The 118578-nt window shown below is 33.5% G+C and overlaps 6 protein-coding genes across 11 annotated transcripts; 1 reads left to right on the top strand and 5 right to left on the bottom strand.

Moving 5' to 3' along the window:
• Positions 1 to 26190: 26190 nt before the first annotated feature.
• On the bottom strand, positions 26191 to 41231 carry Rat1 (5'-3' exoribonuclease 2 Rat1). 2 transcript variants are annotated; one of them, XM_066403338.1, is made up of 12 exons: positions 41047 to 41231; positions 40228 to 40963; positions 39688 to 39995; positions 39428 to 39637; positions 39217 to 39373; positions 38957 to 39110; positions 37670 to 37838; positions 36670 to 36759; positions 36280 to 36614; positions 35748 to 35969; positions 35404 to 35546; positions 26191 to 27173 (listed from the first exon to the last, which is right to left on the bottom strand). In XM_066403338.1, the coding sequence occupies exons 1-12, from the start codon at positions 41119 to 41121 to the stop codon at positions 26923 to 26925; spliced, it is 2850 nt and encodes a 949-aa protein (XP_066259435.1). In that variant the 5' UTR covers positions 41122 to 41231; the 3' UTR covers positions 26191 to 26922. The 2 variants fall into 2 exon arrangements, with proteins under 2 accessions (XP_066259435.1, XP_066259436.1); XM_066403339.1 differs by having other exon boundaries at positions 26192 to 27173; positions 38957 to 39107; positions 41047 to 41229.
• A 3703-nt stretch (positions 41232 to 44934) lies between these two features.
• Dpm1 (Dolichyl-phosphate mannosyltransferase subunit 1) lies at positions 44935 to 46432 on the bottom strand. The gene is made up of 4 exons (XM_066403487.1): positions 46268 to 46432; positions 45998 to 46208; positions 45784 to 45946; positions 44935 to 45725 (listed from the first exon to the last, which is right to left on the bottom strand). Exons 1-4 carry the CDS (start codon positions 46366 to 46368, stop codon positions 45478 to 45480), a joined length of 723 nt encoding a protein of 240 aa, XP_066259584.1. The 5' UTR covers positions 46369 to 46432; the 3' UTR covers positions 44935 to 45477.
• Positions 46433 to 46828: 396 nt separating this feature from the next.
• On the top strand, positions 46829 to 48252 carry Vha13 (V-type proton ATPase subunit Vha13). Its single transcript, XM_066403488.1, has 3 exons — positions 46829 to 47024; positions 47288 to 47487; positions 47861 to 48252. The coding sequence occupies exons 1-3, from the start codon at positions 46943 to 46945 to the stop codon at positions 47927 to 47929; spliced, it is 351 nt and encodes a 116-aa protein (XP_066259585.1). The 5' UTR covers positions 46829 to 46942; the 3' UTR covers positions 47930 to 48252.
• A 3863-nt stretch (positions 48253 to 52115) lies between these two features.
• Positions 52116 to 66211, bottom strand: Fa2h (Fatty acid 2-hydroxylase). Of its 4 annotated transcripts, XM_066403481.1 has the most exons (7): positions 60730 to 60755; positions 56351 to 56594; positions 53133 to 53358; positions 52912 to 53075; positions 52725 to 52857; positions 52412 to 52531; positions 52116 to 52322 (listed from the first exon to the last, which is right to left on the bottom strand). In XM_066403481.1, the coding sequence occupies exons 1-7, from the start codon at positions 60738 to 60740 to the stop codon at positions 52237 to 52239; spliced, it is 984 nt and encodes a 327-aa protein (XP_066259578.1). In that variant the 5' UTR covers positions 60741 to 60755; the 3' UTR covers positions 52116 to 52236. The 4 variants fall into 4 exon arrangements, with proteins under 4 accessions (XP_066259578.1, XP_066259577.1, XP_066259575.1 ...); XM_066403480.1 differs by lacking the exon at positions 60730 to 60755 and adding an exon at positions 66093 to 66211 and having other exon boundaries at positions 52912 to 53358; XM_066403478.1 differs by having other exon boundaries at positions 52912 to 53358.
• Positions 66212 to 70392: 4181 nt separating this feature from the next.
• Positions 70393 to 75356, bottom strand: LOC136417668 (probable cytochrome P450 6a13). Its single transcript, XM_066403476.1, has 7 exons — positions 74952 to 75356; positions 74708 to 74893; positions 74422 to 74653; positions 74207 to 74368; positions 71317 to 71486; positions 71006 to 71257; positions 70393 to 70586 (listed from the first exon to the last, which is right to left on the bottom strand). The coding sequence occupies exons 1-7, from the start codon at positions 75325 to 75327 to the stop codon at positions 70420 to 70422; spliced, it is 1545 nt and encodes a 514-aa protein (XP_066259573.1). The 5' UTR covers positions 75328 to 75356; the 3' UTR covers positions 70393 to 70419.
• A 16116-nt stretch (positions 75357 to 91472) lies between these two features.
• LOC136417664 (sodium- and chloride-dependent transporter XTRP3) lies at positions 91473 to 117647 on the bottom strand. Of its 2 annotated transcripts, XM_066403471.1 has the most exons (11): positions 117110 to 117647; positions 110072 to 110310; positions 104079 to 104312; positions 103913 to 104023; positions 103610 to 103851; positions 101003 to 101045; positions 97717 to 97918; positions 97212 to 97534; positions 96958 to 97158; positions 96682 to 96769; positions 93942 to 94064 (listed from the first exon to the last, which is right to left on the bottom strand). In XM_066403471.1, the coding sequence occupies exons 1-10, from the start codon at positions 117381 to 117383 to the stop codon at positions 96683 to 96685; spliced, it is 1956 nt and encodes a 651-aa protein (XP_066259568.1). In that variant the 5' UTR covers positions 117384 to 117647; the 3' UTR covers positions 93942 to 94064; position 96682. The 2 variants fall into 2 exon arrangements, with proteins under 2 accessions (XP_066259566.1, XP_066259568.1); XM_066403469.1 differs by lacking the exon at positions 96682 to 96769 and having other exon boundaries at positions 91473 to 94064.
• Positions 117648 to 118578: the final 931 nt, after the last annotated feature.

The following is a 118578-nucleotide window of genomic DNA, read 5'->3' as shown; positions in this document are numbered from 1 at the left end:
GATGTCAACGGATTACAAATTATTGGGGCATCCTGTACATTTTCCGAAAATAAGAGTTGACAAAGTTGTTGCAAAATCCCATGGCCTCAATGCAAAAGTTCAACGAGATATATAGTAGGTATGTGCGTTCTTTACTTTGATTGAATTGTCATAAGTTGATGGAATTTTATTCAACAACTGATGACCTTTATCTCACATAACGACAGTTTAACTTAATTATACACTTAAAGTTCATTAATCGTGCAATCTGAAATATGGTCTCAAAGACCGTCAATAGAGAATAATGATTTGCTAATAAGAAACCATAATTTTTATCAATATTAAGGAATAACTGGGATTTTGATTAAATAAAGAAGTCAATTCGGGTGACTCAAAAATACAAAAAAACATTCAGTAACGTTAGTTCAAATTACTTAATTCTTCTTAAGGCCTAACAAAGTGGCCCCAATTCCAATTAGTATAGATACATAGACTCCAGATTATTTTCCATTTTCAAAAATACAAAAATTCCCCCAAAAGTCAGTTTCAGTGAATTTTAAATTGCTCTAATCCGATTTAGACAAAACAACCTTTGCCAAAGTCAGTTTTTCATACATAAATCTATATAGGTACTTGGAAACTTATCAAATTTTTCCATAAAGTGAGACGATTATAAAAAATAATGACAATTTTTGCTGTATTGAAATGATGAAAATTTATCAGCAAAACATATCTAAGCAACCATCCCGAAGAATTCGAATCATGCAGAAAAGACATAAGCAGAAATTTTCTTTTCATATATTCCTTGTTTTGACTTTTTTTGTCATTGTTTTATAAAGTTGAAATTGGGGATTGATGTCATTTTCAAATAACCTAGTTGACTTGACTAAAATTAAAAAAATAAATTAAAATGAAATCAAACGCATATTACGCTTTAGGCATTGAATGCACGAGTACTCCCATAGTGACGTCCTTGAAATTTCAAGCAGAGACAAATTGTATGAATGGGATGTTACTTTATATTTGTGTAAAGTAGTCGAATAAGACTTCTAATATCTGCGGCAAACAATGTCAAAGGCGGCAAGACCATGGGTGATATGGTCTTCCATGTTTCTTAACGATGACTAATGGATAAACTGCATTGCCTTTTGTATTTATACTGTATGCATGCTTGCGCTCATGCATGCGCATGAGCAGAAATGCCTTCAACACATACGATAGGTTACATATCACACGCTTCCAATTTGGATTTAAGGTTTTAATATTTTTCTTTCTATTAAAATTGCTCCCATATTTGAATATTTAAAAGTCGAACTTCAAGATTTCCTGAGGTCCTTCAATTCAACAGATTCATAAATTCAGTTGAGAATGGAAATAAAAAAGGAAGAACCCTACCATTTTTAAATGTCTTGGTTACGGAAAAAAGTCAAACGGATAACACAGTGTACAGAAAACCGACCCATTTCGACCGATAGCTTAACAATACATAAAACTATCATACCAGCTAAAAAACAGGAATCATAGAAAATAAAAATGCTATCTGAACGAGCCGAAAGGATCTGCGAACCATTTTAGCTGGAAAGAGAATATAAATCGTTAGACAGAGCCATTGGTTGGAACAGATGTAGCAAGCAAGAGGTCAATAGAGCAATTTTCCCAAGGAAGTAGTGGAGATCATTGACGAAAAAAATAAATTGAGGATGAAACCCGGCTGGCTTTGTTTACTAATCACATGCATAGTTACAAATAGGATCGGCAGAGTATTAGAAAAATACAATCTTAAAACCACTTTTAAACCGACGCTGAAAATCCCGAAGAACATGATATCGGACAAGAACTAACGAAATCCAGAGCCACGAGCTTACAGTGCTGTGAACGTCAGTAGTATCTGCAGATCTTTTTCAGCGAGAAAAAGACTACCTTACCAAAATTTACATTGATCTTAACGGTACTATCATAAATTAAACAGAGAAAACATCGGAATCTGCAAACACTACATCTCCATTGGAAGCATGTGCCAGTTATACATCTGGTGCGCAGAAGCTCCTCCCACCAATGAGTACGTATGAGCGCGCGCGTGCTCAAAGTATAAATACGATTGCCGAAGCAATTTCCGCCTCAGTTATAGTCGAACTGTATGGAATATGACTAGTGTCTATTTATCGCTTTTGATAATGTCCACTGTAAATGTGAACAAAAGGTCAGGAAGAAATGTCGTTGAACCACCAGTTAGACTCAAAATACATTTTAGAAAATTATCATGGGAGGGTTCAGTAGATCATAAGCAAGTCACTTTTACATGGCTTGGACTAAATAGGTACCAAAATTTAAAAAAAAAACAATGATTCTTATAACGTTTAGGAACTTTCAAGATAGAGAATTGAATTTTTTTCCTAATTTGTAAACTTTTTTTTAACTTTCCGTACAGCTCCTGATGAGATAAAGTGATTCTCATTCCTGAAATTCAGTTTTAGGTAGAGAATTTTTTTTTTTTTTTGTTTGATTTGTACATTCAACAATACCAAATGTTTCATCTTAATTGAAATATCTGCCAATAATTTTCAAAATGTAGAATTATAAATTCTGATCTCATTTCTGATCTTTTTTTATTCTCTAAGAAATTTTTTAGCGAAAACCGATTAATTTCCCGATTCATTGAAAATGTTTGAATTTTTCAATTTAATAAAATCAAACGTTAAAAATAAAGATTTACAAATGATTGACACTTAATTTTGAAACAAAAAGATGTGAAATCTTCCTTTCCTTTCTCAAATTAGGTAAATCACACTAATGCTTTATTTTTTCGCGAGCCAAACTCTTTGATTTCCTCGTGGGTTCGATTACATGATAATACCAATTACATATAAAGATTGCAATGCTAACATCACCATAAATCCAGAGACGATTTAGGAATATTACTAGGACAATCGAAAAACAACTTTCCTTTCAATTTTTGCCATATAAATATTCATCCTTTTTCATTAAAATTTGAATTAATTCAGTCAAAATCGACTAACGTCAAAAAGTTATTTTTCAAGTAATTTAATGTTCAAACGATGGAATTTCTTAAACCCAATTTCAACTACGCTTCAAAAAAGCTTATTTTCTTAAATGAACTAATTTCAGGAAAATTCATACATAGGCTCCCCTTAATTATTATATGTTCATTCTTAAAGTCAACTTTTTGGTATAGTAGTTGAGGATGTTCTCCAGAAACCAAAAGAACTAGACCAGGTATCCAAAATCACAATTTTAATACAGGGACAAGTCTAACAACCAGAGGTCCACCACACCAAAAAGTTTAGTTTAGAATGGTCCTTATGTTAACATTTATGCATAAAGTAGTTATAATCGCAAAAAAATCGAAAACTTACGTGAAACTCAGTTATTAAATTTGTATTTAACTGACATCAATATGTCTGTAAATAATTACAGAACCATATACTTATGTTATTTAATAATAATTAATAGCTACGCATACAATGTTTTGTATATAGTATAGATATGGAAAATGTTAACGTATAAGTTTGTATTTAATTTTGCAAATAAATTGTACAGTATAATTGTTAGATATCGATGGTATGGCGCAATGTAATGTATCTGTGTTTTTAATTTAATTTACTATACTTAACAATAAATTGAATAAATTATGTTTTGTGGAGTTTAATTTGCTTTTAATCAACGTGATATTTGATGTTATTTAAATTTAAAAAAATTTCTAATTTATTTAGGCATGTGTTTACATTTCTTTTCCTTAAACTATGAGAGTTATCTATTATAAATTAACATTATTACACGTATGTAATACTCGTATATAAGGATTTGTGAATTGTGATAATGATGACAGCTTTTACTACAGGTCCCTATCATCATCAGATTTAATTTTCACATTCTCAACGTTTCAACAATGATGTACCATAATTTTCTGTTTTTTCACGTTTACGCAGAAGTAGATACAATAAATATGAAGTAAATAAAAAAACTATAAAATGGAAATTTAACAGCAAACCTCTTTTGCGGCCATTCCATTGATTGCAATTAATTGCTGCAGATCAATAGAGAATGAAAGTGGACATAAAATAAGCAGGTAATTGAAAAATTTAAGCAAAATATGAAATTTAGTTTTGAAATATGTGTCAAAGAAAATATAAAAGGAAACAAAGTATATAGTGATAATGTTGTTTCCCGAATTCATTTTACGGCATTGAATTTCATATACAATTCCTTGAAATATATCAATGTACATCAGTGCAGTACAATATACAGGGAGTGTCGAAGCAATTTTCTTAATTTTGTAAACTGGGAATAAATATTACAGTTGTTAATGATCATTTCAATATTTTTATGAATTTCGATACCCTGAACTCTTTCACATCAAAAAGGAATTCTGAAAAAAAAACTCGTATCTTTAACAGTTTTTTAGATATTTTTAATAAAGTGATTTCGTGCATTCGTAATGTTTTGTTAATATTACTTTCTGATGCTCCCCGCGCGCCAGCTAATAGAAGGTATATTTAAGCCTTTTTAGGCAAGGTAGATTTGACCGAATCGCTTTATTCTTTTATTCGTCATCATGATATACTCATTGGTATGAATGTTTCTGGACCACCCTGTATAAGCGAAAATTATTTGATATTCCTGGTGCTTCAGATTCAGAATTAAGATGTAACGAGATAAGGTGTATCTCATGAACGACTTCGTGTTCTTTAGCGATCAGAAGGATTTGCTGAATTAGATAAGTTAGAGCACCTGCAAAAAAGTAAAGATGTGTGTTGAATTTTCCTAACGGTATCTCAATTGTATAGCCAATAAAACAGAATGTACACTAGGGATCGATGGTTTCGTCTCTTTAATCATACTTATTTTACAATTTGCTAAGGCCCTAATTCAATTGAAAAATGTCGTACTGCAGAATGTGTACATTGCCCAAACCTCATAAACAATTATATGAAACAGAATAAACACACTAGAATAAACACGAATCAAATCATTGAAACTGAAAAAAGTGAAAACCAAATTACCTTTATTAGGATAATATTTGAGTAAATTAAATTTGAAATATGTTCCTGCCATTTACAATATTCAGAGTAGAATGCCAGTGACATTCCCTACCCTTTATTCTTCCCCGCATCATCTTAAGGAAATGTAAGACACCACCCCGTTTGTTATGAATATTTCATTTAGGCTTTTGAATACAATTTGCTCATCACAGAGTCAAGAAATTGTCTGCAATTTTAATTATTGCAATAAAACCTTGATATTTCAAAAAAGTATAAAATTAAATTTCGCAAAAATGAGGAGGGTTAACTTTTAAGCTATTTCCCAGGAAGACCTCAACGGTTGTCTAAAATTTGAACCAAATAACTTTTGGGAAGAAAACCTTTAAATCAAAAAAAAATTCACTATACAGGGTGTCATGTTTGCCATATCCATAACTAGTCATAACCATATTTACGAACAGCTTATTTCATTAGTATAATAACTTCATAATACGATGTTAGTTTAAGATTTGAAAAATGTGTTGATGTAGGCTGTCGACATTTTAAGGCTTTACTTCAATTAATTTTTTGTAAGTTTCTATATGTAAGTAAGGCTCTTCCTTCAATTAAGGACATTCTCGATTTCGTTAAATAAAGCACACGTTAACTATAGATATCTGGATTGTTTTCTAATATGTTATAAATTTGATTTCCTTAAATAATAGTAAGCTATAATTTTTGTACTCAACTAAACAAGTATTTTTTACTGTTTTGGCATTTTTCCTGGCAAGCCAGATACGTCAAGAAAGTATTAACAAAAAAGTGGAAACGCACGGAATCATTTAATTGAAGATATCTCGAAAATCCTTAGACACTATTTTTTTTCGTCGAATTCTTTTTTGAAGTAAAAAACTTCACTATCAGTATTCGTAAAAATGTTGAATATTGAAATGTTGAAGTTGTCAGCATTGATAAAAAAAATTAAGTTGATTTTTTTACTTTGGTAAGGTGCAGGAGTGCTACCTACTTAGCTTAAAATAGGTATTTTAAATGAATTTATTGTATCCAAAAATCTCCCTAACGTCAATTTCAAGCCTGGAAATGAAAAATTGTGAGACTTATTCTCATTTCAGAGAACTAAAAAAAATTTGTTTTGCCCTTGATAGACAGAAATCAAGAGGCTTTTGTATAAGGCAAGTTTAGCTATATCGCTTTATTTTTATCTTTTCTTTACTACCATTGTTTCCAGGCCACCCTGTGTATTCTCGCAAAACCATTTGAAGTTGTTCATTAATTTCGCAAATTTCCTAAGCAGTTTAGTTTGGATTACTCCAAAATTTGGCTATCAAAGCAAGTCAGTTCATGTTAGTCATGAATTTGAACATTTCTCAGCTTTCAGTAAACATTTCATTCAATTAATCGTCAATAATTATCGGTCAGGTCAGTTACGGTAAGTATTTTTTTCATATTAAGTCGAATCATATCGGACCAGTCAGCATGTTTCTTTGAAGGCGAGCAGACTTCAAAACAATTTTAATGTAGTTATTAACACTCCATCATTGACTCAAAGAATAAAATGTCACCTAGATTTTTACCTTCCTTACATAAATTATTATACCCTTCTCTACAAAAATCCGAAAATGTACTATTTCCCACATAATATCACAGCTAATCGATTCAGCTGTGTATACTTAATATCAAGCTCACCCCCTCAATAAATCCATCAACCCGGGGTTCAAAATGTCGATAGGCCGCAACTTCCACCCCGTACATCACATAAAAGTATCAAACTGCTACCGACACTGTAGCGAATATTTATTGATAGCAGGACCATAAAACGTTGCCCGGTCCTGTTTCTGACATTGTAGATTTATCAGACTTTATATGCTGGCCACATCAACGCCCAGAAAAACACTATGAAGAAGGGCGAGTGTGAAGAGGCTGAGAATTATGAGACCCCAACTCTAGGATAAACAGGAGAGCTTAATTAATTTAGTTTGTGTTTGTCTGTGCAGTTAGGTCGGTATCTTCCCTATAGGGTTGAAATGAGGTAAATGTTTCCAACTTCCATAATATTATTATGTATATAAAGTCATTTTTCTAAACTTCTAAACTTTTAACCGTCTTTTCCATCCCCGACTCATTACCACAACTAAAACTCGACAATAGGAGCATATCAAACGCTTGCCTTAAAAATGACTTATCAAGTACCTATTGAGGCCCTAAAATCGGCTGGCAAAAACCACTGACCACGAACAATACAGATCGCAAGTGTCCAACTAAACTGCATGGGAATGCTGTACGTTGCAATATTTCCTTCTGGTTGCGTCGTGTGGGAGCAAGGGCCCACAGTGTAGGGCCACCCTAAAATGCACGCGGGGAGCCTCCCGGGAGACCTTTTTCTTTGCTCATCCGGCCCTGCCTATTTGGGGCTCCGCGGAGATTCGAGTGCCTCGTTAGCGATTTAGATTTTCTTCGATTCTGACTTATGCCGAAAGAAGTTGATTGGAAATAATATGGTGTGAGAACTTGGAAAATGCCAGAAATATTAATGTGTATGTATTCGTATGTGGAATTGTTCATCTATACAAAAATCAGTTGACAATTCATTAAGTTACTGATTAAATTATAAACAAATTAAACAGGTAAATGCAGCTTTTACTGAATGTGATATCTGGTCTCCTCGGAATTTCAATATAAGTATTAACATTTTCATATACAGGGGATCAATTTTTTCCTATATACATAGAGTGTCTCGGAAATATTGGTATAAGTGAGCATATCGTGCTAGCGGATAAATAAATAGAGCGATTCAGCTCAACTTGACTTGTGCAAAAATTGCTTGTTTTCATTCTAAAGGGTGTTAAAGTAATTTCTTTATTTCTGCAAATGGGAAACAAATGTGACAGTTTTTGATATATACATTAGTGGCCAAAAGTAAATTGACAATCCCATACATAAGGAATTTTTCTATTTCAAAAATGTAAAAACCATACCTGGCCAACAAATAAATTACTAGTGTATGTGTTTAAATATGAACATTATTTATCTAGAGTGGATGATTATATCATTAAAAGAAAAAGAATAAGGCGATTGTTTTTCTTACTTAATAAATTTTGAAAAATGTATTTGTTAATTTACTTTTGGCCACCATTGTAGACTTAAAATTGTGTCTAGGGAGGTTTTTGGGTATGATAAATTCATTTAAAATATGCACTTCAAGCACGCTGATAAACGACGTCACCTGCGTCTTACTCACAATCAGATAAAAAATCGATCCAATTTTTTTAACAATACCAATAACGTCTCTATTTTCACCAATCCTGTTATTCCGAGCTCTTCTACATCGAGAAAGTAGTTTGAAAAAAAAACTCGTATCTCTAAGGCCTTTCGAGATATTTTCAATTAAATGAATCCGTGCATTTTCAATCTTTTATTAATATTTCTATCTTAATGCGCTCCGCTCGCCAGATAAAATGTGAAAACAATAAAATGTTCATTTAATTCAATTAAAAAAATTAACTCACTCTGACCTGATGCAATCAAGTTTATAACATATTACAAAACAATCTAAATATCTGTAGTTAACGTTCACTCTGTTTAATCAAATCAATAAACTCTTTAGTTGAGCAAGAGCTTTACCTGCATTTTGAAATTTAATAAAAATTAAGCAAATAAATATTCGAAATGTAGACCGTCTACACCAATACATTTTCGAAGTCTTGAGCAAAAATTTTGTCGCGCTTTGAACAGAGTTTAATTATTGTTTCTGATTGTATTTACACCTTCTTGAGTATTGTCCAATAACTCCTCTCTGCTATTAGGTACGGATTTGTATATCAATAATTTCAAAAAACTCCCAAAAAAAAATCTAATGGGTTTAAGTTAGAACTTCACGGTGCCCACAAACGTTCACTACCCCGATCTATCCATGGATGTGAAAAATTATGTAAAAATTTCCTTATAAGTATATAGTAATGAGCAGAAGTGCACTTTTGCATAACCCAAAAATTCTTAAGGCCAAAGGAACATCCTTTAAAACTAGAGGTAAATCATTTTTCAAGAAGCTTTTTACCCGCTTTTTCACAGTTCCGCAATCAGTTTAGCCGGATGTTCAACGCATCTTAAAATCTCATACCATACGTTAATTGAATTTTAATTGAAGATTCATGTTGAAAGTGATGTTTTTTTTTATTAAATGAGGACTTTCTGTGCTTTTTTATAGCATTTTTCATACCTCACTCGCAACGTTAATCGAAAATATACCTACATTACTCAATTACCACTATTTCTTGGATTTCGTAAGCTCTTCCACAGCAAATAATGCCGCGGTTATCCACTCCCTCAAAATAATTTTGGTTGCTTCTTAAGGTTTAATTACATTGCTTATTATGGTGTAAAACAGTATTGATCCCAACAATCAATAGTACATAGTAAAAAGTAAAATTGGGCTTACATTTCATACATTTAAGTTGAAATTAACGTAGTATCAACGGTCTTCCAGCTAAACTCAAACCGAAATAAGTATTTTTGAGGTTAGGATGGCACGAATGAGAGAGACATCCGAGAGAAGGTATTATCATCCCCCAATATTATCATCCTCTCTTTCTGAGGCGTACGACCTGGAAACCCGAGACAAAGATAGGTATATGGTTTAAATTGTTTGGCTCTGACAATTGCAGCATCTACGTTACACATATGCCATCCTTATCTGGCATTCGTCTCGATATTTTGGTGCTCTGTCTTACTTAAGGTGGCACATTGACTCACTTTCTTTAGAGCTATCTGTTTATTAAATAGATCATCCTCTTTAAGTTGCGCTAAAACACTTCGCAATGGAATGTGTGGAATGCGGATATAACCGGTTCTTAGAAGTGCCATTTTTTGCGCTTTAACTGGCAATCGGTATTCACCTTGAATTGACCTTCGCGGTAGAATATGGATGTAACACGAGCATTTAAATACTAAAGAGGTTAATTTTTTAAATTTTACTCGTTTAATTTGATGACCTACAACTCGTGTCGTACAGTTATACAGGGTGCCTAAGATAAGGAGGGCCATTGTGGGGATCTTCGAAACGGTAAGAGATACAGATTTGGTTAAATGAGAGAAAAGTTTTTAAAATGAAAAAACTATGTACAGGTGCGCAATATTTTTTTTTTTGTTTAGGACTGAAAAAAAAGACTAAAACGCAATTAAACTGCAAAGTGTTATACATCGTTGAATTTAGAATAAAAAAGGCTTTCAGAATCTGATATCAGAACATTCGAACCGTATTTAAAAAAATGAAGTTGATGATGATTTCGCAATGACGAAACGTCGGATTAAAAAACTGACAATGCCACGTTAAAGCGCATTAAAAGTTTCTGTAGAGAAGTGCCATCAGTTTTGGTTTGGGTTTAATATTACCGCCAGAAAAAATATGTAAAATCGAAAAATCCAATTTTTCCTAAATATCTCAAAAACCAAAAAATATTTCGGCGATTTCTAAACGCCATTTTTTTAGGCCTTTAATTACGCCATTTTTCTCCCATTTAACCAAATCTGTATGTCTTACCGTTTCGAAGATCCTCACAATGGCCTTCCTTATCTTGGGCACCCTGTATATAGTTGTTTTTAAGGGATGTACAGGGTGTTTGTCAAATTAAATATACCTCTCCTTCCTTGTAAATGTTGCCTCATCGGCGAAGAACACTGTATTAAAGAACAAAAGGTTGTGATGTGATTAGAATACTAAACTGCCGAAATAAATTTTCGGCCAAAAATCCCGTGGTAAAAATTTTTTAACAGACGTAAGATGATATGTAAATGATGCGTAGAAGTCTAGAAATTGATAATTTGCTGACCCCGTCTACTTTAGAAATACGTCAATTACCAGTTTTTTAATCCTCTAGTATTTAGATGAAGATTTCCTTTTCTTGATTTACAGTGAGAATTTTTGATCTTCTATTATCCGATTTTGAACGGATTGAATCAGTCTCACCCAATTTGTCGTAAAGTCAGTTGAAAATCTGATGATCTAGTTGTGTATTATTGGAATAAAGCTTCAGGATCTTTAAAGAACCCGACGACATCTAAAGTTTATTTGCGTATAAGCACAAACCATATTTATCACCTCAAATAATGAATTGATGTATCGAGGATTTGTTTCTGGGACATCTTATATGTATAATAATATAACAATGCGATGTACATACAGTGGGGTCCGCTTATAATGAGCACGCTAGTACCAAAAAAATATGTCCTCTATATGCGAACACTCGCTATATGCAATTTTTACCAGGGTCGGTTACAACGAGTGTGCTTGTTATAAACTGTAAAGTTGAATACAATATGTAGTATTATACCGAGTGTAAGATTTAAGTTTGTTATTAAAATTCGGTCATCGAATTAATTCATAATTTATTAGTTGAAATCAATAGAAATAGTAAATATCATTGTTAATTCGTGTACCAAATTTGAAGTGCAGATCTAAAGCAGTTTTAGAGGATTTAATCAAAAATTCGTTTTTAGGTTGCCATCTTTAAAGAGCGGTAGCTTCTTTAAAAAGCATTTCCGGGTGCAAAGAACTTTATTTATTTTAGGAACTTTTTTTCATAATTTTGTACGTAGAATCACCCCTTTCATTTTGTCGAAATTGTTCCTGGACACCCTGTATATTATGATTAAGTTATAACGTTAGCGAATAATTTGTATGCACCCCCTACGTGGATGGAGAACAAATAGACGAGTTATGACAAGTTTCTTGGTGTCAGGTGCGCGTTATAAACGAAGTTAATAGTTGAAAAATGCGGCGACTCCTCGTTATAATCGCAGTAGAAAATATTGTTAAAAACTGACCAAAAATTGCTCGTTATATCCAAGCTCGTATCCAAACCCGAATTGTATTAAGTTTAATTAACGATTTGCTATAATACTGAAAAATACTCGTTAAAACCGAACGTTCGTTCGTAGTAGTTGTACTCGTTATAAGCGGGCCCAACTGTATAATATAATAATATTTGAAATACATATTGTAGGAAATTCGAATTATTTCTAATTGCAGAATGGACTTTCAAGGTTTAGAAAATGTTTTTGATCCCTCCTTATATATTTTTCAATCCTGATACAGCCCCTGCATGGGAACATTCCATTTCAGAAATAGTTACGTTCCTACAGACTTCATTACTTTTGGTAACTTTATACAGATATCTTTTCCAAAGTAGGTGTCCCGGTGCAATATCAGTTTTTTGATTCTAATTTATTTTTTTATTTTTTGCTTCCCATTTTCGTCAACTTATTAAAAATTTACTTCGAACTTTTTCATCTTATACGCAGTTACCCCTTTAGCGTAACTCAGTCTCCTTACACTGAATCCATTTTGACACTTCAACAACAAAAACAACAACTCATATCATTCGTCGCTTGAAGAAAATCTTTCCAAATAAGCCCCCATTGATAAATCAAAATTCATCAACGTGTATGACCTGTCCACACATCTATTACACTCAGACAGTTCAACAAAGCCCCATTTTCAACTCGATGAGCATACGTTGCCGTTGACATCTTAATGAGACCTGATGAGGCCCCAACTGCAAATTCTTGAACGTCGTCCCGTAATAGCGCCACCATTTACTACTCGTGTAATTATGTCTGTTGGGTTCTACCACCCAGTTTCAACTGTCCGTTTTGGGTACCACCCACGGTGGTGGTGACTTGCGGATTTCGTGAAGAACAAATGAATAGGTTGGGGTTAAAAAGGTATGTGTTGTGTTGACATTTTGTTAAATAAATATACTCTGAGGTATTTGCTGTTTCGTGGTAGTAGAAAGGGATTAAACTGGTTGAAATTAGATACTTACTTGATTGAGTGAGGTGCTTTAAAAAAGTTGTTTTTATGAGCTAATTTTTAACCTGGAGCTAGAACTGACAAACGAGGAAGGAACGAAATGGGCGAACTCTTGTAAATATCAATTATTGTTCAAGTGGTGCTGGAACCTTGAAAAACATAAAGAAAATTTTCTGGAATTGAAATTAAATATCTCGAAAAATATGACAGATATTTGGCATACAATTTCAAATACAGTACGTCCAATTTGTTTTAGGACTAGCTAATATGGAGTACTTCCGCTACGATCCCTCTCATGCAAGAAACAGTCTTAAAAAAATGCGTGAGCTTAATTGAACTATTTCCAATTGACTCTAAAATTTAGCAAATGTAAACATATGTAAATATTCATTTAAAGATCAAGATCAGATTGGCACTTTGCGTGATCTCGCCAGGCTACAGAAGAACAGCCGAAATGTACATGGGAATATAGCTTATCATATCTATATGAAAATGAATTACGGTTTTCAGAAGCTAATTAATCAGTACTAGGAGAGCTCCGTGGCTCTACACAGGCAAAACAGCTTTTTGATTTTTCCTTCTGCTGCCACGTTCTTTTTTTGTATTTCAAAATGTGCGTTCTGAAAATACGTGGAATCACGACTTAATCGTGACAACCAGAGAATCAACTGAGATTAGAAACGGGTGGAGAAAACTACAATCTTCACATGGATTGATACACCAATTTGACTAAAAATAATTAATAGGAACTCAAATTGAGGACCTTGCCGCAAGAATGGGGACAGCTTCAGCTTTTGTAATTGCTGAGGAGGTGAAAAAAATCGTTTTACTTTACTAAATAATTAAGTTTGCAATAAAAAGAAGATACCATTAGATATTTTGCTAGCTATCTTTCCTGCAGACTACATCTCTGATCCAGAAAAAAATTAAATTACCCCATTTTGCACCAAAAAATTTTGAAGAGTTGTAAATTAAACTAATTTTTATTAAGATGCTCCATTGAGTTTTAAAAAATACTAAAATAGGTTACTACAGCATTTGGTGCAAATAAGAACAGCTCCAGAAGCTTTTACGAAACAATTAAAGGTACAGCTCCAAAAGCGTATTTAACTTCTAAACTTATTTTCCTATCTGCCCCTTTTCTCGTATCAAACGATCGGGCGATTCTTCTTTAAATAGTCAGAATTATATACTGCGTGACAAAGAAAGATAAACACCCATTAAAGATAATTTTATTTTGATAATTTTTTTTGTACGTGTTCAGTACCACATACTTATTCAATGATTACATTTTCAGCAAGATCAGAGGAAGAACTTCATTTTTTTTTTCAATAGTGTGTTGAGCACCCACGGTTCCTTATACACTCATTGATATGCCTGGGCTCGGATCTAATAAGATTGTCAATGTCTTCTTGAGGTATCTCATTCCAGGCAATCTGAACTTCATGAGTAAGGGCTGCTAAAGTCTGTGGAGGGTGCTGTAAATTCAACAGTCTGCGGCCAATCATGTCCCAGACATGTTCAATAGGAGACAGATCCGGCGATCGAGGTGGCCAGGGTAAACGGTTGATTTGATGTTGATCCATGAACGTTATTGTTTGCCTAGCAACATGAGGTCTAGCATTGTCTTGCTGGAAAATAGCGTTCGGTATAGTTCGAAAATATGGAATCATATATGGCTCCAACACTTCTTGGATATAGCGTTGGGCAGTCATGTTGCCTCTAATGAAAACTAGAGGTAATCTGCTACCATATGCGATAGCACCCCATACCATAACGCTTACAGTACGGTGGACATGACGCTCTCTGTCAAATTGTGGATCTCGCCTTTCACCCCGTCGCCTTCTCACCCTTGCCCGACCGTCGTTCATCCCCAGACAGAAGCGGGATTCATCACTAAAGATCACCCGAGTCCATTCTTGGTCCCACTGAATCCTCTCTCTACACCATTGTAAGCGGTTAGATCGATGTTCGCGAGTGAGAGGCAACACCCAATGCGGACGATAGGACAAAAGGCCAAAACTTCGTATTCGGCGATATACTGTACGCATACCAACCCTATTCCCATGTTCTTCAAACCACTGATTTGCAATAGCTCGACTGCTGCTAAATCGGTCTCTAAGAGCCAAAAGTCGCAATCGACGATCTTCGCACTCTGTGGTTCCTCTGAGTCGCCCAGTGCCTCTGGCTCTGTGCCCACGGCCTTCCTGAGTCCACGCCTGGTAACACCGCACTATGGTTCTTCTAGACACTTCTCTGACCGACAGACCTGCTTCGTGCAACACAACAATCCGCCCCCTCTCAAAGTCACTAAGCTGACGGATCTGTTCAATTCTACGTACTCTAAGCATAATGAGTAAAAATTATGACCGATTGCAACACACTTCACAAAAGTTGCGATGCAAATGTGAACAAAAATGTTTAAACAAAATTTTATTTTTTTAAGGAACGATCCATGGAAACTAAAAAAAAATTAACAGATAAACTTGAAATTTTGATCATTTCTTTCTTCTTTTAAGATAAGTTAACATGCAAAAAATTATCAAAATAAAATGGTTTTTAATGGGTGTTTACCTTTCTTTGTCACGTAGTATATCTTAAAATTGACCGAAAATGGAGCGAGTTTCTTACGGCAATTGAGAATTCGATTTTCAATTGAATTGAACTTGGAGCACTATTCTCGAAATTTGAATAGGACAATTTCGTATTCAAACGGTATATGTGTATATGAAAATACAGGTATCAGAGCTTCAGGCAAAAATGTTATTAACTAAAACAGCACACACGAATTGGATTCTACGAAAGAGCATTTTTTTAATTTGGATCTGGTTTCGATTTTATAACATAATTTCAACACAATTCATGTAGCACATTTCGCACCGATTTTGAAAGGATTTAAAAATACTCTCTCATGAAAACTTAAGGAAAGAGTTCCTGGCGTGTTTGTGCAGAGGTCTTTACCGAACCAAGATTGCGCTACTGAGGCCTTCACTTTCACACTAGAGCTCATAGATTCTTTAAAATAGTTTTTTAATAATAATTTAATAATCATTATAAATGTTTGAAAACAAATGGAAGATAAAATCCTAAACCCGGACCAAGCTGAACATATCGCACCGAATGATGAATAAACTGAGCTTGGCTTGGCTGTCACTGCTTTATTGAGAAACGAAATTGTGCAACTCATGCACCTCAAGAGGTACAATTAACTATTTTTATTCTTTCGAAAGCCCATCAAATAAAATTAATTCAGTTATGACAGCATATTCGATGCCGGACAAATAGAAAAATTAAAGGACTTAACGATGCCGTGATACTGAATATGTAATTTAAGTAACGATGTTGACTGGCATGCCTGGTTTCTTTCTTATTTATTCGATGAATGAAATGTAAACGTAAATTGTGTGGAGAGGAATTTGATGCATAGAATTGTTGCCAACTGCCACATCGTTTTATTCATTTTCTACCAAGCAATAGGAGAATGGATTCAATGTGGATTTAAGATGAAGAAGCGAATGCAGTTTTCCGAGAAAGTAAATAAACAGAATCTATGAAAGTGATAAATCGTGCAACATCCTGAAATAAGACAATTCAAGAGTTATTGTTTGATTAGGCACATGAGAGGGAGGTCGGTAGCTAACTTCAACATATGATGAATGAAGGCTGAGACCATTATCAGCTCAAACCTTATAGTTTGATGTTTCACATACCGGGACGCTATTGGATATTAAAAAGAGAAGAATTTGATAAATGTTATATAAACTTTCTACCTTCACTATGGCCTGAATTTAAGGAGGAATAATTTTATTATGCATTAACGGCATATAAGTCTACTTGAACTCTTTCTCCTTAGGCGATTTCGCCAATCAATTAGTAGGGATCTCGTGCCTCAAATAGGTATGTTCTTTCCTCATGTATGGGGTTAAATAAAGATGTTTGAACACCAATTTGGAGTAATACCACCACATTTCAGTCACCAATCGAAATCGCTTCTTTTTCTCACGATTGTTCGGGTTTATCAACCTCTTCATAAGCTTATGTCGTGGAATGAAATATTTCTTCAGGCTTTTAATCGGCCTGGTTTTTTTTAAAGATTTATTGCTTCCAGTGGCAGTTTGCTTCACGCTATACTATCGAAGTGTTCTTTTCTGTTCTTCAAATTGATTGCCATTCCACTAGTCCACATTCTCAATTGACTATTACTGTATGTTTCTCTCTTAATTATGTAATTGTTGACATAATTTCACACTAAATTTTGTTTGATTTTGTCTTTTTGGTTGTCTACAGTAGGTATGCTTTAAATTGACTTCCGTTATTGACATTGCTGTGAAGCATTCCTTTCTTAACCATTTATTCTTGTTCTATCTCATTCCTTCATCTTTCCTTATTTTCTCTTTCTTCTTCATTAAATATGTCTTCTAGATTTTGAATTTTATAATAATTCTCTTCAATCCACTCCCTGTTTCATGATGCATGTTTTTTCCAGAAGATCAAATATTTGAAAATATTCCAGAAGGTCTAGTCTGGAAGAAACTTCCAAACTAGACTAATCTTCCAAAAAACTCCCGATCGTCAAAGGTTCTTGATAATCGGTGGTCGCTTGGGGTTTTCTAGTTTACCCTAATTTTACACTTCGTTATGACCTTTGTCACTTGTGCAATAGTGTTGGACAGTTAGTAAAATAAAAAATAAGTGTTTTGTTATCAAGTGTGTTTGTTCTACATTGGTTCAGCGCCAAATAAGCTGTGGTCCTTCGAACAAAACTAAGATATACACAAAAAAGATACAGTTCACCTCGGCACTGCCAACCAACTGTGCCCCCCTTGTGTCTGGGGTGAGACAGCAAGCAAAACGCAAACTTGCCCCGTTCAACTAAAACTCACAAATTTTTCTCTGATGAATCATAATTTTAATATATGTCAAGATATTTTTTTCAAATAGCCGAAATGTCTTAGGAAAAGGCTTTTAGGCGATTTCCAATTTAGCAATTCTTATAATTTTTTATATAATCGAACATTCAGGAAAGAATATAGAAATCTTAAAGGATATTTAGAACCACAGAATCATCTAGAATCGTCTTTTCACGGCATGTTGGTAATCCTTTAAGAGCGCCTGAGATATTGAAAGTACTTACCTCTCCAATAAGAGCTCCTCCAACAAGAGGAGCTCTTATTGGATTACCGGAGTGTTTTGGAAAGAAACATCTCGTTGATTTTCGAAAATGAGAGTCGTCAAGAATTCTTTTGCGGTTCCAAATCTCATTGAAATTCAAAAACTCATCTCAAACGAGACAAACAAGGATTATATATTTAGTTTTTCAAAATTTCTTACGAAGAAACTTCTAGAAAAAGAGAAATGCTGGAAAAAATAGAATTTCATTCTACTGTAAATTGTAGAGATTTCTTTGAAAGAAACTTCCTAGTCGATTGAAAAAAAGAGAACATGCAAGAATTCTTCTTGCTCTTAATTGTCCATAGTGAAATCCAAGTTGAAGAGGTTTCAAAAGCTTGACAATATTTTAAGTGACTTTTCTAGTTTGCAAAAATTTAATAGAAAGTAGATTCTAGATTCTTCTTTAGCATCATAACATTTTTAAGGACCTAAAATCCTACTATAAAGGATCAATTTTTTTCAAAAATACCCTCTAGATTGTCCAAATCTAAGGAAAAAAATCTTCGATTTGAAATTTGACTTATTTTATCACATTATTAACGAAATGGCATAAGTTATTAAGTTTTAAGTTTATTGTAGATAATGTTGTCAATTATATGAATTTGTTTGTTTCTATTATTTTTTGCAATAAAGGTTAAAACCATAACAGTTTTAAATAGAGAATGGAAAGACCTTTCAATTGAGGTATCATAAACCAATGTTTCCAATTTAAAAGTTTGGGGGTGGCAATTGTTACGCAAAGGGAGTTAAATTTAGGAATAAAATTTTTACGTTATAGGATGTAATTTCAGAATCTAAAATTGATGTGTTTTGGTATTTTTTTCAGATATGTCGAAATATCCAGATATTGAGTTTATTCCATTTGGGTGTTTCACCTTGTACGTAGCATCGTTATCTAGGCTATCTAAGTGTCAGTTCACTAAACACTTGCACCTTTACTCCATTAACAACTTAAACTTAATTTTATAATTTTTAATTAGGGTACTATCCACTCTTAGTTTGTTCACGTCGCGTCAAAGCACCACTACAAAATTCAGAAATATCTGCTAATATTGTTTCTTTTTAATCTACGATCAAGGTGTAGATAACTTTGGCAGAAAAATGTTTTTCACTATTTCTAAATTCGATGTCTTTCAGATAAATTTGTCAGCAACCTTATCGACGTTTAGGTCTTCGCTTCCCTGAGAATTTTAACCATCTAGAAGACCTTTCAAACTGCTAAATATAAGAATGTTTACTTTCTACTTCACACATCTTCGACCTGTAATTTTTTCTTATTCTAAGAGACCTCTCTCTCTCAATTTTGTCTTCAATGAGATTTTTTCGTATTTTTATTCTTCTCACCTAATGGACACATTAGTCTTTCTATAATGGTAAGAGAGTTTCTTCTCACTCTAATTTTGGCTCAACCCTCTATTATTTTGCTTCATTCTCAGAAATTTCTATTAGACTCACAAAAACTATTTATCTCACAATCTACGTCTGCGTCTCTGCTCCAACTGCTTCTCCTTCACTAGTCGACCTTCACCACTTAAAACAATAATTCTCCATTTTCAATATTCTCAATGAGCATAAGGGGAAATCCGGTTAATACCATTATTCCAGTAAATATCAACTGTATTGGAAGTTAAAGCGGGCTTATTCCATATTAAAACAACCCCCGGGAACTTTGCCAGGTTACGAGATCGAGTTTCCCCCTATAATCCTCCATAATTTGTCGAACGAACGCCTGACTCAGGTATTTTCGAATTTCAATCTGTAAGTCAGATTTAATTGATAATACTTACGAAGGGAAGAGGGTGAAATGCTTGTCTGTTTACATTCAGGTTTTATACTGACGTATAAAGTCCAATATTTAAATAATTGTTTCTTCTACAATCAGTGGGATAACACGTTTCTGTGGTTACAAATCAGCCCGCAAAATAGCTGCTTAAGGAGGAATTTCACATTGTTGTTTAGTGAGCAGATAAATAGAAAGCAAGAGAGTAGCACTTAATTGTTGAATATAAATAAAAAATAAAACAATACAACTGAATCAATTGCACTCAATAAAATAATTATAGTTTTATCAGATATTTACCAAGAGCACTTGTTTGGGGTTTTATTACGAGTAAAACTCCACCATATTCTTTATTCTCCAGCATATTCTGGAGACAACAAAAACCAATGTTGGTTATCCCAATTTTTCGAAAAAAGCCGCAAATAACGGCAAAATTGGAATCATCTTCACAAATAGCATCGGACTCGGATGCCATTTCATTTACGCATTTTTGCATCAGCTTTTGTCATACGTTAAAGTCCGATACACATTAAATGTCTTTTCATCGTCCTCGTTTAGTCATGTTCGTCTCCCAACTGCTCAGTTTTAAAAACTAAACACATTTGCACTATTTTTTTGGTAAATTTAAATAATTAAAAGAACATCAACATCTGCGATAAGTCGCTCCACGTTATTTTGACGTTTACCAAATTCGGTTTGACACTGTACTGTGTTGGGAACTGGCTTATTAAATGAATTTTTGAAATACTTCATAAATGATAATTACTGTTAGTAGTTTTCAGATATAAGAGAGAGCTAGAAGTAAATCAAGCGATCCAGTTATATCAAATCAAATTCATAGTATTCCCACCATTAACCATCTATCGCCTGTCAGTATTCACTGCTTAGGTTCAAGTTAGTTCAGGTTCAGGCTGCTGAAATCCTTCTTTACTTTTTTTATATTTTATTAACTTTAAATCACACCATTAAAGCTAGAACTAAACCGAAAAAAATCTATATCAGAGTACTAGAAATACATTTACCGTTTCCCAGTATACCTACATTGACCTGTTAGATATACAGGGTGCATTCTAATGATTGTGAAAAATTTTAATCAGAGATTTTAAATCGAAAAATAATACTGGTTTATTATACAGGGTGTTGAACTTACGTTAAATACGTGATACCAAAGATCTTTCTAATCGTGTTGTACAAGCTGCAAGGACAATTCGAAAACAGGGTCTAGGTATTACAAGTCATGCTGATTCCTGGGTACTATGAGCGAAACTTCGTGTTCAGTAACAGGGGCAAATTCGAACAAGTGCTGTAAATTAGATAATCATTATTTACTTAAAAAGAGCTTATTGATAAACTGTTCAAAAACCATTTCTCTCTGTTAGTATGTAACTTATATTATAATGTTTTTGTGTTGTATAGTGTTTTTTAATAGGCTTCTTGTGAGGCCACTTATCATCCCTTAAAAATAAGTCACCTAAAATAAGTCATACACCATTTCAAACACTCTGCGTAAAGCATATTCCAAAAACACTTCATTAAGGAAATACTTAACTTTGTATTTGCAAAAAATTGCTTACCAAAAATGCATTAGTAAATAGAGTTTTCCCTTCTAAATAAAGCTTTATTTAGCAATTACTAAATACAGCTTTTCCCTTCAGAAATAGCAGGGTATTCAGAAATAATATTTATTATCCAAAAACCCAGTGGCGTATCGTTTTTTCCTTCAAAAATATACAGTTGTGCGCACAATTAAGACGAATTTCTATTTTATTTGAATGATTTTTGCCAGGATTTCCTTATTTTTCCAACCCCAACTTTTTCCCTCCCCGATTTAAACCTGCAGGATGCGACGACAGGCGGCGACGGTGCATGCTCTATCAGCCCGAAAACTGCGAGCCGAGGGCGAAGGGAGCGCTTCGAGGGCCACTCGAGTTGGGCCCCATACGTGACCCAACAAAGCCCATCTCGGCAGCGCTGCTGATTTAATGATGTCTTGTTTTAATTGCTGACAAATTGCCAATTCCCACTGTCACGTCTTTGCTGTTAGCCCCGTCGTTCTGTTTCGCTTTCCATATCCTTTTCGGTTATTGTTGTTGTTTTTTTTATCCTAATTTGCGACAGACAATAATCAGGATTGGCGGTTGCTGGGGTGGCATATGGATAAAGTTAGGATGTCTTTTCGTACCCTGATAGTATATACAGTGGGACTCTTTAGTTAGTGTAATTTCATTACTGGAACTTTTTTAGTATAAATTTAACGAAAACGTAAATGCAATTAGCATAAAAGGAAAGATTAAGATTCATTTTGAAACTGATAAAGACGAATGAATATTATAATTGTTGACAACGTACCAGATGCGGACAGTGGTTCTTTCCAGGACGAGGGTGTGAGCGTGGACGATTTCTTAGATATGTTCACCTAAACTGTTATAAAGTTTCAGGGGTTTTGAAAAGAAAAACATCACTAAATTGTTCACAAAAATACTCGAAATGGCACATTTTTCAATCATTTTTGAGAGCTTTTATTCCTGAAACGCCATGGTCGAGTTTCATGAACAAAAAAGACTATGAAAGTTCGTTTCTTGTAGACTCATTGCTAAATACTTATAAAAAAAAAATTTTAATTCTGTACAGGGCAAAGAATAATTTCATGGAAAATTAATAGCATTTGGGAAACCTATAAATACGGAAATAAGGGAAAATTTAATAAAAATTACAAACAAAAACGATTTTGGGGCCAACAAATCATATATTATTTTGGTTTATTATCAGAGCTGCTTTATTTTTGTTGCCAACTACTCAGCAATTCTTGAATTTTTTATAAACACTGCTGTCCCCTTCCTGCAACAATTTGCGATCATATTTCGCCAGTAATCCTGTTACGGGATTAACGAGAACTATCCACCTGGAAGTTGAATTCGTCAGGCAGTTATCCAATATTACAATCCAGCCCTCCTATAAGCCGATGCTAACGATAGGTCGCTGATTAATAGTTGCCAAGTAACCGAAGCAGCGCCGCGGGTCAAGTGGCATCACGACGCTCTAAATCTGGTCCTTGAAGGGATATCTTCCCTCCGCCCTTGGGTATTACATTCCACGTGCAATTTGAAAAACAATTCGAGAATTAACGATAATGCCCGTTCTTTTATTGCTCAGTCAAGGTTTAGTACCCTATACAAGTGTTATGTGGGAAATCCCTATAAAGTTGCCTGTAATCTTTATAAGTAGTGAAACTGGTTTTGTGGAAATTGATTTTGCACCAAAGCACGTAGAATCTGAGTTCCCATGCTCTGTAGTATAAAACCCGCAGGGAGCAGTTTGGAATCAAATGAGGGCGTAAAAGGGCCAAAGTTAAAAACAAAAATTTTTCTCCAAATAAATATAAAGTGAGCAATAAAATTGCAAAATGGAAATCTGCAAGCAAATCCGCTTTGCGATCTTTTCATCTGTTACAATAAAAGATGGGATAAAAAAATAGAAGGGACAAACAGAAGAAACTACTGTGAAGACTAATGCCCCTAAAGATATGGAGCACACTGTCTACCTTAACGAGAAAAGAATTTATAACAAGTACTTATGCCATAAATAAAGTAAACCTTCAGTTTATCCAAAAAAGTTGCCAAAGTGCTAGAATTAAAAATGAACTTGCAATTAGTCTTTTTTATGATTTTTACGTTCTGGGGCGTCAAAATTTAGCTCACAAACAGTTAAAGCTAAATTTAGCGGGAATTTTTATGAGCTTTGCGCCCTAGAGCCTAAAGCGACACTTAACTCCGGCAAATCGTAAAAGATCCCCAAAGAGAATGATCCAAGATCCCCATATACCCCCCCCCCCCTCCCCGCCCCCACCACCACCAATATTCCCGCGAATTTGCAGCATGCGGCTGCTGTATATTATTACTAATTATTTTTGCCATGGTTGCAGGAAAAAATTCACAGCTTGTACCTGCTGTTAGACCGCATTTTAAGAAATATGAAAACTCCTCTAATTCACACAACATTCCTCGAGAGCTTTTAGAGTCCTTCCGCACGAACACTCTCGCACGCCGTCTGAATTTTTACGTTAGACAAAGAGCTTTAAAAAATCGTCGATTTACGCAGGGAGTAAATCACAATGAGGCCGCACATTTGTTCTTTGGTTGGTAGCGCTGAGAGTTCAAGTGCTCGTTCGGCTTTAGCTACCTACGGCTACATGCAGTTGAAGTGGGTATTGTGCCCTACGGACCGCCGAGCACTCCAGAACTCCCTTTTGTGCGTTTCGGGGCACTAGACAATCTAAAAAATGCTCCACTTATTATCATGATAAAGGGCCTAATGCACTATTTATTCGCTTATTGTGATCGCTGGTTGGTCAGGATTGTGCGTGTATCGTCGGTTGGCTTCTTATCGCGCCGTCACCTGGATGCGATTTTCAAAATGGGTGCGATGGCTTGTGTTTATTTTGTTTGTTCTCAAGGGCCGGAGGGAATGTCACTAATATGTTGTTACTGCATGTACTTATCGCCCTTTTCAAATCGCTATAAATGCAACGATTTTATCGGGCACGTTGCGGGCTTTGGTGGAGCTCACGCAGTGGATTTCACAAATTATGAAAACTGGACCACCTCGGAATTAGCTTTCAAACATTGCAAATGTGCCCCGACTAATCAGTGCAAATTTGGAAGATATCCGTCGTTTTTACGATAATACCCTGTGGCATACCTTGTGTTGGTCAGGTGTTGAATTCATCTCTCTGATCTGAAGTTCTCTCTTCCATTCTTTATCTCAACTTTTAGGTTGTAAACGTTTTTCTCCTTACCATCCTATTACTAACGGCAAAATTGAGAGATGGCATCGAACTTTAAAAACAGCTATCAAGGCTTATGCCGCTGAACGTTGGACAGAAATATTAGTACCCACCGTCTTATTTGGATTACATTCTATTCTTCGAGAAGAGGTAGGGATTTCTCCTGCAGAAATGTTGTACGATACAACTTCAAGACTTCCAGATGATTTTAAAAAAAAATAACAATGACATTGCAAAACCTTTTTCTTTCGTACAAGCCCTCAAACAAAAATTACAATCTTTTCAACCAGTCCCTCCCCGCCATCATTCTAATAAGAAAGTTTTTATAGCTCCCGAATTAAATACCTGTACACACGTTTTCGTTCGAAATGACATTATTAAGAAACCTCTTTAATCTCCTTTTGAAGGTCCTTTTCTTGTGAAAAATCGTAACGACAAAATTTTTATAATTATTATTAGAAATAAGGAAGTGGATATTTCCAAAGATAGACTTAAACCAGCATTCTTGATTCATCAGAACGCACACTTAGACAATCAAACACATATTTTTCCTAAGCAATCAAAAACTAAAACTGTACGTTTCTCTTTGTAAATTACAAACTATTTCACACATTCCTTGAATATTTTTTAAATTGTATTAATTATTTCACCTAGTTTTGTTATGTTATTGCCTCCGTTACTAAGAGGAGAGTATTGTGGCGTACCTTGTATTGGTCAGGTGTTGAATTCATTTACCAAATACTCCTGTACTAGTAATTGGTTCCTTTATAATAATATCGCCTGGTAGTTTGTTTATAGGTATATTGTAACTTAGATCATTTCCAAAAAATAAATTTAGCAAACCACCATTTTCATATATCTTTTGTATTTTTAGAATAGTCATGGTGTGTCAAAAAATCCATATATATATATGGTTTTGTAAAATAAGATTAACCAGTAAAAAATGAACCTTCGGATTTGAATTCATATGTTCGTTCTACGGCAACCCCTTCAGATCTCTCCAAATTTGGTATCTACACGTTTATATTTTTGGTATTTCTTCAGGTTTAGAATTTGCAAATGCAAAATTTACCGTGTAACTCAAAAATTCCAATTTTTTTGTCCAGGTTCTTCATGGAGAAGAAATGAAAAAGGATCGTCACGTGACACTCTACGTTCACTCATTACTGAAAACCAAAAATTCTTTTGCATTGGGCACCGCTCCCTATATAAATATCTCCTAATTGCATGGAGATGAAAAGGGCACATCAAATAACGCCAGGAGACCGGCATTCTCTATGATTTTCGCGGGTGTTCAGGGAAAATAATGAGTTGCCAGTTAGTAAAAATTATCCCCGAAGGAAAAGGTCGCACATTAGCTCCCTTAAGAGGGCTACTAATGATATTGTTTCTTTCAGCAGTATTTGTGGTAGTGCTAAATTTAGTTTTTTTAGCTATTCTTGACTTTTTTAAAACCACAATAAAGCCCTGTAAATAAATAAATATTTTAATTTACCGTTACAATTTACCGCAGACCGATAAAGGACAACTTGGCAGTCATTACTGCGCTTGCATATTTGAAGAGTTCCCGAGTTCATTACTTACCTTTCCGGTTATTTTATAACTATTTGATATTCAAATAAAAAGGCTGAGCGTTGTGTCTAATATGTATGTATTTTAATGTAAGTGCCTGGTACCTTACGACAAATATTTACTTACTAATTAAATCCAGTTTCCTTGAAGTTCAATTTCAAACACCGATAAAACTATTTTTAATTAAAACTGCAAAAAAATTTGCTTGCACTTTCCAAATTTTTAAACGGTATTTCTTACTATAAATGAGTTCTATTGTTTCGACTTGTTCGAGTGTTCTTTTATTTGGTTTGAGAACTACGCCTCTCATACAAGTAGGGTTTGTTGGAATTGTACGTTATATCAGTTAAAACTAAGTGAGAATGACATTAACCCCTTGGACGAAAAGTCTCGTTAAGGCCTCGGTGCCAAACCAGTCACTGCCTTCAGAAACTAAAAAAAAGTTGTTAAAGAAAAGAAAATTAACAGAACTAAAGTGTATAGAGTGTGAGTAACTTAAATATGCTAAATACTCTGAAAATTCTTCGTTAAAAACATGTCATAAAACGTCATAAAAGGTAACAAAAGTCTTTGTCCGAGCCCTTAGTAAAGAGCGAATGTTATTCTCAGTTAGTTTTAATTAAGAATAGTGGGCAAGTCCACCACTCTTACAGCCTCTAGTTGTGTGTTATGCGTTATTCCCCGACAAAATAAAAGAAACGTTTTCTTATTGTGTAACTCGAGGCCCAGATTTAAGCTAAAGTATATTCGAACAGACTTCTCCTTATAAAAATGCAGCTTTATTCCTTCCTACCACATAGTATGAGTCATATCGATGTACCTACTTGCCTTATCTTCTATAACTGTATCTATTGGATGAATTCTGCACGAACCGATCCTTGTAAGGGCCCGGTCTCCTGTTGTAATTGTTACGTTCCTGATTTCGATTATACCAGTTTTGCTGGTAGTGGTTCCCTTGATTGTAGCTATTTCCCTGAGAATACTGATTTCTCTGATTGTAATTATTATTTTGGTAATGGCCGCGACCGCCTTGCCAGTAGTTGTCCTGATGCATGTTATTGTTATAGGGCTGGTTGTAACCTGTAAATGAAAAATTGTTTATACAGGGTGTCCCGAAAAATCAATATCAAAAATGGTATCATGAGATTATTTGGGTCAAAATATTAAGATTTAGGTCAAAAGTTATTTGAAAAAAGTTTCTCGTTTAGATGCTATTGGTGGTCAAAGTTCTTGAAAAAAAAACATACTTTTTGCTATATCTCGAGAATGCTTCAATGGATTTTAATCAATCCCATTGTGCATTTATTCATTAGTATAGAGATTATTTTCATGTAACATTCATGTCTTTTCGCAAGGTGAAAGTGGTAAATTCTTAGCCATATTCGTACAAAAATTATCAGAACTTTTCATTGAGTAGCTGCATCGTATCAGTGTTTTTTCTGATGATACATTACCCCTTTCTCCAACTTTTCTATCTCTTGGAAATTTCTCGTACGATTAACATTTGACGTCGAAAAAAATTATTTTCTTTTCTCATACAGAACACCAACTTGCCATTCCTTCGATAATTATCAACGCTTGTCGATGTGAACGCTGACGTCACTTATGGAAAACGTCATAAAAATCAAAAAACTGAATTCATTAAAAAAATTTTTAAATAAAAAAACAATTTAAATGAACTATAAAAAACGATAAATATGAAAAATTCAATAATTAAAAAAATCATAGCAGATGTTTAAAGTGACTCAAAAGAAACGTAAAAAAATGTTGATGAATTTTATGACATTTTCGATAAGTGACGTCAGCGTTTACATCGACAAGCGTTGATAATTATCGAAGGAATGGCAAGTTGGTGTTCTGTATGAGAAAAGAAAATAATTTTTTTCGACGTGAAATGTTAACCGTACGAGAAATTTCCAAGAGATGGAAAAGTTAGAGAAAAGGTTAATGTATCATCAGAAAAAAAAACTATACGATGGAGTTACCCAATGAAAAGTTCTGATAATTTTTGTACGAAGATGGCTAAGAATTTACCACTTTCACATTGCGAAAAAACATTAATATTACATGAAAATAATCTCTGTACTAATGAATAAATGCACAATGGGATTCATTAAAATCCATTGAAGCATTCTCGAGATATAGCAAAAAGTATGTCTTTTTTTCAAGAACTTTAACCGCCAATAGCATCTAAACGAGAAACTTTTTTCAAATAACTTTTGAGCTAAATCTTAATGTTTGACCCAAATAATCTCGTGATGCCATTTTTGACATTGATTTTCGGGACACCCTGTAATTAGCGGGTTTTTAGTGCAATTGCCAAAAAAAAAAAAAAAAATGCGTCAAAAAAAAACAAACTCGACGTTCCAATCGTCGGAGCCTTATCGAGGCTCAAATTAGGCGTACGAGTGCGAGTGACAAGCGTACAAAAGCGTCAATTATGCGCGTCATGAGCGTCGGCCGACGTCGTTGCCGTCATCGCTTTGTGCTTTCGTCGTCACGCCCGCAAACAATGCCCAACGACACAAAACGGGGCCTGCCGGAACCGATTAGTTTGTCAAAACAGAAATTATTAATACACAATGCCGAGGGGCGGTGCAGTTGACACAGCGATATCTCCAGGTTATGAGACCGTGCGATTGTATATTTTAATACACAAGTGGGATGTTTTAATTAATAATAATTGTTTTTATAAAAAAAAATATATATATATTTGCCGAATTTTTCTCTTTTAAAGTCGCATTTATTGAACAGTTTGTTATTCGTAAATGCAAACACAGAATACAGTGCAACATTTACACCATACAGGGTGATTCACAACTTGTCAATAAAATTTTAGGGGTAAATGTGTTATGAAAAACTAAGTCGATTTTGTAAGAAATTTTTTTGAAAAATCCTTAAAAATTTTTCGGAAAAAATTGTTAAAGTTTAACCATTGTATAACTGGACGACTATAATGTTCCCGTTTTTCTGCAGAATCCCTTTTAGGTTCATCAATCTTACGTATAATTTATAGTTGGGTCTCCCACGTGTCAATGGTTGGGAACTAAAGACATGAGTGATCCGACTAAAAGGGTACTTTTGTTTCACCCGAAATAAAAGAAGCGAACTTACATGTGTAAGCAATTTTGGCATTATAAATTGTTACCCTTAAGTCGGATCACTCATGTCTTCAGCTTCCAACCACTGACACGTGGGAGACCTAACTATAAATTATACTAAGGTTGATGAACCTAATAGGGATTCTGCAGAAACCATAATATACAGACATCCAGATATACAACGATTAAACTTTAACAATATTTTCCGCGAAAATTATAAGGATTTTCCAAAACATTTTCTTACAACATCGACTTAGTTTTTCATGACACACCTACCCCTAAAATTTTATAGATAAGTTGTGAATCACCCTGTATAAGAGACAACTTACAACACTGTGCGGTTGCCACTTGGTGCGTTTAATAGTTAATTTCTGATTCCTTTTATGCGGAATGAATTCGAAACCGGGAAAAAGGGACAAGAATTCTTCATTATTTAGAACCTATTACGGCTTACTCAGATCAGAAAATGCATGACTGGGAACTTTGGCGACAATGACAGCAAAGTTAGTTGGTTTTTTTTGTTAAAGCGTCAATCTTGTTTCACAACCGACTTGAAAAGCGAATTGAAAATCATCAAAGAAACACGCAGAAGTTTCAATACTATAATCGAAACCTTAACAATTTAAATGACAATTTAGCAAATATTGGCTATTAAAAGCTGCCAGGTTCCCAGATTAAAGGCATCTGTTTTGAAAGCTATGGCGCAATGCCGATATTTCGAAAGACTAACATTGCGGTGCATTACGTCTCTAGGTAAATAATGAGCAATACACGTATCATTATTAACCCGTTATTCAATTGTTGAAAAAAAGCGAGGCAATGTACTTTACAGTCATTCGACACACCCAATAATGGAATCTTTTAAAGCTATCAGGAGAAAAAGCAATACATATGTTAACAGGATAAAGCAGGTAACATATGTATGTGATAACTATGGATCTAGCAATGGCCGAATATTGAGAAATGAATATAAATTTCTTTTAAAAGGCGTTAAGCTATTTCTAACATATTTTTATTTCGACTAAGAAGTTCAACTATTAGATCATCATAATATCGGACATGAAACGTTGTATGTAACTCATACACAATGAAGTTTTATTCCACTCATTCATTTACAGACTCGTTCGCAAGCTCTCTCGGCCATAAATTGATTTAACTTTATAAAAGCTTACATTACGCACTTGTTAGATAAATTAATATTATGGCATTTATTTTTTACATATTAAGGTTCATCCGGAAATTTCAGGGACGTAACCATGGAGAAAGTTGTTTGGAGTTTTATGTTAAAGCTTTTTTGTCCCTTGACGCTTTTTTTTATCTCGTTTCATTCTCGAGAGGGCAATTGAACTAAAAAAATTCAGTTCTCTCCTGGAATTAAACCATCCTGACCAACAAGAATTATTCAAAATAGCTAACACCAATTAAGACACATACATGAACCGAATCTTCTAAGTCCTGAACAGTTGCAAAAAATACCAGGTCTGTTTCTTATTGAAATACATACACCAATAATTCGATCTCTCAAATGTTCTTAATACATACAGACATTAAATTTATTATAGAAAAATTCGTAGTGGATAATCTTCAGGATACAAAGATTAACCTAGGCCCACATGCAACTTTTAGGAAATAAATTTTTCCGTCGTGTTTATGTTTTGCATGTGATGTAGTAGATTAGCATAGCATAAATAGCCATTAATTTATTATCGACGATTAAACTGTTAGTGTTTTCATTGTCAGCACAAAACAGTTTATAATGTTCAAAAAATATCAGCTCTCACGTAAATGTATTTAAAAGGTAGCTTATCATTCAGCGAAAATTTTAACAATTGTACGACATTTTAAAACACGATAGAAAGAAAAACAACTTAAGTCTAATATACCTCTGATTTTACTCATACATATAAACCAAACATTTCAAGGTCTATAAAACTATGTAAAAATATATAGGGTGAGTCATTTAAAATAAAGTATGCTCATTTCTGTCATTTTCCTGCAGTCATTCGTTATTTTCTTAACAGATTCCAACTAGCAATGCAAAATTTCAAAACGTTTATATTTACGAGTTTTTGATATCCCCAATAAACTTACCTTTTATCCCGGATGAAACAGACCTCCAAGCCCTGGACTTATGGTTTTTTTTCTAACTAAATTAGAAAGTATTCAACTCTGGGAACTTTGAAGAAAAAATAATATCAAATAGTATAAAACTTTAGACAACAATATCTGAGTCCGCCTTGCATCCGTTGTTTGCTTTAACAACCAGGAGTGCCACGTGTTTCTGAATAAGCCACGTGTTCTGCAGCAATTTGAACGTCGTTGTAATTAAATCGGTTTTAAATTCGATGTGTACTTGGTCCCAATATTGAGAATTTACTTTGCGAAGTCATGTTTGACTTTAAACCCTATTGCCCATTCGGATTCGATAAACAAATTTGATATTTCGTATCATGGAACTTAGACGGATGACTCAAGTGTGATAAATAATAACTAAGAAATATTATCCAGTAATGTTATAAAGTGTACAGGACATTAAAATCGTCCCCGAATTCGGTAAAATATCTACGTTTTTAACTATACCTTCTTCAACGACGTAAACCGCATAAAATAGCGAGATGGCTAAAGTGACAATAAAAACGCAAAACTTGTTTTAACATCGATAGAATCTATTCAAATGCATAACAAGAATAATAAAAAATGAACTCTTCAAAGGATGCGTTCATGTCTTCAAATATAGGTCAACAGGTTCAGTAAACATGGACACTTTACTATTAATTACAGAGTTTATGTTCTTAAACCTTAATGAACATATAATTGGGCAATGACCAAGAATTTCCTTTACTTTAGCACTGCTCTTTTATTTTATTTAACTATTACGTTATTTCGAATATGAAGCTATTACAGACTTTCTCAGCCCCCTCAGACGATTCAATTGAAATCAAATTTTCCAGTTCCGAAAACATCACTGACCGCTGTAACTAGCAGGATTGTCCCTTCTGGCAAATCTATTTATAAAGACTGGTGCGCAAAATTGGGACTATTATCGACGGTCAAATTAACGGAGGGTTGGTCCTACACAGGGCCTTTTAAGCCCCTACCTAAACATTTCAATAAGCTGTAGAAGGAATAGAACGCAAACAAACAATAATTCACCTGAAACCAGTGTTAGTTTCAAATATCGTCCCATGCAAAATAAGCAATTTCTAGTTGTAAATATTCAGGAGACTAATATACTCCTTTGATTCAATACGAAATGTCTAACTTTAAAGTGGTTTTGCGGTGGACAAAGGAGGACCAGTCAATCTGACACCAGCGTTTTCGACAAACCACTTGTGTGTAAATTGGATCCAGAAATATTCCGGAAAGGAATGCCCTCGGCGATTGTCCGGCGCAGATTGAAGTTCTTTGTGGAAACGCAAACTGGCGTACAATTCCGACTTGTTGGGGCTGATAGGTTTGTTATTGACCAGTAACACTAGGTTAAAAAGATACAGGGTGCCGGGGAATTTAAGAGGGAAAAGCCCAGATTAGATTCTTCATGGTGAAAATGAGAAAAATATAAGTGTAGAACCAGCAATTACTCCTCTTTCAAGACACGGACTGTTTTTGAAATCTTCCGCAATTTATCATGTTCATCACTAGTGTTTACACAATATACAAGGTGTTATAAGTTTGGGGACCACTATGGAGATGTCGGAAACCATAAGATAAATAAGCTATGACGTGGGCTGGCGGCATTATAACTGTTTCAGTCCAAATATTCAGATTTTTCGGCGCTACCGCCCTATACATACTTTTTTCTGAAAACTGGTCTGTTTTGATTTGTCAACTGAAATTACTTGGAAAGTAGCAAGCGAAGGGCTCTCCTAGTTCGGGTAACCAAATGCTCTACATGCATGGAATGAAGCTACAACTCAAACACATCCATTGTTGAAGTAAACAGCCCATTTTTTTTTTTTGTTTTAATATTGCGCATTTTCGCTGCACACGCCATGAGCAGACCCAACATCGCCTCCTATATTCAATGCGGTTTTAAGTTCCAACTCAATTTTACTATTTCGGATTTATATGTACTTTAAATATTGCGTATGCCCGTCACGCTTGTTAGTGATAGATAAGTATATGCCTCTTGTAAAACTAATGCGCTTAGTGAAAACTAAAACAAATCCAAAGTGAAGTTAAAAAAAGATGAATTTAAGCACGTATATAACTTCTATTTTATTTCACGAAAAAATTTCGCATTTTAAAAACTACGGAATCATTAGGAAGCTCAACTTCAATTAGAAGTAAATGATGTTCCTTCAACCCTGGGTGATTAAAATTGTTAAAAAATTAACGTATGAAATATCTTTAAATCATTTATGTTGAATTTATGTAATTAAAGATGAAAAATAACATTTTTTACTAAAAAAATTGTATGATGTTAGTTTGAAAAAATATAATTTCCGATAAAAATACTCAATTTATCAATATTGGAACATTTATAAAATAGTAATGTGGTATGAAATTTTCTTATAAAAATATGCATTCTGAACAAAATGTCTGAAAATAATTCATGCACTAGACGTATTATGGATGAAAACTAATACATGTTTTTCATGTACGCTCTGTATATGTCAAAATTATTAATGTCAAATTACCACAACTTTAATACAAAATCTTAAAAATTACATTTCCTAGAAAACTTATGCTGGACACTTGCTGGTCAGGAAGCGAACACTCTTAACTCATACCGTGAACACAAAAGATGCGCGTCATCCCAGGATTGACACATGAAATATATACATATATTGTCAAGTATTGACGTCTATTTCGCAAGTGGCCGTCACATATAATGGAACGGAACTTAACCTGAAAATCTACGTTAAACCAATTAAATGAGAGCATGACATGATGACATTCAGAGAAAGTCGGACAGTAGAAGACCAAAAAACGAGTTCCAGACACTGTAGAAAATGTAAGACAGATAATGCATGAAAACCCGAATACTTCCTTGATTCCTGAGATTGTCACAGCAGATCAACTTACTTTATGGTACCTGTTACCGAATTCTCAAAAAGGACCTAAATTTGTTTCCATACAAAATACAAGTATTCCAAGAACTTCAACCTTTAGATTATGAAACGCGGATAAATTATTGCATTTGGTTCAATGCAACAATGAATAACAATCTTCTGGACCTATCATTCTTTAGTGATGAAGCCAGGTTTCATTTATCGGGATATGCGAATGTGGAGTGCAAATAATCCTCACATATTTCAAGAATCTCCATTACATCCGCAAAAAAATTGGAGTTTGGGTTGCTGTCTCCCAAAGACGTTTAATTAGACCAATCTTCTTCAACGAGAGTGTTACAGCAGAACGTTATCAAAACACATTGGACGAATTCATTAATCAACTACATCCTGACGAATTACAACAGGGTTATTTCTAACATGATGGAGCAACAGCTCATGAAGCTCGTACAATCTTAGATTATCTAAAAGAACATTATGTCAATCGTTTGATAAGTATACATACAGAGCATATCTACCCACCTCAGTCTCCAGACCTTACGCCACTGGATTATTTCTTTTTTCCAACTTTAAAAAATAACGTTTTTAGACAACCAGTATACACAATCGAAGACTTTAAGAAACGGATTAGAGCAGAGTGTGCAAATATTACCTCAGAAGTTCTTGACAATGTCTTCGAGAGTGAAGTGTCGGGTAATTTTGTGCGTTGAAATAAATGGACAACATTTTCACCAATTATTGTGAATTTTTCAAACAATTAAACTTGTGTTGTTGAAAAATAGCCTTAATGTTTAATTGAAATCTTCAAAATTAAAAGTAAATAAAGCAACATAATCTCACTCGGCTCCTTTATCAAAAATTAATTTTAACGTCATTTTGCGGCTTATAATCAAGCTTCGACCTACTTTTCATTTTCTATTTCTCTTGTGCAAAATTCCACAGCTGGGTAGATATGAAATTTAAATGATCACTCGGTATTTATCTTTAAAAGACGACCCAAGATTCAGATACGCGGCAATTTCTCCCAACGCTTCAAATTAACTGTATTTATCAAGATTTTTTTCACTTTAAGCAGCAACAAGATTTAGTTAATCAACTAGATCATGTTGAATTTACTATACTTTTTTAGAGAATAATAATTTCAAATTTAGTGGTGAGTTTTATGTACTCATAAACCACAATTAATATACTTACCACCCTGTCCTCCCCCTCCATAATTCCTGTTCCTATTCGAATCCAAATTATTAGGCGGAGGTATATTAGCGTATTCCCTTCTATTGTCATTCCTACGCGTGTAATGTCCTAACGATCTATGACCGGAAACATCTAAGAACGCCCTGAAATACAACACAACTGTTTTATGGTCTGGAAAATTCTCATATTCGGGTATATATTTCATGTTGGAAATCACATATCACAAACATTTTCGACTTTTGTCGTCCTTCAAATACATAATTTTTCAATTAAAATTTTGAGAATTAAGTCCCAGGTCATACAATAGTAAAGGCCATTCCAAAGCAACTACTTAATTTACATACCTTTGAGTAGCTGGGGCCATTCCGATTTGCGCTCTCCAATTTTGGTTGGCTGCTGGGGTTAAGTCTTCAGGCTTCAGTACTCGAGGAGGGTCTTTAGCTCCTTTTAACTTTCTCGCAGGAAATATGTATCCTTTAGTGTATTTTGGATCCCGAAACTTAACTGTTACCACTATGTTCCCATAAATCACCGGCAATCCTTTAACTGGAGACTCCAAAGAACCACTGAAAAATAATTTAAACTTGGAAACACTTAAAATGTAACACATCATTCAAATTTTTCCAGGTGAGTTCATAATGAAATATTTTAAAATAAAGCTTTAATCAATTAATCTCACATTCCGATCAAAACCATATGAAACTGAACTGAAAAATGGAATTATTTTTAGAGGAAAAGTAAGAGAAAAATTGGAAAAATACAATTTGAATACTTCTTTTCATTTTTACAAAAAGTTTATGTAAAAGTTACTAGTACATTAATAATTGGGCTGGAAGAAGCTAGAATGTAAAATACCAATAACTACATCTTACTAACCTATCTTTGGACGGGACACAAATATCTGAAATCAAAACGGTGCCTCGCATGCCTTGAATTGCAATAGGACACTCAGTTTCGTTGTCAACCTTCTGTTGATACAAGCCACTTAACAGCTGGTATCCTTCGTTGCTTGACGCAATGTACAATCTGTCATCACCTCGCACATTTCTCTTTCTCTCAGCTTCAGTCAGTCCATCATAGTAAGGTTTTAAGGCGCTGAATAACCTCTTTTCCTCCACGAATGGCAAGAGGGCAACTCCTTGCCATGCATATTTTTTACCATTTAGGTCGATTTTAAAGTCTTCCGGGTAAAAGTCAATTATGGGAGAATCCTTGAAATTTACAATTTTACACTGAGAATTGTGCTAAACACGGAATTAAACTTACTGGATCTGACATTAGTTTTGCGAAAGGCGCTGGAACGTGTTTGCTACTGGCTGCTGGGAATACACCCATAAGTTGTTCCAATGGATTAAACTGTAACAAAATATGAGAATAACCTTCTAAATGGATTTATTTACGTTATTAATTTTGTGAAAAAATCGTATTACTTGGTTCCCACTTCTAGTTTACAAGTGGAATATACAGGGTGTTTGCTAAACATATGGCACAATTTTAGAAGTATATTTGTTTAATAGAGCGATAGAAAATTTTCAATGATAGATAGATAGGGTCATGTCGAATTTATATAACCATATTTATTCTTATACAAAGTCTCATCGCTTTTGAAATATCAGCCAAAGTGGGAGAGTACGGAGGTACATAAATAGAGAGAGCAAGTAAATGCATTAGAAATGAAGGATCTCATTTTGAAAATGAAATTAATTAATAGAAGTATTGTTTAACTTAGAACTAGCGCTATACGTTATAAGATGGTTAACATTTACTTCTTGTATCATTTATTCTCTTATTGTGAATAATATTTCCTTTTGTTTTTAGTTTTGTAAACTTTTTGTTTTGTTGTGTCAATACGCATATTCAGAATATTTAAAAAAATATTTCCATAAGCGTAAAATGTTTAATACTAAAAAAGTGAACTTAATTTTATCAACAATAATTTCGTATAAAAATCTAAAAAGGCCGATATTTCAATGAATGATGAAACTTTGTATTAGGATAAATATAATTATATAGATTCAAAACGACGTCATTTATTTTCTATCGAAAACTTTATCGCTTCACCAAATATCTCGTATATAATATATAAATAGATACATAAATATAAATGTAAATTTTTTTAATGAAATACCAAGCTTCATTAATAAAATGCGAATAAGTATAATTATTTTCCAAAACCATCAAATTGTAGAAAATCGTAATAAAATAATATGTTTAATAGCAACGATCGCATTAACACTTCAAATTTATTATAGAAACAAAAACTTACGGGTTTAGTATTAGTCTCGAAGTCAGTACTAAGTCCAGCAATATTACAAAAATCTGAAGCGAACGGCGCATAATGGTAAGGATAGTACCACTTCCATGAAGCGCATCCTTGATAATAATACTTCAATACCCAACACAGGCCTTTTACATAATGAAGAGCAACAGAATATCTGCAAAACAAAAAATATTTATTAGTAATGAATTGTAATAAATGTTCTCAAAATTTCAAAAAATCTTTTCCTAATGATTACTCAATAGGGACAGGAGAAAAACGGCGTTTTTAATAAGACCGAATATGGTTTTCTTTTGGGAAAATACGATTAGAAAGTAGATTCGATGCAAAACAAAGGAGCTTTGAGATAAAGTTTCAATTTTTCTAATGCAACACTATTTAAAGAACAAAATGAATAAGATAATTAAGTTACTTCAATTTTATTCATTGTACATAAAATCGATCTAATTACCTATTAAAAGACCATGAGCAGAAGTCATATCCAAAACTATTATTGTACCATAAGTCGTAATACCAAGAAATGGGTATGCTTAGTTGCATTATTGTAGGTTTTAATAATTGAAGTATACAGGAGTGAAATGAGGATAGTCACGTTTTTTAAGAATATTGATTTTAAAGTTTGAAATCAAAATTTGGATTGGTAAATTACATATTTGTTAAAATATGTAGACATTTGTATGGAAACTTCTCATAGTAAGTTATTATTTTCTCAAAACTGTACTGCTCCTTTATTTTCTTTTAACTTTAACAATAGGCATGCAAGAAATGATTAAACCAAAAAAAAAACACATTCAAATACTAAATCTCCAGGATTAAATAAAAAAAACAGTTACATAGAGAGATGCAAATAACTTCCTGTCCTAATTCTTTGAAGGTTAAACTTCCCCTTTTTCAAGTTTATGCCTGAAGTTATGTCCTTCTCTGTATGTACAAGGTACATTTAAACTGCAAGCTTAGACCTTTGCCTTAATTTTATAATCATTTTATAATTACACGTTCCCCTATTTAACTAATTTTGGCAAAAAACTGATTTTCCCCGTTTTTTCCCTCTGCTCTTCAATTATTACTGACGAACATATCGTAGTGTGGTTAACATCAATTTTACTTGTAATCTTTCATGAGCATCAATAAAGTCAATAAAAACTTAACGCTGTATTCAATTCACAAGCAATTAAATAATAAAAGCTCGTAGGCTTCCCCCAAGAATCTTGACAGGGTTAAATAAATTCACTTCCTAGAAATAATAAATTCATGGGCAATAACAAAAAAACAAACCTAAATTCTATTTGGTCAGCTCCAACATCAAACTTAGACTCATAATAACGATCCTTGAAACCATCCTCCCATAATCTTACTTCATCATGAGCTTGATCATCATCACTATCCTCCATTTCACCTTCACATTTCCGTTTTCGATCATGTCGATCTTCTATATAACATAAAAATACAATTATTAATTAATAATGCAACAGGTTTTATAAGTACCCAGAGTTAAATTTTGAAACAACCAACAAGTATGCTATTAAATAACTAACCTGAATTACCTCCATCTTCCTTTTTAAACATCGATTCCAAAGCAGTTTTAGGATTCGCCATTTGTGGACCAGAATATGACTCTGTATGCATTCCAGCTCTTCGTATATTAAAGGCTTCATGTCTAGCATTAACTACTGCAGACTGCTGTCCAATGGCCTACAATGGAAAAAAATTACTATCCAGACTTACAATTTTGTTCCATAAAAGTACCTTTGGAGCAAATTGAGTGTTATTTAATAACGCAAAGTTTGGTTTATACTGATTAAAACCTTCCCTGCGTTTCTTAGCTTTTTCTCTGGCCTTAAATGCTACTTCTTTTTGTTGTCTAGTTTTAAAAATTTCATCCTCAACTTTTCCTAGTTCTAACATTATCATTTGTACTCTTTCTAAGTTTACATCTCCACTATCTGTTAGATAACCCTTAAAATACAAAATCATTTTAAGAAATTTAAAAAGTAAAAGAAATTTACCCCTGTTTTATAAACACAATCCTTATATAGTCTAATTAGCCGGTCAATTGCATTCTCCCTAATTTCTAGACTGGGCAAATGCGGTAGAAAATCGTTACCCACAAAGAAACACATGAAAACCCAATCATCCAAGACTCTATCAAATTCGTATTTAAATGGGAGATTAGGCATGGCAAGTTCTTTTTCCAAGTATTCCCTGAGGACATTCAAACGAACGAATATAAACTCAGTTTCGCCACTAATCTGAACTTCCGGTTCTTGACCATGTTCGCTGCTGACTCCTCCAATACAATCCTTCATCTCATGACCTTGTAGGATTAAATAAGATTAACAATGGTGTAAAAAAATATAGAATTATAGTTGAAATTCTGAAGTTGATATCTGAAGTGGAAATAGATGAATTTACAAAAAAACAACTTTGAAATTGCTTAGTAGTCTCAAAATATCATTTTATTTGGTTTTTAATTCATCAAAATCCATTCATAAATAATTAAGTAATAGCTTTGCTGATTTTTTTTAAACACCCTGTATTTGACTTACCAAGCTGTCCACAAATGTCACAAGGCCTTGGTTTATTAGGACGAAATTCCTCCCTAATAATGGTGAAATTAGGCTCGTGTGTCGCCAGACCCAACATAATTAAATCTGCATCTGCTCCACATAGAACATGCTGAGTGTTTGGATCATGATCAGGCTGTGCTCTCTGCCTTCTGATATAGTCCATAATTTTATGCTCACCTTCTCCAGGAACATTAGCATCAGATAAAATAATTTTAATCCCCTTCCACCCTGGATTATTATTGAGCCTCTCGTGAATGTAATAATGCAAACAATCAGATAAATGGGCCATGAATGGAGTTCCTGGAGTGATGCAGTTTGAATCAAAATGCTCCTCCTTGGGTTTCTCAGGAGGCAGCACACAACCTTTGAGTAAAAGATCTGCCCTAATTCTTTTGATTTCATTTATTTTCTCAACAGTTTCCTTTGAAGCTCTGAAACGTCTAGATCTTTGTTGATTCATCTTTGCCCTTGGGGCCACTCCATCAATGGCCATGTAAAGTAGCTTTCTAGGTCTCACAATATCAAACAATCTGTCAATGCACTCAAATATCGCAATCATCATTTCATCTTCAGTTTTTGGGGCAGGCCGATCTTCAGGATGCGTACAGGGATGAATAATTCCGTTCATGTCAAGATATAAATTGTCAAATTCGACCTGATTGGGGTTCGGTTCTGATGAATTTATGGGAATTTTTATTCCATTTACATCTACAGCCTATGTAAGACAAAAAAATAAAAATACTTATTTTTGTTATTTATTATACAGCATCAATTTAGAGATTTAAAAAAGACACGTACCTTTTGCTCCACACAATGCACAATAACAGAAGGGTACTTTCGGCTGAGCCATCTGAAGAATGCTGGAACTCCCATTGTAAAATGTCAATACACGGCCAAGAAATTCAGTTGGGAAACTTTTCTATGAATTGTTATAAAATAATTGTATTTCTGGCCAATTTTCTTTTAGTAATTTTATGATAATGAATGTTTTTGTGAATTATTGATGAAAACTTTAGCGTTTTGGTGAAAGTGACATGTGGGGGGTGCAGAGGAACAAGAAAAAAATAGTTTTAGTTGTCTTTGACGTTGAAGTTTCAAACATGCCCTGATGATGACATTGATCGAGCATTATGTGAGATGTCAGTCAAGAGTGGAATCTGCTACATGTTACTGTCTCTTTCTATTACGTACTAATCAAGGGACACTTACATATCAGCTAAAGTATTAGCTACTGCATTTTAGCAAAGTGCACTGAACAGTAGAGCGTCTGACGTTAGATAAGGTAGGCCACCTTTAATTCACTAATTTAATAAATTCATTTTTTTATTGTTACTAACTTATAATTTAATTAACAACTAAACTACCCGTTCTTCAAATATCACAAAAAAATTGGATAATTATTCATTATATGTTTAACTAATTTGATATTCAAAATCAACACACAAATTTTATTTTCACGTTCTTTATATAAAAACAGAGGTCATTGCTTAAAAACATAAATTACACTATTTCTCCTGGAACGCCAACATACGTAAATTTAACGTACCCTATTTCGCTTATGAAAAATTTGGCATAGGCATTAATAGTCTGATTACAAGGTAATACTTCCTCCACTACTACAACGAACGAATGACATGTTATTTAGTGACATATAGTGACGTACTTAGTGTGTGAGTGAATCTCCAAGAAGTTGGTTTGTAGGCGTAAATTTTATTTATAATAAACCTTTATGTTACGTTTTGTGAATTATACTTATAAATATATAATAGCTACAAAATGCTGTCCTTTTAATTGTCTCTAATACAATGTGACGATAAAAGGAGTCTAAGCCCAAACAAATATCAAATAACGCAGGTTTAGACTATTATTATGCCAATGATTTTGTTGACATAAACCAGATAAAAGGCAAGAATATGGAGATGGATGTGGATCGTTTTAGTGATGATATTATAATATCATCGGCAAGAACTATAGTTTAGATAAAATAGAGGAAGGATCCATCTAGGTCCAAACTGAAAAAAACCTTTCATAATACCTAAGAAAATAATTACCCTGCTGGTTCCTTTAGCTTAGATCTACTTTTACAACTGCCTCCTCATGCTTTTAGTCAAAGTGTTGAAGCCGAAAGTACAGGTTCACATGAGGAAAACATTTTGACTGAAGCTAGATATGGTCTAATAATTCGGTGACAAAAAGAAAAAGAAAAACTATACAAAGAAATTATGTTTACATGAGACCAGGACCTTCTGAAATTCATATAATGTGTATATGTCCCTCAGCTGTATAATTTTGTCTCCAAATATGTGTTCAATGCTAATTCATACTTGGAAATATCATAAATATTTAAGAAGCATCATTGACAGATTATTCTGTTGAAATACTTACTAAATCAATATAGGAAAATAACAGGAACCTAATCACGGATAATTTGTTCATCAGCGTCCTGCTGGTAAACAAAAATCTCTGCATGCAGAACTTCTAGAATTGTTTAACAAAAGACTTTGGTTTCCATTAAATCAACACAAATGCATCGAAGCCTAAACTAATCCATTCGTATGACAATATTAAAGGAGCCGTACACACACACTGAATATGTGTTCTAATAGAAAACAAAACTATGGCCACTTGCAGTGTTCTATAATATGATAAACATAGGTGCTCTTAATTCTTATATCATATGCAGTGGCTGACAAAAGTATTTAAACAGTTTAAAAAAACTCCAAGGAATGAATAGGAACGCCTCCAATAAAAAATTGTTATAGTATGTAAGATGTAAGTTAAACATACAATGAGTAAAAGCCAAACTCGTTCACTAAACAAAATTATGTTTTTTAAATGGACAACATGCAGAGATTGGTTTAAACGCTTCAAAAATAATCATTTTGACGTTGAAGACAAAGCATGCTCTGGCGCACCGAAACGATTTGAAGACCAAGAATTGGAGGCCTTACTTAATGAAGACCCATGTTAAACACAAGTTGTACTTGCAGAATCATTAGGGGTTAATCACCCAACAGTTTCAAAACGTTTAAAGGCATTAAGAATGATCCACAAAGAAAGAAATTGGGCACCATACGAATTGAAGCCGCGAGACGTCGAGCGGTGTTTGTTTGCATGTGAACAACTGTTCTAAAGGCAGAAAAGAAAAGGCTTCTTACATCGTATCGTGATTGGCAATGAAAAGTGGATACACTACGATAATCTCAAACGTAAAAAATCGTGGAGTAAGCCCTACTAATCAACGGCAAAACCGAATAATCATAGTTCCAAACTCTTACTCTGTATTTGGTGGGATCAGCTGGGCGTAGTGTATTATGAGCTGTTCAAACCTAACGAGATTATCACGGGAAATCATTACAGGTTATAATTGATGCGTTTAAGTCAAGTATTAAAGGAAAAAACGGCCGCAATATGAGGAGAGACATGATAAGGTGATTTTACAGCATGACAACGCTCGGCCCCATGTTGTAAAATCTGTCAAAACATACTTATAAACACTCAAATTGGATATATGGGTACCGCACAAACTTACTGAACGGCAACATCTGAAACGGTTTGAAATTTGCGTTTCTGTGCTCGCACGTCAAGCGCGATTGATCGCACTTGATCCATTTTTGCAACGTATTGTCACCTGTAACGAAAAGTGGATTATGTATGAAAACATCGTAAGAAAAAGGATGTACTGTGAGCTCACATAACCTGGCCCCTCCATATCTAAAACCGGATTGAGGCTGAAAAAGAGAATGCTGTGTATATGGTGCAACATCCAAGGCTCAATCCATTACGAGCTTTTGAAACCCAACGAAAAACTCAATTCGGATAAATACTATCGACAAATGGACGAGTTAAAGAAAGCACTTTAAGGAAATGATATCGGCGATGTTCAATAGTAAGGAAATTATACTATATCACGACAATACCAGACCATATGTAGCTTTGGCGACTCTCAAGAAAATAGTAGACTTAGGCTGAGAAACTCTTTCGCACTATTATACTTCCCAGATCTTACATCCTCCGATTTTCGCTTGTTTGCATGACGTCATTAAAGAACCTTTAAAATGTTTACTGAAAGAAAAATGGGCGAACATTTCTCTAGAGGCAACAGCTAATTTGATTTATTTCACGTCTAGCATCTTAATACTATTATTTTGGCCAAAGGCGGATCTGTAAAGTATTAATTGTCAATATAATTGTAACTTTTTAGTCGTATTATATGAATTTTTCAACTGTACGAATACTTTTGGGAACCACTGCATGGATAATCACAATCCGTCTTCAAATGGAATGCGCGAGGAAAATAGATTGAATTCCAGTAATGTTCCCCTTAATTTAACCTGCTTGTTGCGAACTTTCGGTTACAATGAACTAATCCATAAAATACCAACCAAAGCATTATTAAACGGTATGTTAGATTTTTTAAAATAATGCAACCATTTATATCGAACTTTAGGATAAAACGAGCCTCAATGTATTGTATAATGAGTTTTTAGTTGTTTGAATTTCAATCGCTATTCCATCGAATACGTGGGGGATTATCCCTAAAGAAAACTGGCAAATCTCTTCCTTTGATTAGTAAATATAATATCGTCAACTGATTGCAAGGAAATGCAAAACAAAGCAATGTGTACATATTAACAATATTAATTTAATAAAAATGGAAAATACTAATTCATAATTTCAAATAAGATTCATTAAAAACGAATCTGTGGATATTAATGAAAACGTGTATAACAAATTTCAATGATTTAAAAAGGACTATTAATGCTTCTAATAAAACGTTTTCAATGACACTTTGAGGTTCGTTATAAGCAAACATTACTGTGTGTGTTAAATCTTTACAAACAATTGACAAAAGCATGGTAAGAAACAAGACTCCACATAAAGTAATCTTTAGCATCAGTACTAAACACTGAAAAAGAAAAAAGAATGGAATATCAGCATAGAAAGTAGACATATTGCAGCCTATGAGATTATAGTAAAAACCGGATAACAACCTATTGCAAAAAAAATTTTGCACGGAACACCAAATGAAAAGTTTGTTTGGAATGTATTAAGATATTTTAAAATGTATAAATAAATATTTTTGTTGTTGTCTCACTAGTTTGCTTTTTTTCAAATAATTAAGGCTTGATAAAAACATTCTACCTACCCACATAACATTTACATATTTACCAATAAACTAATGTTAGCATTCTAGAAGTAAGCAATGACAGAATGCAAAAAGCATAATCAAGTGGTAGCAAATAAATAGAGCAACCCTTGAACAAACTGAATAATTTCTGATCCTCCAAGTTTAGATTCTCCATACACTCGATCCACAAAACTAATTGGCACCTCTCCTATTGAGTACCCTTTCTGCCTTGCCCTGACAATCATTTCCATTTGGAACACATATCCCTTGGAAACACAGCTCTTAATTAATGTCTCGAGAACATCTTTTTTATATAGTCTAAACGAACCTGTGAGATCAGACACACCTTAAAATATGTATTGTATTGTTATGTGAATAACTAAGGTTAATTTAGAAAATAATACCTGGTCTTAGCAATATTTGGGTTATTAAGTTAGCACCTCTAGAAATCACTTTTCGTTTTAAATCCCATCCATGAACACCTCCAGTTCCAACATACCGAGTACCTGTGACTATATCATAGTCTTTACTTTTCTGTTTCTCTATGAATTCTTTAATGAATTTTGGCTGAAAAATTTGAATTAAAAATATATAAAAGAGCTTAAACTGATAACTCACATGATGACTTAGATCTGCGTCCATAATAATAATAAAATTTCCTGTTGCATGTTTAATTCCATGAATGTAGGCTGTTCCGAGGCCTAGTTTCTTTTCACGAGGTCTAAGAATGATTTTGTCACTACCATAAATGTCTTGTAGCTGTTTGGCTGCCTCTAAAGTCCCATCAGGGCTTCCATCGTCGATTATTATAATTTCATAAGGGTAACCACTTGAAATATGTGCTTTTTCAGAAATGTTGAGATAAGCTTGATATTTTAATAATCAAACCTGGAATTCATGTGCTCTACTAGCAGCCAAATAATGATGGGAAGGTTTTCTATTTCATTGTAAGTGGGCAGTAAAATTGAATACTTATTTGGTGGAGCCATAATTTAAAATATTTGTATTAAAAATTAAAAAGGAAAATATAAACGGTCTACGCTTTCAAAAAAACAACTTCCCTTGCCCCTGGTTTGATAGACCAGACACGTCAACTAGTCAACAAAAATCAAAATAAATAAATACATATAAATGACAAAGAGGAAAAATACATATAAAAAAATATAAATAATAGTATATCTATAGTAAACGTCATAAAATGAAGCATTACGGGGTGTAGTATATCTACACCCTGCAATCCCTAGTGTGTCAAGTATATCTGTTGTTATATAAGAACTGAAAAAAACTAAATCCAGCGCCGGAAGCGCGCTTTTAAATTACTCTATCTCCACCAAATGAAGAATGAGAAAAGCCCTAAACTAAGGTTTTTCACTAGTTATGACGGGACAATTGTTTCGTTCACCTTCGTACTTTTCTTCGGTCATTTCCGTAAAATCGATGTTGATAGTCATATGACTCGAAGTGTCACTGAATAGAATTGGGTTGGCCTGGTTTATGGTTCTTCGTGCATTCGTCCTCAGATTTTCTAGAAAATTTAATTTCTTCGGAAGATTTTTTTAGAAAATGGCCAGCCAAACCCAAGGCATTCAACAGCTTTTAGCTGCAGAGAAGCGCGCAGCTGAGAAGGTCTCTGAGGCTCGCAAACGTAAGCATAAATATATAATTCTGTTTCAATTTAAAAGTCACAAGGTTTCTTTTCTTACCTCTTTGGGTGTAGTTATGAAGGAAAACATTGATTTACCCCTAAGCAGATCGCCTTACATATTTCTCATCCAACTTTTCATCTTGTCCAAAGTCGCTAATTCCTTTAGTACTATTTGTTATCAAGACCAGCCCTATGTTCATATACATTTCTTCTCCTCAATAAGTACTGAAAAATGATAATATAGTAATACCCCGAAATAACAGGCAAGGCCCGCAGGCTAAAGCAAGCTAAGGAGGAAGCTCAAGATGAAATTGAAAAATATCGCAAAGAACGTGAACGTCAGTTCAGGGAGTTTGAGGCCAAGCACATGGGCTCAAAAGAGGATGTTGCAGCCAAGATTGATGCTGACACCAAGATCAGAATTGCCGAGATGGAAAATCTAGTGAGGGGCCAAAAGGAAGCTGTAAGTATCCTTCTGTGTAATTTCTTATAGAAGCCATCATGTGACTATCAGGTCATGAGATTTATGTAATAGCAATTATTTATTGGCATTTAAAGAATGGAAATGAAGGTTACTTGTTTTCATGGGATGGTACTAATTTGCTTATTAGGTGGAGGCTAGTTTGATTGATTGGGGTACTTTTAGATTATTTAGTTATATTGAAAGGTAAGTAGAATATTTGTTTGTTTTATCATATATAATGCAGACAGAAGTTATCTAACTACCACCTTAACAATTCAAGTATATGTGTGTGTATCAATTTTTTTTCATAATGATTTAAATATAGCCATTAATTAAACATAAAATCATTTTTAGATTTTTCTGATTTTTTCAGGTAATCCGTGAAATCTTGGCTTTGGTGTATGACATCAAACCAGAAATTCACAAGAATTACCGCCAGTAAACTTATTATTTCAAAACATAGTTTCCTGTGCACTTATTTAAATACTAAAAAGAATTTTTGTAGATACTTAATTATTGATGTATTAATGTAACTCATTCCATTTTAAATGTATATTTTAACGGTTTTTTTGGTATTCATAATTGTAAGTATACATCTGTTTTGATGTTCAGTAAGTTCACTTTACATATTTAATATGAAATTGCAATGTTACTTGATAGAATGCCTATAATCCCTTGTTAAGTTATCTCTAAGAAATACTGAAATTCTTTTATGCCCTGTTTGTTGTAAGTCTGTTGTGGAATAAAAGAACTTGGTGTTTAATATTTTTAGTTTTATCTAAAGTATAGTTAATACCTATTTGGAAAAGGATATACAGGTATCACCAGTTCAAATGGAAATATAGGGATTGCGCAAGTGGAAGAAGGACCACACAACGTTTAATATGCCTCTGACAAAGACCAACGAAATGGGTTGAGAAACTAGCGGTTGAAGTAGGCAGACTTAATCTGGCCGACGTTTCTATTTCGATGTTTAGATTAGTATCGATTTCGCGGTGATAGAATTTTTAAAAATATCCGAGCAAAAACAGTAATGTAAATAAATGAAAAAAAAAACAATTAACCCATAATTAGAATTTATATTAGTAAACATTGTGAAACAATGAGAGATCTGGTAACACTGGACTGACTCTGCCTGTTGTTTGGTTTTGGCGCGTGTACGTGGTTGGGTCGATTCACCCCTTTCGATACGATAACCGTGAACTACGTACATCGTGGACTGGATTGATCGATTATGCAGGACCACCCTGAGTTCGCAGTCTCAGAGACACTGTTTTCGCGTATAAGAGAAACTAAACCTTCTTAACTTAACAAAGGTTTATTGGTAACATTAACAACTATACAATATCGAGAGATACGTTATTTAAAGAATGTTGACGAGAAGAATCTAGCGCGCACGAGTCCGTGATGAAGTAGCGAGAAAAGAGAGCCTCTTCAGTTTCGCACCCTCCTTAAGTACTGATATGGAGGTGTAACACCCATAAACGTACTCCCCATAAGGCCCCATTAACGGCTTCTAGGCTACCTTGTCGCGTTAAAGCGTAGCACTTAGAGGCATGGTCGCTGGGCTTTTATTGGAGCCCAGCCATTGCATTCGTTTGGCGGTACCTTTAATTTAGATTCGCAATTTTAGTCCGACAAAGAATAGCTGGAAATCCCAATCATAAAATAACTTCCCTCAGCCGAAGATGGGTGTTAAGCGCTGGGAATTCCAACAGTATTACCCAATGGCTGGGGTTGTCCATAGGCGTAACATCAGTTTCTTAAACTCACTTTGAACATTTAAACTAATAAATAACATAACTATAATCCATGATATAACAATACGTCGCAAGTCCTAACACCTGTGTCAGTCGCTAGTCTCGCAACCCTCTTCGTTGGTCTTTGTCGAAGGGATATTAAACCTTATGCGGTCCTTCTCCCACTTCCACAATCCCTATATTTCCATTTGAACTGGTGATACCTGTATAATGTGTTTCATTCAATCATTTGTCTGCCTCGCATCCTTTACGAGATAAAGAGTGTCGAAGCTCTTTAATTTTTTCAATTTCTGCTTCATAGCTTAGTTAATCTTTTAAAGCCTGCATCGTTAAATATATCAACTAATTGCGAAAATCCACTAGGTGTTATTTTTTTCTAGAGTTATGCCGTTTTTTCGTATATGTCACCATTTTCCGGTTATATGTATTGGAAAAACCACCTTACTTTCAGAAGAGAAAAACTCCTGACACACAAAATAATTTTTATTTTAAATTAAAAAGTAGCTTAATTGTTTTATGTGTATAATACAATCTAATTCTAATCCTAAAGTTAAAAAAAAATCAATTTACAAAACTATACTGGGTACATCTACAGTATGTCACAAATTCATGTCAAGTATGGGTATTTTGCAGACCATAAAAGTTACCAGAAGGTACCGTTAACCTTAATTGCAGACAACCGTAAAAATAGAAGAAAAAAATTGAAGTAATTTGATGGGTGGTACCATGAGGGCCACTAGTTAACGGAAGAAGATTGGAATGATCCCTTTATCTCATTTAATTGACTATTATTGAATATTCCTTATACGAGTTTTGCTGTGAAGAAGTTTAAATGCACAAGGACAAGATCTTCATTAACTAAGGATCTTAAAGGGTCTGATAGAAATGTACAATTTCTCAAAACCTTACACAAATATTTTGACTACAACGGAGAGTCTTAAATATATTTTAATAAATACAGATCAATACGTAGGATGATTTTGGTTGAAGCAAAGCGTAATTTCTATCGAAGTGAATGGGAGTATGCTTCGATGAGCAGAGAAATGACGAATGAAGTTAGGGGAAGAGGTCGAGACTGCTCATGAGGAAAATCTACATAATCCTTGATGTTTATATATATTCATAAACTCGACATAAAAAAATATTTAAATACGAAAAATGTTATTAATAAAAATTTAATGCATTATTTTCAATATTAAAATGTTTCACCCCTGTCTAGCTACCTCTACTAACTTTTTCTTTTCAAATGAAAAGGTACACACTGTTGTATATCAAATGAAAAGTAATTCAGTAAGAGATACAACGATGTACTCAAAATTAAAATTGAATCTAGTTTCTTTAAAAAAATTGAACAAAGTCCATATCCTAAAAAGGTTAAAAGATTTAAACTTTGCTTCCTACACAAACAATCCATTTTTATTTCACTTTGAAAGAAAGTGAAAAAATAACAATAAGATGCAGGAATTTCAAATCGTCTTCAATGTAAACCATTTTTTAGCTACAAAATATTTTGGTTATCATAGAATTAATTAGTAGTTGAATTCAGTTGTTAGGCATCTACTGCAGTTAGAATATCAAAAAATGGATTGTTTATTTGAGAAGCAAAGAATTGCTATTTTAATCTTTTTGGGGTACGGAGATCGCACAAGAAATTACGAAGAAGTGTGTCTAATTTTTAATGAGAAAAGTCCAGACTGACGTATTGATATAAGTGTAGTTTGTCGGATAATAAAAAATTTCAACAAACTGAAAGTGTGAAAGCTGCTCCAAAATGTGAAAGACCTCAAAGAGCAACTGATGATGATAAAGCACTAGACATTCTTTTATCCATCGATGAAAAACCTATACAGTTTACCAGCAAACTTGCTAATGAAATTGATGTATCTGCAAAATTAATAACTAATTTATTAAAAAAAATAAAATAAATCCATACAAAATTTCTCTTACCCAAGAGTTAATGCCTGAAGATTTTGGTCACAGGATGAAATTTTGTAACTTCATCCAAAAAAGCATTCAGGATAATAGGTTCTTTTTTAGAATTTTAGTTTCAGATGAAGCAACGTTTTGCTTAAATGGTTCTGTTCATCGACATAATTATCGCTATTGGTCTACAAACAATCCTCATTGGACGCAGACTCTGCATACACAACATCCGCAAAAATTCAATGTATGGATGGGTATAATCGGCCACCAGTTCATCGGTCTATTTTTCATAGAAGAGAACTTACATAACGCATCATATTTATTGCAAAACGAAATGGTTCCATCAATCGCCACAATTCTTCCTGAAGAAAATGGAAAAAAAGTAGCCTGTAATATTTTATTCTAACAAGATAGTACACCACGACATTATGCTATGGTTGTGAGAAAGTATCTTTATGAGATTTTCCCTAGGAAATCGATCGGTAAAAGAGGTGCAATAGAATGGCCTCCACGATCTCCAGATCTTACGCCTCTCGATTTTTTTGTGGGGTCACTTAAAAAGTTCTGTTTACAAATATAAACCACAAAATTTAAATGATTTATGTCTTAGAATTCAAACAGAATTAGAATCAGAATTTTGCGAATTTTAAAAGATGTTCAAAGACGTAGCTTTGCCCCATTTTTATCGAATTTTCACGATTCCTTTACTTAAGCACAAATTTGCGACACCTTGTTTAATCAAGTATGAATTATTCAATTACAGTTTAAGGCAATTATGGTTTACATGGTTACAGCAAACTGGCAACTAGTGTTTTGTACTGAATGTTGCGGTTGGACAAAATCAAATATTAAATAAATGTTTAGTACATAAACTGTAGGAATATGCGTTAGTTTAGAAGAACTTGAACTGGTAACAATTCTCACCAACTATTTTAAAAAATAGTGTTATAAAAGCAACATGTTGCAGGATTTGTTATTGGTTTATATCTTTGGTACATTCTTGGAATACTAGAGAGTATGTGATTATATAATTAAGATGTGGTACGGGAAATATTCCAGCTTGCTGCTACCACTTGATGCCCATTTTTAGATGTCGTAGTCTAATGGCAGTCCCAAATATTTTGTCCCAAAATATGCTGCTTATGCCAAAACCTAAAAAAATAATAATAAATCACCCATACAGACTCATATAGAAAGACATATTTATATGTTTTATAGAATCATAATAATGACTGTCTTACCGCTATCATGATGGGCGAAATGGTGCTGATTGTGATACCTTTTCAGTTGGTAAAAATAACTGTTTTCCTCAGGAGACCCATAGTGCAAATAATAGTGAATCATGTCATACACCACGTACCCTTAAAGTAAAAAATCAAGGAAATATTATAATCGATCATTCTATTATTAACCGATAAGAAATCTACTTGTACTTTATAATAACGCGCAATATTTAAATTAAGTCATTACTAAGTACATTGTGCAATAAATTATAAACACTTTTTGCAAAATCACCTGGAAAATGTTATTAGCCAATACTTAGGGATTTCTCACCTGCAATTGCACCCGCAGTCACTAGAATGACGCAAGACTCTGGTATTACAAAAGAGAATATTTGGTACAAGGTAAACGCAATTATGGCAGCTGGAAATGGCGGAAATACCAATCTTCTAGTGTCGAATGGAACCTATAAAGTCCCTGCTTTTTTATAATTAAAATTACACTAGAGAGCAGAGCTTACTTTGTGGTGAAGACCATGTATAGTAAAATGGAAATATATCATAAGCTTCGAGCGTCCAGAAGGCTCTATGTGGAACACCCATCTATGCAGAGAATATTCTAATAGACTCCATATTATTAATCCTAAAACTACATATAATACTACGGGAATGCACGGGGAAGGATCTGAAAAATAGAGAAGAATTTTCAGTTTCCCCATAACACAGACATTTCGCAGCCAACCTTTGGTTATACTTGTGTATCTCACAGCTCCTGATTTAATTAAATAAATGATAATTGGTATCCAAACGATGGGAACCACATACCATGGCGTAATTGTCAAGTTTTCCAATATAGGATTGCCAAAGAGCCGTAGATTTCGATCTACCGGAGAAATGACCCATTCTTTGTATTTCGTTCCCAAGGTAGCTACCTGCCTTAACATGGGTTTGGACCAGTCTACTAACCTCTGAAAGAGGTAGAGCAAATATAAAAACATGCTCTGTCTATATCAATGAAAGAATAATTATACATATGGGCTAATAGTGTCTAGGCTAATATACAGGGTGGTCAATTTATCTTGAGACACTCTAAATTCTCAATAACGGTGCATTTTTTAATCAAACGTTCAATTTAGGGTTATTCAGTGTTAAAGGGGTGACAAAATAGCAATTTATATTTTTTATTTAAACAGCCTTTTCTAGGTCATTTGATCTTTTTTTTTTAATAGCAATGTATAATTTTTATTACAAATTCATATGCTTCTGACAGAAACAAACAACTTTTACTCGAAACATTTTTTATACAAGCGCAAATTAAGCAGATATAAGTTGAAACATCTAAAATTTAAGTTTTAATTTTTTTTTATCAATGAATGAAATTAAAGGAAGAATTCACTACACTCCAAAATAGTTTTTTTACTGACAGCGCCACAAGCATTTGCAATGCGTTCCTTCATATTTTCCGATGTAGTTGGAATTTCCTGGTAAACTTTGTCTTTGAGGTAATCCCATAAAAAAAGTCAAGGGGTATTAGATCGAGTGACCTAGCAGACCACGCAACAGGACCAACTCTACCAATTCATCGATCAGCAAAATCCTGAGCTAATGCTTCACGGGAAATACTGGCATTATGGGCAAGGCAGCCATCACATCGATATATGTTTAACCGTTGCTCAAGTGTCACGTCTTTAAGTAGAACTGAGTAAAAGTAAGAACCCTTTAATACTGAATAACCCTAAATTCAACGTTTGATTCAAAAGTGCACCGTTGTTGAGAATTTAGAATCTCTCAAGATAAATTAACCATTCTGTATACTGCTATATAGTACGATATACTGTAATAGGTATTTAAGAAGTTTCCACGTTTTCCTTTATCAAAAGCATCACTATTGACATCATAATTCCAAGTAAAAGTCGTAAAGTATATTGATTTGGAATTTTTGCAGATAACATAGATAATTTTTATGTTTTTTCTAGGTCGAATTATGTGTAATTGCATAATGCTACTCAAAATACTAAATCTTAGTATTACACTGTCTCTGTTTTTCCGGTAAACGTTATCATCAAAGATAATACTAGAGGCAGGGTCGGTGCTGATTCATCTGATACATTGAATGAATAATGTTGAAAATAATACTGATTTCTATTCGTAGTTTCTTTTTTTCACAATTAGATGGAATTGTAAATATATATTTGTGTTTATATCATATTTTTATTTGACTGATTTTTAAGTATTTGTATATTTGTTCTTTTTTATTTTATGTATTTCTTTAGTTCTTGTTTGTACCAACTTTGTAGTTTTACATTCAGGACTGTCTAAACAGACTCGTTTTTATAAATGGAAACGGTTGACTATTATGAAAGCTGTCCAAGGCAGAGCAGGATATTAAATAGCAAAGTTTCACGCAGCCCCAAAAAATTGTGTCACCAAAGTGTCTTATTTTAGATAGGACACTCTGTATAATTGGTTATTTTTGTATTTTTCAGTGAATTCTAAACATAATTCTTGTAGCATGTTCTACATCTACCTTGAACACTTTCCGAATTATTTAGGCCCAAAATTTGACATCGGTACTTATTAGGATGGATGTGGGTTGCTTTTTTTGGGATATTGCGTATCTTCATTCTAGGACGCTCCTCTATATATCCACCTTTATAAATCTAACTTTTAAAGTTTATAAGTTTTATATATGTCTGCATTTCACGTTTAACGTTCTAAGATTAACGATGCTGACAAAATTAAGAATTGGCAGCTTCTAATCTAACATCTCCAAAACATATGTTAAATTTTGGACGCAAATATACAGAAAACTATTCAATTTAGACAGCTTTTGTTTCTTTTTTAATTAATTTTGAGTTTAACTGTGAATTATATTCATTGCTGTGTCAATTTTTATATAATATTATCAAGTTGTTAGTTTTTTTTCAGTTTTCTATCATTTTCAGATAAAATCTTTAATCGTATTAGTTGAAGTTTATCTGTTTACAAATTAATTTTAGTTTACTATTTAGCCAAATAGGTACTATCTAATACTATTTGGTATTTGAGCTTAATATTTCGTCTCTCTTTTATTTTGTTTGTTAAGTTTCTGTATTATTATCTTAGTTCTATTAACGATGTTTTCTGTATCTTTTTTCTGTTATTGGTTAATCTGGCTGTTTAGTAAATTTTTTGAATTCCGTTCAGAAAATGAATATGTTGTCCATCCTTCTCTTAATTTGGTCTCATGCTTAACTTTTGTGTAATTTGTCTAAGAAATATTGTTGTATTCCTTTTGTTTGTCTTCACTGAAATTTTATTCAAAATTCTCTCGTTTATTTAAAATGCTAAATTTGTTAGACTTCGGAAGTGAATGATTTTTGAGCGATTCATAGGTAATCACCTTAATTTAAAATACGTATTTTTCCAAATTCAGCACAACGTTGTTCAGCAAACTGTATCTATTTTGGCGCCATTGCATCCTTTTCTTTTTTGTTTCGAAAAGGAACGTTATTAGTTCTAGTACTTAGAAGTTTATTGGTTCATAGGATTCATTTATTAGACTAAATTACGAATGTCGTTTCTACGAAATATTTGTTTGATCATTTTCAATTCATCCAATAAACAAATCAGATAAGGAGCGAAAACATGGCACCTAAGTAGATTAAATCGAATAGGGAAATGCATGCAGGTGAAGCAAAGTGATATTTTTCAACACGCACTCACTGACAGCGCATGCAACTTTTCTCAGTTATTAAACAATATAAAATACGCCAAGAACATGTGTATTCGCTTAAAAAAAAGCCTTTTACTTCAATATTAGGTCAGTGGTGTGTGTATCTCCCTGGAAAGCCAACCCATTGCATGCAGGAAACGGCCATCTTACTATTACTTCTTAATTATTTTACTGCACGCAAGCCTAGCACATCAACATTTAATTGTCATTTTATTTTTTAGATTACAATTTCTGTTTAGACTTACCTCTAAGTCTTCTTCCTCTCCTTCATTCGGCCCTTTTTTCCTCTTGCCACCTTTCTTATATTCTTTAAATAGATATAAGGCAGCTTTAGAGTGTTTGATGTCTTCCATTCGTTTGCTAACATCCTTTGCCCTGTAGGGTGCCAAGTAGTTTGTTCCTCCAGGGTGATTCTTTAAAAATCCTTTTATGTCGTAAGGTTCATTCTGGTATAAGATGTCGAAAGCGTCTTGCTCATTTTTCATTGTTCTAAAAAAAGTGTTATTTTAAATTAATTTTTTATTTGTAATATTGTAATTTTTCTCTCAATATGCTCAGTGTGAAAACTGATAACTATAATAAATTATCACATCGGAACATTACTTTTTGCTGTTTTATGGAATGCCAATGGTACTTGTTAGGGATGACTATAATCATTTCTCCGAACATCGTTTACCAAAGTCGGTACAATATACGCTGAAATACATGACTTGTCCTTGTCCAGATTAGATAGAAATAAAAATTGTTGGATTGTGGCTTATAAACGATAAATATACGATTGCCAAATGTGTTATTTAATGGACAATATGAGTCATATCATAAATATAACATGTGGAATAATTTAAGTTTAAATCGCTTTGATGGAACCCATAAATTGTACATGTGCAATAAGGCTGATCTAAGATATTTAAGCCGGTGGAATGAAACATCTCTACTCACATGAAAGATATCAGAAGGGATTTTAAGAAATTCAATCATGGGTGATACAAAAAACTCTGTCAGTGTCTATTGCTGTTGTTATTATTGTTACTTAATAATGAAATACCTGATTTTGAGTGTAGAACAGGTGGTGAATGAAATTCTCGTATATAATACAACAAGTGCATCGAAAGTTATCGATTAAGTTTAGGGCAATAATTCAATTACAAAAAAAGTTCATCTCAAATGTACGAATTTATTCTAAATTTATCTAAAATTTTTGATGCACGTGTTATATTTGGAGAATTTGAAAAACCAAACGATTCGTATTTGGGGCACATTTGCCCCCAGTATTTATTATTGTGGTTACAATTGTTACTTAGTGAGCTAATATTTGGTGTAGAATAGGTGGTCGATGATATTCTCAGGTTAATATCATTTTTACTTATACAGGGTGGTACATTAACAATGGGACAACTGAGAGAGGGAGATACTACATGTCGACTGGTGGCAATTGGAGGAAACATGTCTTTTCTGAAAGTTGATACTGTCGGATATACTGTGTGTCCCCGGATAGATGAATCGACTCTTGCAAAAGGTAAAAAATGCTTGATTTAAATTTTCATTTTTTAGGCTTCAGCTCTGCTTGGTTAAAGACTAATTTCTAACATAATTTAACTTTTAGAGAATCAAGTTTGTCTTGGAAATAAAAAAAAAACTATTTTCTTTTAAAGTAAAGTGTTTATTCTGGGTCAAATACGACATAATGTTATTAAGAAAACTTGTTTAGAATCGGGACCTAAGCCCATACATCAAATTTAAAAGTCCTTGGCAAGCTTTGATTTCTCACATTTTCTTATATTGTATCCATAACACTATGAATCTGTCAAATTTAGGACACGAACATTATTTTATTAAAATGAAACTATTTGTCAAACACAATGTTAACATTAGATGAAAAAGTTTATTTGATTCAGTGCTGTGGAACCGGCGAAAAATAAACAAATATGGTTATTGCTTTATTTAATGAAAAATATCCAAACGTTGTCATTAATGAAAGTACTCCTAGGCGTTTAGTCAGGAAATTTCTTACAAGAGGAAACGTTTATTATAAGAAGAAACAAACAAAAATGTATAATGAATCTGATGAAGGTACTTTAATTTATTTAAATTCAATAGACGTAAATCCCAAAACATCATTAAGAAAACGAAGTGTACATACAAACATAAGTTAAACACATTTGCAAAGTATTCATAAAGCAAACCATATTTATCTATATGTATAAAGCCAAATTTTGTCACACTTTGAAGGAAGGTGACGAATCAAGACGATTGCAGTTCCCTTTGTCTTTGGAACAGTTTATTTTAGAAAATAGACATTTTTATAAACTAATAATTTTTTCTGACGAAAGCACTTTTACCACAAATGGTGTCCCGTCTTTCCAAAACTCTCGATATTGGAGCGAAAGTAATCTCTGTTATGTAATTAATGCAAAAAGGCAATATTTTAAAAATGTAAATGTTTGGTGTGCCGTGTCATACTAGCTAGAACATCATTGAACCTTTCTTCATCTAAAGAAGATTAAATCAGCACACTTATTTACAAATTCCTCAAAAGTTTATTGACGATCTTCCTTTAAATATTCGACAGTCACATTTCTTTCAAAATGACGATTGCCTTGCCAATTCTATAGAACTGATTACTTATTGTCTAAATGATTAATTTGGTGAAAGATGGTTTGAAAGAATGAGCCGGACATCTTGGCCGCCCAGATCACCAGATTTTACGATAATGGACTTTTTTATCGGGCAAGAATGAAACAAATAATTTATGTAGAATATATCCCAAATGATACAGAAATATTAAAAAACAAGATAACACAGACAGTTCGATTAATTTCTAGAGAACACGTACAGGCAGCTTTGAAAGAATTCTCCAACACTATGTTGAAAAATGTGCAAATGTAGGAAGAGATTTAGTAAAGCTTTAAGTCTAATATGAGCTTGTACATTTTTTAATTTATTTAATGATAATAATTTATCATTTTAATAAAACAAATATTGGTAAAAATAAAATTCTTTGATTTGGGAAATACAACAAAATGTGAGGAATCAAAGTTGGTCGAGAATTTTCAAATTTTGTGTTTGAGTTAGGTCCCGATGGTAAACAATTTTTTTAAATAACATTATGTCATATATGATACAGAAAAGACACTTTATTTTACAGGAAAATAGGTTTTTTGAAAATTTCAAAGACATACTTGATTTTCTAAAAGTGAAATTAGTCTTTAACCAAGCAGGACTGAACCCCGAAAATGATAATTTAAATCGAAATTTTTTTACCTTTTACAAGAGTTGGTTCACATATTCGGGGACACACGGTATGTATACAGTGATGAAAGTTAAAATTTTCATTCATTTTTTGCCACTGTTCTGAAAATATCTAATTTAGACACTTGAAAATTTGTAAAGTTATCTGTATTTCTAATATGAAATTTGATTCATAATCTGAAAGAGCAATCATTTTTCCATTAATTATGTGCTCTCGTTACGTTTTAATATCTCGATCTGTTTTCGAGAAAAATCTATTTCACGAACGCTATGTTCAAATTTGATAATTTATGATAATCTATTAGCAACGTGGAAATTACAAAAAATATCTTATTTATCACCTAAAAAACATAACTTTAGGAATTTTCCAAGTGTTTAACCTAGACACTTTCAGAATAATCGCAAAAAAGGAATTAAAATTTTAACTTTCAACATTCTATATATCTCCGAAACTATCAACTTTCGGATACGGAATATTTTCTCCAAGCGTCACTATTTCACTTATAGTATCTCCAACATTGGTTGTCCCATTGCTAATCACCCTGTATATAATATATTCCAAACGTTAATATTTTTCCTTAACAAGGTAACCTCGTTGAATGTATTGATACAAGCATTTTTCGTTGAAAGAGAAATTCTTCAAAAATGTCTATTTGTTTCAAAACTATCAGTAAATAAAAAAAAATATTTCAAGTAAAAACATGTTTATTTTCAGCAATAATGAAGAATCTGTGAAAAAATGTGAGATTTCCATTTGAAAAAACAAAGTTCACCTTGATTAGAGCTTGAAAATGATCTTGAATCGAAATATTGATAGTGCCAAAGAACTGATAATGCCATAAGTTTTCCTCCTTCATACAACCCCTCCCTTATTTGAAACTTTTTTTCTACAACTGATAACTTCAGAGACATTTACGTGACCCACTTAGAAACTCATACTGTATATTACTTAAACTTAAACAAATCAAAATAACGTTAACTTTACTGCATTTAATATTCAGAAACACTATTAACACATATTTCTATATTAAAATATTTTATTTTTAATGATGTCGCAATTGAAAATTAACCTTCGTCCTTGTCTAATTTTTAGAATAATATTCCTATGTCCTCTTTAATAATATGTTTGCTGTGATCTTACCTAACTGAATAGAATTTTTCGTGTAATATGTACTAGAGGCTTTCCGGTAGTTTCTATAAAATTGACCTCATTTTCATTATATAATAATTATCTAATTATTACTAAGCAAAGTTCCTACGGTATTGTAGTCTTATATCGCGATCACAACTAACACCTATCGCGAAATATTACAAATAATATGCATGAGATAACTAATCTCTAATCAGGCCATTTAAAAAGGGGTACGATACGTACCTGGCAATCATTCGGGGAACAATTATCGCAGCAAGTACCGTATTTTTCGGACTAAAAGACGCACCTTTTCACATAGAAAAATGGTCACAAATTTTGGGCGCGTCTTATGGTCCGAAGATAACATTAAAATATTTTTTTCAATAGACCGTCTCTAAATTGGATGTGCGTCTTATAGCCCGAAAAATACGGTACTTACTGAGAAATTAAGCGATTATGTAAGGAATATTATCATGTAAAATGCTTCGTAGGCATAGAGTAGTTCTTACTATTTACTCTAGTCTCACTAGGTGACTTTGCATATTACTATCATACTTACACATGTTTACAATAACGCAATTAGTCATCATGTTTCTAATATTAATTAATTATTTGCTGTTTAATTAGAGACGTGTTTTTCTCATTGCAGTGTAGAGAACTTGTAGGTAATGGGATTACCTTTGATACTCATTGCAATTGAATAAATACATAGTACAGGGTCATTGGTTATACTTTCACTACCCACCTAGAGGTTTTCCTTTTAATCTGAAAAGGGAAAGTTAAATACAAAAGTTGTAAATAATCATATGTAGTTGAAAATGGCCTCTGTTGATCTCAAAGCATCCTCTAATTTTTTTCTTCATAGATTTCGATGACCATATATAATATATATATACAGGGTGTTTCATAAATATACCGACAAACTTTCAGGGGTTGTAGAGCTCATAAAAACAAATATTTAGAACAAATAAAGTTAGATCCGAAATAGCTTCATTTCCAAGATACAGGGTATTTAATCCCTTTTTTTTATATTTTTTTAATATTTCAAAAACAGTTTGAGATGCGAACATGAAATTCGGGACATGCTATGTCGGGATAAACGTGCATGTTCTGGAGTATGCAGACCATTTCCACCTACACTAGTGGCGTCCGTGCGGCCATTCAAAGGGGTGTTTTTAATTAAAAAAATGGCACGACACTGACTTTTTTTAATATGAATTTTTTTTTGCTTAATATTCCATCAACTCTTAACAAAAAAAGCCTCTTAGTATTTTGTTGCCCAAGTGGACGTTTTCGAGAAAAAAATAATTTCTCATTCATGTGCCTAGCAAAAAACCGGTGAAGGTTTCCAAGTGTGATTTTTTTTAAGGAGAAATTAATGTAATTTTCTTTTAATAGAGGTAGTAGACATGAAAACAAACATTTGTGAATCATGCCTTCCGGTGTACTACCTCTATTAAAAGAAAATTAAAATCTTAAAAAATCACACTTGGAAACCTTCACCGGTTTTTTGCTAGGCACATGAATGAGAAATTATTTTTTTCTCGAAAACGTCCACTTGGGCAACAAAATACTAAGAGGCTTTTTTTGTTAAGAGTTGATGGAATATTAAGAAAAAATATTCATATTAAAAAAAATCAGTGTCCTGCCATTTTTTTAATTAAAAACACCCCTTTGAATGGCCGTACGGACGCCACTAGTGTAGGTGGAAATGGTTTGTATACTCCAGAATATGCACGTTTATCCCGCCATAGCATGTCCCGAATTTCATGTTCGCATCTCAAACTGTTTTTGAAATATTAAAAAAATATTTAAAAAAAAAGGAATTAAACACCCTGTATCTTGGAAACGAAGCTATTTCGGATTTAACTTTATTTGTTCTAAATATTTGTTTTTATGAGCTCTACAACCCCTGAAAGTTTGTCGGTATATTTATGAAATACCCTGTATATATAATACCATGTAACCGTGCATCGGTTTATAAAAATTAATTTTTCTGGAAAACGGTCTATTCTAACAAAATGATATAAGAGGAGCTTAAAAATGTTTGAGATCCAGTAATTTAATTTCAAAAGTTAGTTAATACTATAAACAAAAAGATTAAGATAATATTAACATAGGAGATCCGCTGTATGCAACGCCCCTTACTAAAATCTGCAATTATTAACGCAAAAAAGGTTTTCCCATTCCTACTTATTACAGTATAGTGTATTTCATAATTTTAGCGCAAACCGTTTCGAAAATATCGTAAAAAAAACATCTTCAGAATTTCTCCTTTAAGGGGTTCCCGCCCCTTTAAGAAGTAATTTTTGGGGTATATTTATGTAGTTTTTTTTTTATCGTTGTCTATGGTTTTGATATAATGATAGATACACTATTTACATTTCTGCTCCACGGATAACAGGTACAGATAAGCCACTCGAAAGAAAGAGAACCCTTTAGGTTCGAGGCGCTTTTTAATACTAAATCTAAGGGTAATAAAACAGTATCGTACCCTGGCTAGAGAGCAATTATCGATTTATGACACCACCTGCGACATTACAGTGGTACTGATAACACTTGATCGGTACTTTCTTATGAATGTCGACAAAGAGGGGCTATACTTTGCCACCAGTGCCGACAAAGGGTGGTTGGACATCAATTACCAAATATCAATGTTATATGAAGATAACGATCACAAAACCCTCTTAATTGACGAGAATACTGCTAACCAGGTTGCGATATACGTGGGCGTCCTATAGGGGTACAGCAACCTCCTCACACCTCTTTCCACCTTAAATCTAACGGAGTTAACTTAACTAACAATATTAACTTTATTACTATGTACAACTTAGTGATTTCTTGATCGTCCTTGACTTTGTTGTAAGAAGGGAAGTTATTTACATACGTATATACAAAAGGGTTAAAGCGATCTGACTAACGGATCCCACATTTATAAGAACTTTTTTAATTATTTTAATCTTTAGAACTACCTTTCAAAATATTTCAACGTTACTTCTGGACACCCTGAATATGTATATGGAAAATTATTCGTTTTTGAGCTAAAGATTTCAAAGTTCAGTAGAAAAATGTGTTTTTTTTTATACAGGATGACTCAGATTTTACCGGGGAAACTTAACATTAAACTCTGGAAAATGGCTAAAAAGAAAACGCCATTTCATGCACGTACGATTTCGAGTTAGAGTATGATTTAACGCTTCGTTGTCTGAATACAATGTGTTGAACTTTTACTATTCTTTTTATTTTTTGCTTATAACTTTTTCAGTTTTTGAGCCGTGGAATTCAACTTTTGAACTTAACTGTTGGATTATCAGGTTTTCAAAGTGATGCGAAGGCACTTGGAAACCTGGCTTATCATTATCACCGGAAGATAGAGTGTCTTGAGAGGGCTACGTGGGAACACGACTCAATTGTATCATCAAGACGTCTTTGGTCACATTTTAAATTTATTTGAACAAATTTCATTTTAACACTAAATTATTATAAAATATTCCCTTAAGTTGCAGAGAAGATGTCAATTTAAATTTATAAATTGCATATTTTTTATTTTGACGAAGAATGGCGATTTTGGACTACTTTCTGATGAGTAAGTATGCTTTTTTTAAAGTGATTATTTTAAGTGCTTATTCATACTATAGCCCTCACCATTATACCTGCCTTATTTATTCCATATATTCCCTACGTTTCAAATCGTGTACCGGTTTTCAAACAACTATGTATTTATATACATAGATCCAAGTAATCTATATTCGTTGATCAATAAAATTGTCTTGACCTCTTTTGTTGAATGTGCTTTAATTTTCTCGAATATAGGTACTAGTTTGTATTTTCAAACAAACCGTCATTATTAGATTCAATGCTATCAACGATAACACTTTGTAGTATATTTAGGGATTTTTTAAGTTAAATAGGGCAAAGTTTTTAAAACTTTAGTGTGGATGGTAATGTCATTTGAAGTTTATCTACTGGTTAACGCAATATGACTTGCAACTTCGGTTAAATCTGAGGAATGAACTGATAATCTTACCTAGTAGCCTGTCTGCAGATGATTTTGTCAAGAAGTGAATCAATGTTAAGTTATTTGCAATTCAAAAAGAAACTCATCTTTAATGGAGAAAATTAGTAGTAGCGAAATGAATACATATATTCCTTCAAGATAAAGTCAAATTTATAACAGAGTTAAAAACGAAATATTTGCTAACGATTTAGGTTCTGGTAAATATCACCATAAATAAAAAAATACCAACAATATCTAGCAATAAGAACTTGAATGGTGGGCACAAGACTAACGCAATATGAAACATTAAAAAGCTAATAGTTTTTTAATGTTACTGGAAAAGAATATAATAAGAATAAATAAATAAATAAAATATAATAATAAAATAAAATAAATAAATAATCACAAGAACATTCGACAATTTCGCACATTAACAGAAGTAATATGCAACGGAAGTATTATTGTCAATGCGATTCTTTCAAAATGTTTATTATCTTTTCCAGTATTTTCAAATATGCATTTTGATTAAATCTAATCAAGGAATTTTTAGATTTCTTTAAGCAGATTTTGAACAATTTTTTACATTTTTTGAAGTTAGTTCAGGTTACAGATTTGCGATTTTTTGTGATTATCACGAGATTTTCATCTAAGTACTCTAATTTTTGAAGGAAAATTCAGGTGTTTGCAGGGATTTTGAAGATACTTTTTGTAAATTTTTGCAGAAAATTTTGTGAAGCTTCGGTAAGTCTCCTTCAAATTTGCCAAGTTCTTCGTGTTAGAAGGAGATTTTTTTAATACTTACGTACTCTATCTAACCGATGACCCGAATTGCCAGGTATAAGATTATTCTTTCTTTGCTAAACTAAATAAACCACATTTTCGAATCGGTTTTAGAGGAAGGACTTTATAGAGTTGGCTGTCGATGTGTTAATTTGAATTTACCCAAATTAACCATGTTAGAAAGTGAATTTTTTTGATAATACCTTATTAACCTAGGTAGGAACATTTACTTGTAAGCAATATGAACGTTAAAGCTGGAACTATAGTTTTGGTAGCATGAGCTTTGAGACGTAATGTTGAGACGAACGAGCAATGAACTTAGCTATTCATTACGTATTTCTTAAAATTTCTACTGCACAAGCTAATGCAAGGTAACTATATAGTAATTTATAACGGAGTAAGTTTCCTAATAATACGTCTTATTGCTTATGGAAACGAAACTATAAATTCAATTATATTGTATATAAAATTTCGTATTACTACGTAAAAGTAGTAAATAAAATGTACCTACCCTTGGTTAAGGCCTAAGATAACCTCATATAAGAAGAGGATTTAAAGCTCTACGGTATAGACCTTAAACAGATGAAACAGACAGAACCGAAAATAATGCATAATGCATAAACCATAAATAACGAAAGAAAATGTCCATCATCATGTGCCTGGTACATTTAAATTTAGTAAAAAGACAAAAATTTTAAAAATTGCTTCGACTTTCAGCTTAAAAAGTATCTCCAATATAACTCCAAGCAGCTCTTAAGTTAAAAAAAAACCAGTTTCAATGTCAACCTCTAATGGATCCACCAGCATTACAAATGAACACTCAACCCACCTTTTATCTTGAAACCCTCATTCTATCAAAGCACTTTCACAACTAAAAGTCGGTCATCAGTATCGGCACACAAAAACTGTATCAGCAAGATAGTCGTATAATCTCCTCGGAACTAAAAATCAGGACACAAATCGCCGAAACTCCAGCAACCTTTTCGCGCCAATATCGACTATAAACTGTGTTTTTTCCTGTTCGGAAAGCACAAAAGTTCCTTGAAACGAAAAGGTGATCGAAACTGAACCTCATTATGGCAGTTATTACGGTTTTGTTTATGTTTTGTGTGCGTGCGACCTGCGAAGTCTCAAAAAGGGCTAATTAGTTGATATATGGTTCAGCATTACCTATATTATATACCGGGTAGTCCATTTAACCTGACAAATCGGAATACCTCGAAAACTGCGCGTCGGATTGAAAAAAGTTCCAAACGAAATTTGCTTGTCTCGAAAGGGCCCATTCGATGATACCAAACACGACTCCCCGACCTTACCACTTGGGGGTGGCGCGGGGGTAACTTTGAAATCTTAAATACCAGCCCCCATTTTTTAATGCAGGTTCGGATCCTACAACAAAAATTACGTGAAACTTTTTCGATTCGCGACAAATGATAGAAAAATATGTTTAATCCTGTTTCCGGAATAAAGTATCGTATCTTCTGCTTTTTAATTTTTACCATGAGTGCCTTATCTAATGACGTAAGAATAGATATGATTTTTGCATATGCAGCGTCTCTGGATTGCCAAGTTGCTGTCGACACTTATAGGAATTGCTTTCCTAATAGAAGAACGCCATTTTTCTCCACATTTAAGTTTATAAATTGCATATTTTTTATTTTGACAAAGAATGGCGATTCTCCACATTTAGCCGCGTTTTAAAGGTTTTTAAAGAAACTGGTAGTGTTAAATTTCTAAAAAAGAGCGTTCAAACACAGTAACTCATGAAAATAATAAAAATTGCTATTTGAGCAGTTGTGAATGTAATTCCACATGTAAGTACGAAAAGATTATTGTTAGATTCAGGGATATCGCGGGTAAGTGTATTCAGAATTCCCCACATTTTAAATATCAGTATTGTTGAACATACTTTTTCTTTGAGATGGCCCCATAAGAAAAAGTCTTTAAAAAAAATTATATATATATATAGTAGCTCAAAATTGCCCCCCTCCCCCCGTTACTTTTACTGTTAAACAAATCTTTATTAAAAAAAAAGAAAAACAAATTAATAAATTTAAAAAAATCAAAGACTGTTTGAGAGCACAATTTCTCTCAGCAAATAAGTCTTTTTCATTATTTACGTACTATTTAACTGAGTTTGTATTGCATTTCTTATCAAATTTATACCTGTTTTTTTCAATACTAATCTATAGATTTTGAATTGCAATACACCATTGAGTCTACTTTTGATATACCTTTAATTTGAGGTGTCACTCGACTCATGTTTCAATTTTAAAAAATAAACAAATGTCAAAGATAGTATTTTTCGTCTTAATTAATGTTGCTTTTGAATTTTTAAATTAAAAATTTGTTAAAAAGATAACAAGGGAAGGGGGTTACAGAATTTAGAGTCACACGGTATGTATACCTTCTAAAAAAAAAGGATTTATAGAATTTCCTTTGTAGTAGTAGAAAGTAATTACTATTGATTCAGTCACGAAGTGTCGACCGACTCTTAATTTTGATAATAAAAACATTGAATTAATTAAGCGTGAAGTGGAAGCTACTAGAATAGTCGTCGATACAAAATTCCAAAATTCTACATTATTGCAACTAATTTTCAGCAAAATTAGAATTTATTTCAACTTGTCTTACTCAAATTTAGAAACTCTGTTTTTGCGAGTTTAGAATCATCGCAACTAATTTTTTGCGATTTTAGAGCTCGCCCTAAATCGTATTGCTTAAGTTTAGAAACTTTGTGAGATTTTCTCTGCGAGTTTAAAACTTTATTTAGAAAATGGAATTTAGAAACAGGCAACTAATTCTATACAAGTTGAGTGCTTACTCCAAAGCGTCTTACCCAAGTTAGGAAGGTCATAACTACTGTACTGTAGGTTTTTATATTAAATTTCCAATTCGAATTGATTTTCTTGACTTTAGAAACGTTGTAACTAAATTTTTTTGATTTTGAAACTCACACCAAGTCATTTTACTCAAGCTTAGAAACGTCGTAGCTCTTTAAGTGGGAGTTAAAAAAATATGAAAATTTCTATCCAATTGTTCTCTTCCGAGTTCAGAAACATGGTACCTCATATTTTTGCGAATTTAGAGCTCGATCGTGTTAACGTCGAAAGCCAGTTTGAAAATTCATATACTCAATGGAAATCACCCCTCTCCACTTTATAAATATTACTGCCCATGTTTTGCAAATTTAGATGAAAAACTCACTCTATGTCGTTTTGCTCAAATTTCGAAATGTCGGCGCGCGACTCAAATCGATGTACGAATATAGAGAATTGTAATCAGTACTCGATCTAACTCTTTTCCCTAGAGGTTGAAAAGGTCGCAATTATTATTTTGTAAGTTTCGAAACACGAAAAGCTTACTCTAAGATCTCTTGTTAAAAAGTCATAACTCTTCTTGCGAATTCAGCAATGTTTGAGAAGTCGCTCGAATTCGTTTCCCTATAACTCAGTTTGTACGTCTTGTGTCAATATAGAAAATAGAAATTTTATAATTTAATTCAACACTTTATTCTCGAGAATAAGAACGTCATAATTGCGTTACTCCAATTTATTTGAAAATCTTGAGGTAACACAGACCTGGGTGTCCACTGAATATACTCTCATTCTCTCAAGTTAAGCTGAAGCTAAACGGGGTATTACCTATGAAAAAGCTATGTGAAGTGCTTTTTTTCTGTGTAAAAGCGAATGAGTTTAACTTTATCCATAGTAGGTAACACCGAGTAATTTGACGATAGTCGGGGTACAAGCTATAATATTTTAATAATTTTTAGAAGATGCCAACTAAACGAACTTGCTGTTTACAAAGCTTATCTTTATATTTCTATTTAAAAAACATTCAAGCAATAACCTTTTTTTAATACTCTTATTCAGTGTATTAATTTGAATATCGTGCTCCGCAATCGCTATAGCTTTATGTACACCCACATAAAGTAATTCTTCATGAATGCCTTATTTAACGTGAAGTGGATAAATATTCATATACAAGACCGATGACCATCTTAACATTGTCAACTCGCATTAAAAATGGGCAAATAGTGACTCGTGGTTAGTATGCATCTATAGGGTGTTTGCGAATTGTGATGTCGAAGTGAAATGGCTGATAGGTAAAGGGTGTTAAAGTTTTGTAATAAAATCGGAAATTTAAAAATTTTCGAAAACTCTGTATTGTCGAGCACGCCACTGGTGATGTGCTCAACAATATCAATCTGGATATTTTAAAGAAAATAGATTATACGCCACTCCCCTTCAAAATAAAATTTGTTATTCCTACAATCCTTGATGGTTAAAAATTTTGAATAGAAACATTCTTTTGACTTTTCCTACTACGATGCACCAAAAAAAAAAAATCAATTTTAAAACGTGACCAATCAGCTGCTATCTCCGTCTCAGAAAGTTTGAGAACTGTGATGTAAAAGGTGGTTCACGTAAGATAGCCCACTATCTTATCTCAAAAACCTTAACATTTAGAAAAAAAGTTTAATATAAAAGTTATTCAGTTTTTCATCAATTTTTACTTTTTGATATTATCGAAATTACAGGGTGGGCCGGAAAAACCGTGGTGTAACAAAAATACATTTTTTTAAAATGAAATATGCTATATTTTTTTATGGATACTGATTCTGCGTGTAACTATATGATTTTTTGGTTATTACAAAATGTGAAGGATGTTTAGAAGATTTGACTGAAAGAAAAATAAGTTTTTTAAATTTCTCAATAAATTCATATAGTATAAATTAAATTGTTTGAAAACTTATCTAGTTAAAAATAAAGGGTTGTTTTACTAGAGTATATTTTGAATTTTCGAAAAATTTTATACAGGGCGTGAAAAAAAAATCAAACTTTTGACATTTCAAATGCCTCAAACTTGATTTTTTAAAACAGGACACCCTGAATTGTTTTATAAAAAAATGAGAATGAAAATTAGTGTTTTTTACTAGCTTCTCTAGTGGTGCATTTCAGATTCTTACTGATTTTGAAATAAAGAAAATGATATTCTAATTTCCCTACATCTATCTATCTAATTTAATCTAGAATATTCCACAGAAGCATAACATTTTTGCAATACAAAAATGCAAACAAGGTAGCATATCATATATTAATCTCTACATATTGTATTTAATAATATATTATAATTAAATTTTTAATCTCCTGCTATTCCACTCTGGTGATGTCCACCCAAATTCCACCAGCAACTGTAGTTATTACTGTATCTCTTTGAGTTTTTATTGGTAAAGGTGTTTTCTTATTTAATGAGAAATTGTAATTCCGTAATAAAGATACCAATCCTGCTTTGGTCTGCATCATGCCAAACCTTAAACCTGAAAGTCGAAACAATATAATTTATACCTGGAGGTTAACTCATAATATGAGGCATGTTGCGTATGATAAAAGTTACGGGAGCGTGTCTGCTCTGAGATGCAGTGTTACTCACTAGTTTCTGCTTAGCACGAAAGTCCTTTGCGATTAAAATCAGGGAAAACCAAAATAACACCATTAATACTGCATAAAATGTACGAAATAAACTTTGCAAAGATGCCATATTTGTAATGTGTTTTAGACAACATCAAAGCAGATTTGACATAAAATAAAATTTTTACTGTATTAAGTGATGATGCCACAAAACTGCCGATTAACGAACTAATTGTCGTATCTCATAATCTTTAAATCCAGCGGCAGTAAATTCCACCAATGCACCAAACACATGATGAATATCACGAAAAAGATATTTATTACATACCCAAACACATTCTTGGTCCTTCTCCAAATGGAATATAAGTGAAATCTTTGATTTTCTTTTTGTTTTCAGGGCTGAATCTTTCCGGGTCAAATTTCTCGGGTTCGGGGAAGTATTCCGGATCCAAATGCAACCCCCATGCAGGGATACTAGTGAAGGTTCCTTTTTCGACTACAATATCGGTTCCAGGGATGGTGTAATCCTTAGTACACACCCTTGGGATATTCGCAAGCGGAGGGTATTTCCTCAGAGTTTCTGTAATAATACCACAGATTTGCAGAGACGAAAGAGGTACTGGTTGTGCGTGCCCATACCATCAATGACCTGCTCAGTGTATGTGAGTTCCATCATGGCTTCGTACGTCATTTTACCGTTATGCCTTTCAAGAACTTCATTGACCTCGTCACGAATCTTCTGTTGCATTTCTGGGTACTGAGCAAGTTCTAATATGGCGAAGGACATGGTGGTTGCCGAGGTGTCGAATCTAAAAAGAAATGTTGTCGATGGTGCAATTAAGCTCTATTAGAGCGAAGAACTTCATGGTTGCGTAAGTGTGAAATATACGAAGTACTGTTATTAATAGAGCAATTATTGTTCCACGATAAAAATATCAGCTTAAACTTAATTGGATGGGATGGGCGACGATACTGAAGGGCTCTCTAAAAAAAACCCAATCCTAAACATAGACGTCCCAAAACTGGATGAAATCGGCCCTATCGAGCTGATCGTCTACGGCTCAATTGCCTGTCAATTAGAGCAATCGCGCCCTAATTGACAGATAAGGGTTGCGCAAGGGATTCTGATCTTTTCAAAATAAGTGGAGTTGACATTTGAACGTCCCATGTCAACTTCATGACGTTTTGGTTACGTATAATTAGGGTTTATTCGACATATACGGGGTGGCCCGTTGAAAACAAAACAGACGAGTTTGTGCGCGCTGGAGTTTCGGGAAGAACTGCGACGACGTATTGTTGAAGAATGTCGTCAGATGTTCGTAACAAATGCTTCAAAATGTCAGGTCTCGAACTAATCTAAACAAAACTTGTACCATTGTATGGAAACTGATGGGCGACACTTTCAACATATATTTAATAAAATAAACTTCATCCGTCAGTTTAGAATCAACGGTAGCTATTCTTTTTTTCTCAAATTACCAAAGAAAAAAGAGTTGTCTTACAAAAAAAAATGAGAATGGAAAGTAGTTTTTATCAAAATTACTGAAATGCGTTTTTGCAATTTCAAATTTGAATAATTTTCAAACAACATGATAAAATTAAAAAAAAATGAACTGAACTTAGGGAAGCAAGACGTTTCAAATGAGGTATCACTTGCTCTATCATCTCTATTAACATTTTAGGGGTTGTAATCACAGTGTAAAGGGGTGAAACAATCTGGAAGTGAATTTTATCGCAAAAAGAGTACCCTTAAAAATAAAATTTATTTATCTCAGCGTTTAAAGCAAAAAAATTCCTAGGCACAAACTTGTCTGTTCCGTTTTCAATGGGCTACCCTATATATTAATTCGAAGCTTTGCGAGTGACGGGAGATGTTATAATATATATATATATAATTGCTAGGAAAAGCCAGAGTTTTCTACATGAATTTCTATTGAAAAAGGGACGGCAGTTTTAATTTTGTCACTGTTACATGTTAAGGGTAAAGGAGGCTCCCATTACTGAAAAGAAGAGAGTCGCAAAAATATATATTTTTTGAAACTTTCGAAAAAGACAAGTTGTCTAACGGATGGAATAGGATTTAATGAAAATTGCGACAGAAAACTGAGAAAAAATATCAAGTTTAATTAATAAAATCAAATTCGCAATTAGAACGAGATTTTAATCCCGATTGCTTCAAACCTCTTTAATGACGAGCTGAAAATCTTGTTGAACTTAAAAATTAATCTACGAGTCCTGCTAGACGAACGAAGTAATTGAAGAAAAGGTTTATTTTCTGCGAGAAATAGTTTCAAATTTTTAGTGTCTACGCAGAAGTAGGTATAATGAAATTAACCAAGACCATTCTATTAGTCCCAATTGATATCGTAGCTAGACATAGAATAAAATTGAATAAAAAAATAAAGTAGATATTTACAGAAATTAAGCAGTCAAAATGAAGTTTTGTGTTGAAATGTGAGTCAAAATCAAGCATGTTGAATTTGGCTTTAAAAAATGGATAGCTTCAGAAAGACCTTCAAAAAGGTCAAGAAGAAGAAGGCCACATAACAAATATATGTCGAGGAATGAAATATGAGTACGCTGGATAACAAATCTCTAAAAGCTACAAGATTTATTGATGAAGAACCAAACTTACGTATACTGGGTGATTCTAGATAAATGTGTCAAGCAAATATCTTAAAATCGAAAAGATCTACAAAAAAGTTGGAATAAAATCTTTTTTATTTTCAAAGGTTCAACTTTTTATGCTGTTAATTTTTTTCAAGGTCACATTCGCCCTTTTTTTGAGGTCAATTTCGTTTTTTTTTTATCTAGTATTATTATGAATTTTATTACTTTTAGCAAAAAATGTTTCGCTTAAAAACATTTCTACCGTTAACAAATAATTCGAATCTCCAAAAAAAATTGAGGTTCCATTTGAAAAAACGAAGTTGACCCCAAAAAAAAGTAAAAAAAATTACAGCGTAAAAAGTTAAGCCCCCAAAAACGACTTTGTTTCATTCATCAACATTTTTTTTGTGTAGGTTTTCTCGATTTTAAGATATTTGCTTGTCCTCTTTACCCAGAATCATCTGGTATAAAAGAGATAAAGTTAAGTAGCGCCCAAGAGGGGTCATGAGCAAAGAGAAAAGAGGTACTTGAAGTTCCAGCAAAAGACACATGAGAATATCTATTTGAATTCCAACGAGAAGAATTTTGAAAAAAATAAGAGGAAAGAGTGGTACGACGGAGCAGGGAAAGCTGGAAGAAAATTTACAAAGAATTATCTTGTAGGACAGGAAGTGAGTCAATGAAGAGGGATCATTCAGATCACCTCCGGATGATCTAGGGAAAGAGGGAAGCTAAATATAAAAGGCAAAAAAAACTCCTAGTGAGACCGAGATATCAATATGCAATCAGTAAAGATGTAGACAAACAACAACAAATCCGAGAGTGGCTATTTACTTGTACAACGTGATTTTCCCGTTAGTTGATAAAGGTTAATGTATTATTATCCTTATATCTTAGAAATGACGACAAGCAAACTTACCCAGCAATGAAAAATATGAGACACTGCGCCGTAATGTCATCCAAATTGTATACATCTTTTGCATTTACTTTACTGAGCTTATCGCCTTTGTTAAAAATTTGTTCATCATCACTAACAAGGCCTCTGTTTTTAAGCTGAATCATTAAATGCATAAAATCCTTCCTAAAATGTAGTTGAAGCTTGATACTTGACCCGTCTTTGTAAATTTAATATACCTGTAAATATTATTTTTCTCTCTGTAATCGATAGTTTGTTGCACCATATTTTTGAAGAAATTTTCTGCAGGCTTCAAGTCTTTTCTAATTGCTCTTCCGCCGAAAGCTCGTTTTAACATATAGAGGAAGGACGATTTTTTCTCTGGAGCGGAAAGAATGAAACTACCCTGCTTTAGGAACTGAGATTCCGGATCCTTCATGGCGTTGCAATCGATTCCAAAACCGCAACTTCCTGCAAACGAAAAATAAAATATCTGTTTTCAAATAAGCTTTTCGAAAAACTTACCTACGACATCACTAGTGAACCTGACCAAAACGTCTTTCATATTCACAGGAGCGTCCAAATTGGAGTATTCGTCAATTAAACGCTCCAACACAAACGTCTTTTCCAATAAAGTCTCAAACATCATTTTCATTTTACCCGAAGTGAACGTTGGCGATAGTTGTTTCCTAGTTTTCCTCCAAGGATCTCCTAAAAGTTATCAATAAGTGTTCAATAGGGGAACGTGAATTTTATCATAACTCTTTACCTCCTATGTGAAACAAGCTCTTTCCAAAAATACTGGTGACCATCGTGGGAGGAAAATGAGCATTGAAATGATCAAAATTCTTCTGCATAATATCCTTAATGATCTCCGGATCGACTGGCACAAAATTCGGTGTGTACGACATGTAAACTCCACCATATTTCACCTGCTGCTTCCGCAGCTTCCTGTAGTAACCCAGAGCTGCCTCTGCTATCGACATGTTTCCTGAGAGAACACCCCTGGAATTGCCGAAGAAAAACTCAGGCTCCAGTTGAGTCACCCCTTTCCGCTTCCAGTAGCCGTGCTTCCATTTGGAAAGCGCGTATATTAAGGAAACTAGAGTTACGACAATGGATATGGTCAACGTGATAATATCCATGATGAGGGAGTCAGACAATAATTTTGCTTTGAAGATAATGCCGGTATTTATATTCGTTAAGTTGTAACACTGTGATTAAACAAACAAATACTATTGAACAGCACTTATTCAGTGACGGAGATCTGTAATAATGCAACGTAATAATGAAAAACAGTTTGGCATATTCACGTATTAAATCACCTCGTCATCATCGTAAGACTAGGTCAAAGTCCGGTTAAGTAATGTTTGGGTTCAAATTGATAATTTGATGCTCAAGATGTGGAATGTATATTTTTCCAACCCAATTAAAAATACATAAACTCGGGCATTAGAGACATCAAACAGGGTGTTTAAGACAGTTGGATTTTAATGATATTAATTAGTAACTCGTAACGCCTCTGTGTACGTTATATCTCACAATAGCAATTAACTTAAAACTTATTATATCAGAATGAACCATTGTTCGTGTAGATGCCTGGATGACTCTTAAAAGTATGTTTTTTTTACTAGTTATTTGCTCAATGACCCACAATATGGGAAAAGGGGGAAGTTTTATATGTATGATTTAGGTGTGGTTATGAAAATGAAACGACACAAGTTTCTGAAGCTTTTTACTTTTACTCCTTTACTTACCTTTTTACTCCTTTACTTTTTAAGAACCAAGTCCAGAATGAATCCGGATACACTCGTCATAACCACCCCCAAGAGCATCCCCTTTTTTTAAAGAACACTGATAAACGACATTCCAGTCTTTTTCCCACGGTTACCTAACCCATCATCATTTTTCTCTCACCTATGTTAAAGGAATTCATAAACAACCCCCTATCATTTGCAGATAATATTACTTAATGATCTTAACATAAACAAAGAACGCTCATGTACAGGGTGTCCTATTTAAAGCTGTGATTGAAGGCTGTGAAAAACGGCACGTTGTATGAAAAAGGTTTCAAATAAACGTTGTCTGGTAAAGAGGGGGACATGTCATAAAGATAGTGATTTTTAGCCACAATGTCGTTTTAAGGTCATTTGAAGGGCAACTTTTTTTTCAAATGGCAACCCTATGTTTTTTTTACAGATTCTTGTAGACCTTTAAAAAATTAATATCTTTTATTTGAATAATGTTATGAGTTTTAAATAGAATATGCATTGCAAAACTTTTCTGGAAAAAAAAAATGCAATAATTTCGATATCTGAAAAATTGGACAAAAATCGAGGGTAACTCTGCAGCAAAGCGTCTAATAAAAAAATTATTGAAATAAAAAATATTCATTTGTGAAAGGTCTAAGAATCTGTAAAAAAACACAGGGTTGCCATTTGAAAAAAAGTTGTCCTTGAAATGACCTTATAATGACGTTTTGGCTCAAAGTCACTATCGTCATGACATGTCCCTCTCTTTACCGGACAATTTTTATTTGAAACTTTTTTCCTTACAACGTACTGTTTTTCAGTAATCTTCAATCACAGCTTTAAATGGGATACCCTGTATATCTATCCAGCTCGAAGAAGTAAAACTCTGTTGAATGTTGTGGTCATTTGGTTCGCAAGACCAAAAATGACTTTTCTTCGAATTTTCACCTAAAACTAAATCAACAAAATATTGGAATTTACGTAAGTTTCATTCGGTTCGAAGAACGGCTTCAATTCCTTCGCGTTCAACATAATAAAACCTGCTCGCTGTACGGGCACAAATCTGACTTCAAAGACGATCAGAGAGTATACTTGAGATCAAACATTATTTCTTCTCCTGCCTTGATTAATTACTTAATATTTTTTTATTTTAAAAATTAAGAAATGTCACAAATAAAAATTAGGGCAACATTTCCGCAAGAGACTCCTTGCATGTAACGCCCTTAACTAAAATCTCCAATTATTAACACAAAAAAGTTTTCCCATTCCATCTTATATACTTATACTCTTGTATACCGAATTTCACAATTTTATCGCAAATTGTCTCGAAAATATCGTGAAAAAACCATTTTCAGAGTTCCCTCTTACATGGGTTCTAGCCCCTTTAAGAAGCAATTTTTAGAATACATTTATAAGAATTTTAAAAAAATTGAATCTCTATAATCATCTTCCAAATATTTCAACGTTATTTCCAGACAAAAGAGAAATAAAAAAGTCCTTTTTGAGACCATCGGCCTGATGAGGCCCATCGTAAGTCGGTTCTCTACTTTAGATTTAAAAAAAGTGGAAACGATATCCTAGACATTTTCTCGCATAAAATCCAGTGGTATAGCTCGTTTCTTTTTGCAAAATTTGGGTGAGCTGCAATCAGCTAAAGTTATGATTCTTGTTATGGCAGACCGTATTTCTTATTAGATATTTTGAGTGGTTAGAAAAAACGGCAAAAAAGTTTTTAATTATTTATTTTATTTATGTCAAGGAAAATGGCAAAATTTAAAATATCCCTTAAAATAAGGAAAACCAAAAATCAAAAGTCCAAAAAGCCAAAAGTCATCAAAAATCTGTTTATGCGTTTGTTTCTTTAATAAAGATGTAAACAACGTTGGTGAAAACCGTATTCTCCTATTTTCAATAAAAAGAGAGATTCTCGGCAAAGATATCGAAAATGGGGCACTCTGTAAAATCAGAGAAATTAATGGCACTAAGCTTTTTCATCTATCTACTACACAAGATTCACACCATTACTCATGCTTTACATTGGAGTGTTTATGCTTGGATAGCTCAAGGGCCGTTTCTAGTGTTCGATTACACATTCATTGTGAGCTTCATAATTTTTCTCTGTCTAAAGCGTGCAACTTATAAAAACAAAATTCAGGACCGCTATCTCATTGTATCACATTACCTAAAGTTTTAATGGTAATAATCGAGCTCACCAGAAAATATGATAAATATACAGGGTGATTCGTAACACAACCGACACAGAACAGGTGCATGTAGAGGACCTCAAAACATGTCGATTTTTTATATGAAGTTTTTTTCTGAGGTCTGCGATTGCTGAGATATCGGTTTCAGAAGATGAATAAAAAAATTTGAAAAAATTCGGGATCTCAGGAAAGGCTTAACCTAGAATATTCATATTTAGGAAATATTTTTGTTTTATTGACGTCTTTATTTGTTAAAAATTTGAAGTGGCTGAAAGCTCAATAAGGGGTGGTTTAGGGGTTGGTCACCCTTAAAATGATATGAATCTTTCTAACCCTAACCAAATTAACAACTAAGGTTTATCAGTATGATAGTAAATTTAATTTTATATCTTTTTGTACTCTTGCACATTTTTCGAGAAGTCATTCGTTATTGAGAAAAAAAATGTTTTGTGATTTGGTGTCAAAACTAATCAAATCGAGCAGAAGGGTGCATTTGTGTGTAAAAGAAAATGGTAGCCATTTTGAACAATATCTTTAGTGTTTATTTTATTTTAGTAATAATTTGTTTCAAATATCGTTAAATTTTGAATAAATTTTATTTAATATTTATTAATAATGAGACCACGTGTTAGTTATCGTTTGCAAAATCTTTCTAAATAAGAATATTGACGAGCTATGATTAAGTTCATAGTTTACTATTATAAAAGTACTGTTTTTGTTCGATTTGATTAGTTTTAACACCAAATCACAAAACATTTTTTTTCTCAATAACGAATGACTTCTCGAAAAATGCGCAAGAGTACAAAAAGATATGAAATTAAATTTACTATCATATTGATAAACCTTAGTTGTTAATTTGGTTAGGGTTAGAAAGATTCATATCATTTTAAGGGTGACCAACCCCTAAACCACCCCTTATTGAGCTTTCAGCCACTTCAAATTTTTAACAAATAAAGACGTCAATAAAACAAAAATATTTCCTAAATATGATTATTCTAGGTTAAGCCTTTCCTGAGATCCCGAATTTTTTCAAATTTTTTTATTCATCTTCTGAAGCCGATATCTCAGCAATCGTAGACCTCAGAAAAAAACTTCATATAAAAAATCGACATGTTTTGAGGTTCTCTACACGCACCTGTTCTGTGTCGGTTGCGTTGCGAATCACCCTGTATATTTAGGTTCTTAGGTGCAGATTGGCGTTTTTGATCCATTTGCAACAAAGTAAGAAATATGGATCAGCAACTAATAAATTAATTTTGAGTCTACATTAAAGTGGCTTAATGAAGCTCAGTTGTACATAACTAAACTTTCAGTAGATACTGCACATTTGATCGAAACAAAACAATAAAATAAATATAGGGTGTCCCTTTTACAGTCCCTCAGTCTTCTATGAGTTTATTTATAATTTCGTTAAAAAATTTGAATTTTCTTTCGTCCTACATGATAAAAAAACACTCCATCCTATTTAAAAAAGTCAAGAAAATTGAAGTTGAAAAGGTGAAAATTAAAGTTGTTATTGTGCACACTTAGTATGTATTTTTGACTAAATGAGTATTTGTACCTGCTAGGGTGATCTTACACGATAATCCATCCTAAAATTATTAAAATCTAGCTTAAGCTAATTGCGATATTAATTTTTTTTTGGAGCATTGTAAATCTCTAAAATTTCTTTTGAAACCTTATAGCTTCAAGTCACTGCCTCCCAGGGTAAAAAAAAATTAAGAACTAACACAGGAAATTCTATCAAGTGTAAAAAAATGCAGGTGGCCCTATGTAAAAATAACTTTATGACGCCCAGCTTTTTTGAGACACCCTGTAGGATTGTCACTAATTTTGAAATTTACCTTCATTAGCCACATATATGTACATCCTTATAACTGATTTTTTAAAGAAATCACAGATAAACTCATAAAAGTCCGAGAGGTTGTTAAATGGGCACCCAGTATTTATTATGGAAATTATTTATATTTTACTGCATACTATAGCGCATAGGTAAGCTATTCGCTAATTCAATTAATAAATAATAATTAATCATTGTTTTGATTTATAAAGGTTATTCGTGTTCTTCTGCAAAGGGACTTGGTTCGCAGTGAAGGCTCCCGGCAATGATTATGACGAAGAGCCAGACAACATAAGGAAAAACCAGCCTTAAACGAAAGAAACTGTGAGGTAACACCATTTTTTGCGTCTGCTACAGGGATCACAAGACTAGACCTATCGCAAATGTTTTAAGTATAGTAATTGGACCATCTTCTAAGCTTCAATTAAATTTAGTAGCATTGGCTTATTAATTAATCAAACAGAACAAATAATTACATGCGTACATTTTATCTTAAATTCCTAGGATTTGTTTCAAAACTAATATTTAAATTGCGCACAAATTTAAGTTACCCTAATTATTTACATACAGGGTGTTAATTATATGTATTTATTTCGAGGGATAAATCTTTAACTGATTTTATCAAAAAAGTTTACGGGGGTTTTTAGGACGCAAAAGCCAAATACTGTCTTAACTTTTTTAGTACTGATAGAGGGCGCCACATACAGGGTTCTATCACATTTTAACTGGCCCTAGCTTTTAGAGCTACACTGTATGCCTCTTTTGTATTAATAGGCTTATTGTACATTTACTTCTACTGAAAAAAGATATTTTTGGAAAATATCTGTACAAGTAATCGTTTTCGAGATAAACGGGTTTGCAATTCACATGACTTGGGTAAAATTTATTTAATAACAACTATTGAAATTATCAAAATTAATTTAATATTATAACGGTTATTGAAAATTGCCACCTCAGACTTCTATACATGCATCTATTGTTCTTAACATTGATTTTTTTATTATTTTTTATTATTTATATTTTATATTTTTAATTATTCCTATCATATGTAACCTATGCGAGTCTTATTACCTAGGAAGTATCGTTCTGTACATGTTCAGAGTTCGCCAATCAATGTTAAGAAGACTAGATGCATGTATAGAAGTCGGACGTTGCCATTTTCAACAACTATTAGAATTTTAAATTAGTTTTCGTAATTTTAATAATTTTTATTAAATCCATTTTACTCAAGTCACATTAATTGCAAATCCGTCTATCTCCAAAACGGTTGCTTCTACTAAAATTTTCCTAGAATACTTTTTTTAATGAAAGTAAATGTACAATAGGGCTATTAATACAAAAGTGGCATACAGTGTAGCGCAAAAAAGTAAGAGCCAATTAAAATGAGATGGAACGCTGTATGTGGCATCCTCTATCAGCAATAAAAAAATTAAGACAATATTTGGATTTTGCGTCATAAAAAACCCCTGTACATCAAATTTTGTGCGACTATTATATCTCTGTCTGGAAATATTAAAAAACAAAAAAAAAACATTAAAAATGAAATTTTAACACTCTCTAGTTCTTAAACGAATACGGACCTACATTCATAGAAACTTTTTGTGATAAAATCAGTTAAAGATTCATCCCCCGAAATAAGTATATGTATTGAACATCCTGTATATTCATCTAATAATCTTTAACATAATTATCGTAAATTGAAAAAATAATGAAAAATGGATGAAAAATATTTGATATGATTTGATGTGACTATCGTTTTGGTTATTTACTCTTATTCGCTATTCAAACTGCCACTCGACGATACTTTGTTTGTTCTAGAATCTAGACCATACAAATTTAAAAAGAATGATGGCATTTAAGTATATGGAAAATGTATCGATTTCAGGTTACAATGTCAAAAGGCTCCAATTGTGCGTGACAAAGTATATGCATATATAAGTATCCAAAACCATTAAGTTAATTTTTTTCCTTTTTGGTACAAAGAATAATAGTCTAGATAATTGACAAGTTCATTGCATGCGCTGTTTCATATGACGCATAATGAGTTTAACACGATTTACTTTGTAAAATTGAATCTGGTCCTCACTTCATTTTTATCATTTTTATATGACGGGGAATTTGCTATAGTTTATAATATGAAGGAGTTCGTAATGTAATTGGCAACTGAGGAAACACACTCAAATCTATTCTGGACAGAAAATTTTCCCATTATCTAAAGTGACAAAGTACAGAAGCTCACAACCTAAATGATGCAGTCTGCATTGGAAAAGCTAATTTGCCTCAGTGGCACAATATTGGTTTTGAAATTAACAATACTCTGAAATTAAATTAATGTGAGTGTTCTGAAAACATACAAGTTAACATTTAGATGCGCCGCTCTTAAGTAACAATAAATATTTACTGAATTTTACGTGCGATTTAAATGTTACGGCTTAAATGGTGCGATTAAAGAAAAACGGCGCAAAATTTTGGCAATTTTAGTTTACGGAGTTGGCATTGATTTAGAAATTGTTTTTTTTTCTTATTTTGACATTTCAAGGCAACATTTCAATGAGTGAAAAGAAGCTACAGAAGATGTTAAAAACAGAGTGAAAAACATTTAAAGGGGCAATAGTATGAACCAAAATAAAAGTCTTACAAAACATGGGTCCGCAAAGTAACGGTTTCGTAGATATGGAAGGTTTTTCTAACATTAATTTGCAATTATTTTTTAATTACTTATTATGCAGAAACAACCAAAATTACCCTTTTCTGACCTTCTTTGTTTGTTTTGCAAAGACTTGCATTTTCTTATCTTACGAGAGGATAACCTTAGAAGTACCCGACCTGATATACAGATAGCAATTTTTTTGTTGAAAATTTGCGTATATTACAAAGACATAACCTTAAAAAGTTTATATTTAGAGCTCGCGGGTGCTACGTTGATTTGTATTTGTTTTGGAGTCGTTTTTAGTTCATGCTTTTAGAGATTGGTCATCGATACATGATTCTATATTTTTATTTCCAACATCAAAGCGGAGTTAGATTCTACTCTGGGAGAATTTGGTCTGAGGTGACCACTCCAGAAATTGTGGTGAAAATCCACAAAACTGTACTGAAAGACGTCGACTAAAATTACGCGAATGAGTAGACATGATAGGCATTTCAAAAAGTACTGTAAAAACAATAGACTCAAAGGGGAAAATCGGCGGGAAAAAGAAGGGGGAAACCATTCCATCTGCAGGAAAGGTGATGGAGTCAGTTCTTTGGGATGAATTTTTATTGACTATCACTCTGAAAGAAAAACAATAAACGGAAAATATTATGCAAATTTATTGCAGCGTTTAAGCGAAGAAATTAGGAAAAAGCGATCGCATTTGACAAAAAAGAAAGTTTTGTTTCATCAAGGCAATGCACTAGTCCACACTTCTGTCACCGTAATGGTCAAAATCAATTAACTTGGTTTCGAACTTTTCGCTCATCCACCCTACCTGCCAGATTTAACCCCTTCAGATTATTTTCTATTTCTAAACTTGAAAAAACGACTCGGTGGAAAGAAATTTGTCAATAATGAAGAGGTGGAATCCGAAGTTGATGCTTATTTTGAAACATTCGAAGCTTTTACTATAAACAGGGTATAGAAAATATGGAACATCGCTGAGAAAAGGGTGTCAATCTCAAAGGAGATTATGTTGAGAAATAATGTAATATTTTTCAATTTTTTTTCTTTAACTATTAGGTCGGATACCTCTGAGACTATCCTCGTAGTATAAACTTTAAACATTTGATTATTATTAGAGCACAAATTTTCATTTGCTATGGCTAAACAGCCGTAACAAATGAAAATTTGTGTACTAATAACTGTGTTTACTCATATGCTATGGCTGTTTACCCATAGCAAATGAGTAAACACTCTAACGCAGAATTAACCGACATGCATTTCAGGTATGGTCGCGTTAATGGCATTGCTGAAACATTATCCAAATCGTCAAATTCCTTCGCATCATATGTTTGGAAAAATTCATTAAAGATTGCGTGTTACCAGTTGATTGAACAAATAATGCTGTTTATTCGGAAAATCAAGGTCGGTGTCTACTCCTAGAACAGAAGAAGAAATTTTAGCACTGATAGAGCATAATCCGGGAATGAATGTGCGGAGAATATCAATCGTGGTAGGAAGTAGTGCTCTTCTTGTTTGGAGAATTCTTCACGAACAGCAACTTTATTCTCACCAACGAGTACAGGCCTTAAATCGACTCGATGATCAAGCGTGTTTGGTTTTTTGCCTCTGATTTTTTCGCAATGATACTGATGACCCCCGTTTTCGTACCAATTTTTTTTTTACTGATGAAGCCGGGTTCACATGAAGTGGAGTTCTTAATTTTCTGAAAACACCTGTTTGGGCCGACGAAAGTCCTCATGCTTTAATGGAACCTGGACATCACACACATTTTTTATTAAACGTTTGAATGGATATTGTAGGCGTTAGATTTCTAGGTCCTGCTGTTTTACCAAACCAATTAACAGACGCTACTCACCTAATTTTTCTGCAGAACACAATAGGTGCTCTTTTAGACGACATTCCTTTAGACCAAAGGCAACAAACATGGTTCTAGTATAACTGTGCCCCAGCTCATTTTTTTATTGCCATTAGATTTGTTTTACCTTATACGGTTTTAATCGTGCGGCAAAAAACCATACGGTTGTAGAAGTGAAGAAAAGCATTGGACCTTTCACATTATACGGCTACGGTAAAGGCCGGTGCCGTGTCGTACAGCCGCCGTGTCCTGTTTCTGAACTTAAGAATGGCGATTTTGTTGCCTTCTTCGCCGGCGACGATGAAACAACCACAAAGCAACAATTTGTTTACGATTTATCTTGATACAGACCTGTGAAACAAATGAAATAAAAATATTTAAAATTGGTAAAAAAAACCGCACAATGTGAAAGCAACTATGTCACGGCAAAAACTCGTACGGTTTTTTCCCACACGATCAAAACCATATAATGTAAAAGGAGCCTTAGAAAACATTTACACCAAACTTTTCTACGTAGATGGTTAACAAGTGGCGGACCTGTACTATGGGCTGCAAGATCGCCAGATTTAAACTCTCTAGATTTATTTTTTGGGGATATTTGAAAATATTAGTTTATGGTATTCTGTAAGTACCATCGAGGAGCTGCGGCTACGAATGAACAAAAAATGCCAACAAATACGAGCCAAGTTATTTGGGTGGGATGGAAAAATGTCAGTGTGGAGAAAGCCTAATAAAGAGCTGAACTTAAAAAATTTTAAAGCTACGTTGAAGCACTGTCGAGATGGACGATGTGAGGACCATATTGCCCTAAAATCGATCGCTAATTTTCAACGCATTTATTATATTACATGGAAATGTCGCATGCTATAACACCCTCAAGAAATGCCCTAAGTGCCCTCAAGTACTTAGGTTGGAGATTTATAGATTTAACACAAGTTTTGATATAACTAGTTGACCATAGACTGGTCATTATATTTAGTGATTTTGCTAATTTATCCTCTTAAGAAACGAAGTGCTAGACTTCGTCCCGATTACCAACTTTTACCAAGTTATATTAAACTTAAATTTATTATTTCCCTGGTGCTCAACTCTCTAAACTTTAATGAGCTGCAGCTGCCTTCTTAAATAAAGCCGATATTTCTAACATAGAGTTCTAAAGGCGTGTTTTAATAAAACCCACAAAGCATTCACTGGCAATATTTTATTACTTTTTCAATAGAACATATTACTTTTCATTAAAACCTAAAATTTCACGAGGTGATGCCAAGTCTTGATTTGGGTTCATGTGTTTTCTCGAAGCGTTTATTCAGCTAACATTAAGTACAATTCATAGCTCTTAATATTAGATAAGTAACAAAATCGTTTATCTATAAATAGGTATGAAGTTCTAAAGATAATCTGACAAATAATTACTTAAATACAAGAACAGCAAGTACGAATCTGAATTGCAGGACAAAAGAGAACATTTTTGACGATTTGAAATATAATGTTTTGCTATGGGAATTAGTCTGTCACGTTGATTAACAACATACTTAATTTAGTAACTTATACTTTATTCAAAAAATATGAAACATGTATGTCCTTACTTAAAAATGGCTTTAAAATGTATACGGGGTATTTCAAATTCGACCCTCACCATTGGGATCTCGGAAACTAGAGGAGATACGAAGAAGTTTAAATGGGGGCAAAGTTGCGTAATCTAGCGCTTGATCGAATACCATTTTCAAAATTTTAATTTTCCGAGTACTTCCGAAGATATCCGAGAAAAACTAAAAATTAGAGAATCCATTTTTATTTTTTTAGTGTTATTTGATAAGGAAGATTAAATCCGTAAGCACATTTTCATTGCCACTCTTTCTCAGCTACACGATGACATATTCAGATTTGCCATCCGACGCTTCGTCTTTCGGCTACCATTATCAACTTTATTTTTTCTTATGAGCACCATATTGGATTTTTCGACAGAAAAATAGTGCGTTTCATTCTGATTTTATTGATATAAAACTTCTTATAATTTAGTTTTTTAAAAGCCGAAATATTTAAATAAAAAGAAATATTACATAGTTGGCCTTGACTTCATTGAAAGACTTTCTTTTGTTCGCGTTATATGACAGAACTCCTCAAACGAGGTTAGAGCGTGCGCAGATTTTCAATGAAAATGAGCTTCAGAAATGAAGAGACACGAGATATATTAAGACTTTATTACAAATTTGATAGGAACGGTACGAAAACAGCTCAAATGTATTTTGAGTTATATCCGGAAAGACAACAACCGCATAAAACATTTCTCTCGGATATTTTCGGAAGTACTCGGAAAATTAAAATTTTGAAAATGGTATTCGATCAAGCGCTAGATTATGCAACTTTGCCCCTATTTAAACTTCTTCGTATCTCCTCTAGTTTCCGAGATCCCAATAGTGAGGGTCGAATTTGAAATACCCTGTATACAGGCTGTCTTGGATAAGAATGCACTCTACAGGGATTTTGTAAACCATAAGAAATAGGGAGATGGTTAAATTAGCGAAAAGTTGCGCCTTTTTATGTTTTGCAAAACCATCTCTTGAAATTTGAAAAATTCCGAATAGATCCGAAATTATTTGAGAAAAACCGAATTTTCACAATTCTTTTTTACTATTTTCTGGTTTTGCTTCAAAAAATATTTTAAAATAAATTTGATATTCTCATGGCCACTATTTCTTCTTTATAATATGGCGTTTTTAGATTTTCAATCCGACGTTTCGTTTCTTCGAAACCATCATCAACTTTGTTTTTTTAAATAGTCAACAAATTTTATTTTATGCTCAGTAAATTTTACTTTTTTTCTGAATCCAACGATATATCACAATTATGATTTATTAAATGATTTAATCCAAATAACCTCATTCTCCTTTTTCCAATATAACGTAACTTTTATTCGACATTATTAGAGGCTTTGAAAGTAATTTGTTTAGATCTGTCACTTGGCAAACAAGAAAATAAACCCAAAATTTATTTTTTATGTTCAAATATTCCACCCTCATTTCCAAACATAAATAATACCGATTAACAATTTCCTCCATAACGCTATTTAAAATATCTGGAGTTATCTTTCCTATTACAAGTTGAACTGCAACCTTCAATTCATCATTTTGAAAAGTCTTCGAATAAATTTCATTTTTACTAGAAGAACAAGTCTAATGGTGCAATATCGGGTGATCGCAGTGGCCATATTGTGGAACCCTTAGAAGAAATTAAATTATTTTGAAAACGGCTTCTTAAATATTCAATATTATGTCTAGAATTATAATTAGGAGCCACATCTTGTTGGAATCAAAGTAGCAATGAAAATATCAAATTTATTTTAAAATATCTTTTGAAACAGAATCAGAAAACTGTAAAAAAGGAATCGGGAAAAATCGGTTCTTCTCGGATAACTTCGGATCCATTCGGAATTCTTCAAATTTGAAGAGATGATTTTGCAGAACACAATAAGGCGTAACTTTTCGCTAATTTAACCATCTTCCTATTTCTTATGGTTACAAGTTCCCTTTAGAGTGCATTCTTATCCGGGACAGCCTGTATTTTTATAAGTTTTATTAATTTGTTAACATGACATGGTCTGAGCAACTTCATTTAATAGGTACTTAAATTGCAGAACTACTAATAAAAAATCACTACATTTTAATTTTCTGCTACATGAGAAAAAAGTAAAATGTAGCTTAAAGCTACCTTACAAATGTACCCAAAAAATTATCTCACTAACATACTGAAAACGATTTTCGTCTTTATTTCTACACTTATTTCCTCTATGATCAATACTTCATTCTGAATTTATGAGTAATCTATTCGTTCTAATTTCAGTATTGTCTTGATTTGTTTACTTAAGTAGTGAACATTTTCCTATTTAGGTGAGCACCTACATTAATTTAGGTATTACTCTGACGCTTCCTGATCCAAGACCTCGCGCTTCTACCCCCGAATATATTTCTTGAAAAATTGCTTTTGATGTGTGCTTTTCCTATTGTTGAACCGATTAACTACATATTAATTTCGAAAAATCGTGAAACATAAAAATCAATCTGAGAATAAAATCCGCCGCCTCATTCATCGCGCCCAATCGCATAAGACTGTGACTATCGTGGACTGCCTCAGTGCCAATCTATCCAAGTCTTGGTAACTCTGCCAGTAAAATGAAATCTTCCGTTTCATGGAAACTATTCTCGTGGTAAAGTTAACAAGACTCTGATATGCTGACCCTTATTGAATTCAGAAGTACACTTTATAATATACACTATTTACACACATAAGTCTAGAATATATAATAGAAGTTTTATCCTATTACTTCTTGAAATCTAATTCCTAAACATAAATAAGTCAATCCACCTTGCAGTGGAAGAATGTTAAGAGATGTCTTATAGTTGGTTAACAAACGCATGTTGAAGTTTAGCTACTTTTTGCGAAGTTAGTGTTTTGCTCAGCTTTAAAAAGCCCTAAAGGGTTGCAAATAAAAGTAATTTTTTTTTAAATTTTGGTATGACTATTACAAAGAATAAATCGTATTTAGTTGCAAATGTATGAACTCCATTGGTTTGCCGAATCGGCTTAAATTTAGGCATTCAAGTAAGGGGTGTTTGAGTTAAGAGCCCTCCAAGGGCCAGTGCTAGCATGCCAACATTTATGTGCAGGTCACTTAGAAAATGTTGTGTGTAAACAGTGTTCATAACTGGCTGAAAAAGCACTCTTTAATTTTTTCACAACCAGATATATCCAGTTCTTTGTCTGAATTTATCGGTTTGGGTTAGTCCGGCGAAAAAGGTTAATTCTATTTCTACCAAAGGTGCCAAAAGACACTTTTTCAAAGTTTAACTTGAAATTATTTTCTAAGTTTAATAATTTTTCTCCATTAATCATCTGATCTTTTGTACAATGATTGTTAAATTTATTTAGCAGTATCATTTTCCTCCAGCTCATCCTGAATTTAAATATACATACATGGTACACCTATTTCTACCATGAGGTGTTTTTTGACACCCTAACGGTTTTATGAAATTGCCCAATTTTAAATCAATTTGCACGTAATATCAAAACTGTTCTACCAAATTTTAATTTAAATTGGGACATTTCCATTTCGGTTGTAATAGAAAATAGGGAAATCCCCGGTGTAATTTTTAAATTCAGTTGTTGTTTGAAATTTTTCATATTACTGCAGATCATTGAAGTAACTAGTTCTGAAAATAATTCTTCAACACAGTTTTAGAGCTCTGGTATATACTTCGCAGCAATTTCAATTCAAATATATATTAGTGTAAAATCTGTGAAAATTGCCACCTCAGGTATGTATACAGGGTTGCTCATTAGTGCGTCAAAGTGGGATATCTCAGTAAATATAAGTTTTAGAGGGAAATGTGTCTCAGTAAAGTTTTTGGGTGATAAAAAGTACGTATTTTTAAATTATTTTGAAATGTACAGGGTCTGTCATAAAAGTGTGGTAGTACCAAATTATGTTTTTTTAAATGGAACCCCCAAATTTTTTTTCCATTTTCGGATTTATCGTCAAATTTTAAAGCTAGTTTATCAAGTAAGTCTTATATAAAAAATTTACCACTTTTGAGTTATTTGTAAAAATTAGAAAATTTTAATAGCTGCAAGGTCTCACGGAAATCAGTGCTGTTCCCTAATCGTTGAGAATTTTGGAATCGATCTTATGAGGCTCCAAGGAAACCTAATAAGCTACGTTTTGACCTGTTTTAGTTTAAAAAAAGTAATGAAAGTGTTTATAATATTGGTAATAATTTTTATTTTTTAGTTTTTTTATTCTAATATATGTATATCTAATTCTAAGGATGTCCAAAATTTCAAGAATTAAAGAAGTATCACAAGAAATAAATAAATAAAAAAATATAAATAAAAAAGTGAAAAATGCTCTCAGGTTGATGAAGGCTCGCAATTTTACAATGAAAATGAAACTTTTATATATAGGTTGTCTCATAAAAAAAACAGACGAAGCTACAGCTCAGTTATTTATGAACAAATTTTGCTAACTAAAAACCAAATTTAATGATAACTTCTTCTGCTTCAGACGTCAACCTCAGAATTTTAAATAGAATTTCTTATTTCCTTTACATTTTTTAATAAAAAGTTTTTTTTTGAATTTGACGATGTATGACAAGTTAATGTTAAAACAATTTTTAACTGAAAAAAATTGAAAAATTTGGACAATATGAGCTGTGTAGCTATCTGTATCGTCATGGGGCCATCTGTGTTATCCTGTGGTCATCAATATTTCATCCCATCTTATCTCATTGTATTATCCGATACAAAGATGTCTGGTTCCCTGGATAAGTGGAACCTATTAGGACCCAGCGAAAAGGAATAAGATAAAACCGCCTGCTCATTCATCGGACCTTTCTCCACTGGATTTTTGGCTATAGGGTTTATGTTACCCAGCCAGAAAATATCCATATTTTAAGACAAATAATTGTAAATGGTTGCTAGGAAATAGCACCAAATACTATTATAAATGCTATGCATGGTGTAATCAAAAGATGTCAATTACGTGTAGAGGGTGTCCCATATTCGATACTCAACATGGAGGTCTTGAAAATTGTAAAAAATACACAGTTGGTTAAATGGAGGCAAAATTATGTCTTTATGAAAGAAGTACTTTACCTTTTTAATTGTTTAAAAATTCCGATTACTTCCGGAGATATCCCGAAAAAAACCGAAAATTGCTATTTTTGTTTTTTTTTTCTTTGCCTTAAATTATAAAGAAACATGAAAACGGAGAACACTTTCTTAAGGCACTTTTTCCCGCGCTAAAATATGAAAGTAGTTTTTCAGAGATATGACATTTCAGTTTTTTAATACCATCAACAACATTTTTTTCAAATAGGGACCTGACCTTTTTTTACGATTCGGCTAGTCATTGATAATTGAAAAACAATCATGTGTTACACTTGCCAATTTGCAATTACGATTTCGACTTTTTCTTTTGTATAATGTGGCGATGTCCTATTTGATATCCGACGTTTCCATTAACCAACCATCATCAACTTTGCTTTTTCTTATGAGCGCCATCGTGAATTTTCACACTTTTGAATTCCTTTTTTTTTCTGATTATGATGATGTTGTGCCCGAAAAGCTCCAAAAACCTACAGAAAGGCCAAAGTCTACTCGAATCTATAAAACAAACAAAACTATACTATTTTGATTTTGCAGGACTAAAATAAAGATTTTGTCAAGTTAGAATCTGATTTATGAATGTATGACTTCAAATTAATGCATTTTTGGATTGAAACTTGCATTATCGATCCTTCAGCCTGTATCGAACATCTCGTGAGGTTCAGTGAATGAAATTTGCCTTGACACACATTGTGAATCCAATTTTAAGATCTAAGTTGATAAATCTGGGGTTTTAAAGGATGAAGTAGAGCATTTAGGATTCATGGCCACCACAGGTGTTAAATTACATCTCAACAAGGTCTCAGTAGTGAAGAATTTTTCACTCTCGGGAAGGAGATAATAAATCTTTTTTGCCAGCATTTTTGTCTAAAAAAAAAAGTAAATTTTGAAATAGTGAAAGTTCAATTCATAAAATGTCCTGCACGATGTAGGCGGACATACAAGGTATGACTTCTTTAATATTATATTAAATGCCTTCTGTCAGCACAGCTGCTCAATTGCACTTATTATCGATAAGAGAGGTAAGCAAAGATGATTAGAATGAAATCAAGAAATCGCTTTCTTCTAGGTAAAAATTTCCGACCTTTCCTAACTGTAATTATTTCAAACTTCAGCCTATATAACATCAAGAGGACTTCTTCGGAGATTAACGTAGGTATCTTTTAACTCTTTACCTTTTAGAGATATCAAGTCATAGGGGGCAGTAATTTAAAAATGTTTAACTTTTTATTATTGTCTAGAAAAACGCAAAAGGGCTTATTACAGACTTGAGAAAAAATAAGAAAAACACTCACGCTTTTGACTATCCCACAGAGGCTTTTGTTAACCAACCTTCAGAAATTGACTGTTACGTACACTTAACGAGTAAGCAGGTGCGCTTACGCACGTGCAGAAAGCGATTTTACAGTCACTCTGTTCAAAAATAGGTAAATTTGTTTTATCCGTTTATTCCATATTTTGACTTTGACTCACACTTCAAAAATCAAATTTAATTTTTTGTTTCATCTCTTTAATTATCTGCTTTATTTTGTGGATATTTATGGTTAATTTCGTCCTCTGTCTATCTGTAATAATCAACTGCAACCAGGGAAATGACCGCAAATTAGATTTGTCGCAAATTTCCATTTCGTAATGTTTTACTTATATCATATTTATTGCACCTACTGCAGCGTTAACACTAAAAATTCCAAGCTAAAATCAACGAGTAATATTAGTCTTTAAAACGAAATCCTAATTGATCAACGTTATTGAAAACAGTATCCTAAATGTGACTTTTGGTAATGAAATAAACGGGTTAAGGGCCGCTAGATCAACGTCCTGGCAACTTTATCTAGAAGATTATTTTCGTGGAAACCACGAAACTGACTAATGATCTGTCTTTTTTTTTTGACAATTTCATAGACGTTGTAGTCTTGGTAAAGGTGCGAGGACTTTGATCTAACGGCTCTATAAATATTACTTTTCCTAGTTACTAATAATAAGAACAATAATCACACTCTCGTAAAGGCCTGAGATAGATTCAACTAGACCTTATATTCCTGTAAATATTAAATTTCTTTTTATTTACCTACACATATAATCAAATGTTAGGTACAAAGCTTTGGCTATAGAAAAGTGGAACCCGGTTGTGTTTGTACAATACAAATTATTACCCCTTTGAAAGTGAGGATGAAACTGAAAGCTGTCTTGCTCCTACCGCTTGCTTGGTCTAATACTGAACTTTAATTAAAAGAAAGATACGGTGACTTTTCGTGATATTTTACGACACAATTCTTCCATCTTTTGGTATTTTCTTTTTTTGCATTTAGATACACAAGTTCGGGTTATGCACTTTTCAGCTCCACCCTGTAAATGCATAAAAGAAGATTCTAAAACAATTCTATCGAAAAACCGCCTATAAATAGTATCACATTTTCGGACAAATATAAAAATATTCTAATAATAATGCAGAGTGACATAATACCTGAATTTACGATTAGTATCACTTGGCTTTCCTACTGATATGAAATAAATTGTTAATCTAATCAAAATTGAAAATACAATATAATAAAATAAAAATATCACACGATCCTGTACAATATGGAGATTTTGGAGTATTTTTGTATATTTCTGGCATTTTTTTAACAAAAAACGAATTAAACCTTTAAAAACTACTAACAGCAAAATCTCCATTTCCAATCCCTGAAACCATGTCACTGCGCAAACAAAAATTTGGCAAAAGTTTATTGTTACCATAAATATAAGTTCAACTGAGACAAAACCTGAAAAAACTAAGACATCTCTTTATTTTTAAACCATTTCCGGTCGGGAATTTCGGCCGAAGAATATGTTGAGTTGGGGCCCTTCTTCGTCAGAGGACGACGAGTCGCCATATGACAAGTGCCGATTTATGTCGTCCTCTTCTTCGAGCTGCAGAGAGAATGAAGAGGAAAAAATGATTAGAAATTATGAATTTTTGTTGCAATTAAACGAAGTTTAGTGCAAGAAATAATAGGTAGTTATTTACATAGCAAGGGAAGAAAGTAGCTCTTAACGCACGAGTGAGGTGTTGCGCACGAGCCACAAGCGAAGGTGGCGATCTTCGCGAGTGATGTTAAGAAACTTTCTTGGGAGTTATGTACAGGGTGTTTCGTTTTGACAGGAAAAACATGTTTCCTGACTAGAAGAAAACTGATTTAGGTGTCACCGGCTAGATTTTTGAGTTTAATGTCAAAAACCATTTCTCGATATCGTCACTGTACATATCGGAGATTTAACAGTTCATAAGTTTTAGCACTATAGCATTAGAGCTGGCAATAAGACAGACATGGGTAAACTGACAGAGCCATTTAGGGATGAAGCACTGTCGCACGAGGTTATTACTTCCATTGCCAATAGGTGGCCTAGTGTCGGAGAATCCCATTTTGGACTTGGATGTCTCCCGGGAACTGAGAATGGAAGGCAAGAAGAAAAGAAGAGTCAGTCGAGAGATAGAAAGACAGAGGAGCAGTCGAGTACCAGTAAATTCGTAAGTTTATCTTTCTATACTTTGATAATACATTAACATTTCTTAACCATGGAAAATGTTCATAATGTTATTCCGACATACACTATTTTTCCTACAACCATGGCCATATACAAAATAATTAAAATGAAAAATCGAACTTGGGTCATCGTAGTGTACATCCCATATTAGTTCATCATTGTGGATCTGCACATGATCACCTTCATAATGGTGGATTAGGCGATGATTCTGATATTTCTAATTCACTATTTCGTTATCAGAAATAATATCTTTCAGAGAAATTTTGGAGACACGTAGGATGTTCCTAAATTATAGATAAGAACATATGTTGCCTAATTGATTAATACAACAGCTTGTGACTATACGGAGTGATTCACAACTACTCTATAACATTTTAGGGGTAGGTGTATCATGAAAAACTAAGTCGATTTTGTAAGAAATTTTTTTGTAAAATTCTTATAATTTCCGTGAAAAAATTTGTTAAAGTTTAATCATTCTATAACTGGACGACTATAATGTTCCCGTTTTTCTGCAGAATCCCTTTTAGGTTCATCAATCTTACGTATAATTTATAGTTGGGTCTCCCACGTGTCAATGGTTGGGAGCTGAAGACATGGGTGATCCGACTTAAGGATACCTTTATTTCACCCGAAATAAAAGAAGCGAGCTTACATGTGTAAGCAATTTTGGCATAATAAATTGTTACTCTTAAGTCGGATCACCCATGTCTTCAGCTCCGAACCATTGACACGTGGGAGACCCAACTATAAATTATACGTAAGATTGATGAACCTAAAAGGGATTCTGCAGAAAAACGGGAACATTATAGTCGTCCAGTTATACAATGGTTAAACTTTAACAATTTTTTCCGAAAAACTTTTAAGGATTTTCCAAAAAATGTTCTTACAAAACGACTTAGGTTTTCATGACGCACTTACCCTTAAAATTTTATAGATAAGTTGTGAATCACCTTGTAGGTATAAACATTTCAACTAGAAACAGACAGTGGGAGAAGGACCGCATAAGGTTTAATATGCCTCGGGCAAAGACGAATGAAGTGGGTTACGAGGCTATCGGTTGAAGTAGGGGGACTCAGTCTGACCAGGGTCCAGTGACCAGTGTTCACTTGGATGTTTAGGTGAATATCGTGATATAAATCGATTTTGCTGCTTTCGCAGCGATGGAAATTTAAAAAAATAGATGAGAAAAAAGTAGCAATGTCAATGAATGAAAGAAAAACCGATTATTCAATCAGTAGAGCTTATATCAATAAAAATTCTGAAACGATGAGAGATTTGGAGACTGGATTGATTGATTCGTAATATGAATTCCTTATTTTCCATCTTGTTTCAGCGTTGTTAGCCTTGTTTTACTCCATCTTTAAGCTGTCTTGAAAGTACTTTTTTCTGTACAAATATATTCCATTGTTTTAATTTATATACGTTATTTATACGTATATCTTATTGCTGTTTTGTTTTGTTCTTGGTTTTTCTTCACTCTTTTGTATTTTGCCGTTTTGTTTATTTCTTTATAATTATATTATCATAATATTAAATGTTTAATTAAAATAGGAAGTGTTATTAACCATGTCTTCACTATTAAAGGAAAAATATTTATATCTAGTATGTTAAAACTACAAAGTCGCCATTATTTCTATACAGGGTGTTTCCAAAAATATGGGCAATATTCCGAAAGTGAAAAATTGTTGAAAATAAACTTAATACTTTGAAATAAATTCATTATTGGAAAAAAAAGAATTAAAAAGTTATTTAGAAAATTTGATGTTAGAAATAGTATTTCCGTAAAGGCAAGTTTCTGGAAAACAATTTATAAACATAAGCACAATCTTTAGACAAGAATTTTTCACTTCCGGAATATTGCCCACATTTTTGGAAACACCCTGTAGAACCGAACTATCCCTTTAACGATGTCACCTGGAAGGAGTGTTGACACTTGCACTAACATAAAGCACGAAACAATGCAATAAACGAAAGAAAAATTAGCAAGCAGACAGTTACTTACATTAAACCTCAAAGTCGCCAATAGTGAATTTGTTTTTGAGCGTGTTGGAAGCCGTGATGCAAGGACCTTCGGGACTGGTTAATTGCTCCTGATTTAGAATAAATTGGGATCGTTAAAATTAAGCGAGGACACTAGCGTACATTGGATTTGTACAATGATTAATCCTCTACTGTTAGCTTTATTAGTGTGTATGGCAGTGCTTTAGAATGGAAAACTGGTGTAGTGTTTTACATTTGAATCAGAGTAGTACATTAAGGATAGTAAATAAGTACTTACATCAACATCAGTGATCATTTCTTTGGTAGAAACAGTAGTGTCAATCCTTCTAATTGAGCCTTCATGAATGTTAATATCCATTTTGAGAATCTGATACCGTCGCAGCAAGAACACTATGGGTATCGGAAGAATTCCTGCAAGAATCATTGCTCCAGCCACCACAAGGACCCATCCAGGATAGGGAGTCTTCACTGCCGCCCCCTAAATAAATCCAAGAACTCTAAATTAAGCAAAAAATTCAATAAAATTAAAACCTTCTCAGCACTCCAAACTGAGTACTCAGGATGTTTGATCACCATCGAGACTATCGACCACACCAATATGACGATCATAATGCCAGGTGCCAGGAATCGCCAGGTTATCTGCCAGTACCATCCAGGCCTGACGCCAGTCATTTCGAAGATATCGTTAGTAAACCTCTGGTGCCCATAGACGTACATCACTGCAATCATCTCCATTAAGGCCAAGACTATTAAACCTATAGTTCCTGCGAAGGAGTCGAACATGGTAAGCCAATATTCGCCTGCTCCAGTTGTGAAGATGAGCCCAATGAAGAAGCACAATAAACAAAGAGTACCTGGAAGAAATCATCATGTATATCAGTACCTGGTTATAGGGAAGATAAAGTTCCTGTTAAATTGGCTCGCCATTGATTGGCTCAAGGCTCTGTTTCCATAAAAGCCGTCCTCTCAGTAAACTTACCCGAAATTCATTAAACTGGTTCTTCGAATTTTAGTTGTGCCATCAGGATAGACTTACCCGTAATATATTGTTTGCTGATTCTCTTCAATATCTCAATATCGAAGATAGTGCAGAGCATGCCTTCGAGCATACCAATTTGAGATCCAATGCCCAGTGAGAGTAACATAACGAAGAACAAGATGGCCCAGAATGGTGCGAAAGGTAATTTAACTATCGCTTCTGTGAATACTATGAATGCTAGGCCAGTTCCCTCCGCAGCCTGAAAAATAAATTTAGATGGTAATATTATATGATGTGCAACCCAATAAATGGGAGGTTTGAACCGGTAATTGAATACGATAAAAATGCGTAGGAACAGGTAAGGAAAATATAATAGAGGACTAGTATATTGTTCAAAGAGTGATTTTTAGCATTTTTTAGGTAGTTTATAGAACGAGGCGACGCCGGCTTTTGTAATGTCCTCGAGTTACAGAAATTAATTTTCGATGAGTAGCACACTAAACGGTAATTAATTATTACGCAATTTAACCCGTGCACGCTATGTTTCCTCAGGGTACGATTTTATGGTATGTGGCCACATGTACAGTCATTCAATGAAAACTTCACCCCCTTTAATCTTGAAACATAAGGTCTTTTTGGAATATTCCCAAAATACGTTAAAACAGTTTTTGATGGAAATGAAGTTTTATATAAAATTCAACCCCAAAACTGCACCCTTATGTGTGCTACAGCAACCCTCCCAAAAATTTTAAATGGTACGAGGGGATATGTGACACCTCAAATTCAAGATCTTTTAAAACTTCATTCAATTTTGTAGAGCATTTCAAAATTTATCGATTATTTTTTGAGAAAAACGGTTATAACTGTCGTAAAGAGTGCAATACAAACTACATTTAAATAGTATGTGAACAATGAAAAAACTTGTTCGTTGATAGGAAATTGGTTTATTTTTGATTTTGTACTCATAAACAGTCTTTAGTTGAAAAATAAAAAATAGAAGAAAAATAAAATAAATAAATAAATAAAAATAACCAAAGTTCTAGTAGTAGATTAATCGTTTTTTTTATTTGTTTACAATGCTGCCCTTTACTCTGATATTTTTAAAAATGTTTATCGCCGGAAAGACAACGAAATCGATACTAATCTAGACATCGAAGTGGAGACGTTGACGTTGACGTGCAACAGTTGACTCCGCCCACATCAACCCCTAACCTCGCAAGGCACTTCGTTGGTCTTTGCCGGTGGCATATTAAATCTCATGCGGTCCTTCTCCCACTTATAATGGATTTTCACATGAAAATTATTGCATCTCTTGTCTTCAATCTACCTATACGTCTCTCTATACATAACACTCTTTCCTTTGAGTCATTTGGTCGAATAGAAAAATCCAATTTCGTTTTCAAGGGCCCTCGGGGCCCAATATACTCTTGGTGCCCTAAGAGGACTTCAATTATGTCACCGATACTCGATCAAGCAATCCCCTGTCGTTGACCCCTACGTAATTGCTCTCCAGTTTTTCCTATGTCTATACGCTTACAAGTGCTCCTGTATATTACGGCCTGATGCTTGTACAAATCTGTAAACTTTGTTGCCCACGTGCCAACATTGAAATTCAAAACTCTTAACCCCCGTCAATCTGAAAGTTCATAAATTTTCTCCCAAATCTGCAGATTTAACGAATAGTTTGAAAAACGTTGAATAAGTATTTACGTGGGATCACGACTAATTAAATCAGCCGTGAGACAATATCTATGAACGCTGCTTAGCTCGGGCATTAAATGCAAACTATCTTCATCCGCTTCTCGGGTGGTTTATCCTTTTTATAGACTTAAGAATCTTGTTTAATCTGGAATGTCGCGATATAAGTTCAAATGCTAATAAGTCTCCCCGTATCTCCATTCCATCAAAATCTGAGCTTACGCTTATTAAACCTGTCTTTGTTTATGCCGAGCATCGCATGGGTATATCAGGATTCTCAAACTCGAACGACCCAAATTCCTAAAAGACCACAACATTTTATGGTTAAAAAAGTCTTTGTCTCAATATTTATTCAAATTAGGATCTGATAAACACAACAAAGCAAAGAATGGCTTTTGTGATGTGCTTCTGAATATCCACATGATGAATGAATTTATAGGCCGTATGGGGAACCGCATTTGCCAGTAAACTACAGAAATTCGAGGATCGAAATAGACTTTCGGTTGCCATGTTGGAATAGTTATTTTATATAACATATACGTTATAATAACTGTGCTATTATGGTAATAAATTATATAATATATAACTTGTTGACTTTGTACAACAAACGGCCGTTCATTATACAGGGTGTTTCAGAATAAGTCTGCCAACTGATAACTGTATAGAAATAAGAAAAAAGTTCATACGAACATGGCTCCCCTTCGTTTTCTGCCTGAAATACAAGAAGATACAAAATTTTTATAATTTTATGTTTATCCTAATAAGCCTGTTTTGGCATTTTTATGAAAATTGTCGAGCATAAAATAGGTGTAGAGACACATCTTTTAACGGGAAAAACCCACATTTCAAATTTCACCAATGGTGTCCCCGTTAATTTGACCTTGAACATTTTAAATGAAAAATATACACCCCTGGCTTAAACAAAATATATAATTTTCTGAATGCTTCATATTTCTTTGAAAAAAAGCTCTCTTGAATATTTTTTGTAACTTTAACCATTTTCATGGAAAAAAACATTATTTGCTAACTAATATTAAAACTACAAGACTAAATTAAGTATGTCACGTTACTTACATCCTCGACCCTTTGTCGCATATTATCTCTTTGAAAAATTCCTGATGTATTTTTTATTGCGTTAATCGAATGCATTATGCGATTTCTCAGTTGCAGATTGTAGCATTTTATTTCTTTCATGAAAAACCTTATCTCCTTTACATCTTTGCTCCCAAGGCCCCCGCTGGGGTATGATTTGAAATAGGTTGAGGATTGGTGATAAGTAGGCAGACCAGAAATTATCCAAGTTATGAGATCTCTTTTGACCTAATTGATGTTCGGGGCAGGAAAAAATGGAATTAAGAAATTAGTTTTGTGTCTAATTATTCAGAGTTTATCGAGGTCAGATAAAAATAGTACATAAAAAGCATTTGCTAATGGAGTTGAGTTCAATAAAAACGAGAACCATACAATTCATTAATTTCTCCATTACAAGGAAATATTGTCACTAGCTTAAAAGTTCGCTACTAGTGATCTAAGCTCCTCTTAATATTTTTTTTACACAAAATAACCATATTTAAAAGTTAACTTATTTGAATTTTTATTTAAAATTCTTCAAATAATATGTACATTCTCTAGAGAATTCTCTTACCTCATCCAATTCTTTCTCCAGAGAGCAATTGGTAGCATTTTGTCTGTAAATAAAAGTAATTATTAGGAACATTTAAACTTTCATAAAGAAGAATATATTATGAGATCGAATTTAATTATCAGGCATCTGTACCATTCTCCGTTGCAAAGATAGAACAATTTGGCAGAATGCCGAAATCAATAAGGCATTTGCTCTTGACCCAGTAAGCTTTTAAAATGTAGTTTTATAGTTTTATACAGGGTGGCCCAACGAAAACTTTGCACTTAGATTTTTAGTATTTAAAATATGTATAAACACTCAGACCCATCGATTTTTTATTCGAGGGGGACAATTTTTTTATTGTATTTTCAACCCTTCAACTTCAATCCATGAACGGGAATAGCAGTTACCCCTAAAATTTTTAACGGGACAGGGTGACGATTGATACTCATGTTAAAGGTAGTTGTACCCTCATTATAACCTCCAAGTTTGTAATGACTGCCATTATCCCCGTTGATATGACAGCTTGTCAAAGTCTGTGAGGAAAAAAACGTTTAATGAATAATTAATTTATCAAAATAAGAGCTGCAGACTTCAAAATGAGAGTAAGTTTAAAATGAGGTATTACTCGACATCCCTTCTCGTTAAAAATTTTGGGGGTAACTGTCATCCCTGTTCAAGGGTTGAAGTCGAAGATACAAAATACAAAAAAATTGTCCCACTTGAATAAAAAATCGGCGGGTCCGGATCGGGTGTTTTTGCACATTTTCATTTTAAATACTGAAAATCGAGTTGCGAAGTTTTCGTTGGGACTTTTTTTATTTTTCCATCAATTTATTTGGCGAGGTCACACAAAATCTACATCGTCTTTCACAACGTGACTATGTCCTATTTGATACTCGACGTTTTGATTTTCGGCAACCATCATCAACTTTGTTTTTTCTTATGGGCGCCATCTTGAATTTTGACATTTTAAATTCAACTTTTTTTCTGAGTACGCCAATGTATCACTGTTACGGCTGAGTCTTGCAGTTTGGTGCAAATATCAAAAATCCTGTTTGTGCGAAGAATTCTTAAAAAATAACATCCACATTTTTACAGTTACAAAATTCGTATAAATTTATCAACAAAATGCATTTTTCAAGTGAAGAAATACGAGATATGCTAGAAAGAGAAACTGTAGAAAAATTCTGGTATTGTTAGACCGAAATACCGATTTTCTTTCAAATGTGACATTCACGGATGAGTGGCAGTTTACGAACTCGTGTTCAGTCATAAAAATTAGCATATTATTGACCTATTGAAAATCCACAATAACACCATGCCATTACAAGTACCATTCTGGCCAAATGCCTAGGTTACTTTTTAGTTGACGACATAATTATGGCCCATACATTTTCAAAGACATTTGGAGCGCAAATGGGCATTTACACTTTTAAAGGGCCTACCTTATGGATTGTATCGATAACATTTGCCTCAATTGCTTAATAACTTTTTATTGCAATAAGAAGTAGCTCCGCTACATAATGCTAGAAGAGTGGCAGATTATTTGTTTGAAATATTTCCCAGTAGAGTCTTTTCAAACAACGCCGGCCGACACGTTCACCAGATCTATCCCCATTAGATTATTGTTTATGGAGGAGCGTAAAAGATGTCATTTATTAATCTGTTCCCACCGATGTTCTTCAACTGCAAAGGAAGATCATCACACTTTCAAGGACCACAATAACAAGAAGCGATGTTTGAAGATCAATGCAGAATTTAAGAAGACGCATAAAGCTGTTCTTGGAGGTGGAAAGTGAACCCTTCGGGTACCTCTTATAATTTTCGCTAATTACTTCTTTCATATTTTGTTATTTTGCTCTTTGCAAAAGCAAGATTTTTGATATTTCCACCAAACTGCAGAAGAAAAAGCTGAATTCAAAAATATGAAAATGCAAAATGTCGTTTATAAGAAGGAACAAAGCTGATGATGGTGGTCAAAAATCGAATCGTCGGATTTCAAACATGACATCGCCACGTTATAGAAAAGAACGAGTTGTAATAATGAAGTGTGAATCCTTTTGAATTATTTTACGTTGGTAAATAAGGAAAACATGGAAATAATTTTTCCAAATAGTCAGTTTTTTTTCGAATATCTTTGAAAACCATGGAGGTTTTCAAATATTAAAATAGCATGGTCATGAACCCCAAATTGCGCAATTTTGCTCCAATTTAACCGACCTCGTATCTTTTACAAATGCCGAGAGCCCCATGAGTTAGGATTTAGTGAATTTCAGTTTTTGCCAGTTCCTTTTTTGCCTTACCAGTATTTTACACCGTTTTTTTGGTTTAGTTGCGTGAAGGTCTGCTATTAATGTTAGAATTCCGATTTAATTGGTCTGAATATAAACTTGGCAAGGTGTGTTGGTAATAGACTTTCTCCAGCCGAGGAGAAAAGTTTTCTACTGCTGATGATAATTGCTGTTTTATGTTTTCCGTGCAGATTGTACAGTACCTGGTCACGCAAGTGTCTTCTGACCTTGCCCGTGTGGCTTTTTAGTTAATTTGTAATTTTATTCCATTATGAAAAATGCCTTTTAATCAACAATTTGCTACCAAACAAGTAATAATACGAATAGCACTCACGTTTGTAAACATTCCTCGACTTTACTGACGGCCTTAAATCCCAAAATGGCAAATATGACCACACTGGCGTATATGGCAGTCATAGCATTGCATATAGACACCAATATAACATCCCTGACGCAGTTATTCTTGGGGTTGTTGTAGGAACCGAATGCTATCAATGACCCAAATGCCAGGCCAAATGAATAGAAAACTTGAGTGGCTGCGTCCAGCCATACTTTAGGCTCCATTAACATGTGAACCTGGAAAAATATAGTTCGATAAACGCATATGCAGATTTTAGTAACCATACCACCAACATACCTTAGGTTTCAACATGTGAGCGAGGCCCGCACCTGCCCCTTTCAAGGACATTCCCTCAATGAAGAATATTGTCAGCACTAAGTATGGAAACATGGAAGTAAAGTACACAACCTGCAAAACATTAAAAATTATTCTTTTAGCAAAATGTTTAAATTCATATATAAACCTTTCCGGAACTTTGAATTCCTTTCATAACAATAAAGAACACAACGATCCAGGCTATCAAAAGACACAAAACTATCCACCATTTGAGTGATCCAGGGTCCTCGATAGAAGGGCTAGCGTCTAGGGTGACCCTGTACCAGAAGTAAGCTGTGGCTGAGGATTTTTCGCACTCTTTAAGGGTTTGGTTAGTTGAAGGATCTATTGGACATCTCTGCCATGGCAGCTCAAACTCGGACTAGGAATTGAAAGTATTTCAGTTAGTTCAATACCAGGACAGGTTTAACCAGGACGGATTTGGTAAATAGAAGTTTTTTACAGGTATCACCAGTTAAAGTGAGAACATTGATTGTGCAAGAGGAAGAAGAACGGCATAAGTTTTAATATGCCTCCGTCAAACATCAACGAAGTGAGTTGCGAAGCTAACAGTTGAAATGGGCGGAGTCTGGTGTCCAAATCTTTTACAGTTTCAGAATGTTTACTAATGCAAGTTCTAATGTTGGATTAATTTATTTTTTTCATGAATTTACTTTGCTGCTTTTTGCTCTGATATCTTTAAAAATTCCATCACCGCGAAATCGATACTAATCTAAACATCGAGGTGAAGACCGGTCCGGACTGACTCCGCCCACCTCAGTCGCTACCCTCTTCTTCATTGGTCTTTGTCCGAGGCATATTAAACCTTATGCAGTTCTTCTCCCACTTGCAAAATCCTTATGTTCTCATTTGACCTGGTAATACCTGTATACGAACATATTTCTTGTTTGCACATATACTTGTTAACTAAATCCTCGTTCCGACACTGCTGAGTTTATAAAACAGATTTTTTCTCAAAATCATTTTAATAAAACAAAAATTGGTGAAAATAAAATTCTTTGATTTGAGAAATACAACAAAATGTGAGAAATTAAAGTTGGCCGAGGACTTTCAAGTTTGCTGTGTGGGCCCGATTCTAATACAACTTTTCTTAATAAGATTATGTAGTATTTGAAACAGAAAAGACACTTTATTCTACCAAAAAAATAGGTTTTTTGAAAATTTCCTAGACATATTTCATTTTCTAAAAGTGAAATTACGTTAAAAATTAGTTTTTAACCAAGCCGAAGCACAAAAAATGAAAATTTAAATTGAAATTTTTTTACTTTTTGCAAGAATCGGTTCGCCTATCCGGGGACACACGGTAGATTTCGAAGGTACTAAAATATCGTCCGGATGCACCAAAATTTTCGAATGAAGTGATGGATCCATAATAGTATTACCCATCTTTGAGAAGTTGAAGGCTCATTACATAAACCAAATGGTAGGCGAAGAAATTCGTATTGACCGTTCAGTGTTATAAATGCGGTTTTATCGATAGAGTCTTTATTTGGTGGAATTTGATAATAACCTTGCTCCATGTCTAAGCTAGAAAAATATTTATGTTCGCTTAACTTGTTGATAAAGTCCTCGATATTTGGTAATGGATATCGATCTTGTACAGTGATGGCATTTAGTTCCCTGTAATCGATACAGAGTCTGTAATCACCGTTGGGTTTTTGCACCAAGATTGCAGAGCCAGTAAATGACAAATGAGAGGCTTGTATTATACCAGCGGTCAATAATCCATTTATCGAAACATAAACGAAAAAAAAGTGTCTTTTATCACCCTGTAGATCGAAGACGAAGCATTTCTGGATATGTCTTTATATGAACTTTTTGTCTTAAATTTGGCTCAGGATTCACGCAATAAAATGTTTACCATCTATTCAGAAACACCCTGTATAATTGCTTTGAATTTAGAATTGGAGAAAATCGGTACCATCTATGTACTGTGCCCAATTCCACAGGCGATTGTGCAAAGCACAATTGCTTTAAATTTAATAATTGATCGAGATCTTCTGAAAGATCACAGTGTTTTATTAGAGATGTTTCTACGCAATTTAGTTGTTTGCTTTGTCGGTTATCCCTTTGTTCACGTTTTGACAAGGTTACCTGATTAGGTTTAATTTCCAGCAGTATGTTCGATTGATTTAGCATAGGTTGTCCTATAATAATATCAATATCATTCATTAGCGTATTCACTATTGTTACCTCTATAGGTATCCGTATTTTATTTATTAAAATATTGTCCTTAATTATGCCTTTCGAGATCACTACTGACCCACCAAATCGTTTAACAACTGTATTAGAGGACGTTTTTAAAAATATTTATACAGGGTGTAACATTTAAATTGAGACATCGCAATATCTCAAATAATAAACGCTCTACAAAAAAAATGTCTATTATGAAAGTTCAATTATTCCGCAGGAGAAATACATTGATGCTAAAATTAGTGTCCCTCTGCCTCTCCTTATGGGGGAATGGGGGATAACTTTAATTTCTTAAATGACATTCCCTACCTTTTATTACAGATTCGACTTCTACGACAAAAAACACGTAGAATTTGTCTGGAACATTTTTTTCGATTCATTATAGATGGCACTGTAATCAACGAAATTAATTTTCCTTTCCCTTATGATTTGCCGGAATTTTTCGTTAAATCTGCTTTAAAATCAATGTAAACGAAAACTTTTTCAAGCAGTTTTTAAAGTAAGTGCTTAAAATGATGGCCTTCACTTCAATGCACTTATTAATCCGCATTTCGAACAACCGAAGTCAGCCGAGAAGTACGCCTGCTGGAATTTAGATACAAGCATTTCTGATACGCTCAATCATTCTCACATATCGTTAGTATTTGTTTATAAACTTTGTCTTTAATATATCCCCACATAAAAAATCTAGCGAAGTGAAATCTGGTGATCTAGCAGGCCAGTTCACCGGATCAGCTCTACCGATCCAACGATCTTTGAATTCACGATTAAGGATTCTCACGTTACTATCAAATAGTGTGCTGGACAACCATCATGTTGAAACCATATGTTCTACCGCAGTTCTAAGCTCAAGTCTTCAAACAATGTTGGCAGTTCGTTTTCCAAAATGTCTCGGTAGATTTCACCATTCAAGTTGCTTTCAATTGTGTGGGGACCGATAAGGATAAGGATTAATAAGTGTATTGAAGTTGAAGGACATTAATGATATACAAATACCACTAAGTAAGGAACATAAAAAGATTTTTAAAAATGAAAGTCGTCCGAGAAAATTGAAAATTGGCATATGGGTAGAAAATAAGAAACTGAGAAACTTTTTCCTTTGTGATTTTTCAAAATTTTGGGAAATAGTGGTAGATTTTGGATATTTTTGAAAAAAAATGCAATTTGACAGTTGTAGACAGTCATTTGTTTTTTGATTTATATGTCATTTCTCATCATTTATGAAGCACAATCGAAAGGCAAAGTCAAAATTTACCCAAATTCATAAGTAAAAGAATTTCCCATATGATGCGGGCTTTATGGGTCGCGCCGTATACAGGGCCATGTACGGTGAGTGTCCAATTAAAAGTTTACGGGGTTCTAACATAGTTAGAGATCTGAAATTTTGGATACCGATGTAATGAAGTTTGATCTGTTCAATTAAAATATTGGTATCCCTGCAACGTTGCCAGATCTATGTGTCACTGACAACAACTTTGTTATTTTAAATGGCACACCCTGTATTTTATTACATTTTTGAATTTATATGGGAACTGCTGGTATCAATTAGATGGTGCTCCTGCTCATCGCACCAACGAAATGAGTGCCCAACTTACTTTAATGTTTGGAGATCGATGGATATTTTATACTCCTAATTAATTTATAACACAAGTTAAAAAAGGTCGCATGTTACCGGAGACATCCTATACGGGAAAAACCCGACGCCAGTAATGATGCGTCATATGTCCAACTGTATTATTCAAAATACACCTGACTATAGATGAAATTCTGAGAGAATGGGAGAAGAAATGTTTTCAAAAGGGAGTGCCTAGAAGTAGCTATATCTATAAAAAGTTGGAAACTCAATGTAAAATATAACGCGATGGAACTTTAATGATGTCGGATACATCTAAAACACCTTACTCCTCATGTATGCATCTTCTTCTGAGGAAATTCGTAAAACGTCGAGTGGAAATAAATTCGAGTAGTGCCTCTTTCGCTTACACTTACGCCATGGCGTTCATTAAGCTGACGGACGTAATAGTATTTTTCGCATAAATAAATAAATTGACCTACAATCCATAGGGTGGAAATATAAGTACCTAGAATTTTCCTATTTCCATTACACAAGCTTTTCTATTTATTTTGCCCCTCGATACCGTGACCTGCATTCTAAGGGCTGCAGGCCAGTTTATTTCATTTCAGCAGGTCAAATCCCTCGTCAATCGTTGCACCATTTAGGATATTTTTCGATACGCTGAGATAAACCAATAATTTGCTCATAAATTGGGGCATTTAGAGTCAGGCCTTCAATCGCAAGCCAAATCTTTGAGCATTCGTTCGATTAGACCAAGAATAGAGCTAGACGATGGTATATTACAAATTACTTACATCAATTGCAATATTCAGCAGCTATACTGGGTGTCTGGAAAGGTCACGTCATAAATTCCAAGGGTCATAGAGAAAGCTCAAATAATGCTTGTGCTTTGTATTAAAAAAATCCTAGCGGCCCTCGTTACCAAGTTATTCCGCTTTCAAAGTAAAAAGTTCAAAAAAAGTATTTTTGCTGCAACTTTCGAACAATTTTTATGGTCACAATGAAAGTTGGGCGGTTTAAATAACCCATAGTCACGCTTATTTTCATATTTAAATAGATGTTTCATGTGTCTTCCTTATACAGGAGAAGTCAAAATTTATCATTTAAACTCATTCATCTTTTTAGTGAGTTGATGGAGTCAGTATTTTTTAGTATGAATTTTTTCATAATTAAAAAATAGGTATATGAATTTAAATGAGACATTTTGACTTCCCCTGTATAAAACACATGAATCATCTGTTTACATACTAAAATCGTAACTATGAGTTATTTAAACAGACCAACTTTCATTGTGACCATAAAAATTATTCGAAAATTATAGCAAAAATGCTTTTTTTTAAATCTTACTTTGAGAGGGAATAACTTGGTAATGAATTTTTTTCCATGAAATACTAGCATTATTTCAGCCTTTTCTATAACCCCTAGAATTTATGACATGACCTTTTCGGACACCTTGTATGTTTTTAGTAGTTTTAAGTAAGTTAAAACCCGAGATATTCTGCTTAAGGCTCGTAAACTACCAGATGTTGGATATTTGCCACGAATCGTGGAAATAGAGGAAATATTCCTAATTCGGCCAAATCTATCAATCTGGGCTTCTTATAAATTTAAACCGGGAATATGGTAGTAAAGTGACCCAAAACCGCGGGAAATAACGATATTGCTCCGGATCGATAAGATCTCTGCGAAATATACGAGAATCGATCAATTTTATCAAACTAAGTGTTAAATAAGTTAAAACAGCGAAAATTCGGCTTAAGAGCTGCAAAGCTGGCAGATTTGTTAGATTTGCCACGAATCATGAAAGAATGATATTGTTTCGAACTCATAAGATCTGCTATCCATGAGACTGGTATAAAAATATGGAACGTCCACGCAATTTACATTAAATTTTTGCAAAGTTGGATCTTTGGCTAAATTAACCAACTTTGGTATGTCTTTTCCTGCAAAGATGAAGAGCCACGTTTGATTTTCCCAAATTTTTTCAAAAAACCAAAAAAATACTGGACGAGTGTAGAACCAATATGCTTAAGCATTTTTCCTTTTAAGGTGAAAGTGTAAGTAGACACTTGTGGACATTCAAAGATAAACACTTTATAATTTCAAAACCGCCAACGTTTCGACCATCCTTTTGGTTCTCCTCAATCTTCAGGGCAATTCAATTCTAAAGATCCTCATTTCAATATCAAATTTCTTTGTCTCGCTCAAACACTTTAATTTTAATTTTAAGCATAAACTGAGAAAGCAACAAGGTTTCATCGGAATCAATTTTGAGCAGTAATGTAAATCTGATAGTGACTTCGTTTGGTTACTACATGTAGATTTCATAACAAAACTTGGTAGATACTCACCGTCACCCGAAAACTGTTGAACAAATAATAAAAACACCAGGTAATGATCACATTGTAATACAGTGCAACAAAGAATGTGACCAAGCAGCTGGAAATCCCTATTCCACCTAGCCAGGGATGGATGGTGTTCCAGACGCCTAAGGAGCCTAAGCGCATCTTCTGCCCTATGCCTAATTCTATGAGGAACAGAGGGATACCCTCCAAGATTAGCATCACTGCTACTGGTATCAGGAACGCACCTGAAATAAAATAGTTATCTTGATATACAGGATGGCCCAATTGCTATGGACACTATTGCTATCTTCTAAACCGTAAACGTTACAAGTTCGGTTAAAGTCAACAAAAGTTGTCAAATTTGATGACAAGTTAAGATCTCGAGATACTGTTGCCAAAATTTGTCCGGTTTCGGAAGTATTGGGAAAAAACGAAATTTTGCCGAAAACATGTTTGGTTTTCTTATACTTTTAGGTTTGCCTTTTGAAAACTATAAATTTTATTTTGCTCTGTCCTAAAACCCTTAATAGAACAAAATAAATTAGGTAGCTCTGTTGAAATAAGAAATTAATGGCGATTAATTTAATCAATATTATTTAATGAATAGAACGTGACGCTGAAATATTTCAATTAATTACTACAAAGGCACAAATACTACAAATAACTACAAATGTTCAAAATATCCCCTATTACTTTGAAGACATTTTCGAGCATATGTAAACATGTGATCCAGGTCATGGTTAAATTGAATCCAGGTTCGTATTTAAAATATTGAAGTTAGTGTCCATATCTCAGAAACTAAAAGTGCTATTTTCTAAAACTGAATATTAGTGTGTAGAGCTTTAAAAACCAATAAAATGTAGTAAAAAAAACTTTAGTTTTCGGTTTATTTACAAAAAACGTTTTCGGCAAAATTTCGCTTTTCCCAATACTTTCGAAACCGAACAAATTTTGGCGACAATGCCTCGAGAACTTAACTTATCATCAAATTTAACAACTTTTGTCTAATTTAACCGAACTTGTAACGTTTACGGTTTAAAAGATAGCAATAGTGGCCCATAGCAATTGGACCACTCTATATATATTTAAATTGACTCCAATCCAATTTGACCCAATGACCGGTAATCCAATTTGCTTAAGTAGGAATGTTACAGCAATGTTTCCGTAATTTAAACCGTCCACTCAAAATAAAAAAATATCCTAATATACTTTTCTAAACCATCCTATGTTTAAAATTATGTCCACTCTGTATATCTGCCTTCATCTTACAAGTGGTCCATTTAAATCATTCTTCAGTATCTATAACGTTTTAAAATGATTGCTGTTACAGTAACCCTGGGGCCAGGATAATCATAGAAAGTTCACTGAGCTGCGGCACTTTGATCTAGTCAGTTCAAAGCAACACTGATAGAAAAACCGAACAACCCGCAAAAGTCAATTTTCTCACTTATTTGGCTTATTTTTATTATCCTATAGCACGCTAAAATAAAAAGGTAACTGCTTTTCTATGACTATTTTGTTTTAAGTGTGGAATTTTTAATATTGACCCTGAAGTAGGTGCAATAAATATAAAGTAAGTAATAAAATTACAAAATAGAAATTTGCAAGCAAATCTGCTTTGCAGCCCTTCCATTAGTTGCCACTAACTAGCACAGATACATAGAGAACGGCATTGAGCGTAAATAGAGATTATTAAGGAATAACGACTATCATGCAATTTTTGGAAAAAAACTTCGAAATCTTACGTATTGTTTTGCAATATTTACATTTTGAAAGAGTTTTTATTAAGAAACAGCAAGAACGATTTTTTAGTTCAAAATAATCTGCCCCTAGATAGTTCTTGAAGAAAGTTATATGATCACATTTCATTTTAAAAAAATCAAAATATACCGATTTGTGATTTTTATTGTTAAGAATTTAAATGTATACTTGAGGCATCACGTTTCACGTCTCATGAAGCAGCAAATGTGATGCCTCAAGAATTTTCACAGATTTTCGATGCATCATTAATCAAAGACACCACTTTCTTGATTAACGCATAACTTTCTTCGTAAAAGGGAGGACGAAAATTGCAAAATAAATCGTATTTTTCGAAACTTCACTATTAAATTCAAATTTCATCCTTGAAAACGTGACATTTACATGTATGGACGTAAAAATGTGTTCAATTTACTATGGTGGTATTTTATTTTTATTCCTCGCATTCCAATGGAATGTGGAAAAACAAGGAGGTGAACAAGAACAAGACCGTTTCGACTGAACATGCTTAAAATTTTAACGAGCTAACCTGAATTCGGAACAACTGGACATCTAATCGATATCTGGATTTTGGACTGATATTAAGATAAATATTAAGTATACGGGGTGTTTTTAAAAAAAGGTTCAGGAATGAAGGGTGTGATTCCTTGGCCCATTCTAAGAAAAAAATGTTCCCATTAACATAGATCCGCAAACGCACAGTTTTTGAGATACAGGGTGTCCTCCATGTTAATAGGACTTTTTTTTTCTTAGAAAGGGTCAAGGAATCACTATCTTCATTCTTGAATCCTTTTTTTAAAACACCCTGTATAAATAATCCTATTTATAGGTGCAAGAAATATTTTAAAGGTGATATTTAGATTAGCTTAGTTAGTACAGGATCCAATATCCTCTTAAAATGATGCTGTTCTTTAATTTAATTAAGAGGTGACGATTTTCGAAGCGTTGAAGGCGATATTATATCGAGACAAAAAAATGTAAAATTTCATCAAAATGCCTTATTAGTTAGCTCATAATCTATAAATAAAAATGCAGCGTGAATTAACTAAATTCATTGAATAAATTCGTTAGCGCAGTGGACGACTAATTCTTCCTTCTCCAAAAATTTCCTCCTACATAAGGACCAATTTGTTCCAAGAAAAGAACTCGGTTATCGTTAATTTTCACACCCGATCAAGAACGTGCAGCAAAATGTCTACAGCCACTTTCAAAGAATATGAAACCAATTCTTGTACAGGGTGTCTTTAAAAGTTCGACACACAATTTTACCACAGATTTTGAGGCGAAAACATGATGATTTACTCCAATTTACCTTTAGTCTAAAAGCGTTTCCAAAATACAGGACGTGAAAGTGAAGCTTAAAAAAGGGAAAAAAATTAATTACTTCTTTTGTAGTGCTGCTATCTGAGCAAAATATCGCATCGTGGGGTTTTTAGAGGTGGGAAATCTGAATACTTTACATTTTTGATGCACATTATAGAGGTCGCTGCCAGCGCTAAGCCACCTCTTTTTAAAGGAGAATAATTTTTTACCATTCGGTATAAAATATATTTATGACTAAATGTGAGTTTTCCTGTATGTTTTATGGAAAAAAGGCATAAGTACAGCAAAATAAATAATAAAGAATTGGCGTAGTCAAATAATCACATGAAAATTTAAAAAATCATAATGATTGAAGATTAATTGAGTGTTTTTATTTTTTTTTCGTTTCAACTGCACGAGTAAATATGTACTTTTAATTTTCAAGACATTCAGCGAACTTTAAATTTCAAATATCTCTAGATGTAATGCCCATAGGAACTTGTACCAAGATATCTCTTTTTTTCATAAAACATGTAGGAAAACATAAATCTAGTCATAAGTAAATTTTATACCGAGTGATAAAAAGTTATGCCCCTTTAAAGAGAGATCAAATAACGTTGACAGCGCCTTCTACAATGTATTATACATCGAAAATGTAAACGGATTCTGATTTCTCGCCCCTAAAAACCCCCTTATGCGACATTTTGTTTACTTAGCCGCATTACACATCAAATAAGTGATTTTTTTCCCTTTTTTAATCTTCCTTTTGACGTCATATATTTTGAAAACAGTCCACTTTTGGGTTAAGGTAAATTGAGTCAAATCGCCATATTTTCTCCTCAGAAATCTGTGATGGAATCTTGTACAGACTTTTTAAAGACACCCTGTAATTCACCACATCGTCCAGTGCGTTAGTGATAAAGCTCCAATTGCACACGTTAACTCAACCACCTCATTAGTAGAACAGGGCAAGAGTTACTAAGTAAAGTAGTTCAGTAGATGAACCGTTAGCTGATAAAGTTAAATCGTTTGAAAATCTAAAAAACTGATTAATAATCTTTTGCTGCTAGCTTTTAATTGATTTTGAATGAATAAAAATATGGTAGACTGGCAGACCTAGAGCCCAACCACATGTTCGAAGTTCGAAATATGCACAATTGAAATTATATCACATTTCGTTAGTTAAAACTAGAAATTAAATCACACTTTTTAATTTATAGAACAGGGATTTTAAATGAATTTATCATACTGAAAACCTCGCGTAGAGGCAATTTCAAGCCGGTGAATCAATAACTCTAAGATTTATTCCCAATTTCCACACTAAAAAAACATAAACAAAACAAAACATAAAAAAACAACAGATAAAAAACAAAACATAAAAAAAAACAAAAAATCTTGGACAAGGAAAGTAAGCAATTTTTTGTAGGGTCTAGTTAGCTGAATTGCTTTATGGTTCCCTTAGTAGGCTATCCTCATATGTACCAATATTTCTGGGACTCCCTATATATATATATATATATATATATATATATGACGTATTTTATGTGTTCATTTTCGTTTTGTGGTTCTACTTTCAAAAATTTTGAACGCAGAGTGCTTTTTATCCTAAAAACCGTTGTAACCCTGAACGTATTTCTTGATCGTTTATTTTGATCTGCCACGTATGATATAAAAAAGTTTCATTTTTTTGTATGTGTCGCCAAAAACTCTTTTTCCTTTTGTGATAAAAGTAGAAGTTGTGGTGTTTAGGCTCTTGGTCCTCGGAGATGTGTTACTCTCTGAAAATTAAGGGTGGAGAATAAGATCTCCATTTCTGCTGTCTCGCGTTAAACCGCGATTTAACATTGTAAAGGGCGATATGATGGAAGGGCTACGGCATTGTAGAAAGAGGAGACTATTCTGAGTCAAGGGAGATGCCGTTAAATTGGGCCAACACACAGGATGGGGTGGTAGGAGTAGAATATCGGGATAAGACGGGTTTGTGGTTTAATATAAAAGGGGAGAATCTGATTGTTGCTTTCGGGAGTTTACATGTAAGTTTCGGCAAGTCATCGAGAACGACCTAAAAGACGGTCGAAAACGGTTCATTTTGGAATAGCAATTAAGGTGAAGTTTGAAGTGGAATTTACCTTCTGATATTAATTTTGGATTTCTTTAATTTTCTTTTTTAAGGTTCCCGAAAATTTGCAAATGTGAAATTTCTTATATTTCCAAAGAATTTTATATAGAGCATCTCAGAAAAAACTGTACAAATTATTTTTAAATTCACTCGTGATGTCGAATAGAAGTTGTGTTGTGTTGGAAAACGGAGAATGAATTTTTTTTAGATTAAACCATTTAATAATTTAAGTGTGATATATCGTAGAATATAGAGAAAAAAAAGTAGAATTTATTGAAGGTAACATAACATTTGTTGACTATTTAAAAAAATAAAATTGATGATGGTTTCGAAGAAACGAAACATCGGATCGAAAATCTAAAAACACCATATTATAAAGGAGAAAAAGGCAATGAAAAAAGCAAATTTATTTTAACATATCTTTTGAAATAAAATCAGAAAACAGTAAAAAAAATCGCGAAAAAATCGGTATTTCTCAAATAACTTTGGATCTACTCAGAAACTTTTAAATTTGAAAACATGATTTTACAGAACACAGAATGGTGCAACTTTTCTCTAATTTAACCACCTCCCTATCTCTTATGGTTTGCGAAATCCCTGCAGAGTGCATTCTTATCTGGGACAGCCTGTACATGTAAAATTTATGGATCTTGGAGAATATTCTAACGATTTTTGATCCAAAATTTAGAAACACCCAAACAGCACTAAAGGACGTGTTTGAAAGTCGCGTCCTTGGAGTAGTTATAGGTCAAAGGAAGGGGAGTGAAGAGCAAATTCCTTCCCGTCTTCTACTTGTTCGCAATGACATTCCGACGATATTGGCGTGTTTACCAGGTTGTAAACAACACGGAAACTTAATTAGATTTAGTAATTTTGTCAGTTATAATTAACAATAATTAATCTCTTGTTATGTAAATATTGGCCTCTATGGAAACACAAAACTCCACATTAATTCTGGAAAGTTTGTGTACTTTCGGATAAAATCAAGAACAACTTTCTGGATGTCGCGTAAAATCCACAGAAACTCTCCGAGCTCCCAATAAAATCAGCAGAGCTTTTTTGAATGCTGTGTTAAACCCGGATTTTTTTCATTCTTCGGGTAAAATCTGGAATTTCTTTTCGAACTTCAAGTATAACCTGAAACCGACCTGAATTTCTTATGAAACTTGTAAAATGGGGAAAAGTTTCAGAATTTCTAATAAAACCAGCTGAGGTTTCTCGAACATAGTGTGAAACCTGGAATTTTATTTCCAGCTTCGTGTAAAATCTGGTACCCCTTTTCAGACTTCAAACGACTCCGAAAACGCTTTGTGAATTTCTTGTGTAATATGGAGATTTTCTATACTTCTAATAGAATCAAGAGCACTTTTTTGGGTGTCTGGAGAAATCCGAAGATACTTTCCTACATTTGTAATCAAACCAGCCTAGACGTTTTCCTAATTAATTTTTAATTTCAGATACGAAGGCTCTTGGATTGATACCCTTGAGAAATTTACGACAAAACGACAACTTGGGCCCCTAGAACGCAAATTAAGTTTACATTCACCATTTTATCGACATGCCCATATTCGCCCAGTATATTTAATTACACCAAATTGCCTCTGCAACCAATATCTCGTGATTTAGTGATTAAAACCTGGACACATAACATACACAGTTTCACAATTGCTTTTATACCGCTACTGCATTGACATAATTCAGGACCTGACCTAACCTGAAGGTCAAATAAAGCTTACATTTACGTCCTCATTCATCGACGTTGGCATGAAATCGCCTACCTATCTTTAGATCACCTTCATGAATGACCGACTAAATTAATCCAAATAAATAAAGTTTGTGCCTGAAGCGAGCCATAGTCAACTTACCTCCACCATTCTGCTGGCATAAATAAGGAAACCTCCAAATATTCCCCAATCCAACAGAGTATCCAATAATAGTCAAAAAGAACTGAATCTTGCCAGACCAGGCCACATTATCCTCCTGATCCAGGCAAGGAGAACCCCTGGATATCACCGACCCCCTGGGCCCCTGAAGAACAATCGTCACTCCAGGTTTCCGGTTGTCACCACTCCCTTGCCGGTTGTTTAGGGGCGCCAATTCATGACCATTCCGGGTCAGTTCCGGTGTTTTCCCGGCCATCAAAGTTCAAGTCAACACTCTACACGGGAAAACTATTTGATGCTATACACGTTTTTTTATTTTATGATTAACGATATAAATAGCAATAGTTATCCCATGTTATGGATCAGCACAGCTGAGGAAAATTGGGAAATCTCCGTCTTTAAGGAAGGTATTAAAGATTTACCCCGCTAATAATCAATATTGAGAGCATGTGCTCGCGAGCGACTTTCGTCCTTATTGATCTGTGACGCGATACTTTTCACGTTACGGGAGTTCCTCGTCTGGAAGTTGCCGATAGACTGAACGCAATTTTGTTGTGCTATCCTGGAACAGGCTATCCAGGAACGGGTATCCTTTTGCATGCGTTCTTGAACCGCTTTGGACAACCTAAATCGTTTCTATAGGGGTTGATTCGATAGTAGTGCATCCGTAGGGGGTGCGCAGTAAATTACCCACGTAAAACACCCTCTTTATCAAATGCTAAAACTTACTTAACCCGATCAAAGTACTTCTTCTGATCTCTCATACACAGGCAGTAGCCCCTAAGAGGCCCCGCACTGTGTTTCTGTCCCATTATCTCGTTCGTCTCTTATTTCTCCTATGGGCCTAGTTTTTAGTAAGTCTCGTAATAATGAGTATCCTTAATAGGATTCGTTACGATGTTTTTCCATTTTGGGCCATTGTCTCCTTGCCCACCAGGTCTCAGTTATTTTGAGAGAGTGTGACCTTGAAAGGCAATAGTACATTAGTCGAGGTTTCAAGGCGTTTTTTTATATACAGGGTGAGTCAGTTTATGCTAGCAGCACTGCGATATTCCATAAAGTACCTTACTTTAAGTTCAGTAAATCGTATAAACGTATATCGGCAAACGCTTCGTTTTTGAGATACAGGGTGTCAAAGTGTTGGATTTTTTTTGTATTTCCCATATAGCTCCTATAGTTTTTGAGAAAATGTATTCAAATTTTGACTTGTTTAGACGATTTAGAAATCTACAGGGTGATATTTCTCCAGCAATCAGGCCCCTTTTACCGTACAGACCTTTTTTGCGGTGCGCCACTGACAGTTTAATAGAAAAAATTTGGATTTCCCGTTCAATTTAGAAACCTTTTCGTCTTTTGCGCTTTTATCGTATCTGTAACCGTTTTCGAGTAATTTGGAAAAGTATCTGAAAGACCGTATCATTAATAAACATCTCATTTATCCGCAATTTAAC

Source organism: Euwallacea similis, chromosome 29 (genome assembly GCF_039881205.1).
Source record: "Euwallacea similis isolate ESF13 chromosome 29, ESF131.1, whole genome shotgun sequence".
NCBI classification, from domain to species: domain Eukaryota; kingdom Metazoa; phylum Arthropoda; class Insecta; order Coleoptera; family Curculionidae; genus Euwallacea; species Euwallacea similis.
The sequence above is the reverse complement of the archived record's forward strand: the minus strand, read 5'-3'. Positions and strand labels throughout refer to the sequence as shown.

What these genes read in the sequence shown, in the direction of transcription:
- Rat1 (XM_066403338.1), bottom strand. Translation starts at nt 41,121, where the DNA reads ATGGGAGTTCCAGCATTCTTCAGATGGCTCAGCCGAAAGTACCCTTCT. An exon ending in ATTGTGTTTATAAAACAGGG is followed by an intron (nt 39,638 to 39,687) that starts GTAAATTTCTTT and finishes TTGTATTTTAAG; the next exon opens with GGTTATCTAACAGATAGTGG. An exon ending in CAAAACTAATGTCAGATCCA is followed by an intron (nt 36,615 to 36,669) that starts GTAAGTTTAATT and finishes GTAAATTTCAAG; the next exon opens with GATTCTCCCATAATTGACTT.
- LOC136417668 (XM_066403476.1), bottom strand. Translation starts at nt 75,327, where the DNA reads ATGGATATTATCACGTTGACCATATCCATTGTCGTAACTCTAGTTTCC. An exon ending in GAGAAAAATAATATTTACAG is followed by an intron (nt 74,369 to 74,421) that starts GTATATTAAATT and finishes ACTACATTTTAG; the next exon opens with GAAGGATTTTATGCATTTAA. An exon ending in CACTGAGCAGGTCATTGATG is followed by an intron (nt 71,258 to 71,316) that starts GTATGGGCACGC and finishes GTATTATTACAG; the next exon opens with AAACTCTGAGGAAATACCCT.
- Fa2h (XM_066403478.1), bottom strand. An exon ending in GACTGCGGGTGCAATTGCAG is followed by an intron (nt 52,532 to 52,724) that starts GTGAGAAATCCC and finishes TTTTACTTTAAG; the next exon opens with GGTACGTGGTGTATGACATG. An exon ending in TTTCGCCCATCATGATAGCG is followed by an intron (nt 52,323 to 52,411) that starts GTAAGACAGTCA and finishes TTATTTTTTTAG; the next exon opens with GTTTTGGCATAAGCAGCATA.
- Vha13 (XM_066403488.1), top strand. Translation starts at nt 46,943, where the DNA reads ATGGCCAGCCAAACCCAAGGCATTCAACAGCTTTTAGCTGCAGAGAAG. An exon ending in GGTCTCTGAGGCTCGCAAAC is followed by an intron (nt 47,025 to 47,287) that starts GTAAGCATAAAT and finishes CCGAAATAACAG; the next exon opens with GCAAGGCCCGCAGGCTAAAG. An exon ending in TGAGGGGCCAAAAGGAAGCT is followed by an intron (nt 47,488 to 47,860) that starts GTAAGTATCCTT and finishes TGATTTTTTCAG; the next exon opens with GTAATCCGTGAAATCTTGGC.
- Dpm1 (XM_066403487.1), bottom strand. Translation starts at nt 46,368, where the DNA reads ATGGCTCCACCAAATAAGTATTCAATTTTACTGCCCACTTACAATGAA. An exon ending in ACGCAGATCTAAGTCATCAT is followed by an intron (nt 45,947 to 45,997) that starts GTGAGTTATCAG and finishes CAAATTTTTCAG; the next exon opens with CCAAAATTCATTAAAGAATT. An exon ending in CCAAATATTGCTAAGACCAG is followed by an intron (nt 45,726 to 45,783) that starts GTATTATTTTCT and finishes ACATATTTTAAG; the next exon opens with GTGTGTCTGATCTCACAGGT.
- LOC136417664 (XM_066403469.1), bottom strand. Translation starts at nt 117,383, where the DNA reads ATGGCCGGGAAAACACCGGAACTGACCCGGAATGGTCATGAATTGGCG. An exon ending in CTCACATGTTGAAACCTAAG is followed by an intron (nt 103,852 to 103,912) that starts GTATGTTGGTGG and finishes ATATTTTTCCAG; the next exon opens with GTTCACATGTTAATGGAGCC. An exon ending in GTCGAGGAATGTTTACAAAC is followed by an intron (nt 101,046 to 103,609) that starts GTGAGTGCTATT and finishes TTTTATTTACAG; the next exon opens with ACAAAATGCTACCAATTGCT.